Raw genomic sequence first — 107837 nt, 5'->3', positions numbered from 1 at the left:
CTATCTTACAATTAATGTTATTTTGTGAGCGAGAGTGCAAGGGGCCTCTCTGTGTGATTGCGTGATTGTGTTGTGAGTGAGACGCAGCATCGCTGCGAAGCGAGTGCGGAGTTCTGATCCGCGGTTCCGTATTCTCTGCGAGGGGAGCGGCCGGAGATGAACGAAGCGCATGACAGACCGAAAAGAAGTGCTGCTTTATCCAAATGTTGATTGGTGGTGCCCAATACACGGGCCCGGCGGTGCATCTTGCAATCCTGTTTCGTTCTTAAATGTTTTGAGTGTGACAAGGAGGAAGGTGGGAACATTATCTAAGTAACAGTTTAAAAGTTTCGGTATATTTGCGGTGGTGTTTGGTCGGTTTCCCAAGTATCGGGGGAGGGGGGCTGACTGATTATCAAAGCGGTAGAACGGAGAGCCACTTCTTTGGTGGTTCGGGCCTGAGCCCTGGGAATTCGGTAAACCCTTTTAAACCCCCGTCTTGATGGATACACAGGAGTGATTCCTTGTTTTGTGTAGGCTTACTAACAAAGTGCATTAGAAAAATTAGCATTCGGCTTGAAATTCGGCCTTGTTGAAATGTAAATTTTGTGGAAAAGGTGGTATTGTTTGTCTAGAAGACGGAAGGCTGAGTGCTTCAGGTGTTTTTCCGAAGTCCTGTGGATTTACGATTGGAACGGGGCTCATTAATAATCTGAAATAGTGAAGTTTGTATGTGGAGTTTAATCCCAGAGAATTGGGACATTTGAGAAGACTAGGAAAACATAGTAAAAACCTGCAATAAAAAGGTTTGCGTGGAAATTGAAACAAGGGACAGTAATTAATATAAATAAATAAAAGGGAATGGAAAATCAAGGAAATGGGTAATATCCAAAACAAAGACGTTTTAAAGAAAGCCTCCTTGGGTGTATATTGGCACATTGCAAGGATATTGTCGGAAGGGGGAGTGGGGGGGGGCGCCGAAAGCAAGAGGATTTCCACTAAGTATTGCAATCAATTGTGGCCACTGTATAAACTAAATGGCCACTTTATGGATCAATCGACTATAACAGTGTCTTGCAATTAATGTTGTTTTTGAGGAGAGAAGGAAAATAGGATGAAATGTTGTATACTGATATGTTGTTTCAGCATCTTGGAGGGAAAAGGTATGGAATTAAGTTGGTCCCTGACTGAGCCTTTGGTGTTGGCATTAGAAAAGTACAGGCTGGAGGAAGATAAAGGAAGTGTTAAAAGGGTTGTTGAAGGTGTTAAAGGCTGTGTGGCATGTAGTATTTAACAGAGCTGTTTGAAGTTGAATGAGCAGGGGAAGAGGATGTAGGAATGTTAATAGTTCCGCCTCAACCCGAGGCTGAGATCTCAAAATCGTGGTGTGAGCCCTCTGGGGCGGAGGGACCATGATGGGTCCGGGAGAGAGTTGTCATGGAAACAGAAAAGCAGCTAACTCTTAAAACAACCTGAGTTCCTGTGTGAGCTCAGATTGCCAATGGGACCGCTCAGGGAACTTTCAACCATTGCATTCCCCTGACCGACCCCTTCCCCCCCCCCCCCCCCCCCCCCCCGAGACCCTTACCACCCCGGAAATTATGTAAATACCAAAATCTGGTTAAATTGGGAATTGAGAATCTGTTCCAACAAGGTCCAAAAGAAAACCTATGGAATTTTTGAATTTTTGGACCAACTTTGAAATGCAATGGAAAAAAAAAAAAAAAAAAGACAGAAAATTTGGACCTGGCTTCAGAAAACAAACAGAGGCAATTGGCTAGCCTCTTTCTAGGGCAATCGGCCCCTGATATCAGAAAGAATTTGTCTTAGGCTGCAGGATAAACTTACAACAGTCAGAAATGACGGGGACCTGGGGCATCTACCCTAGCAGGTCCACTAGTTGAAATAAAGCTAGGAAACGAAGAGAGAGGCTTGAATTTTTTGTTGTTGGTGGTTACAGGAGCTTCTTTCTCTGTGTTAATTAGTCTGTAAATGTAATAGGAGCAACATATTCAGTGTTAAATAGTTTAAAAGGACGACTGGGAACTAAGACAACTACAATAGTTGGAGCCACAGGGAAGGAGGAGGAACGGCCATTCTTACAACCCCTTGATTTGCGTTTTGGGGGTAAGGAACTAACCCATGAATTCTTGTATGTACCAGAATGCCCGATGCCACTCTTGGGACGGGATCTATTAGCTAAATTAGATGCAACAATAACCTTTGAGGATGGAGAATTAATAATGAAGGTACCTGAGTCCAAAGTAGGACAAATCCTAATGATCAAAGATAAACCCTTTGTTAATATTCCAAGAGAAGTAGAAAATGCAGTTATACCAACAGTATGGGAAACAGATGTACCAAGGAAGTCGAAACTGGCACAACCGATAAAGGTGGAATTAAAGGAAGGAGCCAAACCTGTTTGAATCAAACAATATCCACTTAAGATAGAAGCTAGGCAGGGGACAGTGAAAATTATTGACAAATTTCTCAAACATCAGATTCTGGAAGAATGTAAATCGGAATACAATACTCCAATTTTTCCAGTAAGGAAGCCGAATGGTGAGTATAGATTGGTACAAGATCTTAGAGCAACAAATGAAATAACAAAGGACATTCACCCGGTAGTGGCTAATCCTTACACATTGTTAACATCTGTGAGAGAGATATATAAATGGTTTACTGTGATAGATTTAAAGGATGCCTTCTTTTGCATACCTCTTGATAAAGATAGTAGAAAATTATTTGCCTTCAAATGGGAAAATATATTGAAGTTTTTGTACCACATACGGTAACAACTGTTTTAGAACAAAAGGGGGGCCACTGGCTATCACCCAGCCGAATGATGAAATATCAGGCAATACTAACTGAACAAGATGACGTAACCTTGAAAGCAACTAACCTGTTAAATTCAGCAGTATTTCTAGGAACTGTTCCAGAAGAAGGACTGTTGGAACACAATTGTGTGGAAATAATTGAACATACCCATGCCAGCTGCGAGGATTTGAAGGATGTACCCCTTGAAAGGTATGACTGGGAACTTTTTACTGATGGTAGTAGTTTTGTGGAGAATGGAACAGGATATGCAGGGTATGCAGTAACAACCCTGAAGACAGTGATCGAAGCAAAACCTTTACCACCTGAAACATTAACACAGCGAGCAGAACTGATAGCCCTACCTCGAGCACTGGAACTGAGTGAAGGAAAGATGGTAAATATTTGGACAGATTCAAAGTATGCTTTTGGAGTAGTCCGTGTTCATGGAGCATTATGGAAAGAAAGAGGGCTGTTGTCCTCACAAGGAGCCAATATAAGATATCAAGAGGAGGTGTTAAATTTGATAAATGCGGTACAAAAACCAAAACAAGTGGCTATTATGCACTGTAAAGCTCATCAAGGAGGAACCTTGAAAATATCAGAAGGGAGTCGGCTGGCAGATCGAGCAGCTCGACAAATTGCTCGGGAGGTGTGGAATGTAATGGCTTTGGTACCACTCAAGGTAGGCCCCACTTGTCTTAATCTTCCCAAGGAACCAAGATATTCACCAGAGGATGAGAAATTAGCAAATCTCCTAAAGGCCCGAAAGAACTCTGATGGACGGTATGTAACCGCTACGGGCCAGGTAGTAATACCCCCCTTGGTGATGCGAGAAATACTTCAGACAAGACATAATGAGTGTCACTGGGGTGCAGAGGCAATGGTAACATTTTAAAACGTAGCATCATCTCTACACATATGTTAACAATGGCAAAATCAGTAATGTCAAAGTGTGAGATTTGTCTGAAAAATAATCCAGTAGCAAGAAAACATGCTGAAATGGGAAGAGTTAGAGTAGGAATAGAACCAGGAGATTACTGGCAAGTTGATTTTGTAGAGTTACCTAGGACTAGGGGATGTAGGTATTTGTTAGTAGGGGTTGACACCTTTTTCAGATGGCCAGAAGCCCTTCCCTGTCGCACCAATCAAGCTAAAGAGACAGTAAAATGGTTACTGCGGGAAATCATTCCGAGGTTTGGGGTACCATTAGGAATATCCTCGGATAGGGGGCCGCACTTTGTTTCATCTGTGGTTAAAGACGTAAGTCGGCTATTAGGAATTTCTTGGAATTTACATACTGCATGGAGACCCCAATCTAGTGGACAGGTAGAAAGGATGAACCAAACTCTAAAGGGACAGATCAGTAAAATCTGCCAGGAAGCCAAAATACAATGGCCACAAGCTTTCCCTATAGCTTTACTGAGAATAAGGATAAAGCCAAGGAGTGGAATGTCAGTAAGCCCATATGAGATTACGTATGGAAAGCCTTATGAATCCCCAGAACCAAATCCTAATATGCATATAACAGGGAACCAGGATGTTTATAATTATGTATTGTCTCTTGGTAAAACTTTAGCTCAACTTCGAAGTGTTCTGGTGTGGAACCGACCGTTGGCACTGGAAAATCCTGTCCACGACATTCAGCCAGGTGACCAAGTGTACATTAAAAACTGGAATGAAGAACCCCTGAGAGAACAGTGGGCCGGACCTTATCAAGTATTATTGACTACTTTTACAGCTGTAAAGGTAGAAGGGGTGGATGCTTGGATTCATTATACTCGGGTGAAAAAGGTTCCCGAATTTTGGTCAGTGCGAGCAATCGGAGATATAAAACTACAGATGAAGCGCGTATAACCATACAATGTTGGGGTTCTTAACAACAGTAACGATAACAGTAATTGTTTCGTGTAAATACCTTGTAATTGGGTTCCTAGAAATACCAGAAAAATATAAGAAAGAGGAAATATTCAAAGGAGAAAATGTTACTTTGGAATGTATTAAACGTTGCTTATGGGAAGACTTATTTTTAGTGAATCAAGAGATATATTCATATAATTCCAGTCTCTGTTTTTTGGAAGTGTTTTTCTCTGGCTAGTCCGCGAAGTACTCTGATGTAATTTTTCTATCTTCTTGGTCTTTCTCTAGGAGGTAAAATATCCTGAGTATTTGGACCTCCGAGCCTACATGTCTCAATCAAGTGGAGAACCACTCCTCTACGCCTTATATGCGGTGCTGGTGCATCATGGAATCAACTGTCGCACAGGACACTATGTATGCTACATGAAGGTAGAAGTCAGCATCATTTCTAACAGGGTAAAGGTTGTGCTGGCAAACCAGTTCAAGTGTTACTAGTAGTACTGTTTCTAGGCAAAAAGATTTTCTGAAATAACCCCAAACTTGAAAATGGGATCTTGTATAAAATCTTAAGCTGTGATTGACTCTCTGCTTAAGAGAGGCCAAACGTGTACCTACTGAGAAGCTAGGTGATAAGTGTTTTTGTACACTTATAAGTGGTCATTTTGTAAAGAGACTGCTGAAAAATCTGAACAGCGCTGCTGCAGAACTCTGAATGGGGGGCTAGCAACTGTCTTAACTGATCTGGAATCTTGAGTTTACTTTTCAGTGGACAGGAGGAGAGTCTCTCAAGGCAAACAGAGAGAGAAATAACACCCGATACTCATGTCAACATAAATTTATGCTCAGAGTGTAGGTGTAGGAACAGCGTCGGTATGTATATGGAACATCGGGAGAGGAAACTATATCGGTATTTACAGCTTTTCTACTTCCTTGTCAGAGAGACGTTATCTCCAAATTAGAAATTGATGTATTTTGAATGAGGGCTGGTGGATCGGATTTATTCTTACTAGTGTTAATATTTGCTCTTGATTAGTACTTAATATCTGGTAACGCATCAATCAATCGTCAAAAATAAACTTAAAAATGTGTAAGGCTTATCTCGTTGGTCGATACAAAGACCAAGGTCTTTTCTCTTTTCTCTTTTTTTTTTTTTCCCAGTATTGTTTTTCTGTTTTCCTTCTCACTGCAGTCTTGATTTTGTTTCTTGTCCCTTAAGTATGTTTTCAATGTGTTGTTGAAACATTTTCCCTTTCAATGCGAAAAAAGGAGCTGTCACTGGTGTCTGCAAGTTGAAGACTGGAGCTTATCTGAAAATCACTGAGCCCAAGAGCTGTCACCTTAGTCTTCCAATAGGACAAGGATGTCTTCGTTTCTCAGTTAAATGCATTTTTCAGGTTTGTGTATTATTTTCTCAGGAATGGAAAGTGTGCGCACAATTTGCCAGTTGTGGGACTAGGAGTTCTCTTATTTCCTGTGCTTTGTTTAACCTGTCTTAAGTTTAATGGATAGCAATCAAGGTGTACTAGAAATCTGAAAACACTTTATGCTTTGTTCTCTCAGTCATTTTGGTATAACAAACTAGCTTATGGTTTAAACCCTCCATTAGGTTAGCATTTTCCCTAAATGTAACAAGTCCCTGTGTGCTACAGGAAGACAGTAACAAAAAATTAAGTATAGATATTCATCCTGCCATTATTCAGCTTCTGCCTATGGACAGACAATTACACTTATTTAAAGCGGTATCATCTTGAAACCTAATCAGCATGTTAGAAAGCACTTAGTTATCGGCTTTTGTCCTGGAGGGCTGAGGTTTGTTTTGTTTTGTTTTACATTCAGCATTTCCTTTTCTAGCTTCCATTCCCCTGTTGTTTTGCATGAGGAAAACATGCAGCTTTACAAAGTAGAACGGAAAGAGATGCTTTTCAGTCTAACTTTTCAGTTTTTTGTAGGAGTTTTAAATGTGGTAGGTGCAAAACAGCATAAGTACTGCTGCCAAAGTTATATTCAAACAAGTATTTCGTGGAGAAGCAGAAGAAGCCCAGGGAGAAATAAATTTACAAACATGCTCTTCATGCTCTCCTTTCCCAAGATTTCTCTGAGATATATCCCATAGTCTGTGGGTTTTGAGGTATGTGGTTCCCAGGAGTGAAAAGGAGGGCCAAACAGCTCTCCTCTCGGATCTCAACATGCCAGGGCTTTAGTGTACTGCCACTTATGGCTCCGCTTTTCACCTGGAAAAAGCGACCTCATGCTGTGAACTGAGGAGCCCTGCTGTTGTTCTACTTGTTGTTTTTTTTTTTCCCCTGCTCGTATAGGCTTAGAAATGTGCTGATGAAACAATAAAAAAGCCAGCTTGGTACATCTCCTTACAAAAAAATAAATACAAACTTGAGCTCCTGATCGGCTTCATGCTGAACTCTGTGCTGTTCTTGTCGTAATCTTGGTCTCTCAGTAGATAATATGGTTTAATTACGAATAGAATCATGTGATGAAGAAGATCTCACACTGCAACAAATTCAACATCTCAAATGAGATTTTACACTTTCCGTGATTTTCTTTCTGAGCAGAAGTGTGTAGTATCAAATATATATATATATATATCTGTGATGAAGCCACGGTCGCAGTTACTCAGATATCTTAATAAGCACTTGCAGGAAGATAAATTGCTGCATCTTTTAGCATTATTTAATTGTAGGGTTAGAGACATGTTGATTCAACAGAGCTGTAAAGTTTCTAAGAGGTCACTTTGAAAAATACCAGCTAAATTACTGGCAAGACTGCACCCGTTCTTAAAAACAAACAACCCCCCCCAAATCATCTGTTTTCCTCTTACAGGTAACTGAAGTAATCCCCGAAGAAGACTGTTCACTATCCAAAGGCAAGTTTTATTTTTAAACATTTTCTACATTTTATACCTAGCCACAACTTAACAACCAGTTAACAGTCGGTGACAATCCTGTTCAGTGTTGAAAATGTCATTCTGGCATAGGAAACAAAGGACTTCATCTTCTTGCTTTACAGCTGAATGTCTTCTACATAGTGTTTGGAGAAGTGAAATCTTGCAAGAGGTTTTCAAAAATTCTGCCCGGTTTGGATGATGAAGTAAATTGCCATAGTCAGTAGATTCTGGCACTGACAAGTTCCTTCAAGCTAAAGAGGGAGTGCGAGTGTTGCAAAGCATGTCTGTGTTTTGAGACAGGGACGACCACAAGTTTTAATCTTAAAATACGACATGGAGGGGAGGCTGGTTGTTCACACATTCTTGCAAACATTAATACAATCTGTCCCATTATCAAGAACAAAATCAGGGACTGAACGGAGGTCTTTCAAATACCAGTGTTGCAAAAATAGACTTTTTATGCTACTAATGTCAAAAGAATCCTGATTGTACTAAACTGTGTCTCTTCTAGCTGATAAATCAGGAATAGCACAGAAGAAAATGCGTCTGCTCTAATGCTCTTTGGGCTTCGGTGAATTCTCTGGCCAGCAGATGGCGAAATCGTTTTTTCTAAACCAGTCAAAAGTATAGGGAGAAAGTAAATGTCTTGCACACATTACACAAGTCCAGGGCATTGGGATCACTGGGCTACATGAGTGAAAGAGATGTACCCCAACAGTACCCCACTTAGATACACTGCTTGCAACATAAGCAGGATGGGAGGGCTGTGCAAAGCAATTTTGGTAAATTGAGGAATTCATGTATTTCATCAAGCCTAAAGATACTAATTAGTTTCATGTGGGGGAAGGTCAGTCTTTCAAAGAAAAGAAAAAACGTCTCTTAAGCAGGATTTTCTGAATGGTGGAATCTAATCTGAAAAAGGCCACTTCAGCAGGTTATTTTTTTATTTATTTATTTTTAACTGTACTGAACCTCTCAAGTAAGCTAGGAGCAGACTAGGAACAACTGAGGACTTGTTAGAGTGTGCCTTTTCACCTGGACTCATGTTACTTTGAATAAATTAACAAGGACAGCTAGTGATAATTTGTGATTTAAGGAAATTCCAGATACGTGAGAGAAAGAGCAGCGTTAAAGCAGTTAAATTCCTGCTCTCTCTAATAAGTGCTCTCTCTAGCCAGTTTCTGAACGCTTCTGTTCTGTGGCTAGGATTTGGTCAGCTTGACCACAAGATCACTAGTAAAACAAGGATGCCGTCCAGTCAAACCTTCAAATGAATGCAACTTACCTAAGGTCTACCGTTTGCTATCAAAACAGGTAGCTTTGTCCTAATATTCTGTACAGTTGACCAATTTTAGCATGGAACTGAAATGCAGTCAGTTTAATGGGAGGGCTTTGGAAGCTGCCTTCTCCAGTCAGTTCAGCCCTGTAGTCAGAGAGCAGATCAAGCCGTGTGCAGGCTTGTGACTTCTCTCTTTAGAAAGAAAACCACTGAGCCAGACAGTTCCATGTTGAGTATCACAACAGGGAATGACATTTCTTCCCTTTGTCTTTCAGATGCAGAGCTTACTGATGGAAGCCTTCAATACTCAGACTAAACCTACCATCAAAACCGACGACCTTTTTACCATCCAAACCAACCATTTTTCCATCAAACCCAACACCTTGGGTTTTGAAATGAAACTGGTAAGCCACAAGTCTTTATTGAATCTATTTTGCAGTGAAAGGGTTTTCTCTGTAACCTGATCATTTAAACTGTTGTGCTTAAAAGAAGGTCACTTGCAAGAGCGGTTATAATCCATGCTATAAAATCGAATCATCCTCTAGAAAGAAAAAAAAAGGAGCAATTATCTTGCATGTACTCTTGATAAAGGAGGAGCTACACAATGGTATATAGTTTCACACTTTATTTTTGAGAATGTCCAGGCTTAAGTAACAGCTCTTGATGATAAATGAAAAGATTAATACGCAGTGGATTTACACAGAACATTACGTTTTTAACAATGATCGATACAGAGTATTTGTCATGCAAATCACCTGTGTACACCAAGGAATACTTATTTCAATATATATCTGTACAGTATTTACATTTTATATTTAAACTCTAACTCGAAACATTTTCCAAGAAAATACAGAAATGAAACTGGTAAGCCACAAGTCTTAATCTGCAGCATTTGGTCTACAACAGACCTGGCTTTTCCAGCAAGCGTATCTACATAGATATGTAACAAATCTTAAAAATAGGCATTGTTTTTATATATGAAGCATTATAAATGCTGCTTGGTTTATAAAGCTTCGGTTTTGTACCCGTTTAAAACTGTTCAAAATGTCAAGTGATTTAGAGCTTACTTTGTCAGAATATTTTAAAATTTAAGTCAGTCCAGGGGAGTTTAACTATTATATACAGTTCTCTCCCTAGATTGCACTGGCAACGGGGCAGCAATTTAATGCTAGAAATAATATACTTCCTGCTACGATCTCCTCAGTTACATGTTACTCTAAATAATTATTTCTGCAGGGTATAAGAACTTCAAATACAGCAAACGAACTCTCAAGGCGTTTCCTTTGTGCTTACAGGTAGACACCGTCGCCTGGCTGGATAAACAGATTTTCTTGAAGGTGTTATTTCAGCATATAAGAATTGATTAAAAAAAAAAATAAAAAGGTGCTTCATGGCTTATTGGTTTTGTAATCTCACAGTTCTCCAGGAACACTTGATTTGCTGCATTTCACCATTACACTCGTCAGTAGCACTGATTCTGGTTTATCACTATTTGCATTACAAATCTCCTTGTCCAAAGCCTAAACTGATGTATGCACTGCTTGAAAACAAAACGTGGTTGCAGAGCAGAAGACTCAAGTCATTAGGTTAGCAGCTGCGTAACCATACTGCTTTCCAAACATAAGATGTAGAGCTTATTGAGTTTCTATGAAGAGTTTAAACGGCTCCCATTAAGCAAAGATGTCCCCACACTGCTACTTCCTCTTAAGCAAGGATTCTACCTCCTTTGGCTGAGGCTTGCTCCCTTACATTCGAACATTCATCCAAGTAGCCTGCAATTCCACATTCGTGGGGGAAAGTCTATAGAATAGAAAAGGTTCCTCCAGTCTCTTCCTCTCAGCCTTTTTTTGAAGCATGCAATAAAGCAAAACATTCACAGGCTGACCTTCCATGCAAAACAAGGCAACTTAGTAAGACAGGAACCGCAAAACTGATTGCTCTTTAAAGTTAAAATGAGATTTGAAATAGATCAAGTTAGCAAGTGGTGTTAAGTCTGTAAGTAAGTCTGTTTTTGCCAGTGCAGCACAGTTCCCTATCATGTAGCCAGAGCTGCTTCTGTAGCTCCAAGAAGCAAAACTGCTTTGACAAAATACTGTGTCATGAAAGCATTCGTTGGTGCGGTAGGCACAGCTCAGGTTCAACAACTGAAAGACCATCAGAGTGGGACTGCAGAAAGATCTTTCAGAAGTTCCAAAAAGACATGTGGGGGTGGGAGTTTAGTTGTGTTAGATAACACAATCTTAGATAAAGATTTTGGTCTTAACGTAAAAGTAAGGGCGTCTACCGATTTCTTCAACTCCAACAACTGAAGCACAAGTCTGAAAAATCGCCTTTAAGAATGCAATGAAAATATTTAACTCTTCTGTATGTTCATAGTTTGTTGTCAAGCAAAGGAATGAATGCTGATGCCTTAACTATCTAGGGCTGTAGCTTACAGAAAGACTACACCTTCCTGTTTTTTTCCCTTTAAAAACGTTAAATCCATGTGAAATTATTTGGGGATGTTTTCACATGCAAAGCCTAATGCAACTCGTGCCTAATGCAAGCCCTGTCATCTTCTTCCTTTAGTAGTGTCGCATTAAGGGGTGTAGCCGATTGACCGTTACGGGTCCGGTCGGCTTCAGGGTACTGAACTATCACGGCCACGGATCCACCAACAACGCAGCACGCCCTCGCTCTAGTCGCGTTCAAGGAGAACTGTCACGGCCAGGAACAATGCAATTAAGTGCAGTTTATTACGGCAACAGATACACAGGTCCTTTGGATTGCCAGTGATAAATTCACTGTCTGCAAAAGCAAGCTAGCATGCATGAAATGCACAGGTACACGGCCTAGGTATTAAGATGTTAAAAAGCATAAAGACGCTAGAGATTTCTAAGTTTCCGTGGAGACGCCTGGTATAACCAAGCGTTCAGATCTTACCTCGCAGCATCCCAGTGGGTGGGGGGGGGGAGGGGTGAGAGGCTCAGCCTGTCGACTGATGTCAGAAGGTATCCTTCGTGACAGTATCTTCCCCAACATTCCCTTAAGCCAATTTATATTATTTTCTATCTTTTAGGTGGAGCTTGAGTGACTCCAGTCATGCGTATCTTGGTTGTGATTGGTAGAAATTACCTCGCTTGCGTTTAAAGGTACAGGCTCCGAGAAATTCAGAGGATGTGCTCAGTGAGGGGTGGTTGCCCCTTGGAGGCGGGTAGCTTTTGGGATGGAGGGGTGCTTATAATGCCTAGTCACTTAAGGCAATTACTCCACAAGGAGTAACTTTACTCCTTTAACTTAACTACTTGAACTACTTTAAGCTTTAACTACAGCATATCTAAAACATAAGGAGGATGTTACTATGTAAAAAGCAGATGAAACCAGTCCTTAACTCTTACTGCTTATTGTGCGTGAGCAGACTGGCATGAGTTTTAGCTATACTGGCAAATATCAAAGCACACCTGTGTAGTCCCAAAGCTGGGAGAAAAGCAAGGAAACCTTGAAGAAAATAGGGAGGCCTGTAGCTTGTGTAGTCTTTTAGCTGAGAAAATAAGGAAGGAGAGAGACAGGTAGCCTTGAGCTAGCAGAAGCAAGGAAGAGAAGGGATAAAAGGGAAAAAACAAGAAGGAGAAAACCAGCTCCAGACTGGCCTGTAGTAACCTTTTGCTCATTAAGGGTCATTAACACATTAGAAATCACACCTGTCAAAATGATAATCCTTGCTAATGTGGGATTCGGTGTGTGTCCCCCTCCTCCTGTACCCCCCCCCCCCCCCCCCCCCCCCCCCCCGGTGTTCCTCTGTAATGCGCAAGCTCAGTAGAGAAAAGTTAGGTGAGCTGTAATAACCAATCAAAAGGAGCCAAAGAGAGAGTTTTCACAAGTTTCCTGTGTATGAATGACGGTGATTCGAGTCAGAGGTGTGCTTGCTTTGCGAAAGATAGCCAAGTACCTGACTCTGCAGAGTTCTGTAATTAATTATGTAATTAAAAGACCTTGGTGTGCATTCCGACTCTGGGTGCTTATTGGCGCGGTGCACTGGGCACGAACTCGCGGACAACATCTGTACTCAGTGTGATGCCTACAGACAATCCTTTACTGTTGGGACCTGCATATTTTTCTGTGCCTTCAACACAAACCCTTTGGTACAACTAGTTCCCTACGTAGCTGCCAGTTCACCACTCAGTTGCACTTCTGAAGAGGAAAAGCTATTTCCCTCTAACGTAGGAGCACATACTCTAAATGCAAGCTTCACTCAGCTGGTCATTTACTGCAGGACAAGATTTGAAAACTGTTGTGGAGATTCTGTTGGGTTTTCTGCTTACAGAAAAATTAAGTGCCAAATCGCCCTCTACTCCGCTTTGTAGTGCTGCATTTAATGGAGATTCAAAGAATTTCATTTGCTCCTCCGTTTATGGACAACGAGCTGAAGGAACAGGTACAGCACATTAGCCTGGAATGCCTTCCCTCCCAACCAAAGTAAACTGGAGCTGTAACTAACACAAGCAGAAACAAGGCTTCCACGTTTTCAGCTGAATAAAGTTCCAACAAAATCATCCTCTGGGATTTGAAGCTTACTTCAAATTACATGCCAACAGCTCTTTTCCCTGAAAGGTCTTGCCCAGTTCTTACGTCATAGTAAAGTGTATACCTATAAAATTTACAGTTAACGTCTTCTCTTAGTTTGTCCAATTTTTGCATTATCGCTCAGCTGTGTGCTCATTTATAAGCTGATGCATGTATACAAGCTGCTGCTCAAGTCCTACGTCTTGTTTGCAATTCTTCGTTTCCTTGTTGCCAGCCTATTGTAAAGCGGATCCCTGCTGCTACTCGCTCTAGAAGAAAAGGAATCATCGGTTTGGTTACCAAATACCCGCTTCTGGAAACCAGAAGTGTTTTGGTCTCTCTTCCCTTCGAATGACTCCACACCTCTCATCAGATAATGGATTGCTGACCTAGAATCAGAGAACATCCCAAGGTGGAAAGGGCTCACAATAATGAGCGAGTCCAACTCCTGGCTCCACACAGGACCACCCCAAAAGCAGAGCCTATGTCTGAGAGCATTGTTCAAACACTTCTGGACCCCCGTCAGGCTCGGTGCCACGACCACTGCCCTGGGCAGCTGTCCCAGTGCCCGAGCGCCCTCTCAGGGCAGCACCTGAGGCGCACGGGGCTCGGCGGGGCGGCCCGGGAGGGGAGGAGGACGGCGGGGCGAAGCGGCCGCTCCCTCAGAGCCGTCTCCCCGCCGCCTCGCCCGCACGTCGGGGCTTTTTCGTGTCGGGGCTTTTTCGTGTCGCGCCCTCGGGCTCTCGCCGCGGGCGACATGCCGCTCCCCAGCGCGGACAGCTTGCGCGCGGGGCCTGCCCGCGGCGGCGGCGGGAGGGAAACCCCAACCGCAAAGCCCTCCCGGCAGGGAGAGCTCGGGGTGAGGGCCGGTCCGGCACCGACAGTAAAGACGCCGGAGGAAACGCTCTGCTTTTAGCCGTGAGCACCGCGGCCAGGTTGAAAAGGCGTCACGCTGGAGCTCCGAGTTGGGCGGCGTTCCGAGGCCGTTGTGGCAGTTGTGGAGACGGCCTCGGCTGAGGTGGCGGCTGCTGTCGCTGCTGTCCCCTCTGTCCCCGCTGTTGCCGCTGTTCCCGGCGCCTGGAGACCCCCGGCAGCCCCCTGTGACAGGACCTGTGGCCCCGGGGAGCAGGACCTGTGGCCCCCTGTGCCCGCCGCCTCGTCGGCCATCCCGGCAGCAATCCTGCCAGCACAGAATAGCTCACCGGCTTTACGTGCGTTTCAGGGTAAAGTGACGATTAACTTCTATTTCCTGGCTTGGGTGCTGCTTTATTCTTTAACGGAGCTTCAGGTTTAAAGGTTAAACTCAGTTCTGTCAAGGTTAAACTCAGTTTCGTGAATGGCATCTTGGACAAAATCTTAAGCTGTGATTGACTCTCTGCTTAACAGAGGCCAAACGTGTACCTACTGAGAAGCAGGTCATAGGTGATAAGCCCTCACAAATTAACTTGCTATCACAAAGTGACGCCCAGAAAAAGTGTATTCAAAAGCTAGGCTCATTATAGAATCACAACCAAGCCATCATGACTGGTGCAGTAGACAGTGAGGTAGAGGGTGAGCCCTGGAAAGAGAGAAGTAAAGTAGCAGCGAAATGCAGGTACCTTTGTGCACACGAAGCAGAAAAGCGCAGGCAGTAAAGTAATAGTGCTCCATTACTAGCGTGAGCAACAATTATATATAAATCGCAACCATTATCTATTAGATAATAGGTAATAATTAATAGATAATTGCAAAGCTCCAAAAATGCAATAAATAACTGATTCCCCTCAGAGAATGTCATTTGCATTTTTATATTAAAAAGACTCCAGAGTTGTAATGGATTAAAATCCTACGAAAGTGAAAGAAATGGCATCAGCCACTAGTTCTGCAGAAGCTAAAAGTAATACTGATAGAGTTTTGATGGAAATTTTTCCTTTGTGTGTTTAGTTTGGGGATTCCTTTTAAATCATTCATACCAGCAATTTAGTTCTTCAAGGCCGTTTCTTTGAGATTAAGTGACAGGACTTCTACTACTCTTTTCTTCTTGGAATGCTTCTTGGTATTCTTACGTCAGCCAGAACATTTGTCTCTGTCGCAGATGAGAACAATGACCATAGTTAACAAGCCCAAATCTTCAAAGTCTAAAAAGCCATCTTCAAGGCGGTCTGGCAAATCCAAGAAACCGAGTACTAAAAAACCGATGTCACGCACCGCAAACTGGGGCCGGATACCACCTGCGGAAGATTCAAGCCAAGTCTCTGTGGCCCAAGGATGTGGAGGTGCTATTTATTGTAGATCCTCTGAAAAATCTAAGCCTTTTGCCCAAAGAGATCTAAGTAAGTGTGCGCTTTATCCTGCCTCCGTTTTCTTCAAAACAAAAGTAGAAAGTGCAGTTCTTACTTGTTGCACTGATAGAGAACGGGACTACTGTGAATAAAGACTTCCAAAGCGATTCTCCTAAGGCAACTGAAGTGACTGACGTTACAGAAATTAATTTTGATATATTTACAGTCGACAGAGAAATATGGGGAGCATTTTGTAATGCACTGATTCATCCATATCTTTTCTGTTTTGCAAAGAAAAGTGTTTGATTGTTGCTATTCACAGGTTCCATTATTCACAGGTTTTTGAATGTTAAGATTGCTCAGGAAAAGATCTGATATTTGTAGGGGTACCGTCATTCCTAGTTATTTGTTTTTACATTGTCCTTGCATTTATTACCATATAATTTCAAGTCTAAGTTTGTGGTTGAAGTTATAATAAGGAAAAAAGCATATAATAAGGAAGAAATTAAAATGGTTGACTAAACTTTTTTTTCCCAAAACGTTGTGTTGACCAGCCAATTTGAATATGGCGGTATTAAAGGTGTCTGCAATAAGTTTTTCTGTTTTGGATTGTAGCTAGTTCCTCTAGGTGCTCCCGCAGAATAGTATTTTTACTATGCCTATATATACTTTATATATTCACTATACCTATATATACTTAATACCTTTCTTAGAAACAAACAAACAAAATCTCTTTTTAAATATAACTTTCTTGCAGTTGTTAATGATGGAATTGCTCCGCCACAAAGGATTCTTTTTCCACCTGAGAAGATACGTATGGATTGGCAAGAAACACAAAGTGTTGGAGTTGGCCTGTACAATCTTGGCAACACGTGTTTTCTTAATGCTACTCTACAGTGTTTGACCTACACCCCCCCACTTGCCAATTACATGCTTTCTCTTGAGCACAGCCAGGCATGTGAGTACTTTCTAACAGTATTTTAAATCTGTTGGATAGCTGTGAAGGTGAAAGAACAGCAGTGATTCTGTGAGACAAACTTACTTGCCTGATTTTACCTGTAGACGCTGGCTTTGAGCATTGTATTAGCAGTGGGCTCGGAATAGCATATGGAGTGCGTTTAATGCACCATGTGTTTTTTTTGTTTGTTTGTTTGTTTGTTTTTTTAAAAGGATCTTTTCTTGCTTCATGGGAATAATGAAGTGCATTGGACAGTAATGCATTTAATGAACATTTGGCATTTGGGCTATTTGGGCTTCCTGCTGCTAGAAAGGCAATAAAATTTAGGATGTTGGCATCATAGGTCTTTAGTCTGCACAGCCGAGGTTCCATAATGCACTACAATAAATGGTCTGTTCGTTGTTGAACCAATTAAAAAAAAAAAAAAAAAACAAAAAAAACCTAGAAAGCAATATGAGCTGTTATGAACACGACTAGATTTTTTTGTGGGACTGTATTAAAATCTAGACTGATTTTGTCCTAAATAAAATGTTGTACTATAAAGTAAATGTTGTACTAAACCTGTATGCTTTTTAGGCTGGTATCTTTGTATCGATACCTAGAAATTTAACTGTTTTCTTCCTGTATATAGAAATCGTTTCAGTTGAGAATCCTGTTGAAAAAAGGAGGGCAGAAGTACTATTACATACATTACTGTAATTTTTCCTTTCTCCCAAAGGACTCGTAGCTCTGTATCATGAAGCTCACCTGACAGCACTGTGCTGAAAATAACCCACGTTCTCTTAATGCTGTATCATCAAGGTCAAATATTCTTTCCTCATACATTTTGCAACCTGTGGAGTTCACATTCCTGTCAGCCTTTACAAACGTGACTTTGCAGTAGTCTTTTAGATTTCTCATCACAAAATGCACTTGAATACAGGCTTAATGGATATTTTTATTCTATAAAGTTGTGTGAAATGAAATGTTAGGAGACTGTTGGGACAAGGAGAGTGGATATTGTATCTATAGTTTAAATGTTACTTATATGTTTGTTTGTAGTTATGTCTGTTTCGCTAGACTGGGATGCTTTCTTCTTTCACTCTTCAGGTCGTGAACAAGATTTTTGCATGATGTGCACGATGGAGACTCACATTAACCAGGCCCTGCGTTGCACTGTTGATGCCATCGAGCCTACGCGTGTTATCAATAATCTCAGTCGTAAGTGGCTTCAGATGTGTTTCTTTTTCAGCATCTTGTAATCTTCAAATAATTATTTGATGTGTATAAATGGTTTTAACACTGTAAAGAAGAGAGATTTTAGAAACAGGAGAATTACTTCATTTTTAAATGAGGTGAATACTATCATCTTCTTATTTAGGAATAGGACAACATTTCCGTTTTGGCAGTCAAGAAGACGCACACGAGTTCTTGCGCTATACTGTTGATGCTATGCAGGAAGCGTGCTTGAATGGAAGCACCAAGTAAGCATAAACAAATTCACTTTTATACGTTCTCTAGCACCTTTTAGGCCTTTATTTACTATCAAAACTGAAAGTCTAGGTCATCCTTGGTTTTCATAAAACTCTTTGAAGAGTTAACTGTGTGCCTTAAATCTTCTGAGGTCTGATTATAATTTATTTCCAGATTGGACAGATCTTCTCAAGCTACCACCATCATTCATCAAATATTTGGAGGATTTCTAAGATCAAGAGGTACTTTTAAAAATATTCCTGTCCTTAGAACTGATCTGTGTCTTTTGTCGGTAGTAAAGCAGTCTGTAGTTTGTCTGAAGTAGTATCTATCGACAACTTGAATGTGGACAGTTAGTCTCCTTCACGTGTTGTTAAGCATTTATATTTTGCTTCCAGTGAAGTGCTTGAATTGCAAAGCAGTTTCGGATACGTATGAGGCATTTCTTGATATCACTTTGGATGTAAAGGTAGGAGGTTTTGTAAATATAATTCATGATGTTTAAGTACACGTATAACTTTCTAAATTAAACTTGTTTAACTTAAAAAACCAAACCACGTACAATGTTAAAATATAAGAGCTTGGTGGTGGTTAGAAAGTGGATTGGACTTTGTCCTTCTGTGGAACCCCTGTAAATAGTCTCCACGTCTGCATTGGGTTTAAGGGGAAAGAATTTTATTGCTGCGCAAAGTATAATACTGTCACACTTCTTTGTTGTTCTACCTCAATATACGTCTAATTGTTAGACTGTTGGATTTGTTGCCAGTATTGATGACAAAGCACACTATAGATGCTGTCTGCGTTACTGGAAAATGATTTGTTTCAAAGTAGAATGACTTCCAGGTGAGGTAAACGCTGAGCATGCTCTTTCTGCCTCCTTCTTGACAGTGCTCATAGTAGATCGCTTAAGTATGTGTTAGTCAGGTTCTCTTATAAACTCCTAGTGCGTCTCTGGAATTTTGAATTTACAGTGACTTTACGCTCTTCTCTCTCGCTCCTCTAGGCGGTTTCATCTGTTACCAGAGCTCTAGAACTATTTGTGAAACCTGAAGAGCTGGATGGAGAGAATTGCTACAAATGTAGCGAGTAAGATTATTACTAATTATGTCTTAATACTAGATATTAGTTTTATATATTACATGACTTAGAGCGTAAGTTATCCTTTAACTTCATTTAGAAATAAGGAGACGCAGCTTTGTTGTTGTTGTTGTTGCTTCATTTTCTAGTAGTGGTGAGCTGAAGCAAGGAGCTATGGAGAATGATTTGGAGTGGAAGGCAGCAGCAGGTTCCTACAGGTCCTAGCGTTCACTGTGAAACAAAGTTAGATTGAGTGTCAGGGAATGTGAGCTGGCTCTGTGGTAATGAATGTTAGCAGCCTGTGCTGGCTCACTAAACAGCGTCTTGCACAGCTCTTGAACTGTGAAACCTGTCGATGTGGACTAATGTCCGAAATGAGCTCCCTTAAGCCTAACCCGTGCACAGGGAAAGCCTGTTGAGTTCAGGCGCTCTCTGTGCTGATCAATATGTAAGATGTTTCTACGTATGTGAGAAACAATTGAACATTTGCATAAGATGGTTTGGCAAAACAAGCTGTTAGTCAAACATCCCCTCAGAAAAGCACAGAGTGCCCGGCTCAGTTCTGTAGAATTCATGCCTGACCCCTCTAAATGAAAAATGCAGTATCCACTTCTTGTTGTTGGATACTAAGGAAATTAGGGTGTCGAATCAAGAGCGTCCAATAGGTTATTAAAGCAATTTAATCCCAGGTTCGTCTTGGCCTGCGGATCCTAGAAAGCAACATGCAGCGTATTCAGGATTCTCATAACTGATGTCTGAGGAAGAGAAAGAACTGTAATAGCACCTCACATCTGAATTGCATGGTCCTTCCTTAATGTGCTCTTTGAGGTGTGATCGGTTCAGTCACACTTAAAGCCAGAATTTTCCGTCTTTTTGTGAGTTTAAAAGGAAAGGCCTTGCACATGTACAGTACTTTTTCCATTGCTGATAACTGTTATTAGTCTTATATATAACTCATTTTTACTATTTTTTGTTTATATTTTATAACTCCCTGGTAATACGCTTTCGTGAGAGATTCCTGTTCCCGCTATGCTCTGAGTTGTTGGTAAAACTTACCTTCTTCTCTGTATTAACAAACGTGACATGCAGTGCATGGGTTTATGAAAAGAAAAAACCAAACATATGATGCAAGTAAATATCATTCAAATAGCATAAGCATGCATGAGACATTAAAACGAGTTTGTTTTGGGGGCAAAAAAGATGATGCTTTCAAACACTTGTCTCTGCTTGTTTTTAAGGTGTAAAAAGATGGTTCCTGCATCCAAGAGATTTACCATACACCGTTCTTCCAACGTTCTCACAATATCACTGAAAAGATTTGCAGATTTCACAGGTGGAAAGATCAACAAGGTATATTTCCCGCTGTAATGCAACTTTGTCATCATGTAATGGGACATCCCCCAAAGCTGAAAGTTGTTAATATTTTCAGACAATAATTGTAGACTAACGACTACGGCTTATTCTTTCTCTTAATATCAGTAAAGTTCCTGCTTGACAAGAAGCATATACTTTCCTCTGAGAAGGCTAATTCATCAGAAAACAGTTGTCTGCAACTTCTAGTATTAAACGTTGCTTATGGGAAGACTTATTTTTAGTGAATCAAGAGATATATTCATATAATTCCAGTCTCTGTTTTTTGGAAGTGTTTTTCTCTGGCTAGTCCGCGAAGTACTCTGATATAATTTTTCTATCTTCTTGGTCTCTCTTTAGGAGGTAAAATATCCTGAGTATTTGGACCTCCGAGCCTACATGTCTCAATCAAGTGGAGAACCACTCCTCTATGCCTTATATGCGGTGCTGGTGCATCATGGTATCAACTGTCGCTCAGGACACTATGTATGCTACATAAAGGTAGAAGTCAACATCATTTCTAACAGGGTAAAGGTTGTGCTGGCAAACCAGTTCAAGTGTTACTAGTAGTACTGTTTCTAGGGAAAAAGATTTCATTATATGTTTATTTGACACGTGTGTATTTTATTGCTATCTGTGATTTCATTTGGAAAACATGCAATTCATCTAAAGATATCGTTGTCTTTATTTGCAGGCTGGTAATGGACTTTGGTATCAGATGAATGATGCAAAAGTAGTCCGTACTGACATTAAAAGAGTTCTTGGTCAGCAAGCTTACTTACTTTTTTATATCAGGTAATAACAAGTATTCAAATGTGTTCAGAAGAGATTTACTCTCCTGTTATTGATACTTTTCTTTTTGCAAGTGTTTTTCTTTCTCTCCCAGGAAAAGATGATTATTTCTCTAATTCAGTTCTGTCTAACCTGAAATTCTCTGTCATTTATTATCTTTTGTTGCTTGGCCTTAAACTGCAGCACTTGTGTAAATTGCTGTATATGTGTTATCTGTAGCTGGCTAATTTAGAGAAGGAGAGAAATGAAGGCCATCTGTGGTGTAAGAATGAATTATTGCTCTGAAAGTGATAGTCATAGTAGGAAGACTGTTACCTACTTTTCAGTTTGTAGTCTTGGCTAAGTCTTCTGTAGAGAAGGCTTCCATATCGTATGAACTGTTCCTATAAAATTATAGGATGGGATTTAATCCAAGAGTAGGCCGAAAGAAAAACTAAACTGAGATCACTGCTCTTTTCTGAAGGCGCTATGATTTGACGCTCGGAGAACGTGCTTTTTACTTAGCAGCACCGTCTTATCCCTGTTCATTCCCCCCTGGTCAGCGGGGGGCTAACAGTAAGCAGGCTGGATTTCTGGGACCACGACTTCCTCCTCATATGATTAAGGTAATTTAGGGAAGCGGGAGGGCAGATAATGGCACCAAACGGACAGTGGGTTTGGGGTTTGGTGTGGGGTTTTTTGTTTGGTTTTTGGCATCTTTGTTTTGTTTTCCTTCCCACGCTGCAGCTGTCTTCACAGCCCTCATGCTACAGCCAGAGTCATTCAAACAGTGGTTACTGCTGAATTGCGCAGCCATGCGACTCCATTGTTTATACCTCCTAGACAGCTTTGTAAAGCACAGAGAGCTACGCTCTTTGACAATTTAAGTAGAGTGTACTAATCCTCGAATCATTTAAAAGAGGACTTGTTTTTCCTATCGACGTCACTTTAGCTAAGACAGGGAAACCAAATTGTCTTATTCCTGAGCACCAGAACAATTATTCCAGGCTTTTTGGGGTATGTTTAAAGGGGAAACTAAATATATTTGGGAATAGCTTTAGGCAATGTTAAGTTGTTTGGATGGTTTTCAAAAATGATGTTAATTTGATATCAATATGCAGTAAACCAAAAGCAGGAATTAAATACACTTATGGGACTTGCATTTATCTTTTAAGGGCAGTGTTTTTTGCTTTTTAGGTGTTAAGACCATTTGTAGAAATACTTAGTAGGAGAATGACATGTTTAAAAATGTTAAATGGAGTGTTTCCATTAACCCGTCTTGCAATTTCTTCTTTTTAAATACAGAATTCAAGTCGTTTAAATGGAAATGGATCCATAAAAGAGGATGCAAATACCACTGGTGTCACCCTAAAAAGGCCATCTTCAGCACCACCAATGGCCTGTGTTCAAGAACAGGCGATTACCAGGCCTTCAATTACTGATACGTCAAAAAACCAGAAGATCACCATCAGTATTCACAATAAATTGCCTGCTCGTCAGACTGTGTCACAGCCTGACTGTCTTAGCAGTGCTGTGGAGGATGAAGATCTCTACAAGGCTGTTCCTTCATCCACAATCACAAATTCGGTAAAGCAAATGAAGCAAATACAAATACAAAAAAAAAAAAAAAAGAGTTTCTGCTGAAATTTTTGTGGAGCCAAAGGTGAATGGAAATCCTAAACTCAGCTCTGATAACACAGTCCCTTACGGTGCAGAATCTTCAGGAAAATCTGAGGAGGAGTCAAAGGGCTTATTTAAAAGGAATTGCAATGCAATGTGGAATTTTGGTTGGAAAGGTAGTCCGTACATTGCAGAATTCCCATTCTTCCTGTCAGAATGCTGATGAAGGAAGATCCCAGCATGAGCTGCCAAACACTGATTCACTGAATGGTGCTATTAGTTTAGTTCATGAATCTAAAGAAAACGGACTGAAACTTGATGATTCCACTTGCCAAGTTGAACCTGTTAAACCTTGTGAGATGTTCTTTTCTAAAACAAACGGATTGCTTGAAACATAGTAGTTTGCTCCATCGAGAATTTCTCACCCACGATGTATTCGGGAGTGTTTATCATGTTCCTAATTCAGGCGAAATGCTGAGAAAACACAGCACAAATTTGATCGTAACCCTTTGTGATATTATGCCATTAGAATTTGCAGAGCTGAGCTGACATTAGAACTTGTCAGCTTAAGCTGAGCTGAGATAAAAATTCTTAAGTTTCATAAAGTAGATTTTGGGAGGTGAGTTGGCGTTATCTTTGAAGTGTAGATAATGCATACAACACAAAGCGATCTTGCTTAGCATTTAATGTAGAAATTCTGAGAAGACTAGTCCTCAGCACAAATGGTATTTTTTCTGTCTGCTGACTTGTGCGTTTTAGTTGCAGATGCCTGGAGCTATGCCTCCAGTCCCTCGAGAAGTCATCATGGAATCCCTCACGGCCAGCCAGCTGAACAGCTTGTCAGAGGAAAGAAGGTAAAATGAGCACAGTCTGATTAAGACAAGATTTTATGGAAGTTCATTGCGGTTTTATCTGTCTACTAATACTATTTAATGGAAGGATTTAAATCAGTAGAATTCCGTACTGTATGGCCAGTGTTGCGAACAGAACTAATGATCGACACTGTGCATAGCACTCTGATGCAGGCTGGTGCCTCGCGGAGAACTTGTGTTTCTTCATAGAATGTTTTTCCATTTTTCTCCATTATCTGGAGAAACATTGGCTGTTCCCCCGTCGCCCCCACCCCTTTTTTCTCAGAGCAGCAGGTGGAGGGAGACGGAAACGTGTTTTTATTTTGTGCAGTGTCCCGGGACCTCCGAAATCTACTGAGAATGATGAATACCTTGAACAGTACCAATGTGATGACCGTGGAGACAAGGAGAAACCAAGAAGATCAAAAGAACATGAACTGATTTCAGAAGAAAATGTTTTCTACATCAAAGAGTCTTCTGAGACTGGTGAGAAATTGCGGCAAACTTCCCCTCTAAAGTCTGACAGTGAATGTAGTTCTAAAAACCTTTCCTCCTTAGCTGTTACAGATAGATGCCAAGATACAAAGGACGAGACTAAAAAATCTGACAAAGAGCGTTACCAGAGAAAGAGGGAACATTCTCCTACTGAAGAGAAGGAGAGTCAAAAAGATGGTCATTCCAGCAAGAGAAGGTGCTCTCGGAGTGTGGAAGTTGTTAAGCAAAAGCGTCACAAGCAGGAGTATTGGGAGGGAAGCAGGTACAGATCTTCCCATAGTGAAAGGAACAGCCCTGATAATGGCAGAAGACCAGTAAAATATTCAAAGTACAGATCTCGAAGCAGAGGAAGATCAGAACAAGATAGCGCTAGATATTACCATTCCAAAGGGGAAAGAAGTTGGAGCAGAGAAAGATACTATCAAGATGAACCACGGAAATGGGAAAAATGTAGCTATTACAAGGATTACTATTCACCTCATGCAGCAGGAGACAGTAGAGAGAGAAAGTTCTCTCACGGTGATAAAGACTTTGACAAATTGACTCAGACTTACTCCAGCAGGTCACATAAGCGTTATCATTACAAAAGCAGATGGCCTCACGGTTCCCTCTTGAGAGAGGAAGATGTACATCACTTTAGCACACCCAGAGCAGACTCACATCGTTGCTCAGTAGCTCAGCAACATTCTGGAAAACATTCGCGTGAGAGACATGCACTTCCACCTGTGTCAGCTCATTTGGAGAACTGTCGCCAGAAAAAGGCAAAAGAAGGAAACAGAAAAAGACAATATACTCGTGCAGAAGGTAGTGAAAGTGAAATAGAAAGGCAACGCAGAAAGGTAGAAAAGGAGCTTTTAGGTGGTGAAAACATGAAAAAATATAAGAAGTTCTAGAAGAAAAAGAAGTCTGAAGATAAACAGGGAGAGAAGGATTCCAAGTAAGCAGGGATTCCAGCCTAATCAGCATTTTTTTTCCTAATTCTTTTCTGGGTGCTTCTCATGTTTTGTTTTTTTTTTCATAGTTTCTGAGTTATTTAGATAGCATAATCTGGCTGGGGATCATGACTGGGGATCATTAGGTTGATCAGTGAAGACAGGAAAGGTATTGCTGAATTGTGTCAGAGCACTAGCTTTGGACCACGTAGTTCGAATCACATCTGCACACCATTCTGGATTAGGTTAAAATATTTTTTTTTTTTTACTTGCACATATTCCAGAGCTAACCATTGTTAATGATCTGTGTACCAACCAGGACCTATGGTCCTTCAATCTGAGGGCTTAAGTTTGCTGCATCTAAAGGAAGTTACATGTGCACAAAGTACCACAAAATAGCTGACATGCGGCAAATCATCGCCTGTGGTAAAATAAATAAAGTTTCCTGTATGCAACAAGTGCCACATCTTTTTTTCTCTTTTTAACTTGCATGTTTCTTTCAGACTTTATGATTTGTATTTCTCTGCGCTCCACTTTGACAATGCCAATCGCAAGCGTAACAAAAAGAAGAAAAAGGAGAAACATCAGGAAAGTGAAAGGCTTCTTGGAACACTTAGATCCTCGTTTCCAGAAGAAAACCCGGGAGAAGAAGGAAGAATCCCATCCTCCAGATGGCTCTTTATGAGAGCAATGCAGAAGTGAGGGCAGTAAACAACCTCACAAGGAAGGGAAGCCTTCCAGTGCAGGTGAAAGGAAGAAACATCGCATCCAGCGAGTATATTAAAGGTAAGCGGCTGCAGCATGTTTATGGGATTCCTTTTAGATTAATCTAGAGATTATCTAAAACAGTCTTTAAATGCTTGATGACTGAACAGTCTGCTGGATATTAAAATATGTTTTGAAAAATATGTTTCAAATGTTGTTTTTTCAGCTGTGTGGGGAGAACAAATACAGTGGCTATGAATATTTTGGCTATTATTCAGAACAGCATGTGGAGGGATATGTAAACTATGTAATATGTAAAAATATGTACTATGTAAAAATCCTGCTTTTTTTCTCCTTTTTGTTTTTTTTTTTGTCTTTTTCTTTTTTTCCCTGCTATTATAGGTTTAAGAATATAGAGGAATGCGCTGATGGAAGCCATGTAAAGAGTCTCCAAATTTGCATTGGGTTTAAGCGGAAAGAATTTTATGTCTGCACAAATTATGATACTGTCAAAACTTCTTTGTTGTTCTACCTCAATATACATCTAATTGTTAGACTGCTGGATTTGTTGCCAGTATTGATGACAAAGCACACTATAGATGCTGTCTGCGTTACTGGAAAATGATTTGTTTCAAAGTAAAATGACTTCCAGGTGAGGTAAACGCTGAGCATGCTCTTTCTGCCTCCTTCTTGACAGTGCTCATAGTAGATCGCTTAAGTATGTATTAGTCAGGTTCTCTTATAAACTCCTAGTGCGTCTCTGGAATTTTGAATTTACAGTGACTTTACGCTCTTCTCTCTCGCTCCTCTAGGCGGTTTCATCTGTTACCAGAGCTCTAGAACTATTTGTGAAACCTGAAGAGCTGGATGGAGAGAATTGCTACAAATGTAGCGAGTGAGATTATTAACTAATTATGTCTTAATGCTAGATATTAGTTTTATGTATTGCATGACTTAGAGCGTAAGTTATCCTTTAACTTCATTTAGAAATAAGGAGACGCAGCTTCGTTGTTGTTGTTGTTGCTTCATTTTGTTTAAACAACTGGTGCACGGAAATAATCCCAAACTTGAAAACGTTACATCTGTTTTGGAAATCTAAGAAGAGTGGCTATTAGCTGATATTGGACTTTTCTCGTAGCATTGTCTGCACCATGGCTTGTCAAGCTTCCTAGGCGTGACAAGCTGTTAGTCAAACATCCCCTCAGAAAAGCACAGAGTGCCCGGCTCAGTTCTGTAGAATTCATGCCTGACCCCTCTAAATGAAAAATGCAGTATCCACTTCTTGTTGTTGGATACTAAGGAAATTAGGGTGTCGAATCAAGAGCGTCCAATAGGTTATTAAAGCAATTTAATCCCAGGTTCGTCTTAGCCTGCGGATCCTAGAAAGCAACATGCAGCGTATTCAGGATTCTCATAAGTGATGTCTGAGGAAGAGAAAGAACTGTAATAGCACCTCACATCTGAATTGCATGGTCCTTCCTTAACGTGCTCTTTGAGGTGTGATCGGTTCAGTCACACTTAAAGCCAGAATTTTCTGTCTTTTTGTGAGCTTAAAAGGAAAGGCCTTGCACATGTACGGTACTTTTTCCATTGCTGATAACTGTTATTAGTCTTATATATAACTCATTTTTACTATTTTTTGTTTATATTTTATAACTCCCTGGTAATATGCTTTCGTGAGAGATTCCTGTTCCCGCTGTGCTCTGAGTTGTTGGTAAAACTTACCTTCTTCTCTGTATTAACAAACGTGACATGCAGTGCATGGGTTTATGAAAAGAAAAAACCAAACACATGATGCAAGTAAATATCATTCAAATAGCATAAGCATGCGTGAGACATTAAAAGGAGTTTGTTTTGGGGGCGAAAAAGAAGATGCTTTCAAACACTTGTCTCTGCTTGTTTTTAAGGTGTAAAAAGGTTCCTGCATCCAAGAGATTTACCATACACCGTTCTTCCAACGTTCTCACAATATCACTGAAAAGATTTGCAGATTTCACAGGTGGAAAGATCAACAAGGTATATTAAGAATATACCTTAAGAATATAGAGAAATGGTCTGCTTTTATTTTCATTTTCTCTTTTTTTCATTTTTCTCTTAATATCAGTAAAGTTCCTGCTTGACAAGAAGCATATACTTTCCTCTGAGAAGGCTAATTCATCAGGAAACAGTTGTCTGCAACTTCTAGTATTAAACATTGCTTATGGGAAGACTTATTTTTAGTGAATCAAGAAATATATTCATATAATTCCAGTCTCTGTTTTTTGGAAGTGTTTTTCTCTGGCTAGTCCGCGAAGTACTCTGATATAATTTTTCTATCTTCTTGGTCTCTCTTTAGGAGGTAAAATATCCTGAGTATTTGGACCTCCGAGCCTACATGTCTCAGTCAAGTGGAGAACCACTCCTCTACGCCTTATATGCGGTGCTGGTGCATCATGGAATCAACTGTCGCACAGGACACTATGTATGCTACATGAAGGTAGAAGTCAACATCATTTCTAACACGGTAAAAGGTTGTGCTGGCAAACCAGTTCAAGTGTTACTAGTAGTACTGTTTCTAGGCAAAAAGATTTTCTGAAATAACCCCAAACTTGAAAATGGGATCTTGTATAAAATCTTAAGCTGTGATTGACTCTCTGCTTAAGAGAGGCCAAACGTGTACCTACTGAGAAGCTAGGTGATAAGTGTTTTTGTACACTTATAAGTGGTCATTTTGTAAAGAGACTGCTGAAAAATCTGAACAGTGCTGCTGCAGAACTCTGAATGGGGGGCTAGCAACTGTCTTAACTGATCTGGAATCTTGAGTTTACTTTTCAGTGGACAGGAGGAGAGTCTCTCAAGGCAAACAGAGAGAGAAATAACACCCGATACTCATGTCAACATAAATTTATGCTCAGAGTGTAGGTGTAGGAACAGCGTCGGTATGTATATGGAACATCGGGAGAGGAAACTATATCGGTATTTACAGCTTTTCTACTTCCTTGTCAGAGAGACGTTGTCTCCAAATTAGAAATTGATGTATTTTGAATAAGGGCTGGTGGATCGGATTTATTCTTACTAGTGTTAATATTTGCTCTTGATTAGTACTTAATATCTGGTAACGCATCAATCAATCGTCAAAAATAAACTTAAAAATGTGTAAGGCTTATCTCGTTGGTCGATACAAAGACCAAGGTCTTTTCTCTTTTCTCTTTTTTTTTTTTTTCCCAGTATTGTTTTTCTGTTTTCCTTCTCACTGCAGTCTTGATTTTGTTTCTTGTCCCTTAAGTATGTTTTCAATGTGTTGTTGAAACATTTTCCCTTTCAATGCAAAAAAAGGAGCTGTCACTGGTGTCTGCAAGTTGAAGACTGGAGCTTATCTGAAAATCACTGAGCCCAAGAGCTGTCACCTTAGTCTTCCAATAGGACAAGGATGTCTTCGTTTTCTCAGTTAAATGCATTTTTCAGGTTTGTGTATTATTTTCTCAGGAATGGAAAGTGTGCGCACAATTTGCCAGTTGTGGGACTAGGAGTTCTCTTATTTCCTGTGCTTTGTTTAACCTGTCTTAAGTTTAATGGATAGCAATCAAGGTGTACTAGAAATCTGAAAACACTTTATGCTTTGTTCTCTCAGTCATTTTGGTATAACAAACTAGCTTATGGTTTAAACCCTCCATTAGGTTAGCATTTTCCCTAAACGTAACAAGTCCCTGTGTGCTACAGGAAGACAGTAACAAAAAATTAAGTATAGATATTCATCCTGCCATTATTCAGCTTCTGCCTATGGACAGACAATTACACTTATTTAAAGCGGTATCCTCTTGAAACCTAATCAGCATGTTAGAAAGCACTTAGTTATCGGCTTTTGTCCTGGAGGGCTGAGGTTTGTTTTGTTTTGTTTTACATTCAGCATTTCCTTTTCTAGCTTCCATTCCCCTGTTGTTTTGCATGAGGAAAACATGCAGCTTTACAAAGTAGAACGGAAAGAGATGCTTTTCAGTCTAACTTTTCAGTTTTTTGTAGGAGTTTTAAATGTGGTAGGTGCAAAACAGCATAAGTACTGCTGCCAAAGTTATATTCAAACAAGTATTTCTTGGAGAAGCAGAAGAAGCCCAGGGAGAAATAAATTTACAAACATGCTCTTCATGCTCTCCTTTCCCAAGATTTCTCTGAGATATATCCCATAGTCTGTGGGTTTTGAGGTATGTGGTTCCCAGGAGTGAAAAGGAGGGCCAAACAGCTCTCCTCTCGGATCTCCACGTGCCAGGGCTTTAGTGTACTGCCACTTATGGCTCCGCTTTTCACCTGGAAAAAGCGACCTCATGCTGTAAACTGAGGAGCCCTGCAATTGTTCTACTTGGGTTTTTTTTGTTTTTTTTTTTTTTTCCCCTGCTCGTATAGGCTTAGAAATGTGCTGATGAAACAATAAAAAAGCCAGCTTGGTACATCTCCTTACAAAAAAATAAGTACAAACTTGAGCTCCTGATCGGCTTCATGCTGAACTCTGTGCTGTTCTTGTCGTAATCTTGGTCTCTCAGTAGATAATATGGTTTAATTACGAATAGAATCATGTGATGAAGAAGATCTCACACTGCAACAAATTCAGCATCTCAAATGAAATTTTACATTTTCCGTGATTTTCTTTCTGAGCAGAAGTGTGTAGTATTAAATATATATATATATATATCTGTGATGAAGCCACGGTCGCAGTTACTCAGATATCTTAATAAGCACTTGCAGGAAGATAAATTGCTGCATCTTTTAGCATTATTTAATTGTAGGGTTAGAGACATGTTGATTCAACAGTGCTGTAAAGTTTCTAAGAGGTCACTTTGAAAAATACCAGCTAAATTACTGGCAAGACTGCACCCGTTCTTAAAAACAAACAACCCCCCCAAATCATCTGTTTTCCTCTTACAGGTAACTGAAGTAATCCCCGAAGAAGACTGTTCACTATCCAAAGGCAAGTTTTATTTTTAAACATTTTCTACATTTTATACCTAGCCACAACTTAACAACCAGTTAACGGTCGGTGACAATCCTGTTCAGTGTTGAAAATGTCATTCTGGCATAGGAAACAAAGGACTTCATCTTCTTGCTTTACAGCTGAATGTCTTCTACATAATGTTTGGAGAAGTGAAATCTTGCAAGAGGTTTTCAAAAATTCTGCCCCGGTTTGGATGATGAAGTAAATTGCCATAGTCAGTAGATTCTGGCACTGACAAGTTCCTTCAAGCTAAAGAGGGAGTGCGATTGTTGCAAAGCATGACTGTGTTTTGAGACAGGGACGACCACAAGTTTTAATCTTAAAATACGACATGGAGGGGAGGCTGGTTGTTCACACATTCTTGCAAACATTAATACAATCTGTCCCATTATCAAGAACAAAATTAGGGACTGAACGGAGGTCTTTCAAATACCAGTGTTGCAAAAATAGACTTTTTATGCTACTAATGTCAAAAGAATCCTGATTGTACTAAACTGTGTCTCTTCTAGCTGATAAATCAGGAATAGCACAGAAGAAAATGCGTCTGCTCTAATGCTCTTTGGGCTTCGGTGAATTCTCTGGCCAGCAGATGGCGAACTCGCTTATTCTAAACCAGTCAAAAGTATAGGGAGAAAGTAAATGTCTTGCACACATTACACAAGTCCAGGGCATTGGGATCACTGGGCTACATGAGTGAAAGAGATGTACCCCAACAGTACCCCACTTAGATACGCTGCTTGCAACATAAGCAGGATGGGAGGGCTGTGCAAAGCAATTTTGGTAAATTGAGGAATTCATGTATTTCATCAAGCCTAAAGATACTAATTAGTTTCATGTGGGGGAAGGTCAGTCTTTCAAAGAAAAGAAAAAACATCTCTTAAGCAGGATTTTCTGAATGTTGGAATCTAATCTGAAAAAAGGCCACTTCAGCAGGTTATTTATTTATTTATTTATTTCTTACTGTATTGAACCTCTCAAGTAAGCTAGGAGCAGACTAGGAACAACTGAGGACTTGTTAGAGTGTGCCTTTTCACCTGGACTCATGTTACTTTGAATAAATTAACAAGGATAGCTAGTGATAATTTGTGATTTAAGGAAATTCCAGATACGTGAGAGAAAGAGCAGCGTTAAAGCAGTTAAATTCCTGCTCTCTCTAATAAGTGCTCTCTCTAGCCAGTTTCTGAACGCTTCTGTTCTGTGGCTAGGATTTGGTCAGCTTGACCACAAGATCACTAGTAAAACAAGGATGCCGTCCAGTCAAACCTTCAAATGAATGCAACTTACCTAAGGTCTACCGTTTGCTATCAAAACAGGTAGCTTTGTCCTAATATTCTGTACAGTTGACCAATTTTAGCATGGAACTGAAATGCAGTCAGTTTAATGGGAGGGCTTTGGAAGCTGCCTTCTCCAGTCAGTTCAGCCCTGTAGTCAGAGAGCAGATCAAGCTGTGTGCAGGCTTGTGACTTCTCTCTTTAGAAAGAAAACCACTGAGCCAGACAGTTCCATGTTGAGTATCACAACAGGGAATGACATTTCTTCCCTTTGTCTTTCAGATGCAGAGCTTACTGACGGAAGCCTTCAATACTCAGACTAAACCTACCATCAAAACGGACGACCTTTTTACCATCCAAACCAACCATTTTTCCATCAAACCCAACACTTTGGGTTTTGAAATGAAACTGGTAAGCCACAAGTCTTTATTGAATCTATTTTGCAGTGAAAGGGTTTTCTCTGTAACCTGATCATTTAAACTGTTGTGCTTAAAAGAAGGTCACTTGCAAGAGCGGTTATAATCCATGCTATAAAATTGAATCATCCTCTAGAAAGAAAAAAAAAAGGAGCAATTATCTTGCATGTACTCTTGATAAAGGAGGAGCTACACAATGGTATATAGTTTCACACTTTATTTTTGAGAATGTCCAGGCTTAAGTAACAGCTCTTGATGATAAATGAAAAGATTAATACGCAGTGGATTTACACAGAACATTGCGTTTTTAACAATGATCGATACAGAGTATTTGTCATGCAAATCACCTGTGTACACCAAGAAATACTTATTTCAATATATATCTGTACAGTATTTACATTTTATATTTAAACTCTAACTCGAAACATTTTCCAAGAAAATACAGAAATGGAACTGGTAAGCCACAAGTCTTAATCTGCAGCATTTGGTCTACAACAGACCTGGCTTTTCCAGCAAGCGTATCTACATAGATATGTAACAAATCTTAAAAATAGGCATTGTTTTTATATATGAAGCATTATAAATGCTGCTTGGTTTATAAAGCTTCGGTTTTGTACCCGTTTAAAACTGTTCAAAATGTCAAGTGATTTAGAGCTTACTTTGTCAGAATATTTTAAAATTTAAGTCAGTCCAGGGGAGTTTAACTATTATATACAGTTCTCTCCCTAGATTGCACTGGCAACGGGGCAGCAATTTAATGCTAGAAATAATATACTTCCTGCTACGATCTCCTCAGTTACATGTTACTCTAAATAATTATTTCTGCAGGGTATAAGAACTTCAAATACAGCAAACGAACTCTCAAGGCGTTTCCTTTGTGCTTACAGGTAGACACCGTCGCCTGGCTGGATAAACAGATTTTCTTGAAGGTGTTATTTCAGCATATAAGAATTGATTAAAAAAAAAAAAAAAAAGTGCTTCATGGCTTATTGGTTTTGTAATCTCACAGTTCTCCAGGAACACTTGATTTGCTGCATTTCACCATTACACTCGTCAGTAGCACTGATTCTGGTTTATCACTATTTGCATTACAAATCTCCTTGTCCAAAGCCTAAACTGATGTATGCACTGCTTGAAAACAAAACGTGGTTGCAGAGCAGAAGACTCAAGTCATTAGGTTAGCAGCTGCGTAACCATACTGCTTTCCAAACATAAGATGTAGAGCTTATTGAGTTTCTATGAAGAGTTTAAACGGCTCCCATTAAGCAAAGATGTCCCCACACTGCTACTTCCTCTTAAGCAAGGATTCTACCTCCTTTGGCTGAGGCTTGCTCCCTTACATTCGAACATTCATCCAAGTAGCCTGCAATTCCACATTCGTGGGGGAAAGTCTATAGAATAGAAAAGGTTCCTCCAGTCTCTTCCTCTCAGCCTTTTTTTGAAGCATGCAATAAAGCAAAACATTCACAGGCTGACCTTCCATGCAAAACAAGGCAACTTAGTAAGACAGGAACCGCAAAACTGATTGCTCTTTAAAGTTAAAATGAGATTTGAAATAGATCAAGTTAGCAAGTGGTGTTAAGTCTGTAAGTAAGTCTGTTTTTGCCAGTGCAGCACAGTTCCCTATCATGTAGCCAGAGCTGCTTCTGTAGCTCCAAGAAGCAAAACTGCTTTGACAAAATACTGTGTCATGAAAGCATTCGTTGGTGCGGTAGGCACAGCTCAGGTTCAACAACTGAAAGACCATCAGAGTGGGACTGCAGAAAGATCTTTCAGAAGTTCCAAAAAGACATGTGGGGGTGGGAGTTTAGTTGTGTTAGATAACACAATCTTAGATAAAGATTTTGGTCTTAACGTAAAAGTAAGGGCGTCTACCGATTTCTTCAACTCCAACAACTGAAGCACAAGTCTGAAAAATCGCCTTTAAGAATGCAATGAAAATATTTAACTCTTCTGTATGTTCATAGTTTGTTGTCAAGCAAAGGAATGAATGCTGATGCCTTAACTATCTAGGGCTGTAGCTTACAGAAAGACTACACCTTCCTGTTTTTTTCCCTTTAAAAACGTTAAATCCATGTGAAATTATTTGGGGATGTTTTCACATGCAAAGCCTAATGCAACTCGTGCCTAATGCAAGCCCTGTCATCTTCTTCCTTTAGTAGTGTCGCATTAAGGGGTGTAGCCGATTGACCGTTACGGGTCCGGTCGGCTTCAGGGTACTGAACTATCACGGCCACGGATCCACCAACAACGCAGCACGCCCTCGCTCTAGTCGCGTTCAAGGAGAACTGTCACGGCCAGGAACAATGCAATTAAGTGCAGTTTATTACGGCAACAGATACACAGGTCCTTTGGATTGCCAGTGATAAATTCACTGTCTGCAAAAGCAAGCTAGCATGCATGAAATGCACAGGTACACGGCCTAGGTATTAAGATGTTAAAAAGCATAAAGACGCTAGAGATTTCTAAGTTTCCGTGGAGACGCCTGGTATAACCAAGCGTTCAGATCTTACCTCGCAGCATCCCAGTGGGTGGGGGGGGGGAGGGGTGAGAGGCTCAGCCTGTCGACTGATGTCAGAAGGTATCCTTCGTGACAGTATCTTCCCCAACATTCCCTTAAGCCAATTTATATTATTTTCTATCTTTTAGGTGGAGCTTGAGTGACTCCAGTCATGCGTATCTTGGTTGTGATTGGTAGAAATTACCTCGCTTGCGTTTAAAGGTACAGGCTCCGAGAAATTCAGAGGATGTGCTCAGTGAGGGGTGGTTGCCCCTTGGAGGCGGGTAGCTTTTGGGATGGAGGGGTGCTTATAATGCCTAGTCACTTAAGGCAATTACTCCACAAGGAGTAACTTTACTCCTTTAACTTAACTACTTGAACTACTTTAAGCTTTAACTACAGCATATCTAAAACATAAGGAGGATGTTACTATGTAAAAAGCAGATGAAACCAGTCCTTAACTCTTACTGCTTATTGTGCGTGAGCAGACTGGCATGAGTTTTAGCTATACTGGCAAATATCAAAGCACACCTGTGTAGTCCCAAAGCTGGGAGAAAAGCAAGGAAACCTTGAAGAAAATAGGGAGGCCTGTAGCTTGTGTAGTCTTTTAGCTGAGAAAATAAGGAAGGAGAGAGACAGGTAGCCTTGAGCTAGCAGAAGCAAGGAAGAGAAGGGATAAAAGGGAAAAAACAAGAAGGAGAAAACCAGCTCCAGACTGGCCTGTAGTAACCTTTTGCTCATTAAGGGTCATTAACACATTAGAAATCACACCTGTCAAAATGATAATCCTTGCTAATGTGGGATTCGGTGTGTGTCCCCCTCCTCCTGTACCACCCCCCCCCCCCCCCCCCCCCCCCCCCCCCCCCCCCCCCCGGTGTTCCTCTGTAATGCGCAAGCTCAGTAGAGAAAAGTTAGGTGAGCTGTAATAACCAATCAAAAGGAGCCAAAGAGAGAGTTTTCACAAGTTTCCTGTGTATGAATGACGGTGATTCGAGTCAGAGGTGTGCTTGCTTTGCGAAAGATAGCCAAGTACCTGACTCTGCAGAGTTCTGTAATTAATTATGTAATTAAAAGACCTTGGTGTGCATTCCGACTCTGGGTGCTTATTGGCGCGGTGCACTGGGCACGAACTCGCGGACAACATCTGTACTCAGTGTGATGCCTACAGACAATCCTTTACTGTTGGGACCTGCATATTTTTCTGTGCCTTCAACACAAACCCTTTGGTACAACTAGTTCCCTACGTAGCTGCCAGTTCACCACTCAGTTGCACTTCTGAAGAGGAAAAGCTATTTCCCTCTAACGTAGGAGCACATACTCTAAATGCAAGCTTCACTCAGCTGGTCATTTACTGCAGGACAAGATTTGAAAACTGTTGTGGAGATTCTGTTGGGTTTTCTGCTTACAGAAAAATTAAGTGCCAAATCGCCCTCTACTCCGCTTTGTAGTGCTGCATTTAATGGAGATTCAAAGAATTTCATTTGCTCCTCCGTTTATGGACAACGAGCTGAAGGAACAGGTACAGCACATTAGCCTGGAATGCCTTCCCTCCCAACCAAAGTAAACTGGAGCTGTAACTAACACAAGCAGAAACAAGGCTTCCACGTTTTCAGCTGAATAAAGTTCCAACAAAATCATCCTCTGGGATTTGAAGCTTACTTCAAATTACATGCCAACAGCTCTTTTCCCTGAAAGGTCTTGCCCAGTTCTTACGTCATAGTAAAGTGTATACCTATAAAATTTACAGTTAACGTCTTCACTTAGTTTGTCCAATTTTTGCATTATCGCTCAGCTGTGTGCTCATTTATAAGCTGATGCATGTATACAAGCTGCTGCTCAAGTCCTACATCTTGTTTGCAATTCTTCGTTTCCTTGTTGCCAGCATATTGTAAAGCGGATCCCTGCTGCTACTCGCTCTAGAAGAAAAGGAATCATCGGTTTGGTTACCAAATACCCGCTTCTGGAAACCAGAAGTGTTTTGGTCTCTCTTCCCTTCGAATGACTCCACACCTCTCATCAGATAATGGATTGCTGACCTAGAATCAGAGAACATCCCAAGGTGGAAAGGGCTCACAATAATGAGCGAGTCCAACTCCTGGCTCCACACAGGACCACCCCAAAAGCAGAGCCTATGTCTGAGAGCATTGTTCAAACACTTCTGGACCCCCGTCAGGCTCGGTGCCACGACCACTGCCCTGGGCAGCTGTCCCAGTGCCCGAGCGCCCTCTCAGGGCAGCACCTGAGGCGCACGGGGCTCGGCGGGGCGGCCCGGGAGGGGAGGAGGACGGCGGGGCGAAGCGGCCGCTCCCTCAGAGCCGTCTCCCCGCCGCCTCGCCCGCACGTCGGGGCTTTTTCGTGTCGGGGCTTTTTCGTGTCGCGCCCTCGGGCTCTCGCCGCGGGCGACATGCCGCTCCCCAGCGCGGACAGCTTGCGCGCGGGGCCTGCCCGCGGCGGCGGCGGGAGGGAAACCCCAACCGCAAAGCCCTCCCGGCAGGGAGAGCTCGGGGTGAGGGCCGGTCCGGCACCGACAGTAAAGACACGCCGGAGGAAACGCTCTGCTTTTAGCCGTGAGCACCGCGGCCAGGTTGAAAAGGCGTCACGCTGGAGCTCCGAGTTGGGCGGCGTTCCGAGGCCGTTGTGGCAGTTGTGGAGACGGCCTCGGCTGAGGTGGCGGCTGCTGTCGCTGCTGTCCCCTCTGTCCCCGCTGTTGCCGCTGTTCCCGGCGCCTGGAGACCCCCGGCAGCCCCCTGTGACAGGACCTGTGGCCCCGGGGAGCAGGTCCTGTGGCCCCCTGTGCCCGCCGCCTCGTCGGCCATCCCGGCAGCAATCCTGCCAGCACAGAATAGCTCACCGGCTTTACGTGCGTTTCAGGGTAAAGTGACGATTAACTTCTATTTCCTGGCTTGGGTGCTGCTTTATTCTTTAACGGAGCTTCAGGTTTAAAGGTTAAACTCAGTTCTGTCAAGGTTAAACTCAGTTTCGTGAATGGCATCTTGGACAAAATCTTAAGCTGTGATTGACTCTCTGCTTAACAGAGGCCAAACGTGTACCTACTGAGAAGCAGGTCATAGGTGATAAGCCCTCACAAATTAACTTGCTATCACAAAGTGACGCCCAGAAAAAGTGTATTCAAAAGCTAGGCTCATTATAGAATCACAACCAAGCCATCATGACTGGTGCAGTAGACAGTGAGGTAGAGGGTGAGCCCTGGAAAGAGAGAAGTAAAGTAGCAGCGAAATGCAGGTACCTTTGTGCACACGAAGCAGAAAAGCGCAGGCAGTAAAGTAATAGTGCTCCATTACTAGCGTGAGCAACAATTATATATAAATCGCAACCATTATCTATTAGATAATAGGTAATAATTAATAGATAATTGCAAAGCTCCAAAAATGCAATAAATAACTGATTCCCCTCAGAGAATGTCATTTGCATTTTTATATTAAAAAGACTCCAGAGTTGTAATGGATTAAAATCCTACGAAAGTGAAAGAAATGGCATCAGCCACTAGTTCTGCAGAAGCTAAAAGTAATACTGATAGAGTTTTGATGGAAATTTTTCCTTTGTGTGTTTAGTTTGGGGATTCCTTTTAAATCATTCATACCAGCAAGTTAGTTCTTCAAGGCCGTTTCTTTGAGATTAAGTGACAGGACTTCTACTACTCTTTTCTTCTTGGAATGCTTCTTGGTATTCTTACGTCAGCCAGAACATTTGTCTCTGTCGCAGATGAGAACAATGACCATAGTTAACAAGCCCAAATCTTCAAAGTCTAAAAAGCCATCTTCAAGGCGGTCTGGCAAATCCAAGAAACCGAGTACTAAAAAACTGATGTCACGCACCGCAAACTGGGGCCGGATACCACCTGCAGAAGATTCAAGCCAAGTCTCTGTGGCCCAAGGATGTGGAGGTGCTATTTATTGTAGATCCTCTGAAAAATCTAAGCCTTTTGCCCAAAGAGATCTAAGTAAGTGTGCGCTTTATCCGGGCTCCGTTTTCTTCAAAACAAAAGTAGAAAGTGGTAGTTCTTGCTTGTTGCACTGATAGAGAACAGGACTACTGTGAATAAAGACTTCCAAAGCGATTCTCCTAAGGCAACTGAAGTGACTGACGTTACAGAAATTAATTTTGATATATTTACAGTCAACAGAGAAATGTGGGGAGCATTTTGTAATGCACTGATTCATCCATATCTTTTCTGTTTTGCAAAGAAAAGTGTTTGATTGTTGCTATTCACAGGTTCCATTATTCACAGGTTTTTGAATGTTAAGATTGCTCAGGAAAAGATCTGATATTTGTAGGGGTACCGTCATTCCTAGTTATTTGTTTTTACATTGTCCTTGCATTTATTACCATATAATTTCAAGTCTAAGTTTGTGGTTGAAGTTATAATAAGGAAAAAAGCATATAATAAGGAAGAAATTAAAATGGTTGACTAAACTTTTTTTTCCCAAAACGTTGTGTTGACCAGCCAATTTGAATATGGCGGTATTAAAGGTGTCTGCAATAAGTTTTTCTGTTTTGGATTGTAGCTAGTTCCTCTAGGTGCTCCCGCAGAATAGTATTTTTACTATGCCTATATATACTTTATATATTCACTATACCTATATATACTTAATACCTTTCTTAGAAACAAACAAACAAAATCTCTTTTTAAATATAACTTTCTTGCAGTTGTTAATGATGGAATTGCTCCGCCACAAAGGATTCTTTTTCCACCTGAGAAGATACGTATGGATTGGCAAGAAACACAAAGTGTTGGAGTTGGCCTGTACAATCTTGGCAACACGTGTTTTCTTAATGCTACTCTACAGTGTTTGACCTACACCCCCCCACTTGCCAATTACATGCTTTCTCTTGAGCACAGCCAGGCATGTGAGTACTTTCTAACAGTATTTTAAATCTGTTGGATAGCTGTGAAGGTGAAAGAACAGCAGTGATTCTGTGAGACAAACTTACTTGCCTGATTTTACCTGTAGACGCTGGCTTTGAGCATTGTATTAGCAGTGGGCTCGGAATAGCATATGGAGTGCGTTTAATGCACCATGTGTTTTTTTTGTTTGTTTGTTTGTTTGTTTTTTTAAAAGGATCTTTTCTTGCTTCATGGGAATAATGAAGTGCATTGGACAGTAATGCATTTAATGAACATTTGGCATTTGGGCTATTTGGGCTTCCTGCTGCTAGAAAGGCAATAAAATTTAGGATGTTGGCATCATAGGTCTTTAGTCTGCACAGCCGAGGTTCCATAATGCACTACAATAAATGGTCTGTTCGTTGTTGAACCAATTAAAAAAAAAAAAAAAAAAAAAAAAACCTAGAAAGCAATATGAGCTGTTATGAACACGACTAGATTTTTTTGTGGGACTGTATTAAAATCTAGACTGATTTTGTCCTAAATAAAATGTTGTACTATAAAGTAAATGTTGTACTAAACCTGTATGCTTTTTAGGCTGGTATCTTTGTATCGATACCTAGAAATTTAACTGTTTTCTTCCTGTATATAGAAATCGTTTCAGTTAAGAATCCTGTTGAAAAAAGGAGGGCAGAAGTACTATTACATACATTACTGTAATTTTTCCTTTCTCCCAAAGGACTCGTAGCTCTGTATCATGAAGCTCACCTGACAGCACTGTGCTGAAAATAACCCACGTTCTCTTAATGCTGTATCATCAAGGTCAAATATTCTTTCCTCATACATTTTGCAACCTGTGGAGTTCACATTCCTGTCAGCCTTTACAAACGTGACTTTGCAGTAGTCTTTTAGATTTCTCATCACAAAATGCACTTGAATACAGGCTTAATGGATATTTTTATTCTATAAAGTTGTGTGAAATGAAATGTTAGGAGACTGTTGGGACAAGGAGAGTGGATATTGTATCTATAGTTTAAATGTTACTTATATGTTTGTTTGTAGTTATGTCTGTTTCGCTAGACTGGGATGCTTTCTTCTTTCACTCTTCAGGTCGTGAACAAGATTTTTGCATGATGTGCACGATGGAGACTCACATTAACCAGGCCCTGCGTTGCACTGTTGATGCCATCGAGCCTACGCGTGTTATCAATAATCTCAGTCGTAAGTGGCTTCAGATGTGTTTCTTTTTCAGCATCTTGTAATCTTCAAATAATTATTTGATGTGTATAAATGGTTTTAACACTGTAAAGAAGAGAGATTTTAGAAACAGGAGAATTACTTCATTTTTAAATGAGGTGAATAGTATCATCTTCTTATTTAGGAATAGGACAACATTTCCGTTTTGGCAGTCAAGAAGACGCACACGAGTTCTTGCGCTATACTGTTGATGCTATGCAGGAAGCGTGCTTGAATGGAAGCACCAAGTAAGCATAAACAAATTCACTTTTATACGTTCTCTAGCACCTTTTAGGCCTTTATTTACTATCAAAACTGAAAGTCTAGGTCATCCTTGGTTTTCATAAAACTCTTTGAAGAGTTAACTGTGTGCCTTAAATCTTCTGAGGTCTGATTATAATTTATTTCCAGATTGGACAGATCTTCTCAAGCTACCACCATCATTCATCAAATATTTGGAGGATTTCTAAGATCAAGAGGTACTTTTAAAAATATTCCTGTCCTTAGAACTGATCTGTGTCTTTTGTCGGTAGTAAAGCAGTCTGTAGTTTGTCTGAAGTAGTATCTATCGACAACTTGAATGTGGACAGTTAGTCTCCTTCACGTGTTGTTAAGCATTTATATTTTGCTTCCAGTGAAGTGCTTGAATTGCAAAGCAGTTTCGGATACGTATGAGGCATTTCTTGATATCACTTTGGATGTAAAGGTAGGAGGTTTTGTAAATATAATTCATGATGTTTAAGTACATGTATAACTTTCTAAATTAAACTTGTTTAACTTAAAAAACCAAACCACGTACAATGTTAAAATATAAGAGCTTGGTGGTGGTTAGAAAGTGGATTGGACTTTGTCCTTCTGTGGAACCCCTGTAAATAGTCTCCACGTCTGCATTGGGTTTAAGGGGAAAGAATTTTATTGCTGCGCAAAGTATAATACTGTCACACTTCTTTGTTGTTCTACCTCAATATACGTCTAATTGTTAGACTGTTGGATTTGTTGCCAGTATTGATGAGAAAGCACACTATAGATGCTGTCTGCGTTACTGGAAAATGATTTGTTTCAAAGTAGAATGACTTCCAGGTGAGGTAAACGCTGAGCATGCTCTTTCTGCCTCCTTCTTGACAGTGCTCATAGTAGATCGCTTAAGTATGTGTTAGTCAGGTTCTCTTATAAACTCCTAGTGCGTCTCTGGAATTTTGAATTTACAGTGACTTTACGCTCTTCTCTCTCGCTCCTCTAGGCGGTTTCATCTGTTACCAGAGCTCTAGAACTATTTGTGAAACCTGAAGAGCTGGATGGAGAGAATTGCTATAAATGTAGCGAGTAAGATTATTACTAATTATGTCTTAATACTAGATATTAGTTTTATATATTACATGACTTAGAGCGTAAGTTATCCTTTAACTTCATTTAGAAATAAGGAGACGCAGCATTGTTGTTGTTGTTGTTGCTTCATTTTCTAGTAGTGGTGAGCTGAAGCAAGGAGCTATGGAGAATGATTTGGAGTGGAAGGCAGCAGCAGGTTCCTACAGGTCCTAGCGTTCACTGTGAAACAAAGTTAGATTGAGTGTCAGGGAATGTGAGCTGGCTCTGTGGTAATGAATGTTAGCAGCCTGTGCTGGCTCACTAAACAGCGTCTTGCACAGCTCTTGAACTGTGAAACCTGTCGATGTGGACTAATGTCCGAAATGAGCTCCCTTAAGCCTAACCCGTGCACAGGGAAAGCCTGTTGAGTTCAGGCGCTCTCTGTGCTGATCAATATGTAAGATGTTTCTACGTATGTGAGAAACAATTGAACATTTGCATAAGATGGTTTGGCAAAACAAGCTGTTAGTCAAACATCCCCTCAGAAAAGCACAGAGTGCCCGGCTCAGTTCTGTAGAATTCATGCCTGACCCCTCTAAATGAAAAATGCAGTATCCACTTCTTGTTGTTGGATACTAAGGAAATTAGGGTGTCGAATCAAGAGCGTCCAATAGGTTATTAAAGCAATTTAATCCCAGGTTCGTCTTGGCCTGCGGATCCTAGAAAGCAACATGCAGCGTATTCAGGATTCTCATAAGTGATGTCTGAGGAAGAGAAAGAACTGTAATAGCACCTCACATCTGAATTGCATGGTCCTTCCTTAATGTGCTCTTTGAGGTGTGATCGGTTCAGTCACACTTAAAGCCAGAATTTTCCGTCTTTTTGTGAGTTTAAAAGGAAAGGCCTTGCACATGTACAGTACTTTTTCCATTGCTGATAACTGTTATTAGTCTTATATATAACTCATTTTTACTATTTTTTGTTTATATTTTATAACTCCCTGGTAATACGCTTTCGTGAGAGATTCCTGTTCCCGCTATGCTCTGAGTTGTTGGTAAAACTTACCTTCTTCTCTGTATTAACAAACGTGACATGCAGTGCATGGGTTTATGAAAAGAAAAAACCAAACATATGATGCAAGTAAATATCATTCAAATAGCATAAGCATGCATGAGACATTAAAACGAGTTTGTTTTGGGGGCAAAAAAGATGATGCTTTCAAACACTTGTCTCTGCTTGTTTTTAAGGTGTAAAAAGATGGTTCCTGCATCCAAGAGATTTACCATACACCGTTCTTCCAACGTTCTCACAATATCACTGAAAAGATTTGCAGATTTCACAGGTGGAAAGATCAACAAGGTATATTTCCCGCTGTAATGCAACTTTGTCATCATGTAATGGGACATCCCCCAAAGCTGAAAGTTGTTAATATTTTCAGACAATAATTGTAGACTAACGACTACGGCTTATTCTTTCTCTTAATATCAGTAAAGTTCCTGCTTGACAAGAAGCATATACTTTCCTCTGAGAAGGCTAATTCATCAGAAAACAGTTGTCTGCAACTTCTAGTATTAAACGTTGCTTATGGGAAGACTTATTTTTAGTGAATCAAGAGATATATTCATATAATTCCAGTCTCTGTTTTTTGGAAGTGTTTTTCTCTGGCTAGTCCGCGAAGTACTCTGATATAATTTTTCTATCTTCTTGGTCTCTCTTTAGGAAGTAAAATATCCTGAGTATTTGGACCTCCGAGCCTACATGTCTCAATCAAGTGGAGAACCACTCCTCTATGCCTTATATGCGGTGCTGGTGCATCATGGTATCAACTGTCGCTCAGGACACTATGTATGCTACATAAAGGTAGAAGTCAACATCATTTCTAACAGGGTAAAGGTTGTGCTGGCAAACCAGTTCAAGTGTTACTAGTAGTACTGTTTCTAGGGAAAAAGATTTCATTATATGTTTATTTGACACGTGTGTATTTTATTGCTATCTGTGATTTCATTTGGAAAACATGCAATTCATCTAAAGATATCGTTGTCTTTATTTGCAGGCTGGTAATGGACTTTGGTATCAGATGAATGATGCAAAAGTAGTCCGTACTGACATTAAAAGAGTTCTTGGTCAGCAAGCTTACTTACTTTTTTATATCAGGTAATAACAAGTATTCAAATGTGTTCAGAAGAGATTTACTCTCCTGTTATTGATACTTTTCTTTTTGCAAGTGTTTTTCTTTCTCTCCCAGGAAAAGATGATTATTTCTCTAATTCAGTTCTGTCTAACCTGAAATTCTCTGTCATTTATTATCTTTTGTTGCTTGGCCTTAAACTGCAGCACTTGTGTAAATTGCTGTATATGTGTTATCTGTAGCTGGCTAATTTAGAGAAGGAGAGAAATGAAGGCCATCTGTGGTGTAAGAATGAATTATTGCTCTGAAAGTGATAGTCATAGTAGGAAGACTGTTACCTACTTTTCAGTTTGTAGTCTTGGCTAAGTCTTCTGTAGAGAAGGCTTCCATATCGTATGAACTGTTCCTATAAAATTATAGGATGGGATTTAATCCAAGAGTAGGCCGAAAGAAAAACTAAACTGAGATCACTGCTCTTTTCTGAAGGCGCTATGATTTGACGCTCGGAGAACGTGCTTTTTACTTAGCAGCACCGTCTTATCCCTGTTCATTCCCCCCTGGTCAGCGGGGGGCTAACAGTAAGCAGGCTGGATTTCTGGGACCACGACTTCCTCCTCATATGATTAAGGTAATTTAGGGAAGCGGGAGGGCAGATAATGGCACCAAACGGACAGTGGGTTTGGGGTTTGGTGTGGGGTTTTTTGTTTGGTTTTTGGCATCTTTGTTTTGTTTTCCTTCCCACGCTGCAGCTGTCTTCACAGCCCTCATGCTACAGCCAGAGTCATTCAAACAGTGGTTACTGCTGAATTGCGCAGCCATGCGACTCCATTGTTTATACCTCCTAGACAGCTTTGTAAAGCACAGAGAGCTACGCTCTTTGACAATTTAAGTAGAGTGTACTAATCCTCGAATCATTTAAAAGAGGACTTGTTTTTCCTATCGACGTCACTTTAGCTAAGACAGGGAAACCAAATTGTCTTATTCCTGAGCACCAGAACAATTATTCCAGGCTTTTTGGGGTATGTTTAAAGGGGAAACTAAATATATTTGGGAATAGCTTTAGGCAATGTTAAGTTGTTTGGATGGTTTTCAAAAATGATGTTAATTTGATATCAATATGCAGTAAACCAAAAGCAGGAATTAAATACACTTATGGGACTTGCATTTATCTTTTAAGGGCAGTGTTTTTTGCTTTTTAGGTGTTAAGACCATTTGTAGAAATACTTAGTAGGAGAATGACATGTTTAAAAATGTTAAATGGAGTGTTTCCATTAACCCGTCTTGCAATTTCTTCTTTTTAAATACAGAATTCAAGTCGTTTAAATGGAAATGGATCCATAAAAGAGGATGCAAATACCACTGGTGTCACCCTAAAAAGGCCATCTTCAGCACCACCAATGGCCTGTGTTCAAGAACAGGCGATTACCAGGCCTTCAATTACTGATACGTCAAAAAACCAGAAGATCACCATCAGTATTCACAATAAATTGCCTGCTCGTCAGACTGTGTCACAGCCTGACTGTCTTAGCAGTGCTGTGGAGGATGAAGATCTCTACAAGGCTGTTCCTTCATCCACAATCACAAATTCGGTAAAGCAAATGAAGCAAATACAAATACAAAAAAAAAAAAAAAGAGTTTCTGCTGAAATTTTTGTGGAGCCAAAGGTGAATGGAAATCCTAAACTCAGCTCTGATAACACAGTCCCTTACGGTGCAGAATCTTCAGGAAAATCTGAGGAGGAGTCAAAGGGCTTATTTAAAAGGAATTGCAATGCAATGTGGAATTTTGGTTGGAAAGGTAGTCCGTACATCGCAGAATTCCCATTCTTCCTGTCAGAATGCTGATGAAGGAAGATCCCAGCATGAGCTGCCAAACACTGATTCACTGAATGGTGCTATTAGTTTAGTTCATGAATCTAAAGAAAACGGACTGAAACTTGATGATTCCACTTGCCAAGTTGAACCTGTTAAACCTTGTGAGATGTTCTTTTCTAAAACAAACGGATTGCTTGAAACATAGTAGTTTGCTCCATCGAGAATTTCTCACCCACGATGTATTCGGGAGTGTTTATCATGTTCCTAATTCAGGCGAAATGCTGAGAAAACACAGCACAAATTTGATCGTAACCCTTTGTGATATTATGCCATTAGAATTTGCAGAGCTGAGCTGACATTAGAACTTGTCAGCTTAAGCTGAGCTGAGATAAAAATTCTTAAGTTTCATAAAGTAGATTTTGGGAGGTGAGTTGGCGTTATCTTTGAAGTGTAGATAATGCATACAACACAAAGCGATCTTGCTTAGCATTTAATGTAGAAATTCTGAGAAGACTAGTCCTCAGCACAAATGGTATTTTTTCTGTCTGCTGACTTGTGCGTTTTAGTTGCAGATGCCTGGAGCTATGCCTCCAGTCCCTCGAGAAGTCATCATGGAATCCCTCACGGCCAGCCAGCTGAACAGCTTGTCAGAGGAAATAAGGTAAAATGAGCACAGTCTGATTAAGACAAGATTTTATGGAAGTTCATTGCGGTTTTATCTGTCTACTAATACTATTTAATGGAAGGATTTAAATCAGTAGAATTCCGTACTGTATGGCCAGTGTTGCGAACAGAACTAATGATCGACACTGTGCATAGCACTCTGATGCAGGCTGGTGCCTCGCGGAGAACTTGTGTTTCTTCATAGAATGTTTTTCCATTTTTCTCCATTATCTGGAGAAACATTGGCTGTTCCCCCGTCGCCCCCACCCCTTTTTTCTCAGAGCAGCAGGTGGAGGGAGACGGAAACGTGTTTTTATTTTGTGCAGTGTCCCGGGACCTCCGAAATCTACTGAGAATGATGAATACCTTGAACAGTACCAATGTGATGACCGTGGAGACAAGGAGAAACCAAGAAGATCAAAAGAACATGAACTGATTTCAGAAGAAAATGTTTTCTACATCAAAGAGTCTTCTGAGACTGGTGAGAAATTGCGGCAAACTTCCCCTCTAAAGTCTGACAGTGAATGTAGTTCTAAAAACCTTTCCTCCTTAGCTGTTACAGATAGATGCCAAGATACAAAGGACGAGACTAAAAAATCTGACAAAGAGCGTTACCAGAGAAAGAGGGAACATTCTCCTACTGAAGAGAAGGAGAGTCAAAAAGATGGTCATTCCAGCAAGAGAAGGTGCTCTCGGAGTGTGGAAGTTGTTAAGCAAAAGCGTCACAAGCAGGAGTATTGGGAGGGAAGCAGGTACAGATCTTCCCATAGTGAAAGGAACAGCCCTGATAATGGCAGAAGACCAGTAAAATATTCAAAGTACAGATCTCGAAGCAGAGGAAGATCAGAACAAGATAGCGCTAGATATTACCATTCCAAAGGGGAAAGAAGTTGGAGCAGAGAAAGATACTATCAAGATGAACCACGGAAATGGGAAAAATGTAGCTATTACAAGGATTACTATTCACCTCATGCAGCAGGAGACAGTAGAGAGAGAAAGTTCTCTCACGGTGATAAAGACTTTGACAAATTGACTCAGACTTACTCCAGCAGGTCACATAAGCGTTATCATTACAAAAGCAGATGGCCTCACGGTTCCCTCTTGAGAGAGGAAGATGTACATCACTTTAGCACACCCAGAGCAGACTCACATCGTTGCTCAGTAGCTCAGCAACATTCTGGAAAACATTCGCGTGAGAGACATGCACTTCCACCTGTGTCAGCTCATTTGGAGAACTGTCGCCAGAAAAAGGCAAAAGAAGGAAACAGAAAAAGACAATATACTCGTGCAGAAGGTAGTGAAAGTGAAATAGAAAGGCAACGCAGAAAGGTAGAAAAGGAGGTTTTAGGTGGTGAAAACATGAAAAAATATAAGAAGTTCTAGAAGAAAAAGAAGTCTGAAGATAAACAGGGAGAGAAGGATTCCAAGTAAGCAGGGATTCCAGCCTAATCAGCATTTTTTTTCCTAATTCTTTTCTGGGTGCTTCTCATGTTTTGTTTTTTTTTTTTTCATAGTTTCTGAGTTATTTAGATAGCATAATCTGGCTGGGGATCATGACTGGGGATCATTAGGTTGATCAGTGAAGACAGGAAAGGTATTGCTGAATTGTGTCAGAGCACTAGCTTTGGACCACGTAGTTCGAATCACATCTGCACACCATTCTGGATTAGGTTAAAATATTTTTTTTTTTTTACTTGCACATATTCCAGAGCTAACCATTGTTAATGATCTGTGTACCAACCAGGACCTATGGTCCTTCAATCTGAGGGCTTAAGTTTGCTGCATCTAAAGGAAGTTACATGTGCACAAAGTACCACAAAATAGCTGACATGCGGCAAATCATCGCCTGTGGTAAAATAAATAAAGTTTCCTGTATGCAACAAGTGCCACATCTTTTTTTCTCTTTTTAACTTGCATGTTTCTTTCAGACTTTATGATTTGTATTTCTCTGCGCTCCACTTTGACAATGCCAATCGCAAGCGTAACAAAAAGAAGAAAAAGGAGAAACATCAGGAAAGTGAAAGGCTTCTTGGAACACTTAGATCCTCGTTTCCAGAAGAAAACCCGGGAGAAGAAGGAAGAATCCCATCCTCCAGATGGCTCTTTATGAGAGCAATGCAGAAGTGAGGGCAGTAAACAACCTCACAAGGAAGGGAAGCCTTCCAGTGCAGGTGAAAGGAAGAAACATCGCATCCAGCGAGTATATTAAAGGTAAGCGGCTGCAGCATGTTTATGGGATTCCTTTTAGATTAATCTAGAGATTATCTAAAACAGTCTTTAAATGCTTGATGACTGAACAGTCTGCTGGATATTAAAATATGTTTTGAAAAATATGTTTCAAATGTTGTTTTTTCAGCTGTGTGGGGAGAACAAATACAGTGGCTATGAATATTTTGGCTATTATTCAGAACAGCATGTGGAGGGATATGTAAACTATGTAATATGTACAAATATGTACTATGTAAAAATCCTGCTTTTTTTCTCCTTTTTGTTTTTTTTTTTTGTCTTTTTCTTTTTTTCCCTGCTATTATAGGTTTAAGAATATAGAGGAATGCGCTGATGGAAGCCATGTAAAGAGTCTCCAAATTTGCATTGGGTTTAAGCGGAAAGAATTTTATGTCTGCACAAATTATGATACTGTCAAAACTTCTTTGTTGTTCTACCTCAATATACATCTAATTGTTAGACTGCTGGATTTGTTGCCAGTATTGATGACAAAGCACACTATAGATGCTGTCTGCGTTACTGGAAAATGATTTGTTTCAAAGTAAAATGACTTCCAGGTGAGGTAAACGCTGAGCATGCTCTTTCTGCCTCCTTCTTGACAGTGCTCATAGTAGATCGCTTAAGTATGTATTAGTCAGGTTCTCTTATAAACTCCTAGTGCGTCTCTGGAATTTTGAATTTACAGTGACTTTACGCTCTTCTCTCTCGCTCCTCTAGGCGGTTTCATCTGTTACCAGAGCTCTAGAACTATTTGTGAAACCTGAAGAGCTGGATGGAGAGAATTGCTACAAATGTAGCGAGTGAGATTATTAACTAATTATGTCTTAATGCTAGATATTAGTTTTATGTATTGCATGACTTAGAGCATAAGTTATCTTTTCATTTAGAAATAAGGAGACGCAGCTTCGTTGTTGTTGTTGTTGCTTCATTTTGTTTAAACAACTGGTGCACGGAAATAATCCCAAACTTGAAAACGTTACATCTGTTTTGGAAATCTAAGAAGAGTGGCTATTAGCTGATATTGGACTTTTCTCGTAGCATTGTCTGCACCATGGCTTGTCAAGCTTCCTAGGCGTGTAGCTGCATGCTGAAATATTCATATTGGCAGAAGTGAAAAGACATGCCCAGTAAGTAGTGGTGAGCTGAAGCAAGGAGCTGTGGAGAATGATTTGGAGTGGAAGGCAGCAGCAGGTTGCTGCAGGTCCTAGCGTTCACTGTGAAACAAAGTTAGATTGAGTGTCAGGGAATGTGAGCTGGCTCTGTGGTAATGAATGTTAGCAGCCTGTGCTGGCTCACTAAACAGCGTCTTGCACAGCTCTTGAACTGTGAAACCTGTCGATGTGGACTAATGTCCGAAATGAGCTCCCTTAAGCCTAACCCGTGCACAGGGAAAGCCTGTTGAGTTCAGGCGCTCTCTGTGCTGATCAATATGTAAGATGTTTCTACGTATGTGAGAAACAATTGAACATTTGCATAAGATGGTTTGGCAAAACAAGCTGTTAGTCAAACATCCCCTCAGAAAAGCACAGAGTGCCCGGCTCAGTTCTGTAGGATTCATGCCTGACCCCTCTAAATGAAAAATGCAGTATCCACTTCTTGTTGTTGGATACTAAGGAAATTAAGGTGTCGAATCAAGAGCGTCCAATAGGTTATTAAAGCAATTTAATCCCAGGTTCGTCTTAGCCTGCGGATCCTAGAAAGCAACATGCAGCGTATTCAGGATTCTCATAAGTGATGTCTGAGGAAGAGAAAGAACTGTAATAGCACCTCACATCTGAATTGCATGGTCCTTCCTTAACGTGCTCTTTGAGGTGTGATCGGTTCAGTCACACTTAAAGCCAGAATTTTCTGTCTTTTTGTGAGCTTAAAAGGAAAGGCCTTGCACATGTACGGTACTTTTTCCATTGCTGATAACTGTTATTAGTCTTATATATAACTCATTTTTACTATTTTTTGTTTATATTTTATAACTCCCTGGTAATATGCTTTCGTGAGAGATTCCTGTTCCCGCTGTGCTCTGAGTTGTTGGTAAAACTTACCTTCTTCTCTGTATTAACAAACGTGACATGCAGTGCATGGGTTTATGAAAAGAAAAAACCAAACACATGATGCAAGTAAATATCATTCAAATAGCATAAGCATGCGTGAGACATTAAAAGGAGTTTGTTTTGGGGGCGAAAAAGAAGATGCTTTCAAACACTTGTCTCTGCTTGTTTTTAAGGTGTAAAAAGATGGTTCCTGCATCCAAGAGATTTACCATACACCGTTCTTCCAACGTTCTCACAATATCACTGAAAAGATTTGCAGATTTCACAGGTGGAAAGATCAACAAGGTATATTAAGAATATACCTTAAGAATATAGAGAAATGGTCTGCTTTTATTTTCATTTTCTCTTTTTTTCATTTTTCTCTTAATATCAGTAAAGTTCCTGCTTGACAAGAAGCATATACTTTCCTCTGAGAAGGCTAATTCATCAGGAAACAGTTGTCTGCAACTTCTAGTATTAAACATTGCTTATGGGAAGACTTATTTTTAGTGAATCAAGAAATATATTCATATAATTCCAGTCTCTGTTTTTTGGAAGTGTTTTTCTCTGGCTAGTCCGCGAAGTACTCTGATATAATTTTTCTATCTTCTTGGTCTCTCTTTAGGAGGTAAAATATCCTGAGTATTTGGACCTCCGAGCCTACATGTCTCAGTCAAGTGGAGAACCACTCCTCTACGCCTTATATGCGGTGCTGGTGCATCATGGAATCAACTGTCGCACAGGACACTATGTATGCTACATGAAGGTAGAAGTCAACATCATTTCTAACAGGGTAAAAGGTTGTGCTGGCAAACCAGTTCAAGTGTTACTAGTAGTACTGTTTCTAGGCAAAAAGATTTTCTGAAATAACCCCAAACTTGAAAATGGGATCTTGTATAAAATCTTAAGCTGTGATTGACTCTCTGCTTAAGAGAGGCCAAACGTGTACCTACTGAGAAGCTAGGTGATAAGTGTTTTTGTACACTTATAAGTGGTCATTTTGTAAAGAGACTGCTGAAAAATCTGAACAGTGCTGCTGCAGAACTCTGAATGGGGGGCTAGCAACTGTCTTAACTGATCTGGAATCTTGAGTTTACTTTTCAGTGGACAGGAGGAGAGTCTCTCAAGGCAAACAGAGAGAGAAATAACACCCGATACTCATGTCAACATAAATTTATGCTCAGAGTGTAGGTGTAGGAACAGCGTCGGTATGTATATGGAACATCGGGAGAGGAAACTATATCGGTATTTACAGCTTTTCTACTTCCTTGTCAGAGAGACGTTGTCTCCAAATTAGAAATTGATGTATTTTGAATAAGGGCTGGTGGATCGGATTTATTCTTACTAGTGTTAATATTTGCTCTTGATTAGTACTTAATATCTGGTAACGCATCAATCAATCGTCAAAAATAAACTTAAAAATGTGTAAGGCTTATCTCGTTGGTCGATACAAAGACCAAGGTCTTTTCTCTTTTCTCTTTTTTTTTTTTTTTCCCAGTATTGTTTTTCTGTTTTCCTTCTCACTGCAGTCTTGATTTTGTTTCTTGTCCCTTAAGTATGTTTTCAATGTGTTGTTGAAACATTTTCCCTTTCAATGCAAAAAAAGGAGCTGTCACTGGTGTCTGCAAGTTGAAGACTGGAGCTTATCTGAAAATCACTGAGCCCAAGAGCTGTCACCTTAGTCTTCCAATAGGACAAGGATGTCTTCGTTTTCTCAGTTAAATGCATTTTTCAGGTTTGTGTATTATTTTCTCAGGAATGGAAAGTGTGCGCACAATTTGCCAGTTGTGGGACTAGGAGTTCTCTTATTTCCTGTGCTTTGTTTAACCTGTCTTAAGTTTAATGGATAGCAATCAAGGTGTACTAGAAATCTGAAAACACTTTATGCTTTGTTCTCTCAGTCATTTTGGTATAACAAACTAGCTTATGGTTTAAACCCTCCATTAGGTTAGCATTTTCCCTAAACGTAACAAGTCCCTGTGTGCTACAGGAAGACAGTAACAAAAAATTAAGTATAGATATTCATCCTGCCATTATTCAGCTTCTGCCTATGGACAGACAATTACACTTATTTAAAGCGGTATCCTCTTGAAACCTAATCAGCATGTTAGAAAGCACTTAGTTATCGGCTTTTGTCCTGGAGGGCTGAGGTTTGTTTTGTTTTGTTTTACATTCAGCATTTCCTTTTCTAGCTTCCATTCCCCTGTTGTTTTGCATGAGGAAAACATGCAGCTTTACAAAGTAGAACGGAAAGAGATGCTTTTCAGTCTAACTTTTCAGTTTTTTGTAGGAGTTTTAAATGTGGTAGGTGCAAAACAGCATAAGTACTGCTGCCAAAGTTATATTCAAACAAGTATTTCTTGGAGAAGCAGAAGAAGCCCAGGGAGAAATAAATTTACAAACATGCTCTTCATGCTCTCCTTTCCCAAGATTTCTCTGAGATATATCCCATAGTCTGTGGGTTTTGAGGTATGTGGTTCCCAGGAGTGAAAAGGAGGGCCAAACAGCTCTCCTCTCGGATCTCCACGTGCCAGGGCTTTAGTGTACTGCCACTTATGGCTCCGCTTTTCACCTGGAAAAAGCGACCTCATGCTGTAAACTGAGGAGCCCTGCAATTGTTCTACTTGGGTTTTTTTTGTTTTTTTTTTTTTTTCCCCTGCTCGTATAGGCTTAGAAATGTGCTGATGAAACAATAAAAAAGCCAGCTTGGTACATCTCCTTACAAAAAAATAAGTACAAACTTGAGCTCCTGATCGGCTTCATGCTGAACTCTGTGCTGTTCTTGTCGTAATCTTGGTCTCTCAGTAGATAATATGGTTTAATTACGAATAGAATCATGTGATGAAGAAGATCTCACACTGCAACAAATTCAGCATCTCAAATGAAATTTTACATTTTCCGTGATTTTCTTTCTGAGCAGAAGTGTGTAGTATTAAATATATATATATATATATCTGTGATGAAGCCACGGTCGCAGTTACTCAGATATCTTAATAAGCACTTGCAGGAAGATAAATTGCTGCATCTTTTAGCATTATTTAATTGTAGGGTTAGAGACATGTTGATTCAACAGTGCTGTAAAGTTTCTAAGAGGTCACTTTGAAAAATACCAGCTAAATTACTGGCAAGACTGCACCCGTTCTTAAAAACAAACAACCCCCCCAAATCATCTGTTTTCCTCTTACAGGTAACTGAAGTAATCCCCGAAGAAGACTGTTCACTATCCAAAGGCAAGTTTTATTTTTAAACATTTTCTACATTTTATACCTAGCCACAACTTAACAACCAGTTAACGGTCGGTGACAATCCTGTTCAGTGTTGAAAATGTCATTCTGGCATAGGAAACAAAGGACTTCATCTTCTTGCTTTACAGCTGAATGTCTTCTACATAATGTTTGGAGAAGTGAAATCTTGCAAGAGGTTTTCAAAAATTCTGCCCCGGTTTGGATGATGAAGTAAATTGCCATAGTCAGTAGATTCTGGCACTGACAAGTTCCTTCAAGCTAAAGAGGGAGTGCGATTGTTGCAAAGCATGACTGTGTTTTGAGACAGGGACGACCACAAGTTTTAATCTTAAAATACGACATGGAGGGGAGGCTGGTTGTTCACACATTCTTGCAAACATTAATACAATCTGTCCCATTATCAAGAACAAAATTAGGGACTGAACGGAGGTCTTTCAAATACCAGTGTTGCAAAAATAGACTTTTTATGCTACTAATGTCAAAAGAATCCTGATTGTACTAAACTGTGTCTCTTCTAGCTGATAAATCAGGAATAGCACAGAAGAAAATGCGTCTGCTCTAATGCTCTTTGGGCTTCGGTGAATTCTCTGGCCAGCAGATGGCGAACTCGCTTATTCTAAACCAGTCAAAAGTATAGGGAGAAAGTAAATGTCTTGCACACATTACACAAGTCCAGGGCATTGGGATCACTGGGCTACATGAGTGAAAGAGATGTACCCCAACAGTACCCCACTTAGATACGCTGCTTGCAACATAAGCAGGATGGGAGGGCTGTGCAAAGCAATTTTGGTAAATTGAGGAATTCATGTATTTCATCAAGCCTAAAGATACTAATTAGTTTCATGTGGGGGAAGGTCAGTCTTTCAAAGAAAAGAAAAAACATCTCTTAAGCAGGATTTTCTGAATGTTGGAATCTAATCTGAAAAAAGGCCACTTCAGCAGGTTATTTATTTATTTATTTATTTCTTACTGTATTGAACCTCTCAAGTAAGCTAGGAGCAGACTAGGAACAACTGAGGACTTGTTAGAGTGTGCCTTTTCACCTGGACTCATGTTACTTTGAATAAATTAACAAGGATAGCTAGTGATAATTTGTGATTTAAGGAAATTCCAGATACGTGAGAGAAAGAGCAGCGTTAAAGCAGTTAAATTCCTGCTCTCTCTAATAAGTGCTCTCTCTAGCCAGTTTCTGAACGCTTCTGTTCTGTGGCTAGGATTTGGTCAGCTTGACCACAAGATCACTAGTAAAACAAGGATGCCGTCCAGTCAAACCTTCAAATGAATGCAACTTACCTAAGGTCTACCGTTTGCTATCAAAACAGGTAGCTTTGTCCTAATATTCTGTACAGTTGACCAATTTTAGCATGGAACTGAAATGCAGTCAGTTTAATGGGAGGGCTTTGGAAGCTGCCTTCTCCAGTCAGTTCAGCCCTGTAGTCAGAGAGCAGATCAAGCTGTGTGCAGGCTTGTGACTTCTCTCTTTAGAAAGAAAACCACTGAGCCAGACAGTTCCATGTTGAGTATCACAACAGGGAATGACATTTCTTCCCTTTGTCTTTCAGATGCAGAGCTTACTGACGGAAGCCTTCAATACTCAGACTAAACCTACCATCAAAACGGACGACCTTTTTACCATCCAAACCAACCATTTTTCCATCAAACCCAACACTTTGGGTTTTGAAATGAAACTGGTAAGCCACAAGTCTTTATTGAATCTATTTTGCAGTGAAAGGGTTTTCTCTGTAACCTGATCATTTAAACTGTTGTGCTTAAAAGAAGGTCACTTGCAAGAGCGGTTATAATCCATGCTATAAAATTGAATCATCCTCTAGAAAGAAAAAAAAAAGGAGCAATTATCTTGCATGTACTCTTGATAAAGGAGGAGCTACACAATGGTATATAGTTTCACACTTTATTTTTGAGAATGTCCAGGCTTAAGTAACAGCTCTTGATGATAAATGAAAAGATTAATACGCAGTGGATTTACACAGAACATTGCGTTTTTAACAATGATCGATACAGAGTATTTGTCATGCAAATCACCTGTGTACACCAAGAAATACTTATTTCAATATATATCTGTACAGTATTTACATTTTATATTTAAACTCTAACTCGAAACATTTTCCAAGAAAATACAGAAATGGAACTGGTAAGCCACAAGTCTTAATCTGCAGCATTTGGTCTACAACAGACCTGGCTTTTCCAGCAAGCGTATCTACATAGATATGTAACAAATCTTAAAAATAGGCATTGTTTTTATATATGAAGCATTATAAATGCTGCTTGGTTTATAAAGCTTCGGTTTTGTACCCGTTTAAAACTGTTCAAAATGTCAAGTGATTTAGAGCTTACTTTGTCAGAATATTTTAAAATTTAAGTCAGTCCAGGGGAGTTTAACTATTATATACAGTTCTCTCCCTAGATTGCACTGGCAACGGGGCAGCAATTTAATGCTAGAAATAATATACTTCCTGCTACGATCTCCTCAGTTACATGTTACTCTAAATAATTATTTCTGCAGGGTATAAGAACTTCAAATACAGCAAACGAACTCTCAAGGCGTTTCCTTTGTGCTTACAGGTAGACACCGTCGCCTGGCTGGATAAACAGATTTTCTTGAAGGTGTTATTTCAGCATATAAGAATTGATTAAAAAAAAAAAAAAAAAGTGCTTCATGGCTTATTGGTTTTGTAATCTCACAGTTCTCCAGGAACACTTGATTTGCTGCATTTCACCATTACACTCGTCAGTAGCACTGATTCTGGTTTATCACTATTTGCATTACAAATCTCCTTGTCCAAAGCCTAAACTGATGTATGCACTGCTTGAAAACAAAACGTGGTTGCAGAGCAGAAGACTCAAGTCATTAGGTTAGCAGCTGCGTAACCATACTGCTTTCCAAACATAAGATGTAGAGCTTATTGAGTTTCTATGAAGAGTTTAAACGGCTCCCATTAAGCAAAGATGTCCCCACACTGCTACTTCCTCTTAAGCAAGGATTCTACCTCCTTTGGCTGAGGCTTGCTCCCTTACATTCGAACATTCATCCAAGTAGCCTGCAATTCCACATTCGTGGGGGAAAGTCTATAGAATAGAAAAGGTTCCTCCAGTCTCTTCCTCTCAGCCTTTTTTTGAAGCATGCAATAAAGCAAAACATTCACAGGCTGACCTTCCATGCAAAACAAGGCAACTTAGTAAGACAGGAACCGCAAAACTGATTGCTCTTTAAAGTTAAAATGAGATTTGAAATAGATCAAGTTAGCAAGTGGTGTTAAGTCTGTAAGTAAGTCTGTTTTTGCCAGTGCAGCACAGTTCCCTATCATGTAGCCAGAGCTGCTTCTGTAGCTCCAAGAAGCAAAACTGCTTTGACAAAATACTGTGTCATGAAAGCATTCGTTGGTGCGGTAGGCACAGCTCAGGTTCAACAACTGAAAGACCATCAGAGTGGGACTGCAGAAAGATCTTTCAGAAGTTCCAAAAAGACATGTGGGGGTGGGAGTTTAGTTGTGTTAGATAACACAATCTTAGATAAAGATTTTGGTCTTAACGTAAAAGTAAGGGCGTCTACCGATTTCTTCAACTCCAACAACTGAAGCACAAGTCTGAAAAATCGCCTTTAAGAATGCAATGAAAATATTTAACTCTTCTGTATGTTCATAGTTTGTTGTCAAGCAAAGGAATGAATGCTGATGCCTTAACTATCTAGGGCTGTAGCTTACAGAAAGACTACACCTTCCTGTTTTTTTCCCTTTAAAAACGTTAAATCCATGTGAAATTATTTGGGGATGTTTTCACATGCAAAGCCTAATGCAACTCGTGCCTAATGCAAGCCCTGTCATCTTCTTCCTTTAGTAGTGTCGCATTAAGGGGTGTAGCCGATTGACCGTTACGGGTCCGGTCGGCTTCAGGGTACTGAACTATCACGGCCACGGATCCACCAACAACGCAGCACGCCCTCGCTCTAGTCGCGTTCAAGGAGAACTGTCACGGCCAGGAACAATGCAATTAAGTGCAGTTTATTACGGCAACAGATACACAGGTCCTTTGGATTGCCAGTGATAAATTCACTGTCTGCAAAAGCAAGCTAGCATGCATGAAATGCACAGGTACACGGCCTAGGTATTAAGATGTTAAAAAGCATAAAGACGCTAGAGATTTCTAAGTTTCCGTGGAGACGCCTGGTATAACCAAGCGTTCAGATCTTACCTCGCAGCATCCCAGTGGGCGGGGGGGGGGAGGGGTGAGAGGCTCAGCCTGTCGACTGATGTCAGAAGGTATCCTTCGTGACAGTATCTTCCCCAACATTCCCTTTCTCTTAAGCCAATTTATATTATTTTCTATCTTTTAGGTGGAGCTTGAGTGACTCCAGTCATGCGTATCTTGGTTGTGATTGGTAGAAATTACCTCGCTTGCGTTTAAAGGTACAGGCTCCGAGAAATTCAGAGGATGTGCTCAGTGAGGGGTGGTTGCCCCTTGGAGGCGGGTAGCTTTTGGGATGGAGGGGTGCTTATAATGCCTAGTCACTTAAGGCAATTACTCCACAAGGAGTAACTTTACTCCTTTAACTTAACTACTTGAACTACTTTAAGCTTTAACTACAGCATATCTAAAACATAAGGAGGATGTTACTATGTAAAAAGCAGATGAAACCAGTCCTTAACTCTTACTGCTTATTGTGCGTGAGCAGACTGGCATGAGTTTTAGCTATACTGGCAAATATCAAAGCACACCTGTGTAGTCCCAAAGCTGGGAGAAAAGCAAGGAAACCTTGAAGAAAATAGGGAGGCCTGTAGCTTGTGTAGTCTTTTAGCTGAGAAAATAAGGAAGGAGAGAGACAGGTAGCCTTGAGCTAGCAGAAGCAAGGAAGAGAAGGGATAAAAGGGAAAAAACAAGAAGGAGAAAACCAGCTCCAGACTGGCCTGTAGTAACCTTTTGCTCATTAAGGGTCATTAACACATTAGAAATCACACCTGTCAAAATGATAATCCTTGCTAATGTGGGATTCGGTGTGTGTCCCCCTCCTCCTGTACCACCCCCCCCCCCCCCCCCCCCCCCCCCCGGTGTTCCTCTGTAATGCGCAAGCTCAGTAGAGAAAAGTTAGGTGAGCTGTAATAACCAATCAAAAGGAGCCAAAGAGAGAGTTTTCACAAGTTTCCTGTGTATGAATGACGGTGATTCGAGTCAGAGGTGTGCTTGCTTTGCGAAAGATAGCCAAGTACCTGACTCTGCAGAGTTCTGTAATTAATTATGTAATTAAAAGACCTTGGTGTGCATTCCGACTCTGGGTGCTTATTGGCGCGGTGCACTGGGCACGAACTCGCGGACAACATCTGTACTCAGTGTGATGCCTACAGACAATCCTTTACTGTTGGGACCTGCATATTTTTCTGTGCCTTCAACACAAACCCTTTGGTACAACTAGTTCCCTACGTAGCTGCCAGTTCACCACTCAGTTGCACTTCTGAAGAGGAAAAGCTATTTCCCTCTAACGTAGGAGCACATACTCTAAATGCAAGCTTCACTCAGCTGGTCATTTACTGCAGGACAAGATTTGAAAACTGTTGTGGAGATTCTGTTGGGTTTTCTGCTTACAGAAAAATTAAGTGCCAAATCGCCCTCTACTCCGCTTTGTAGTGCTGCATTTAATGGAGATTCAAAGAATTTCATTTGCTCCTCCGTTTATGGACAACGAGCTGAAGGAACAGGTACAGCACATTAGCCTGGAATGCCTTCCCTCCCAACCAAAGTAAACTGGAGCTGTAACTAACACAAGCAGAAACAAGGCTTCCACGTTTTCAGCTGAATAAAGTTCCAACAAAATCATCCTCTGGGATTTGAAGCTTACTTCAAATTACATGCCAACAGCTCTTTTCCCTGAAAGGTCTTGCCCAGTTCTTACGTCATAGTAAAGTGTATACCTATAAAATTTACAGTTAACGTCTTCTCTTAGTTTGTCCAATTTTTGCATTATCGCTCAGCTGTGTGCTCATTTATAAGCTGATGCATGTATACAAGCTGCTGCTCAAGTCCTACGTCTTGTTTGCAATTCTTCGTTTCCTTGTTGCCAGCATATTGTAAAGCGGATCCCTGCTGCTACTCGCTCTAGAAGAAAAGGAATCATCGGTTTGGTTACCAAATACCCGCTTCTGGAAACCAGAAGTGTTTTGGTCTCTCTTCCCTTCGAATGACTCCACACCTCTCATCAGATAATGGATTGCTGACCTAGAATCAGAGAACATCCCAAGGTGGAAAGGGCTCACAATAATGAGCGAGTCCAACTCCTGGCTCCACACAGGACCACCCCAAAAGCAGAGCCTATGTCTGAGAGCATTGTTCAAACACTTCTGGACCCCCGTCAGGCTCGGTGCCACGACCACTGCCCTGGGCAGCTGTCCCAGTGCCCGAGCGCCCTCTCAGGGCAGCACCTGAGGCGCACGGGGCTCGGCGGGGCGGCCCGGGAGGGGAGGAGGACGGCGGGGCGAAGCGGCCGCTCCCTCAGAGCCGTCTCCCCGCCGCCTCGCCCGCACGTCGGGGCTTTTTCGTGTCGGGGCTTTTTCGTGTCGCGCCCTCGGGCTCTCGCCGCGGGCGACATGCCGCTCCCCAGCGCGGACAGCTTGCGCGCGGGGCCTGCCCGCGGCGGCGGCGGGAGGGAAACCCCAACCGCAAAGCCGTCCCGGCAGGGAGAGCTCGGGGTGCGGGCCGGTCCGGCACCGACAGTAAAGACACGCCGGAGGAAACGCTCTGCTTTTAGCCGTGAGCACCGCGGCCAGGTTGAAAAGGCGTCACGCTGGAGCTCCGAGTTGGGCGGCGTTCCGAGGCCGTTGTGGCAGTTGTGGAGACGGCCTCGGCTGAGGTGGCGGCTGCTGTCGCTGCTGTCCCCTCTGTCCCCGCTGTTGCCGCTGTTCCCGGCGCCTGGAGACCCCCGGCAGCCCCCTGTGACAGGACCTGTGGCCCCGGGGAGCAGGACCTGTGGCCCCCTGTGCCCGCCGCCTCGTCGGCCATCCCGGCAGCAATCCTGCCAGCACAGAATAGCTCACCGGCTTTACGTGCGTTTCAGGGTAAAGTGACGATTAACTTCTATTTCCTGGCTTGGGTGCTGCTTTATTCTTTAACGGAGCTTCAGGTTTAAAGGTTAAACTCAGTTCTGTCAAGGTTAAACTCAGTTTCGTGAATGGCATCTTGGACAAAATCTTAAGCTGTGATTGACTCTCTGCTTAACAGAGGCCAAACGTGTACCTACTGAGAAGCAGGTCATAGGTGATAAGCCCTCACAAATTAACTTGCTATCACAAAGTGACGCCCAGAAAAAGTGTATTCAAAAGCTAGGCTCATTATAGAATCACAACCAAGCCATCATGACTGGTGCAGTAGACAGTGAGGTAGAGGGTGAGCCCTGGAAAGAGAGAAGTAAAGTAGCAGCGAAATGCAGGTACCTTTGTGCACACGAAGCAGAAAAGCGCAGGCAGTAAAGTAATAGTGCTCCATTACTAGCGTGAGCAACAATTATATATAAATCGCAACCATTATCTATTAGATAATAGGTAATAATTAATAGATAATTGCAAAGCTCCAAAAATGCAATAAATAACTGATTCCCCTCAGAGAATGTCATTTGCATTTTTATATTAAAAAGACTCCAGAGTTGTAATGGATTAAAATCCTACGAAAGTGAAAGAAATGGCATCAGCCACTAGTTCTGCAGAAGCTAAAAGTAATACTGATAGAGTTTTGATGGAAATTTTTCCTTTGTGTGTTTAGTTTGGGGATTCCTTTTAAATCATTCATACCAGCAAGTTAGTTCTTCAAGGCCGTTTCTTTGAGATTAAGTGACAGGACTTCTACTACTCTTTTCTTCTTGGAATGCTTCTTGGTATTCTTACGTCAGCCAGAACATTTGTCTCTGTCGCAGATGAGAACAATGACCATAGTTAACAAGCCCAAATCTTCAAAGTCTAAAAAGCCATCTTCAAGGCGGTCTGGCAAATCCAAGAAACCGAGTACTAAAAAACTGATGTCACGCACCGCAAACTGGGGCCGGATACCACCTGCAGAAGATTCAAGCCAAGTCTCTGTGGCCCAAGGATGTGGAGGTGCTATTTATTGTAGATCCTCTGAAAAATCTAAGCCTTTTGCCCAAAGAGATCTAAGTAAGTGTGCGCTTTATCCTGCCTCCGTTTTCTTCAAAACAAAAGTAGAAAGTGGTAGTTCTTGCTTGTTGCACTGATAGAGAACAGGACTACTGTGAATAAAGACTTCCAAAGCGATTCTCCTAAGGCAACTGAAGTGACTGACGTTACAGAAATTAATTTTGATATATTTACAGTCGACAGAGAAATGTGGGGAGCATTTTGTAATGCACTGATTCATCCATATCTTTTCTGTTTTGCAAAGAAAAGTGTTTGATTGTTGCTATTCACAGGTTCCATTATTCACAGGTTTTTGAATGTTAAGATTGCTCAGGAAAAGATCTGATATTTGTAGGGGTACCGTCATTCCTAGTTATTTGTTTTTACATTGTCCTTGCATTTATTACCATATAATTTCAAGTCTAAGTTTGTGGTTGAAGTTATAATAAGGAAAAAAGCATATAATAAGGAAGAAATTAAAATGGTTGACTAAACTTTTTTTTCCCAAAACGTTGTGTTGACCAGCCAATTTGAAGATGGCGGTATTAAAGGTGTCTGCAATAAGTTTTTCTGTTTTGGATTGTAGCTAGTTCCTCTAGGTGCTCCCGCAGAATAGTATTTTTACTATGCCTATATATACTTTATATATTCACTATACCTATATATACTTAATACCTTTCTTAGAAACAAACAAACAAAATCTCTTTTTAAATATAACTTTCTTGCAGTTGTTAATGATGGAATTGCTCCGCCACAAAGGATTCTTTTTCCACCTGAGAAGATACGTATGGATTGGCAAGAAACACAAAGTGTTGGAGTTGGCCTGTACAATCTTGGCAACACGTGTTTTCTTAATGCTACTCTACAGTGTTTGACCTACACCCCCCCACTTGCCAATTACATGCTTTCTCTTGAGCACAGCCAGTCATGTGAGTACTTTCTAACAGTATTTTAAATCTGTTGGATAGCTGTGAAGGTGAAAGAACAGCAGTGATTCTGTGAGACAAACTTACTTGTCTGATTTTACCTGTAGACGCTGGCTTTGAGCATTGTATTAGCAGTGGGCTCGGAATAGCATATGGAGTGCGTTTAATGCACCATGTGTTTTTTTTGTTTGTTTGTTTGTTTGTTTTTTTAAAAGGATCTTTTCTTGCTTCATGGGAATAATGAAGTGCATTGGACAGTAATGCATTTAATGAACATTTGGCATTTGGGCTATTTGGGCTTCCTGCTGCTAGAAAGGCAATAAAATTTAGGATGTTGGCATCATAGGTCTTTAGTCTGCACAGCCGAGGTTCCATAATGCACTACAATAAATGGTCTGTTCGTTGTTGAACCAATTAAAAAAAAAAAAAACAAAAAAAACCTAGAAAGCAATATGAGCTGTTATGAACACGACTAGATTTTTTTGTGGGACTGTATTAAAATCTAGACTGATTTTGTCCTAAATAAAATGTTGTACTATAAAGTAAATGTTGTACTAAACCTGTATGCTTTTTAGGCTGGTATCTTTGTATCGATACCTAGAAATTTAACTGTTTTCTTCCTGTATATAGAAATCGTTTCAGTTAAGAATCCTGTTGAAAAAAGGAGGGCAGAAGTACTATTACATACATTACTGTAATTTTTCCTTTCTCCCAAAGGACTCGTAGCTCTGTATCATGAAGCTCACCTGACAGCACTGTGCTGAAAATAACCCACGTTCTCTTAATGCTGTATCATCAAGGTCAAATATTCTTTCCTCATACATTTTGCAACCTGTGGAGTTCACATTCCTGTCAGCCTTTACAAACGTGACTTTGCAGTAGTCTTTTAGATTTCTCATCACAAAATGCACTTGAATACAGGCTTAATGGATATTTTTATTCTATAAAGTTGTGTGAAATGAAATGTTAGGAGACTGTTGGGACAAGGAGAGTGGATATTGTATCTATAGTTTAAATGTTACTTATATGTTTGTTTGTAGTTATGTCTGTTTCGCTAGACTGGGATGCTTTCTTCTTTCACTCTTCAGGTCGTGAACAAGATTTTTGCATGATGTGCACGATGGAGACTCACATTAACCAGGCCCTGCGTTGCACTGTTGATGCCATCGAGCCTACGCGTGTTATCAATAATCTCAGTCGTAAGTGGCTTCAGATGTGTTTCTTTTTCAGCATCTTGTAATCTTCAAATAATTATTTGATGTGTATAAATGGTTTTAACACTGTAAAGAAGAGAGATTTTAGAAACAGGAGAATTACTTCATTTTTAAATGAGGTGAATACTATCATCTTCTTATTTAGGAATAGGACAACATTTCCGTTTTGGCAGTCAAGAAGACGCACACGAGTTCTTGCGCTATACTGTTGATGCTATGCAGGAAGCGTGCTTGAATGGAAGCACCAAGTAAGCATAAACAAATTCACTTTTATACGTTCTCTAGCACCTTTTAGGCCTTTATTTACTATCAAAACTGAAAGTCTAGGTCATCCTTGGTTTTCATAAAACTCTTTGAAGAGTTAACTGTGTGCCTTAAATCTTCTGAGGTCTGATTATAATTTATTTCCAGATTGGACAGATCTTCTCAAGCTACCACCATCATTCATCAAATATTCGGAGGATTTCTAAGATCAAGAGGTACTTTTAAAAATATTCCTGTCCTTAGAACTGATCTGTGTCTTTTGTCGGTAGTAAAGCAGTCTGTAGTCTGAAGTAGTATCTATCGACAACTTGAATGTGGACAGTTAGTCTCCTTCACGTGTTGTTAAGCATTTATATTTTGCTTCCAGTGAAGTGCTTGAATTGCAAAGCAGTTTCGGATACGTATGAGGCATTTCTTGATATCACTTTGGATGTAAAGGTAGGAGGTTTTGTAAATATAATTCATGATGTTTAAGTACATGTATAACTTTCTAAATTAAACTTGTTTAACTTAAAAAACCAAACCACGTACAATGTTAAAATATAAGAGCTTGGTGGTGGTTAGAAAGTGGATTGGACTTTGTCCTTCTGTGGAACCCCTGTAAATAGTCTCCACGTCTGCATTGGGTTTAAGGGGAAAGAATTTTATTGCTGCGCAAAGTATAATACTGTCACACTTCTTTGTTGTTCTACCTCAATATACGTCTAATTGTTAGACTGTTGGATTTGTTGCCAGTATTGATGAGAAAGCACACTATAGAGGCTGTCTGCGTTACTGGAAAATGATTTGTTTCAAAGTAGAATGACTTCCAGGTGAGGTAAACGCTGAGCATGCTCTTTCTGCCTCCTTCTTGACAGTGCTCATAGTAGATCGCTTAAGTATGTGTTAGTCAGGTTCTCTTATAAACTCCTAGTGCGTCTCTGGAATTTTGAATTTACAGTGACTTTACGCTCTTCTCTCTCGCTCCTCTAGGCGGTTTCATCTGTTACCAGAGCTCTAGAACTATTTGTGAAACCTGAAGAGCTGGATGGAGAGAATTGCTATAAATGTAGCGAGTAAGATTATTACTAATTATGTCTTAATACTAGATATTAGTTTTATATATTACATGACTTAGAGCGTAAGTTATCCTTTAACTTCATTTAGAAATAAGGAGACGCAGCATTGTTGTTGTTGTTGCTTCATTTTCTAGTAGTGGTGAGCTGAAGCAAGGAGCTATGGAGAATGATTTGGAGTGGAAGGCAGCAGCAGGTTCCTACAGGTCCTAGCGTTCACTGTGAAACAAAGTTAGATTGAGTGTCAGGGAATGTGAGCTGGCTCTGTGGTAATGAATGTTAGCAGCCTGTGCTGGCTCACTAAACAGCGTCTTGCACAGCTCTTGAACTGTGAAACCTGTCGATGTGGACTAATGTCCGAAATGAGCTCCCTTAAGCCTAACCCGTGCACAGGGAAAGCCTATTGAGTCCAGGCGCTCTCTGTGCTGATCAATATGTAAGATGTTTCTACGTATGTGAGAAACAATTGAATATTTGCATAAGATGGTTTGGCAAAACAAGCTGTTAGTCAAACATCCCCTCAGAAAAGCACAGAGTGCCCGGCTCAGTTCTGTAGAATTCATGCCTGACCCCTCTAAATGAAAAATGCAGTATCCACTTCTTGTTGTTGGATACTAAGGAAATTAGGGTGTCGAATCAAGAGCGTCCAATAGGTTATTAAAGCAATTTAATCCCAGGTTCGTCTTGGCCTGCGGATCCTAGAAAGCAACATGCAGCGTATTCAGGATTCTCATAAGTGATGTCTGAGGAAGAGAAAGAACTGTAATAGCACCTCACATCTGAATTGCATGGTCCTTCCTTAATGTGCTCTTTGAGGTGTGATCGGTTCAGTCACACTTAAAGCCAGAATTTTCCGTCTTTTTGTGAGTTTAAAAGGAAAGGCCTTGCACATGTACAGTACTTTTTCCATTGCTGATAACTGTTATTAGTCTTATATATAACTCATTTTTACTATTTTTTGTTTATATTTTATAACTCCCTGGTAATACGCTTTCGTGAGAGATTCCTGTTCCCGCTATGCTCTGAGTTGTTGGTAAAACTTACCTTCTTCTCTGTATTAACAAACGTGACATGCAGTGCATGGGTTTATGAAAAGAAAAAACCAAACATATGATGCAAGTAAATATCATTCAAATAGCATAAGCATGCATGAGACATTAAAACGAGTTTGTTTTGGGGGCAAAAAAGATGATGCTTTCAAACACTTGTCTCTGCTTGTTTTTAAGGTGTAAAAAGATGGTTCCTGCATCCAAGAGATTTACCATACACCGTTCTTCCAACGTTCTCACAATATCACTGAAAAGATTTGCAGATTTCACAGGTGGAAAGATCAACAAGGTATATTTCCCGCTGTAATGCAACTTTGTCATCATGTAATGGGACATCCCCCAAAGCTGAAAGTTGTTAATATTTTCAGACAATAATTGTAGACTAACGACTATGGCTTATTCTTTCTCTTAATATCAGTAAAGTTCCTGCTTGACAAGAAGCATATACTTTCCTCTGAGAAGGCTAATTCATCAGAAAACAGTTGTCTGCAACTTCTAGTATTAAACGTTGCTTATGGGAAGACTTATTTTTAGTGAATCAAGAGATATATTCATATAATTCCAGTCTCTGTTTTTTGGAAGTGTTTTTCTCTGGCTAGTCCGCGAAGTACTCTGATATAATTTTTCTATCTTCTTGGTCTCTCTTTAGGAAGTAAAATATCCTGAGTATTTGGACCTCCGAGCCTACATGTCTCAATCAAGTGGAGAACCACTCCTCTATGCCTTATATGCGGTGCTGGTGCATCATGGTATCAACTGTCGCTCAGGACACTATGTATGCTACATAAAGGTAGAAGTCAACATCATTTCTAACAGGGTAAAGGTTGTGCTGGCAAACCAGTTCAAGTGTTACTAGTAGTACTGTTTCTAGGGAAAAAGATTTCATTATATGTTTATTTGACACGTGTGTATTTTATTGCTATCTGTGATTTCATTTGGAAAACATGCAATTCATCTAAAGATATCGTTGTCTTTATTTGCAGGCTGGTAATGGACTTTGGTATCAGATGAATGATGCAAAAGTAGTCCGTACTGACATTAAAAGAGTTCTTGGTCAGCAAGCTTACTTACTTTTTTATATCAGGTAATAACAAGTATTCAAATGTGTTCAGAAGAGATTTACTCTCCTGTTATTGATACTTTTCTTTTTGCAAGTGTTTTTCTTTCTCTCCCAGGAAAAGATGATTATTTCTCTAATTCAGTTCTGTCTAACCTGAAATTCTCTGTCATTTATTATCTTTTGTTGCTTGGCCTTAAACTGCAGCACTTGTGTAAATTGCTGTATATGTGTTATCTGTAGCTGGCTAATTTAGAGAAGGAGAGAAATGAAGGCCATCTGTGGTGTAAGAATGAATTATTGCTCTGAAAGTGATAGTCATAGTAGGAAGACTGTTACCTACTTTTCAGTTTGTAGTCTTGGCTAAGTCTTCTGTAGAGAAGGCTTCCATATCGTATGAACTGTTCCTATAAAATTATAGGATGGGATTTAATCCAAGAGTAGGCCGAAAGAAAAACTAAACTGAGATCACTGCTCTTTTCTGAAGGCGCTATGATTTGACGCTCGGAGAACGTGCTTTTTACTTAGCAGCACCGTCTTATCCCTGTTCATTCCCCCCTGGTCAGCGGGGGGCTAACAGTAAGCAGGCTGGATTTCTGGGACCACGACTTCCTCCTCATATGATTAAGGTAATTTAGGGAAGCGGGAGGGCAGATAATGGCACCAAACGGACAGTGGGTTTGGGGTTTGGTGTGGGGTTTTTTGTTTGGTTTTTGGCATCTTTGTTTTGTTTTCCTTCCCACGCTGCAGCTGTCTTCACAGCCCTCATGCTACAGCCAGAGTCATTCAAACAGTGGTTACTGCTGAATTGCGCAGCCATGCGACTCCATTGTTTATACCTCCTAGACAGCTTTGTAAAGCACAGAGAGCTACGCTCTTTGACAATTTAAGTAGAGTGTACTAATCCTCGAATCATTTAAAAGAGGACTTGTTTTTCCTATCGACGTCACTTTAGCTAAGACAGGGAAACCAAATTGTCTTATTCCTGAGCACCAGAACAATTATTCCAGGCTTTTTGGGGTATGTTTAAAGGGGAAACTAAATATATTTGGGAATAGCTTTAGGCAATGTTAAGTTGTTTGGATGGTTTTCAAAAATGATGTTAATTTGATATCAATATGCAGTAAACCAAAAGCAGGAATTAAATACACTTATGGGACTTGCATTTATCTTTTAAGGGCAGTGTTTTTTGCTTTTTAGGTGTTAAGACCATTTGTAGAAATACTTAGTAGGAGAATGACATGTTTAAAAATGTTAAATGGAGTGTTTCCATTAACCCGTCTTGCAATTTCTTCTTTTTAAATACAGAATTCAAGTCGTTTAAATGGAAATGGATCCATAAAAGAGGATGCAAATACCACTGGTGTCACCCTAAAAAGGCCATCTTCAGCACCACCAATGGCCTGTGTTCAAAAACAGGCGATTACCAGGCCTTCAATTACTGATACGTCAAAAAACCAGAAGATCACCATCAGTATTCACAATAAATTGCCTGCTCGTCAGACTGTGTCACAGCCTGACTGTCTTAGCAGTGCTGTGGAGGATGAAGATCTCTACAAGGCTGTTCCTTCATCCACAATCACAAATTCGGTAAAGCAAATGAAGCAAATACAAATACAAAAAAAAAAAAAAAGAGAGTTTCTGCTGAAATTTTTGTGGAGCCAAAGGTGAATGGAAATCCTAAACTCAGCTCTGATAACACAGTCCCTTACGGTGCAGAATCTTCAGGAAAATCTGAGGAGGAGTCAAAGGGCTTATTTAAAAGGAATTGCAATGCAATGTGGAATTTTGGTTGGAAAGGTAGTCCGTACATTGCAGAATTCCCATTCTTCCTGTCAGAATGCTGATGAAGGAAGATCCCAGCATGAGCTGCCAAAAACTGATTCACTGAATGGTGCTATTAGTTTAGTTCATGAATCTAAAGAAAACGGACTGAAACTTGATGATTCCACTTGCCAAGTTGAACCTGTTAAACCTTGTGAGATGTTCTTTTCTAAAACAAATGGATTGCTTGAAACATAGTAGTTTGCTCCATCGAGAATTTCTCACCCACGATGTATTCGGGAGTGTTTATCATGTTCCTAATTCAGGCGAAATGCTGAGAAAACACAGCACAAATTTGATCGTAACCCTTTGTGATATTATGCCATTAGAATTTGCAGAGCTGAGCTGACATTAGAACTTGTCAGCTTAAGCTGAGCTGAGATAAAAATTCTTAAGTTTCATAAAGTAGATTTTGGGAGGTGAGTTGGCGTTATCTTTGAAGTGTAGATAATGCATACAACCCAAAGCGGTCTTGCTTAGCATTTAATGTAGAAATTCTGAGAAGACTAGTCCTCAGCACAAATGGTATTTTTTCTGTCTGCTGACTTGTGCGTTTTAGTTGCAGATGCCTGGAGCTATGCCTCCAGTCCCTCGAGAAGTCATCATGGAATCCCTCACGGCCAGCCAGCTGAACAGCTTGTCAGAGGAAATAAGGTAAAATGAGCACAGTCTGATTAAGACAAGATTTTATGGAAGTTCATTGCGGTTTTATCTGTCTACTAATACTATTTAATGGAAGGATTTAAATCAGTAGAATTCCGTACTGTATGGCCAGTGTTGCGAACAGAACTAATGATCGACACTGTGCATAGCACTCTGATGCAGGCTGGTGCCTCGCGGAGAACTTGTGTTTCTTCATAGAATGTTTTTCCATTTTTCTCCATTATCTGGAGAAACATTGGCTGTTCCCCCGTCGCCCCCACCCCTTTTTTCTCAGAGCAGCAGGTGGAGGGAGACGGAAACGTGTTTTTATTTTGTGCAGTGTCCCGGGACCTCCGAAATCTACTGAGAATGATGAATACCTTGAACAGTACCAATGTGATGACCGTGGAGACAAGGAGAAACCAAGAAGATCAAAAGAACATGAACTGATTTCAGAAGAAAATGTTTTCTACATCAAAGAGTCTTCTGAGACTGGTGAGAAATTGCGGCAAACTTCCCCTCTAAAGTCTGACAGTGAATGTAGTTCTAAAAACCTTTCCTCCTTAGCTATTACAGATAGATGCCAAGATACAAAGGACGAGACTAAAAAAACTGACAAAGAGCGTTACCAGAGAAAGAGGGAACATTCTCCTACTGAAGAGAAGGAGAGTCAAAAAGATGGTCATTCCAGCAAGAGAAGGTGCTCTGGGAGTGTGGAAGTTGTTAAGCAAAAGCGTCGCAAGCAGGAGTATTGGGAGGGAAGGAGGTACAGATCTTCCCATAGTGAAAGGAACAGCCCTGATAATGGCAGAAGACCAGTAAAATATTCAAAGTACAGATCTCGAAGCAGAGGAAGATCAGAACAAGATAGCGCTAGATATTACCATTCCAAAGGGGAAAGAAGTTGGAGCAGAGAAAGATACTATCAAGATGAACCACGGAAATGGGAAAAATGTAGCTATTACAAGGATTACTATTCACCTCATGCAGCAGGAGACAGTAGAGAGAGAAAGTTCTCTCACGGTGATAAAGACTTTGACAAATTGACTCAGACTTACTCCAGCAGGTCACATAAGCGTTATCATTACAAAAGCAGATGGCCTCACGGTTCCCTCTTGCGAGAGGAAGATGTACATCACTTTAGCACACCCAGAGCAGACTCACATCGTTGCTCAGTAGCTCAGCAACATTCTGGAAAACATTCGCGTGAGAGACATGCACTTCCACCTGTGTCAGCTCATTTGGAGAACTGTCGCCAGAAAAAGGCAAAAGAAGGAAACAGAAAAAGACAATATACTCGTGCAGAAGGTAGTGAAAGTGAAATAGAAAGGCAACGCAGAAAGGTAGAAAAGGAGGTTTTAGGTGGTGAAAACATGAAAAAATATAAGAAGTTCTAGAAGAAAAAGAAGTCTGAAGATAAACAGGGAGAGAAGGATTCCAAGTAAGCAGGGATTCCAGCCTAATCAGCATTTTTTTTCCTAATTCTTTTCTGGGTGCTTCTCATGTTTTGTTTTTTTTTTTCATAGTTTCTGAGTTATTTAGATAGCATAATCTGGCTGGGGATCATGACTGGGGATCATTAGGTTGATCAGTGAAGACAGGAAAGGTATTGCTGAATTGTGTCAGAGCACTAGCTTTGGACCACGTAGTTCGAATCACATCTGCACACCATTCTGGATTAGGTTAAAATATTTTTTTTTTTTTACTTGCACATATTCCAGAGCTAACCATTGTTAATGATCTGTGTACCAACCAGGACCTATGGTCCTTCAATCTGAGGGCTTAAGTTTGCTGCATCTAAAGGAAGTTACATGTGCACAAAGTACCACAAAATAGCTGACATGCGGCAAATCATCCCCTGTGGTAAAATAAATAAAGTTTCCTGTATGCAACAAGTGCCACATCTTTTTTTCTCTTTTTAACTTGCATGTTTCTTTCAGACTTTATGATTTGTATTTCTCTGCGCTCCACTTTGACAATGCCAATCGCAAGCGTAACAAAAAGAAGAAAAAGGAGAAACATCAGGAAAGTGAAAGGCTTCTTGGAACACTTAGATCCTCGTTTCCAGAAGAAAACCCGGGAGAAGAAGGAAGAATCCCATCCTCCAGATGGCTCTTTATGAGAGCAATGCAGAAGTGAGGGCAGTAAACAACCTCACAAGGAAGGGAAGCCTTCCAGTGCAGGTGAAAGGAAGAAACATCGCATCCAGCGAGTATATTAAAGGTAAGCGGCTGCAGCATGTTTATGGGATTCCTTTTAGATTAATCTAGAGATTATCTAAAACAGTCTTTAAATGCTTGATGACTGAACAGTCTGCTGGATATTAAAATATGTTTTGAAAAATATGTTTCAAATGTTGTTTTTTCAGCGGTGTGGGGAGAACAAATACAGTGGCTATGAATATTTTGGCTATTATTCAGAACAGCATGTGGAGGGATATGTAAACTATGTAATATGTAAAAATATGTACTATGTAAAAATCCTGCTTTTTTTCTCCTTTTTGTTTTTTTTTTTTTTTTTGTCTTTTTCTTTTTTTCCCTGCTATTATAGGTTTAAGAATATAGAGGAATGCGCTGATGGAAGCCATGTAAAGAGTCTCCAAATTTGCATTGGGTTTAAGCGGAAAGAATTTTATGTCTGCACAAATTATGATACTGTCATAACTTCTTTGTTGTTCTACCTCAATATACATCTAATTGTTAGACTGCTGGATTTGTTGCCAGTATTGATGAGAAAGCACACTATAGATGCTGTCTGCGTTACTGGAAAATGATTTGTTTCAAAGTAAAATGACTTCCAGGTGAGGTAAACGCTGAGCATGCTCTTTCTGCCTCCTTCTTGACAGTGCTCATAGTAGATCGCTTAAGTATGTATTAGTCAGGTTCTCTTATAAACTCCTAGTGCGTCTCTGGAATTTTGAATTTACAGTGACTTTACGCTCTTCTCTCTCGCTCCTCTAGGCGGTTTCATCTGTTACCAGAGCTCTAGAACTATTTGTGAAACCTGAAGAGCTGGATGGAGAGAATTGCTACAAATGTAGCGAGTGAGATTATTAACTAATTATGTCTTAATGCTAGATATTAGTTTTATGTATTGCATGACTTAGAGCATAAGTTATCTTTTAACTTCATTTAGAAATAAGGAGACGCAGCTTCGTTGTTGTTGTTGTTGCTTCATTTTGTTTAAACAACTGGTGCACGGAAATAATCCCAAACTTGAAAACGTTACATCTGTTTTGGAAATCTAAGAAGAGTGGCTATTAGCTGATATTGGACTTTTCTCGTAGCATTGTCTGCACCATGGCTTGTCAAGCTTCCTAGGCGTGTAGCTGCATGCTGAAATATTCATATTGGCAGAAGTGAAAAGACATGCCCAGTAAGTAGTGGTGAGCTGAAGCAAGGAGCTGTGGAGAATGATTTGGAGTGGAAGGCAGCAGCAGGTTCCTGCAGGTCCTAGCGTTCACTGTGAAACAAAGTTAGATTGAGTGTCAGGGAATGTGAGCTGGCTCTGTGGTAATGAATGTTAGCAGCCTGTGCTGGCTCACTAAACAGCGTCTTGCACAGCTCTTGAACTGTGAAACCTGTCGATGTGGACTAATGTCTGAAATGAGCTCCCTTAAGCCTAACCCGTGCACAGGGAAAGCCTATTGAGTTCAGGCGCTCTCTGTGCTGATCAATATGTAAGATGTTTCTACGTATGTGAGAAACAATTGAACATTTGCATAAGATGGTTTGGCAAAACAAGCTGTTAGTCAAACATCCCCTCAGAAAAGCACAGAGTGCCCGGCTCAGTTCTGTAGGATTCATGCCTGACCCCTCTAAATGAAAAATGCAGTATCCACTTCTTGTTGTTGGATACTAAGGAAATTAGGGTGTCGAATCAAGAGCGTCCAATAGGTTATTAAAGCAATTTAATCCCAGGTTCGTCTTAGCCTGCGGATCCTAGAAAGCAACATGCAGCGTATTCAGGATTCTCATAAGTGATGTCTGAGGAAGAGAAAGAACTGTAATAGCACCTCACATCTGAATTGCATGGTCCTTCCTTAATGTGCTCTTTGAGGTGTGATCGGTTCAGTCACACTTAAAGCCAGAATTTTCCGTCTTTTTGTGAGTTTAAAAGGAAAGGCCTTGCACATGTACAGTACTTTTTCCATTGCTGTTATTAGTCTTATATATAACTCATTTTTAATATTTTTTGTTTATATTTTATAACTCCCTGGTAATACGCTTTCGTGAGAGATTCCTGTTCCCGCTATGCTCTGAGTTGTTGGTAAAACTTACCTTCGTCTCTGTATTAACAAACGTGACATGCAGTGCATGGGTTTATGAAAAGAAAAAACCAAACATATGATGCAAGTAAATATCATTCAAATAGCATAAGCATGCGTGAGACATTAAAAGGAGTTTGTTTTGGGGGCGAAAAAGAAGATGCTTTCAAACACTTGTCTCTGCTTGTTTTTAAGGTGTAAAAAGATGGTTCCTGCATCCAAGAGATTTACCATACACCGTTCTTCCAACGTTCTCACAATATCACTGAAAAGATTTGCAGATTTCACAGGTGGAAAGATCAACAAGGTATATTAAGAATATACCTTAAGAATATAGAGAAATGGTCTGCTTTTATTTTCATTTTCTCTTTTTTCCATTTTTCTCTTAATATCAGTAAAGTTCCTGCTTGACAAGAAGCATATACTTTCCTCTGAGAAGGCTAATTCATCAGAAAACAGTTGTCTGCAACTTCTAGTATTAAACGTTGCTTATGGGAAGACTTATTTTTAGTGAATCAAGAGATATATTCATATAATTCCAGTCTCTGTTTTTTGGAAGTGTTTTTCTCTGGCTAGTCCGCAAAGTACTCTGATGTAATTTTTCTATCTTCTTGGTCTTTCTCTAGGAGGTAAAATATCCTGAGTATTTGGACCTCTGAGCCTACATGTCTCAGTCAAGTGGAGAACCACTCCTCTACGCCTTATATGCGGTGCTGGTGCATCATGGAATCAACTGTCGCACAGGACACTATGTATGCTACATGAAGGTAGAAGTCAGCATCATTTCTAACAGGGTAAAGGTTGTGCTGGCAAACCAGTTCAAGTGTTACTAGTAGTACTGTTTCTAGGCAAAAAGATTTTCTGAAATAATCCCAAACTTGAAAATGGGATCTTGTATAAAATCTTAAGCTGTGATTGACTCTCTGCTTAAGAGAGGCCAAACGTGTACCTACTGAGAAGCTAGGTGATAAGTGTTTTTGTACACTTATAAGTGGTCATTTTGTAAAGAGACTGCTGAAAAATCTGAACAGCGCTGCTGCAGAACTCTGAATGGGGGGCTAGCAACTGTCTTAACTGATCTGGAATCTTGAGTTTACTTTTCAGTGGACAGGAGGAGAGTCTCTCAAGGCAAACAGAGAGAGAAATAACACCCGATACTCATGTCAACATAAATTTATGCTCAGAGTGTAGGTGTAGGAACAGCGTCGGTATGTATATGGAACATCGGGAGAGGAAACTATATCGGTATTTACAGCTTTTCTACTTCCTTGTCAGAGAGACGTTATCTCCAAATTAGAAATTGATGTATTTTGAATAAGGGCTGGTGGATCGGATTTATTCTTGCTAGTGTTAATATTTGCTCTTGATTAGTACTTAATATCTGGTAACGCATCAATCAATCGTCAAAAATAAACTTAAAAATGTGTAAGGCTTATCTCGTTGGTCGATACAAAGACCAAGGTCTTTTCTCTTTTCTCTTTTTTTTTTTTTCCCAGTATAGTTTTTCTGTTTTCCTTCTCACTGTAGTCTTGATTTTGTTTCTTGTCCCTTAAGTATGTTTTCAATGTGTTGTTGAAACATTTTCCCTTTCAATGCGAAAAAAGGAGCTGTCACTGGTGTCTGCAAGTTGAAGACTGGAGCTTATCTGAAAATCACTGAGCCCAAGAGCTGTCACCTTAGTCTTCCAATAGGACAAGGATGTCTTCGTTTCTCAGTTAAATGCATTTTTCAGGTTTGTGTATTATTTTCTCAGGAATGGAAAGTGTGCGCACAATTTGCCAGTTGTGGGACTAGGAGTTCTCTTATTTCCTGTGCTTTGTTTAACCTGTCTTAAGTTTAATGGATAGCAATCAAGGTGTACTAGAAATCTGAAAACACTTTATGCTTTGTTCTCTCAGTCATTTTGGTATAACAAACTAGCTTATGGTTTAAACCCTCCATTAGGTTAGCGGTTTCCCTAAACGTAACAAGTCCCTGTGTGCTACAGGAAGACAGTAACAAAAAATTAAGTATAGAAATTCATCCTGTCATTATTCAGCTTCTGCCTATGGACACACAATTACGCTTATTTAAAGCGGTATCATCTTGAAACCTAATCAGCATGTTAGAAAGCACTTAGTTATCGGCTTTTGTCCTGGAGGGCTGAGGTTTGTTTTGTTTTGTTTTACATTCAGCATTTCCTTTTCTAGCTTCCATTCCCCTGTTGTTTTGCATGAGGAAAACATGCAGCTTTACAAAGTAGAACGGAAAGAGATGCTTTTCAGTCTAACTTTTCAGTTTTTTGTAGGAGTTTTAAATGTGGTAGGTGCAAAACAGCATAAGTACTGCTGCCAAAGTTATATTCAAACAAGTATTTCGTGGAGAAGCAGAAGAAGCCTAGGGAGAAATAAATTTACAAACATGCTCTTCATGCTCTCCTTTCCCAAGATTTCTCTGAGATATATCCCATAGTCTTTGGGTTTTGAGGTATGTGGTTCCCAGGAGTGAAAAGGAGGGCCAAACAGCTCTCCTCTCGGATCTCAACGTGCCAGGGCTTTAGTGTACTGCCACTTATGGCTCCGCTTTTCACCTGGAAAAAGCGACATCATGCTGTGAACTGAGGAGCCCTGCTGTTGTTCTACTTGTTGTTTTTTTTTTTTTTTCCCCTGCTCGTATAGGCTTAGAAATGTGCTGATGAAACAATAAAAAAGCCAGCTTGGTACATCTCCTTACAAAAAAATAAGTACAAACTTGAGCTCCTGATCGGCTTCATGCTGAACTCTGTGCTGTTCTTGTCGTAATCTTGGTCTCTCAGTAGATAATATGGTTTAATTACGAATAGAATCATGTGATGAAGAAGATCTCACACTGCAACAAATTCAACATCTCAAATGAGATTTTACATTTTCCGTGATTTTCTTTCTGAGCAGAAGTGTGTAGTATCAAATATATATATATATATATCTGTGATGAAGCCACGGTCGCAGTTACTCAGATATCTTAATAAGCACTTGCAGGAAGATAAATTGCTGCATCTTTTAGCATTATTTAATTGTAGGGTTAGAGACATGTTGATTCAACAGAGCTGTAAAGTTTCTAAGAGGTCACTTTGAAAAATACCAGCTAAATTACTGGCAAGACTGCACCCGTTCTTAAAAACAAACAACCCCCCCTAAATCATCTGTTTTCCTCTTACAGGTAACTGAAGTAATCCCCGAAGAAGACTGTTCACTATCCAAAGGCAAGTTTTATTTTTAAACATTTTCTACATTTTATACCTAGCCACAACTTAACAACCAGTTAACAGTCGGTGACAATCCTGTTCAGTGTTGAAAATGTCATTCTGGCATAGGAAACAAAGGACTTCATCTTCTTGCTTTACAGCTGAATGTCTTCTACATAGTGTTTGGAGAAGTGAAATCTTGCAAGAGGTTTTCAAAAATTCTGCCCGGTTTGGATGATGAAGTAAATTGCCATAGTCAGTAGATTCTGGCACTGACAAGTTCCTTCAAGCTAAAGAGGGAGTGCGATTGTTGCAAAGCATGTCTGTGTTTTGAGACAGGGACGACCACAAGTTTTAATCTTAAAATACGACATGGAGGGGAGGCTGGTTGTTCACACATTCTTGCAAACATTAATACAATCTGTCCCATTATCAAGAACAAAATTAGGGACTGAACGGAGGTCTTTCAAATACCAGTGTTGCAAAAATAGACTTTTTATGCTACTAATGTCAAAAGAATCCTGATTGTACTAAACTGTGTCTCTTCTAGCTGATAAATCAGGAATAGCACAGAAGAAAATGCGTCTGCTCTAATGCTCTTTGGGCTTCGGTGAATTCTCTGGCCAGCAGATGGCGAACTCGCTTATTCTAAACCAGTCAAAAGTATAGGGAGAAAGTAAATGTCTTGCACACATTACACAAGTCCAGGGCATTGGGATCACTGGGCTACATGAGTGAAAGAGATGTACCCCAACAGTACCCCACTTAGATACGCTGCTTGCAACATAAGCAGGATGGGAGGGCTGTGCAAAGCAATTTTGGTAAATTGAGGAATTCATGTATTTCATCAAGCCTAAAGATACTAATTAGTTTCATGTGGGGGAAGGTCAGTCTTTCAAAGAAAAGAAAAAACATCTCTTAAGCAAGATTTTCTGAATGGTGGAATCTAATCTGAAAAAGGCCACTTCAGCAGGTTATTTATTTATTTATTTATTTTTAACTGTACTGAACCTCTCAAGTAAGCTAGGAGCAGACTAGGAACAACTGAGGACTTGTTAGAGTGTGCCTTTTCACCTGGACTCATGTTACTTTGAATAAATTAACAAGGATAGCTAGTGATAATTTGTGATTTAAGGAAATTCCAGATACGTGAGAGAAAGAGCAGCGTTAAAGCAGTTAAATTCCTGCTCTCTCTAATAAGTGCTCTCTCTAGCCAGTTTCTGAACGCTTCTGTTCTGTGGCTAGGATTTGGTCAGCTTGACCACAAGATCACTAGTAAAACAAGGATGCCGTCCAGTCAAACCTTCAAATGAATGCAACTTACCTAAGGTCTACCGTTTGCTATCAAAGCAGGTAGCTTTGTCCTAATATTCTGTACAGTTGACCAATTTTAGCATGGAACTGAAATGCAGTCAGTTTAACGGGAGGGCTTTGGAAGCTGCCTTCTCCAGTCAGTTCAGCCCTGTAGTCAGAGAGCAGATCAAGCCGTGTGCAGGCTTGTGACTTCTCTCTTTAGAAAGAAAACCACTGAGCCAGACAGTTCCATGTTGAGTATCACAACAGGGAATGACATTTCTTCCCTTTGTCTTTCAGATGCAGAGCTTACTGATGGAAGCCTTCAATACTCAGACTAAACCTACCATCAAAACGGACGACCTTTTTACCATCCAAACCAACCATTTTTCCATCAAACCCAACACCTTGGGTTTTGAAATGAAACTGGTAAGCCACAAGTCTTTATTGAATCTATTTTGCAGTGAAAGGGTTTTCTCTGTAACCTGATCATTTAAACTGTTGTGCTTAAAAGAAGGTCACTTGCAAGAGCGGTTATAATCCATGCTATAAAATCGAATCATCCTCTAGAAAGAAAAAAAAAGGAGCAATTATCTTGCATGTACTCTTGATAAAGGAGGAGCTACACAATGGTATATAGTTTCACACTTTATTTTTGAGAATGTCCAGGCTTAAGTAACAGCTCTTGATGATAAATGAAAAGATTAATACGCAGTGGATTTACACAGAACATTACGTTTTTAACAATGATCGATACAGAGTATTTGTCATGCAAATCACCTGTGTACACCAAGGAATACTTATTTCAATATATATCTGTACAGTATTTACATTTTATATTTAAACTCTAACTCGAAACATTTTCCAAGAAAATACAGAAATGAAACTGGTAAGCCACAAGTCTTAATCTGCAGCATTTGGTCTACAACAGACCTGGCTTTTCCAGCAAGCGTATCTACATAGATATGTAACAAATCTTAAAAATAGGCATTGTTTTTATATATGAAGCATTATAAATGCTGCTTGGTTTATAAAGCTTCGGTTTTGTACCCGTGTAAAACTCTTCAAAATGTCAAGTGATTTAGAGCTTACTTTGTCAGAATATTTTAAAATTTAAGTCAGTCCAGGGGAGTTTAACTATTATATACAGTTCTCTCCCTAGATTGCACTGGCAACGGGGCAGCAATTTAATGCTAGAAATAATATACTTCCTGCTACGATCTCCTCAGTTACATGTTACTCTAAATAATTATTTCTGCAGGGTATAAGAACTTCAAATACAGCAAACGAACTCTCAAGGCGTTTCCTTTGTGCTTACAGGTAGACACCGTCGCCTGGCTGGATAAACAGATTTTCTTGAAGGTGTTATTTCAGCATGTAAGAATTGATTAAAAAAAAAAAAAAAAGGTGCTTCATGGCTTATTGGTTTTGTAATCTCACAGTTCTCCAGGAACACTTGATTTGCTGCATTTCACCATTACACTCGTCAGTAGCACTGATTCTGGTTTATCACTATTTGCATTACAAATCTCCTTGTCCAAAGCCTAAACTGATGTATGCACTGCTTGAAAACAAAACGTGGTTGCAGAGCAGAAGACTCAAGTCATTAGGTTAGCAGCTGCGTAACCATGCTGCTTTCCAAGCATGAGATGTAGAGCTTATTGAGTTTCTATGAAGAGTTTAAATGGCTCCCATTAAGCAAAGATGTCCCCACACTGCTACTTCCTCTTAAGCAAGGATTCTACCTCCTTTGGCTGAGGCTTGCTCCCTTACTCACATTCGAACATTCATCCAAGTAGCCTGCAATTCCACATTCGTGGGGGAAAGTCTATAGAATAGAAAAGGTTCCTCCAGTCTCTTCCTCTCAGCCTTTTTTTGAAGCATGCAATAAAGCAAAACATTCACAGGCTGACCTTCCATGCAAAACAAGGCAACTTAGTAAGACAGGAACCGCAAAACTGATTGTTCTTTAAAGTTAAAATGAGATCTGAAATAGATCAAGTTAGCAAGTGGTGTTAAGTCTGTAAGTAAGTCTGTTTTTGCCAGTGCAGCACAGTTCCCTATCATGTAGCCAGAGCTGCTTCTGTAGCTCCAAGAAGCAAAACTGCTTTGACAAAATACTGTGTCATGAAAGCATTCGTTGGTGCGGTAGGCACAGCTCAGGTTCAACAAGTTTCTGAAAAAATGAGTACTAACAGAAGCAGCAGCGTCCAAAGAAACACTTTATGTCCCCACTGCAAAATGAGGGGCTTTACCTTGAGTGTTCTGCACACTGTCAATAGAAAAGCACCGTAACAGAATCTGCCACGGCAGTTTGTATGTTACTGAAAGACCATCAGAGTGGGACTGCAGAAAGATCTTTCAGAAGTTCCAAAAAAACATGTGGGGGTGGGAGTTTAGTTGTGTTAGATAACACAATCTTAGATAAAGATTTTGGTCTTAACGTAAAAGTAAGAGCGTCTACCAATTTCTTCAACTCCAACAACTGAAGCACAAGTCTGAAAAATCGCCTTTAAGAATGCAATGAAAATATTTAACTCTTCTGTATGTTCATAGTTTGTTGTCAAGCAAAGGAATGAATGCTGATGCCTTAACTATCCAGGGCTGTAGCTTACAGAAAGACTACACCTTCCGGTTTTTTTCCCTTTAAAAACGTTAAATGCATGTGAAATTATTTGGGGGTGTTTTCACATGCAAAGCCTAATGCAACTCGTGCCTAATGCAAGCCCTGTCATCTTCTTCCTTTAGTAGTGTCGCATTAAGGGGTGTAGCCGATTGACCGTTACGGGTCCGGTCGGCTTCAGGGTACTGAACTATCACGGCCACGGATCCACCAACAACGCAGCACGCCCTCGCTCTAGTCGCGTTCAAGGAGAACTGTCACGGCCAGGAACAATGCAATTAAGTGCAGTTTATTACGGTAACAGATACACAGGTCCTTTGGATTGCCAGTGATAAATTCACTGTCTGCAAAAGCAAGCTAGCATGCATGAAATGCACAGGTACACGGCCTAGGTATTAAGACGTTAAAAAGCATAAAGACGCTAGAGATTTCTAAGTTTCCGTGGAGACGCCTGGTATAACCAAGCGTTCAGATCTTACCTCGCAGCATCCCAGTGGGCGGGGGGGGGGGGGGGTGAGAGGCTCAGCCTGTCGACTGATGTCAGAAGGTATCCTTCGTGACAGTATCTTCCCCAACATTCCCTTTCTCTTAAGCCAATTTATATTATTTTCTATCTTTTAGGTGGAGCTTGAGTGACTCCAGTCATGCGTATCTTGGTTGTGATTGGTAGAAATTACCTCGCTTGCGTTTAAAGGTACAGGCTCCGAGAAATTCAGAGGATGTGCTCAGTGAGGGGTGGTTGCCCCTTGGAGGCGGGTAGCTTTTGGGATGGAAGGGGTGCTTATAATGCCTAGTCACTTAAGGCAATTACTCCACAAGGAGTAACTTTACTCCTTTAACTTAACTACAGCATATCTAAAACATAAGGAGGATGTTACTATGTAAAAAGCAGATGAAACCAGTCCTTAACTCTTACTGCTTATTGTGCGTGAGCAGACTGGCATGAGTTTTAGCTATACTGGCAAATATCAAAGCACACCTGTGTAGTCCCAAAGCTGGGAGAAAAGCAAGGAAACCTTGAAGAAAATAGGGAGGCCTGTAGCTTGTGTAGTCTTTTAGCTGAGAAAATAAGGAAGGAGAGAGACAGGTAGCCTTGAGCTAGCAGAAGCAAGGAAGAGAAGGGATAAAAGGGAAAAAACAAGAAGGAGAAAACCAGCTCCAGACTGGCCTGTAGTAACCTTTTGCTCATTAAGGGTCATTAACACATTAGAAATCACACCTGTCAAAATGATAATCCTTGCTAATGTGGGATTCGGTGTGTGTCCCCCTCCTCCTGTACCCCCCCCCGGTGTTCCTCTGTAATGCGCAAGCTCAGTAGAGAAAAGTTAGGTGAGCTGTAATAACCAATCAAAAGGAGCCAAAGAGAGAGTTTTCACAAGTTTCCTGTGTATGAATGACGGTGATTCGAGTCAGAGGTGTGCTTGCTTTGCGAAAGATAGCCAAGTACCTGACTCTGGAGAGTTCTGTAATTAATTATGTAATTAAAAGACCTTGGTGTGCATTCCGACTCTGGGTGCTTATTGGCGCGGTGCACTGGGCACGAACTCACGGACAACATCTGTACTCAGTGTGATGCCTACAGACAATCCTTTACTGTTGGGACCTGCATATTTTTCTGTGCCTTCAACACAAACCCTTTGGCACAACTAGTTCCCTACGTAGCTGCCAGTTCACCACTCAGTTGCACTTCTGAAGAGGAAAAGCTATTTCCCTCTAACGTAGGAGCACATACTCTAAATGCAAGCTTCACTCAGCTGGTCATTTACTGCGGGACAAGATTTGAAAACTGTTGTGGAGATTCTGTTGGGTTTTCTGCTTACAGAAAAATTAAGTGCCAAATCGCCCTCTACTCCGCTTTGTAGTGCTGCATTTAATGGAGATTCAAAGAATTTCATTTGCTCCTCCGTTTATGGACAACGAGCTGAAGGAACAGGTACAGCACATTAGCCTGGAATGCCTTCCCTCCCAACCAAAGTAAACTGGAGCTGTAACTAACACAAGCAGAAACAAGGCTTCCACGTTTTCAGCTGAATAAAGTTCCAACAAAATCATCCTCTGGGATTTGAAGCTTACTTCAAATTACATGCCAACAACTCTTTTCCCTGAAAGGTCTTGCCCAGTTCTTACGTCATAGTAAAGTGTATACCTATAAAATTTACAGTTAACGTCTTCACTTAGTTTGTCCAATTTTTGCATTATCGCTCAGCTGTGTGCTCATTTATAAGCTGATGCATGTATACAAGCTGCTGCTCAAGTCCTACGTCTTGTTTGCAATTCTTCGTTTCCTTGTTGCCAGCCTATTGTAAAGCGGATCCCTGCTGCTACTCGCTCTAGAAGAAAAGGAATCATCGGTTTGGTTACCAAATACCCGCTTCTGGAAACCAGAAGTGTTTTGGTCTCTCTTCCCTTCGAATGACTCCACACCTCTCATCAGATAATGGATTGCTGACCTAGAATCAGAGAACATCCCAAGGTGGAAAGGGCTCACAATAATGAGCGAGTCCAACTCCTGGCTCCACACAGGACCACCCCAAAAGCAGAGCCTATGTCTGAGAGCATTGTTCAAACACTTCTGGACCCCCGTCAGGCTCGGTGCCACGACCACTGCCCTGGGCAGCTGTCCCAGTGCCCGAGCGCCCTCTCAGGGCAGCACCTGAGGCGCACGGGGCTCGGCGGGGCGGCCCGGGAGGGGAGGAGGACGGCGGGGCGAAGCGGCCGCTCCCTCAGAGCCGTCTCCCCGCCGCCTCGCCCGCACGTCGGGGCTTTTTCGTGTCGGGGCTTTTTCGTGTCGCGCCCTCGGGCTCTCGCCGCGGGCGACATGCCGCTCCCCAGCGCGGACAGCTTGCGCGCGGGGCCTGCCCGCGGCGGCGGCGGGAGGGAAACCCCAACCGCAAAGCCCTCCCGGCAGGGAGAGCTCGGGGTGAGGGCCGGTCCGGCACCGACAGTAAAGACACGCCGGAGGAAACGCTCTGCTTTTAGCCGTGAGCACCGCGGCCAGGTTGAAAAGGCGTCACGCTGGAGCTCCGAGTTGGGCGGCGTTCCGAGGCCGTTGTGGCAGTTGTGGAGACGGCCTCGGCTGAGGTGGCGGCTGCTGTCGCTGCTGTCCCCTCTGTCCCCGCTGTTGCCGCTGTTCCCGGCGCCTGGAGACCCCCGGCAGCCCCCTGTGACAGGACCTGTGGCCCCGGGGAGCAGGACCTGTGGCCCCCTGTGCCCGCCGCCTCGTCGGCCATCCCGGCAGCAATCCTGCCAGCACAGAATAGCTCACCGGCTTTACGTGCGTTTCAGGGTAAAGTGACGATTAACTTCTGTTTCCTGGCTTGGGTGCTGCTTTATTCTTTAACGGAGCTTCAGGTTTAAAGGTTAAACTCAGTTCTGTCAAGGTTAAACTCAGTTTCGTGAATGGCATCTTGGACAAAATCTTAAGCTGTGATTGACTCTCTGCTTAACAGAGGCCAAACGTGTACCTACTGAGAAGCAGGTCATAGGTGATAAGCCCTCACAAATTAACTTGCTATCACAAAGTGACGCCCAGAAAAAGTGTATTCAAAAGCTAGGCTCATTATAGAATCACAACCAAGCCATCATGACTGGTGCAGTAGACAGTGAGGTAGAGGGTGAGCCCTGGAAAGACAGAAGTAAAGTAGCAGCGAAATGCAGGTACCTTTGTGCACACGAAGCAGAAAAGCGCAGGCAGTAAAGTAATAGTGCTCCATTACTAGCGTGAGCAACAATTATATATAAATCGCAACCATTATCTATTAGATAATAGGTAATAATTAATAGATAATTGCAAAGCTCCAAAAATGCAATAAATAACTGATTCCCCTCAGAGAATGTCATTTGCATTTTTATATTAAAAAGACTCCAGAGTTGTAATGGATTAAAATCCTACGAAAGTGAAAGAAATGGCATCAGCCACTAGTTCTGCAGAAGCTAAAAGTAATACTGATAGAGTTTTGATGGAAATTTTTCCTTTGTGTGTTTAGTTTGGGGATTCCTTTTAAATCATTCATACCAGCAATTTAGTTCTTCAAGGCCGTTTCTTTGAGATTAAGTGACAGGACTTCTACTACTCTTTTCTTCTTGGAATGCTTCTTGGTATTCTTACGTCAGCCAGAACATTTGTCTCTGTCGCAGATGAGAACAATGACCATAGTTAACAAGCCCAAATCTTCAAAGTCTAAAAAGCCATCTTCAAGGCGGTCTGGCAAATCCAAGAAACCGAGTACTAAAAAACCGATGTCACGCACCGCAAACTGGGGCCGGATACCACCTGCGGAAGATTCAAGCCAAGTCTCTGTGGCCCAAGGACGTGGAGGTGCTATTTATTGTAGATCCTCTGAAAAATCTAAGCCTTTTGCCCAAAGAGATCTAAGTAAGTGTGCGCTTTATCCTGCCTCCGTTTTCTTCAAAACAAAAGTAGAAAGTGCAGTTCTTACTTGTTGCACTGATAGAGAACGGGACTACTGTGAATAAAGACTTCCAAAGCGATTCTCCTAAGGCAACTGAAGTGACTGACGTTACAGAAATTAATTTTGATATATTTACAGTCGACAGAGAAATATGGGGAGCATTTTGTAATGCACAGATTCATCCATATCTTTTCTGTTTTGCAAAGAAAAGTGTTTGATTGTTGCTATTCACATGTTCCATTATTCACAGGTTTTTGAATGCTAAGATTGCTCAGGAAAAGATCTGATATTTGTAGGGGTACCGTCATTCCTAGTTATTTGTTTTTACATTGTCCTTGCATTTATTACCATATAATTTCAAGTCTAAGTTTGTGGTTGAAGTTATAATAAGGAAAAAAGCAGTAGTTGAGGTAATCAGGTTAAAGATTATAGCTGGAGAGGAACTTGGCGTTAGATACTAAAAACAGGATGGCAGTTAGCCTTGCCTTAGAAAAATTAAAATGGTTGACTAAACTTTTTTTTTCCCAAAACGTTGTGTTGACCAGCCAATTTGAATATGGCGGTATTAAAGGTGTCTGCAATAAGTTTTTCTGTTTTGGATTGTAGCTAGTTCCTCTAGGTGCTCCCGCAGAATAGTATTTTTACTATGCCTATATATACTTTATATATTCACTATACCTATATATACTTAATACCTTTCTTAGAAACAAACAAACAAAATCTCTTTTTAAATATAACTTTCTTGCAGTTGTTAATGATGGAATTGCTCCGCCACAAAGGATTCTTTTTCCACCTGAGAAGATACGTATGGATTGGCAAGAAACACAAAGTGTTGGAGTTGGCCTGTACAATCTTGGCAACACGTGTTTTCTTAATGCTACTCTACAGTGTTTGACCTACACCCCCCCACTTGCCAATTACATGCTTTCTCTTGAGCACAGCCAGTCATGTGAGTACTTTCTAACAGTATTTTAAATCTGTTGGATAGCTGTGAAGGTGAAAGAACAGCAGTGATTCTGTGAGACAAACTTACTTGCCTGATTTTACCTGTAGAAGCTGGCTTTGAGCATTGTATTAGCAGTGGGCTCGGAATAGCATATGGAGTGCGTTTAATGTACCATGTGTTTTTTTTGTTTGTTTGTTTGTTTGTTTTTTTAAAAGGATCTTTTCTTGCTTCATGGGAATAATGAAGTGCATTGGACAGTAATGCATTTAATGAACATTTGGCATTTGGGCTATTTGGGCTTCCTGCTGCTAGAAAGGCAATAAAATTTAGGATGTTGGCATCATAGGTCTTTAGTCTGCACAGCCGAGGTTCCATAATGCACTACAATAAATGGTCTGTTCGTTGTTGAACCAATTAAAAAAAAAAAAAAAAAAAAAAAAAACCTAGAAAGCAATATGAGCTGTTATGAACACGACTAGATTTTTTTGTGGGACTGTATTAAAATCTGGACTGATTTTGTCCTAAATAAAATGTTGTACTATAAAGTAAATGTTGTACTAAACCTGTATGCTTTTTAGGCTGGTATCTTTGTATCGATACCTAGAAATTTAACTGTTTTCTTCCTGTATATAGAAATCGTTTCAGTTAAGAATCCTGTTGAAAAAAGGAGGGCAGAAGTACTATTACATACATTACTGTAATTTTTCCTTTCTCCCAAAGGACTCGTAGCTCTGTATCATGAAGCTCACCTGACAGCACTGTGCTGAAAATAACCCACGTTCTCTTAATGCTGTATCATCAAGGTCAAATATTCTTTCCTCATACATTTTGCAACCTGTGGAGTTCACATTCCTGTCAGCCTTTACAAACGTGACTTTGCAGTAGTCTTTTAGATTTCTCATCACAAAATGCACTTGAATACAGGCTTAATGGATATTTTTATTCTATAAAGTTGTGTGAAATGAAATGTTAGGAGACTGTTGGGACAAGGAGAGTGGATATTGTATCTATAGTTTAAATGTTACTTATATGTTTGTTTGTAGTTATGTCTGTTTCGCTAGACTGGGATGCTTTCTTCTTTCACTCTTCAGGTCGTGAACAAGATTTTTGCATGATGTGCACGATGGAGACTCACATTAACCAGGCCCTGCGTTGCACTGTTGATGCCATCGAGCCTACGCGTGTTATCAATAATCTCAGTCGTAAGTGGCTTCAGATGTGTTTCTTTTTCAGCATCTTGTAATCTTCAAATAATTATTTGATGTGTATAAATGGTTTTAACACTGTAAAGAAGAGAGATTTTAGAAACAGGAGAATTACTTCATTTTTAAATGAGGTGAATACTATCATCTTCTTATTTAGGAATAGGACAACATTTCCGTTTTGGCAGTCAAGAAGACGCACACGAGTTCTTGCGCTATACTGTTGATGCTATGCAGGAAGCGTGCTTGAATGGAAGCACCAAGTAAGCATAAACAAATTCACTTTTATACGTTCTCTAGCACCTTTTAGGCCTTTATTTACTATCAAAACTGAAAGTCTAGGTCATCCTTGGTTTTCATAAAACTCTTTGAAGAGTTAACTGTGTGCCTTAAATCTTCTGAGGTCTGATTATAATTTATTTCCAGATTGGACAGATCTTCTCAAGCTACCACCATCATTCATCAAATATTTGGAGGATTTCTAAGATCAAGAGGTACTTTTAAAAATATTCCTGTCCTTAGAACTGATCTGTGTCTTTTGTCGGTAGTAAAGCAGTCTGTAGTTTGTCTGAAGTAGTATCTATCGACAACTTGAATGTGGACAGTTAGTCTCCTTCACGTGTTGTTAAGCATTTATATTTTGCTTCCAGTGAAGTGCTTGAATTGCAAAGCAGTTTCGGATACGTATGAGGCATTTCTTGATATCACTTTGGATGTAAAGGTAGGAGGTTTTGTAAATATAATTCATGATGTTTAAGTACATGTATAACTTTCTAAATTAAACTTGTTTAACTTAAAAAACCAAACCACGTACAATGTTAAAATATAAGAGCTTGGTGGTGGTTAGAAAGTGGATTGGACTTTGTCCTTCTGTGGAACCCCTGTAAATAGTCTCCACGTCTGCATTGGGTTTAAGGGGAAAGAATTTTATTGCTGCACAAAGTATAATACTGTCACACTTCTTTGTTGTTCTACCTCAATATACGTCTAATTGTTAGACTGTTGGATTTGTTGCCAGTATTGATGAGAAAGCACACTATAGATGCTGTCTGCGTTACTGGAAAATGATTTGTTTCAAAGTAGAATGACTTCCAGGTGAGGTAAACGCTGAGCATGCTCTTTCTGCCTCCTTCTTGACAGTGCTCATAGTAGATCGCTTAAGTATGTATTAGTCAGGTTCTCTTATAAACTCCTAGTGCGTCTCTGGAATTTTGAATTTACAGTGACTTTACGCTCTTCTCTCTCGCTCCTCTAGGCGGTTTCATCTGTTACCAGAGCTCTAGAACTATTTGTGAAACCTGAAGAGCTGGATGGAGAGAATTGCTATAAATGTAGCGAGTAAGATCATTACTAATTATGTCTTAATACTAGATATTGGTTTTATATATTGCATGACTTAGAGCGTAAGTTATCCTTTAACTTCATTTAGAAATAAGGAGACGCAGCTTTGTTGTTGTTGTTGTTGTTGCTTCATTTCGTAGTAGTGGTGAGCTGAAGCAAGGAGCTATGGAGAATGATTTGGAGTGGAAGGCAGCAGCAGGTTCCTACAGGTCCCAGCGTTCACTGTGAAACAAAGTTAGATTGAGTGTCAGGGAATGTGAGCTGGCTCTGTGGTAATGAATGTTAGCAGCCTGTGCTGGCTCACTAAACAGCGTCTTGCACAGCTCTTGAACTGTGAAACCTGTCGATGTGAACTAATGCCTGAAATGAGCTCCCTTAAGCCTAACCCGTGCACAGGGAAAGCCTATTGAGTCCAGGCGCTCTCTGTGCTGATCAATATGTAAGATGTTTCTACGTATGTGAGAAACAATTGAACATTTGCATAAGATGGTTTGGCAAAACAAGCTGTTAGTCAAACATCCCCTCAGAAAAGCACAGAGTGCCCGGCTCAGTTCTGTAGGATTCATGCCTGACCCCTCTAAATGAAAAATGCAGTATCCACTTCTTGTTGTTGGATACTAAGGAAATTAGGGTGTCGAATCAAGAGCGTCCAATAGGTTATTAAAGCAATTTAATCCCAGGTTCGTCTTAGCCTGCGGATCCTAGAAAGCAACATGCAGCGTATTCAGGATTCTCATAAGTGATGTCTGAGGAAGAGAAAGAACTGTAATAGCACCTCACATCTGAATTGCATGGTCCTTCCTTAATGTGCTCTTTGAGGTGTGATCGGTTCAGTCACACTTAAAGCCAGAATTTTCCGTCTTTTTGTGAGTTTAAAAGGAAAGGCCTTGCACATGTACAGTACTTTTTCCATTGCTGATAACTGTTATTAGTCTTATATATAACTCATTTTTAATATTTTTTGTTTATATTTTATAACTCCCTGGTAATACGCTTTCGTGAGAGATCCTGTTCCCGCTGTGCTCTGAGTTGTTGGTAAAACTTACCTTCTTCTCTGTCTTAACAAACGTGACATGCAGTGCATGGGTTTATGAAAAGAAAAAACCAAACATATGATGCAAGTAAATATCATTCAAATAGCATAAGCATGCGTGAGACATTAAAAGGAGTTTGTTTTGAGGGCGAAAAAGATGATGCTTTCAAACACTTGTCTCTGCTTGTTTTCAAGGTGTAAAAAGATGGTTCCTGCATCCAAGAGATTTACCATACACCGTTCTTCCAACGTTCTCACAATATCACTGAAAAGATTTGCAGATTTCACAGGTGGAAAGATCAACAAGGTATATTTCCCGCTGTAATGCAACTTTGTCATCATGTAATGGGACATCCCCCAAAGCTGAAAGTTGTTAATATTTTCAGACAATAATTGTAGACTAACGACTGTGGCTTATTCTTTCTCTTAATATCAGTAAAGTTCCTGCTTGACAAGAAGCATATACTTTCCTCTGAGAAGGCTAATTCATCAGAAAACAGTTGTCTGCAACTTCTAGTATTAAACGTTGCTTATGGGAAGACTTATTTTTAGTGAATCAAGAGATATATTCATATAATTCCAGTCTCTGTTTTTTGGAAGTGTTTTTCTCTGGCTAGTCCGCGAAGTACTCTGATATAATTTTTCTATCTTCTTGGTCTCTCTTTAGGAAGTAAAATATCCTGAGTATTTGGACCTCCGAGCCTACATGTCTCAATCAAGTGGAGAACCACTCATCTATGCCTTATATGCGGTGCTGGTGCATCATGGTATCAACTGTCGCTCAGGACACTATGTATGCTACATAAAGGTAGAAGTCAGCATCATTTCTAACAGGGTAAAGGTTGTGCTGGCAAACCAGTTCAAGTGTTACTAGTAGTACTGTTTCTAGGGAAAAAGATTTCATTATATGTTTATTTGACACGTGTGTATTTTATTGCTATCTGTGATTTCATTTGGAAAACATGCAATTCATCTAAAGATATCGTTGTCTTTATTTGCAGGCTGGTAATGGACTTTGGTATCAGATGAATGATGCAAAAGTAGTCCGTACTGACATTAAAAGAGTTCTTGGTCAGCAAGCTTACTTACTTTTTTATATCAGGTAATAACAAGTATTCAAATGTGTTCAGAAGAGATTTACTCTCCTGTTATTGATACTTTTCTTTTTGCAAGTGTTTTTCTTTCTCTCCCAGGAAAAGATGATTATTTCTCTAACTCAGTTCCGTCTAACCTGAAATTCTCTGTCATTTATTATCTTTTGTTGCTTGGCCTTAAACTGCAGCACTTGTGTAAATTGCTGTATATGTGTTATCTGTAGCTGGCTAATTTAGAGAAGGAGAGAAATGAAGGCCATCTGTGGTGTAAGAATGAATTATTGCTCTGAAAGTGATAGTCATAGTAGGAAGACTGTTACCTACTTTTCAGTTTGTAGTCTTGGCTAAGTCTTCTGTAGAGAAGGCTTCCATGTCGTATGAACTGTTCCTATAAAATTGTAAGATGGGATTTAATCCAAGAGTAGGCCGAAAGAAAAACTAAACTGAGATCACTGCTCTTTTCTGAAGGCGCTATGATTTGACGCTCGGAGAACGTGCTTTTTACTTAGCAGCACCATCTTATCCCTGTTCATTCCCCCCTGGTTCATTAGCCCCCTGGGGGGCTAACAGTAAGCAGGCTGGATTTCTGGGACCACGACTTCCTCCTCATATGATTAAGGTAATTTAGGGAAGCGGGAGGGCAGATAATGGCACCAAACGGACAGTGGGTTTGGGGTTTGGTGTGGGGTTTTTTGTTTGGTTTTTGGCATCTTTGTTTTGTTTTCCTTCCCACGCTGCAGCTTTCTTCACAGCCCTCATGCTACAGCCAGAGTCATTCAAACAGTGGTTACTGCTGAATTGCGCAGCCATGCGACTCCATTGTTTATACCTCCTAGACAGCTTTGTAAAGCACAGAGAGCTACGCTCTTTGACAATTTAAGTAGAGTGTACTAATCCTCGAATCATTTAAAAGAGGACTTGTTTTTCCTATCGACGTCACTTTAGCTAAGACAGGGAAACCAAATTGTCTTATTCCTGAGCACCAGAACAATTATTCCAGGCTTTTTGGGGTATGTTTAAAGGGGAAACTAAATATATTTGGGAATAGCTTTAGGCAATGTTAAGTTGTTTGGATGGTTTTCAAAAATGATGTTAATTTGATATCAATATGCAGTAAACCAAAAGCAGGAATTAAATACACTTATGGGACTTGCATTTATCTTTTAAGGGCAGTGTTTTTTGCTTTTTAGGTGTTAAGACCATTTGTAGAAATACTTAGTAGGAGAATGACATGTTTAAAAATGTTAAATGGAGTGTTTCCATTAACCCGTCTTGCAATTTCTTCTTTTTAAATACAGAATTCAAGTCGTTTAAATGGAAATGGATCCATAAAAGAGGATGCAAATACCACTGGTGTCACCCTAAAAAGGCCATCTTCAGCACCACCAATGGCCTGTGTTCAAAAACAGGCGATTACCAGGCCTTCAATTACTGATACGTCAAAAAACCAGAAGATCACCATCAGTATTCACAATAAATTGCCTGCTCGTCAGACTGTGTCACAGCCTGACTGTCTTAGCAGTGCTGTGGAGGATGAAGATCTCTACAAGGCTGTTCCTTCATCCACAATCACAAATTCGGTAAAGCAAATGAAGCAAATACAAATACAAAAAAAAAAAAAAAGAATTTCTGCTAAAATTTTTGTGGAGCCAAAGGTGAATGGAAATCCTAAACTCAGCTCTGATAACACAGTCCCTTACGGTGCAGAATCTTCAGGAAAATCTGAGGAGGAGTCAAAGGGCTTATTTAAAAGGAATTGCAATGCAATGTGGAAGTTTGGTTGGAAAGGTAGTCCGTACATTGCAGAATTCCCATTCTTCCTGTCAGAATGCTGATGAAGGAAGATCCCAGCATGAGCTGCCAAAAACTGATTCACTGAATGCTGCTATTAGTTTAGTTCATGAATCTAAAGAAAACGGACTGAAACTTGATGATTCCACTTGCCAAGTTGAACCTGTTAAACCTTGTGAGATGTTCTTTTCTAAAACAAATGGATTGCTTGAAACATAGTAGTTTGCTCCATCGAGAATTTCTCACCCACGATGTATTCGGGAGTGTTTATCATGTTCCTAATTCAGGCGAAATGCTGAGAAAACACAGCACAAATTTGATCGTAACCCTTTGTGATATTATGCCATTAGAATTTGCAGAGCTGAGCTGACATTAGAACTTGTCAGCTTAAGCTGAGCTGAGATAAAAATTCTTAAGTTTCATAAAGTAGATTTTGGGAGGTGAGTTGGCGTTATCTTTGAAGTGTAGGTAATGCATACAACCCAAAGCGGTCTTGCTTAGCATTTAATGTAGAAATTCTGAGAAGACTAGTCCTCAGCACAAATGGTATTTTTTCTGTCTGCTGACTTGTGCGTTTTAGTTGCAGATGCCTGGAGCTATGCCTCCAGTCCCTCGAGAAGTCATCATGGAATCCCTCACGGCCAGCCAGCTGAACAGCTTGTCAGAGGAAATAAGGTAAAATGAGCACAGTCTGATTAAGACAAGATTTTATGGAAGTTCATTGCGGTTTTATCTGTCTACTAATACTATTTAATGGAAGGATTTAAATCAGTAGAATTCCGTACTGTATGGCCAGTGTTGCGAACAGAACTAATGATCGACACTGTGCATAGCACTCTGATGCAGGCTGGTGCCTCGCGGAGAACTTGTGTTTCTTCATAGAATGTTTTTCCATTTTTCTCCATTATCTGGAGAAACATTGGCTGTTCCCCCGTCGCCCCCACCCCTTTTTTCTCAGAGCAGCAGGTGGAGGGAGACGGAAACGTGTTTTTATTTTGTGCAGTGTCCCGGGACCTCCGAAATCTACTGAGAATGATGAATACCTTGAACAGTACCAATGTGATGACCGTGGAGACAAGGAGAAACCAAGAAGATCAAAAGAACATGAACTGATTTCAGAAGAAAATGTTTTCTACATCAAAGAGTCTTCTGAGACTGGTGAGAAATTGCGGCAAACTTCCCCTCTAAAGTCTGACAGTGAATGTAGTTCTAAAAACCTTTCCTCCTTAGCTATTACAGATAGATGCCAAGATACAAAGGACGAGACTAAAAAAACTGACAAAGAGCGTTACCAGAGAAAGAGGGAACATTCTCCTACTGAAGAGAAGGAGAGTCAAAAAGATGGTCATTCCAGCAAGAGAAGGTGCTCTGGGAGTGTGGAAGTTGTTAAGCAAAAGCGTCGCAAGCAGGAGTATTGGGAGGGAAGGAGGTACAGATCTTCCCATAGTGAAAGGAACAGCCCTGATAATGGCAGAAGACCAGTAAAATATTCAAAGTACAGATCTCGAAGCAGAGGAAGATCAGAACAAGATAGCGCTAGATATTACCATTCCAAAGGGGAAAGAAGTTGGAGCAGAGAAAGATACTATCAAGATGAACCACGGAAATGGGAAAAATGTAGCTATTACAAGGATTACTATTCACCTCATGCAGCAGGAGACAGTAGAGAGAGAAAGTTCTCTCACGGTGATAAAGACTTTGACAAATTGACTCAGACTTACTCCAGCAGGTCACATAAGCGTTATCATTACAAAAGCAGATGGCCTCACGGTTCCCTCTTGCGAGAGGAAGATGTACATCACTTTAGCACACCCAGAGCAGACTCACATCGTTGCTCAGTAGCTCAGCAACATTGTGGAAAACATTCGCGTGAGAGACATGCACTTCCACCTGTGTCAGCTCATTTGGAGAACTGTCGCCAGAAAAAGGCAAAAGAAGGAAACAGAAAAAGACAATATACTCGTGCAGAAGGTAGTGAAAGTGAAATAGAAAGGCAACGCAGAAAGGTAGAAAAGGAGGTTTTAGGTGGTGAAAACATGAAAAAATATAAGAAGTTCTAGAAGAAAAAGAAGTCTGAAGATAAACAGGGAGAGAAGGATTCCAAGTAAGCAGGGATTCCAGCCTAATCAGCATTTTTTTTCCTAATTCTTTTCTGGGTGCTTCTCATGTTTTGTTTTTTTTTTTCATAGTTTCTGAGTTATTTAGATAGCATAATCTGGCTGGGGATCATGACTGGGGATCATTAGGTTGATCAGTGAAGACAGGAAAGGTATTGCTGAATTGTGTCAGAGCACTAGCTTTGGACCACGTAGTTCGAATCACATCTGCACACCATTCTGGATTAGGTTAAAATATTTTTTTTTTTTTACTTGCACATATTCCAGAGCTAACCATTGTTAATGATCTGTGTACCAACCAGGACCTATGGTCCTTCAATCTGAGGGCTTAAGTTTGCTGCATCTAAAGGAAGTTACATGTGCACAAAGTACCACAAAATAGCTGACATGCGGCAAATCATCCCCTGTGGTAAAATAAATAAAGTTTCCTGTATGCAACAAGTGCCACATCTTTTTTTCTCTTTTTAACTTGCATGTTTCTTTCAGACTTTATGATTTGTATTTCTCTGCGCTCCACTTTGACAATGCCAATCGCAAGCGTAACAAAAAGAAGAAAAAGGAGAAACATCAGGAAAGTGAAAGGCTTCTTGGAACACTTAGATCCTCGTTTCCAGAAGAAAACCCGGGAGAAGAAGGAAGAATCCCATCCTCCAGATGGCTCTTTATGAGAGCAATGCAGAAGTGAGGGCAGTAAACAACCTCACAAGGAAGGGAAGCCTTCCAGTGCAGGTGAAAGGAAGAAACATCGCATCCAGCGAGTATATTAAAGGTAAGCGGCTGCAGCATGTTTATGGGATTCCTTTTAGATTAATCTAGAGATTATCTAAAACAGTCTTTAAATGCTTGATGACTGAACAGTCTGCTGGATATTAAAATATGTTTTGAAAAATATGTTTCAAATGTTGTTTTTTCAGCGGTGTGGGGAGAACAAATACAGTGGCTATGAATATTTTGGCTATTATTCAGAACAGCATGTGGAGGGATATGTAAACTATGTAATATGTAAAAATATGTACTATGTAAAAATCCTGCTTTTTTTCTCCTTTTTGTTTTTTTTTTTTTTTTTTGTCTTTTTCTTTTTTTCCCTGCTATTATAGGTTTAAGAATATAGAGGAATGCGCTGATGGAAGCCATGTAAAGAGTCTCCAAATTTGCATTGGGTTTAAGCGGAAAGAATTTTATGTCTGCACAAATTATGATACTGTCATAACTTCTTTGTTGTTCTACCTCAATATACATCTAATTGTTAGACTGCTGGATTTGTTGCCAGTATTGATGAGAAAGCACACTATAGATGCTGTCTGCGTTACTGGAAAATGATTTGTTTCAAAGTAAAATGACTTCCAGGTGAGGTAAACGCTGAGCATGCTCTTTCTGCCTCCTTCTTGACAGTGCTCATAGTAGATCGCTTAAGTATGTATTAGTCAGGTTCTCTTATAAACTCCTAGTGCGTCTCTGGAATTTTGAATTTACAGTGACTTTACGCTCTTCTCTCTCGCTCCTCTAGGCGGTTTCATCTGTTACCAGAGCTCTAGAACTATTTGTGAAACCTGAAGAGCTGGATGGAGAGAATTGCTACAAATGTAGCGAGTGAGATTATTAACTAATTATGTCTTAATGCTAGATATTAGTTTTATGTATTGCATGACTTAGAGCATAAGTTATCTTTTAACTTCATTTAGAAATAAGGAGACGCAGCTTCGTTGTTGTTGTTGTTGCTTCATTTTGTTTAAACAACTGGTGCACGGAAATAATCCCAAACTTGAAAACGTTACATCTGTTTTGGAAATCTAAGAAGAGTGGCTATTAGCTGATATTGGACTTTTCTCGTAGCATTGTCTGCACCATGGCTTGTCAAGCTTCCTAGGCGTGTAGCTGCATGCTGAAATATTCATATTGGCAGAAGTGAAAAGACATGCCCAGTAAGTAGTGGTGAGCTGAAGCAAGGAGCTGTGGAGAATGATTTGGAGTGGAAGGCAGCAGCAGGTTCCTGCAGGTCCTAGCGTTCACTGTGAAACAAAGTTAGATTGAGTGTCAGGGAATGTGAGCTGGCTCTGTGGTAATGAATGTTAGCAGCCTGTGCTGGCTCACTAAACAGCGTCTTGCACAGCTCTTGAACTGTGAAACCTGTCGATGTGGACTAATGTCTGAAATGAGCTCCCTTAAGCCTAACCCGTGCACAGGGAAAGCCTATTGAGTTCAGGCGCTCTCTGTGCTGATCAATATGTAAGATGTTTCTACGTATGTGAGAAACAATTGAACATTTGCATAAGATGGTTTGGCAAAACAAGTTGTTAGTCAAACGTCCCCTCAGAAAAGCACAGAGTGCCCGGCTCAGTTCTGTAGGATTCATGCCTGACCCCTCTAAATGAAAAATGCAGTATCCACTTCTTGTTGTTGGATACTAAGGAAATTAGGGTGTCGAATCAAGAGCGTCCAATAGGTTATTAAAGCAATTTAATCCCAGGTTCGTCTTAGCCTGCGGATCCTAGAAAGCAACATGCAGCGTATTCAGGATTCTCATAAGTGATGTCTGAGGAAGAGAAAGAACTGTAATAGCACCTCACATCTGAATTGCATGGTCCTTCCTTAATGTGCTCTTTGAGGTGTGATCGGTTCAGTCACACTTAAAGCCAGAATTTTCCGTCTTTTTGTGAGTTTAAAAGGAAAGGCCTTGCACATGTACAGTACTTTTTCCATTGCTGTTATTAGTCTTATATATAACTCATTTTTAATATTTTTTGTTTATATTTTATAACTCCCTGGTAATACGCTTTCGTGAGAGATTCCTGTTCCCGCTATGCTCTGAGTTGTTGGTAAAACTTACCTTCTTCTCTGTATTAACAAACGTGACATGCAGTGCATGGGTTTATGAAAAGAAAAAACCAAACATATGATGCAAGTAAATATCATTCAAATAGCATAAGCATGCGTGAGACATTAAAAGGAGTTTGTTTTGGGGGCGAAAAAGAAGATGCTTTCAAACACTTGTCTCTGCTTGTTTTTAAGGTGTAAAAAGATGGTTCCTGCATCCAAGAGATTTACCATACACCGTTCTTCCAACGTTCTCACAATATCACTGAAAAGATTTGCAGATTTCACAGGTGGAAAGATCAACAAGGTATATTAAGAATATACCTTAAGAATATAGAGAAATGGTCTGCTTTTATTTTCATTTTCTCTTTTTTCCATTTTTCTCTTAATATCAGTAAAGTTCCTGCTTGACAAGAAGCATATACTTTCCTCTGAGAAGGCTAATTCATCAGAAAACAGTTGTCTGCAACTTCTAGTATTAAACGTTGCTTATGGGAAGACTTATTTTTAGTGAATCAAGAGATATATTCATATAATTCCAGTCTCTGTTTTTTGGAAGTGTTTTTCTCTGGCTAGTCCGCAAAGTACTCTGATGTAATTTTTCTATCTTCTTGGTCTTTCTCTAGGAGGTAAAATATCCTGAGTATTTGGACCTCCGAGCCTACATGTCTCAGTCAAGTGGAGAACCACTCCTCTACGCCTTATATGCGGTGCTGGTGCATCATGGAATCAACTGTCGCACAGGACACTATGTATGCTACATGAAGGTAGAAGTCAGCATCATTTCTAACAGGGTAAAGGTTGTGCTGGCAAACCAGTTCAAGTGTTACTAGTAGTACTGTTTCTAGGCAAAAAGATTTTCTGAAATAATCCCAAACTTGAAAATGGGATCTTGTATAAAATCTTAAGCTGTGATTGACTCTCTGCTTAAGAGAGGCCAAACGTGTACCTACTGAGAAGCTAGGTGATAAGTGTTTTTGTACACTTATAAGTGGTCATTTTGTAAAGAGACTGCTGAAAAATCTGAACAGCGCTGCTGCAGAACTCTGAATGGGGGGCTAGCAACTGTCTTAACTGATCTGGAATCTTGAGTTTACTTTTCAGTGGACAGGAGGAGAGTCTCTCAAGGCAAACAGAGAGAGAAATAACACCCGATACTCATGTCAACATAAATTTATGCTCAGAGTGTAGGTGTAGGAACAGCGTCGGTATGTATATGGAACATCGGGAGAGGAAACTATATCGGTATTTACAGCTTTTCTACTTCCTTGTCAGAGAGACGTTATCTCCAAATTAGAAATTGATGTATTTTGAATAAGGGCTGGTGGATCGGATTTATTCTTACTAGTGTTAATATTTGCTCTTGATTAGTACTTAATATCTGGTAACGCATCAATCAATCGTCAAAAATAAACTTAAAAATGTGTAAGGCTTATCTCGTTGGTCGATACAAAGACCAAGGTCTTTTCTCTTTTCTCTTTTTTTTTTTTTTCCCAGTATTGTTTTTCTGTTTTCCTTCTCACTGCAGTCTTGATTTTGTTTCTTGTCCCTTAAGTATGTTTTCAATGTGTTGTTGAAACATTTTCCCTTTCAATGCAAAAAAAGGAGCTGTCACTGGTGTCTGCAAGTTGAAGACTGGAGCTTATCTGAAAATCACTGAGCCCAAGAGCTGTCACCTTAGTCTTCCAATAGGACAAGGATGTCTTCGTTTCTCAGTTAAATGCATTTTTCAGGTTTGTGTATTATTTTCTCAGGAATGGAAAGTGTGCGCACAATTTGCCAGTTGTGGGACTAGGAGTTCTCTTATTTCCTGTGCTTTGTTTAACCTGTCTTAAGTTTAATGGATAGCAATCAAGGTGTACTAGAAATCTGAAAACACTTTATGCTTTGTTCTCTCAGTCATTTTGGTATAACAAACTAGCTTATGGTTTAAACCCTCCATTAGGTTAGCATTTTCCCTAAACGTAACAAGTCCCTGTGTGCTACAGGAAGACAGTAACAAAAAATTAAGTATAGATATTCATCCTGTCATTATTCAGCTTCTGCCTATGGACAGACAATTACACTTATTTAAAGCGGTATCCTCTTGAAACCTAATCAGCATGTTAGAAAGCACTTAGTTATCGGCTTTTGTCCTGGAGGGCTGAGGTTTGTTTTGTTTTGTTTTACATTCAGCATTTCCTTTTCTAGCTTCCATTCCCCTGTTGTTTTGCATGAGGAAAACATGCAGCTTTACAAAGTAGAACGGAAAGAGATGCTTTTCAGTCTAACTTTTCAGTTTTTTGTAGGAGTTTTAAATGTGGTAGGTGCAAAACAGCATAAGTACTGCTGCCAAAGTTATATTCAAACAAGTATTTCTTGGAGAAGCAGAAGAAGCCCAGGGAGAAATAAATTTACAAACATGCTCTTCATGCTCTCCTTTCCCAAGATTTCTCTGAGATATATCCCATAGTCTGTGGGTTTTGAGGTATGTGGTTCCCAGGAGTGAAAAGGAGGGCCAAACAGCTCTCCTCTCGGATCTCCACGTGCCAGGGCTTTAGTGTACTGCCACTTATGGCTCCGCTTTTCACCTGGAAAAAGCGACCTCATGCTGTAAACTGAGGAGCCCTGCAATTGTTCTACTTGGGTTTTTTTTGTTTTTTTTTTTTTTTCCCCTGCTCGTATAGGCTTAGAAATGTGCTGATGAAACAATAAAAAAGCCAGCTTGGTACATCTCCTTACAAAAAAATAAGTACAAACTTGAGCTCCTGATCGGCTTCATGCTGAACTCTGTGCTGTTCTTGTCGTAATCTTGGTCTCTCAGTAGATAATATGGTTTAATTACGAATAGAATCATGTGATGAAGAAGATCTCACACTGCAACAAATTCAGCATCTCAAATGAAATTTTACATTTTCCGTGATTTTCTTTCTGAGCAGAAGTGTGTAGTATTAAATATATATATATATATATCTGTGATGAAGCCACGGTCGCAGTTACTCAGATATCTTAATAAGCACTTGCAGGAAGATAAATTGCTGCATCTTTTAGCATTATTTAATTGTAGGGTTAGAGACATGTTGATTCAACAGTGCTGTAAAGTTTCTAAGAGGTCACTTTGAAAAATACCAGCTAAATTACTGGCAAGACTGCACCCGTTCTTAAAAACAAACAACCCCCCCAAATCATCTGTTTTCCTCTTACAGGTAACTGAAGTAATCCCCGAAGAAGACTGTTCACTATCCAAAGGCAAGTTTTATTTTTAAACATTTTCTACATTTTATACCTAGCCACAACTTAACAACCAGTTAACGGTCGGTGACAATCCTGTTCAGTGTTGAAAATGTCATTCTGGCATAGGAAACAAAGGACTTCATCTTCTTGCTTTACAGCTGAATGTCTTCTACATAATGTTTGGAGAAGTGAAATCTTGCAAGAGGTTTTCAAAAATTCTGCCCCGGTTTGGATGATGAAGTAAATTGCCATAGTCAGTAGATTCTGGCACTGACAAGTTCCTTCAAGCTAAAGAGGGAGTGCGATTGTTGCAAAGCATGACTGTGTTTTGAGACAGGGACGACCACAAGTTTTAATCTTAAAATACGACATGGAGGGGAGGCTGGTTGTTCACACATTCTTGCAAACATTAATACAATCTGTCCCATTATCAAGAACAAAATTAGGGACTGAACGGAGGTCTTTCAAATACCAGTGTTGCAAAAATAGACTTTTTATGCTACTAATGTCAAAAGAATCCTGATTGTACTAAACTGTGTCTCTTCTAGCTGATAAATCAGGAATAGCACAGAAGAAAATGCGTCTGCTCTAATGCTCTTTGGGCTTCGGTGAATTCTCTGGCCAGCAGATGGCGAACTCGCTTATTCTAAACCAGTCAAAAGTATAGGGAGAAAGTAAATGTCTTGCACACATTACACAAGTCCAGGGCATTGGGATCACTGGGCTACATGAGTGAAAGAGATGTACCCCAACAGTACCCCACTTAGATACGCTGCTTGCAACATAAGCAGGATGGGAGGGCTGTGCAAAGCAATTTTGGTAAATTGAGGAATTCATGTATTTCATCAAGCCTAAAGATACTAATTAGTTTCATGTGGGGGAAGGTCAGTCTTTCAAAGAAAAGAAAAAACATCTCTTAAGCAGGATTTTCTGAATGGTGGAATCTAATCTGAAAAAAGGCCACTTCAGCAGGTTATTTATTTATTTATTTATTTCTTACTGTATTGAACCTCTCAAGTAAGCTAGGAGCAGACTAGGAACAACTGAGGACTTGTTAGAGTGTGCCTTTTCACCTGGACTCATGTTACTTTGAATAAATTAACAAGGATAGCTAGTGATAATTTGTGATTTAAGGAAATTCCAGATACGTGAGAGAAAGAGCAGCGTTAAAGCAGTTAAATTCCTGCTCTCTCTAATAAGTGCTCTCTCTAGCCAGTTTCTGAACGCTTCTGTTCTGTGGCTAGGATTTGGTCAGCTTGACCACAAGATCACTAGTAAAACAAGGATGCCGTCCAGTCAAACCTTCAAATGAATGCAACTTACCTAAGGTCTACCGTTTGCTATCAAAACAGGTAGCTTTGTCCTAATATTCTGTACAGTTGACCAATTTTAGCATGGAACTGAAATGCAGTCAGTTTAATGGGAGGGCTTTGGAAGCTGCCTTCTCCAGTCAGTTCAGCCCTGTAGTCAGAGAGCAGATCAAGCTGTGTGCAGGCTTGTGACTTCTCTCTTTAGAAAGAAAACCACTGAGCCAGACAGTTCCATGTTGAGTATCACAACAGGGAATGACATTTCTTCCCTTTGTCTTTCAGATGCAGAGCTTACTGATGGAAGCCTTCAATACTCAGACTAAACCTACCATCAAAACGGACGACCTTTTTACCATCCAAACCAACCATTTTTCCATCAAACCCAACACCTTGGGTTTTGAAATGAAACTGGTAAGCCACAAGTCTTTATTGAATCTATTTTGCAGTGAAAGGGTTTTCTCTGTAACCTGATCATTTAAACTGTTGTGCTTAAAAGAAGGTCACTTGCAAGAGCGGTTATAATCCATGCTATAAAATTGAATCATCCTCTAGAAAGAAAAAGAAAAGGAGCAATTATCTTGCATGTACTCTTGATAAAGGAGGAGCTACACAATGGTATATAGTTTCACACTTTATTTTTGAGAATGTCCAGGCTTAAGTAACAGCTCTTGATGATAAATGAAAAGATTAATACGCAGTGGATTTACACAGAACATTGCGTTTTTAACAATGATCGATACAGAGTATTTGTCATGCAAATCACCTGTGTACACCAAGAAATACTTATTTCAATATATATCTGTACAGTATTTACATTTTATATTTAAACTCTAACTCGAAACATTTTCCAAGAAAATACAGAAATGGAACTGGTAAGCCACAAGTCTTAATCTGCAGCATTTGGTCTACAACAGACCTGGCTTTTCCAGCAAGCGTATCTACATAGATATGTAACAAATCTTAAAAATAGGCATTGTTTTTATATATGAAGCATTATAAATGCTGCTTGGTTTATAAAGCTTCGGTTTTGTACCCGTTTAAAACTGTTCAAAATGTCAAGTGATTTAGAGCTTACTTTGTCAGAATATTTTAAAATTTAAGTCAGTCCAGGGGAGTTTAACTATTATATACAGTTCTCTCCCTAGATTGCACTGGCAACGGGGCAGCAATTTAATGCTAGAAATAATATACTTCCTGCTACGATCTCCTCAGTTACATGTTACTCTAAATAATTATTTCTGCAGGGTATAAGAACTTCAAATACAGCAAACGAACTCTCAAGGCGTTTCCTTTGTGCTTACAGGTAGACACCGTCGCCTGGCTGGATAAACAGATTTTCTTGAAGGTGTTATTTCAGCATATAAGAATTGATTAAAAAAAAAAAAAAAAAGTGCTTCATGGCTTATTGGTTTTGTAATCTCACAGTTCTCCAGGAACACTTGATTTGCTGCATTTCACCATTACACTCGTCAGTAGCACTGATTCTGGTTTATCACTATTTGCATTACAAATCTCCTTGTCCAAAGCCTAAACTGATGTATGCACTGCTTGAAAACAAAACGTGGTTGCAGAGCAGAAGACTCAAGTCATTAGGTTAGCAGCTGCGTAACCATACTGCTTTCCAAACATAAGATGTAGAGCTTATTGAGTTTCTATGAAGAGTTTAAACGGCTCCCATTAAGCAAAGATGTCCCCACACTGCTACTTCCTCTTAAGCAAGGATTCTACCTCCTTTGGCTGAGGCTTGCTCCCTTACATTCGAACATTCATCCAAGTAGCCTGCAATTCCACATTCGTGGGGGAAAGTCTATAGAATAGAAAAGGTTCCTCCAGTCTCTTCCTCTCAGCCTTTTTTTGAAGCATGCAATAAAGCAAAACATTCACAGGCTGACCTTCCATGCAAAACAAGGCAACTTAGTAAGACAGGAACCGCAAAACTGATTGCTCTTTAAAGTTAAAATGAGATTTGAAATAGATCAAGTTAGCAAGTGGTGTTAAGTCTGTAAGTAAGTCTGTTTTTGCCAGTGCAGCACAGTTCCCTATCATGTAGCCAGAGCTGCTTCTGTAGCTCCAAGAAGCAAAACTGCTTTGACAAAATACTGTGTCATGAAAGCATTCGTTGGTGCGGTAGGCACAGCTCAGGTTCAACAACTGAAAGACCATCAGAGTGGGACTGCAGAAAGATCTTTCAGAAGTTCCAAAAAGACGTGTGGGGGTGGGAGTTTAGTTGTGTTAGATAACACAATCTTAGATAAAGATTTTGGTCTTAACGTAAAAGTAAGGGCGTCTACCGATTTCTTCAACTCCAACAACTGAAGCACAAGTCTGAAAAATCGCCTTTAAGAATGCAATGAAAATATTTAACTCTTCTGTATGTTCATAGTTTGTTGTCAAGCAAAGGAATGAATGCTGATGCCTTAACTATCTAGGGCTGTAGCTTACAGAAAGACTACACCTTCCTGTTTTTTTCCCTTTAAAAACGTTAAATCCATGTGAAATTATTTGGGGATGTTTTCACATGCAAAGCCTAATGCAACTCGTGCCTAATGCAAGCCCTGTCATCTTCTTCCTTTAGTAGTGTCGCATTAAGGGGTGTAGCCGATTGACCGTTACGGGTCCGGTCGGCTTCAGGGTACTGAACTATCACGGCCACGGATCCACCAACAACGCAGCACGCCCTCGCTCTAGTCGCGTTCAAGGAGAACTGTCACGGCCAGGAACAATGCAATTAAGTGCAGTTTATTACGGCAACAGATACACAGGTCCTTTGGATTGCCAGTGATAAATTCACTGTCTGCAAAAGCAAGCTAGCATGCATGAAATGCACAGGTACACGGCCTAGGTATTAAGATGTTAAAAAGCATAAAGACGCTAGAGATTTCTAAGTTTCCGTGGAGACGCCTGGTATAACCAAGCGTTCAGATCTTACCTCGCAGCATCCCAGTGGGCGGGGGGGGGAGGGGTGAGAGGCTCAGCCTGTCGACTGATGTCAGAAGGTATTCTTCGTGACAGTATCTTCCCCAACATTCCCTTAAGCCAATTTATATTATTTTCTATCTTTTAGGTGGAGCTTGAGTGACTCCAGTCATGCGTATCTTGGTTGTGATTGGTAGAAATTACCTCGCTTGCGTTTAAAGGTACAGGCTCCGAGAAATTCAGAGGATGTGCTCAGTGAGGGGTGGTTGCCCCTTGGAGGCGGGTAGCTTTTGGGATGGAGGGGTGCTTATAATGCCTAGTCACTTAAGGCAATTACTCCACAAGGAGTAACTTTACTCCTTTAACTTAACTACTTGAACTACTTTAAGCTTTAACTACAGCATATCTAAAACATAAGGAGGATGTTACTATGTAAAAAGCAGATGAAACCAGTCCTTAACTCTTACTGCTTATTGTGCGTGAGCAGACTGGCATGAGTTTTAGCTATACTGGCAAATATCAAAGCACACCTGTGTAGTCCCAAAGCTGGGAGAAAAGCAAGGAAACCTTGAAGAAAATAGGGAGGCCTGTAGCTTGTGTAGTCTTTTAGCTGAGAAAATAAGGAAGGAGAGAGACAGGTAGCCTTGAGCTAGCAGAAGCAAGGAAGAGAAGGGATAAAAGGGAAAAAACAAGAAGGAGAAAACCAGCTCCAGACTGGCCTGTAGTAACCTTTTGCTCATTAAGGGTCATTAACACATTAGAAATCACACCTGTCAAAATGATAATCCTTGCTAATGTGGGATTCGGTGTGTGTCCCCCTCCTCCTGTACCACCCCCCCCCCCCCCCCCCCCCCCCCCCCCCCCCCCCGGTGTTCCTCTGTAATGCGCAAGCTCAGTAGAGAAAAGTTAGGTGAGCTGTAATAACCAATCAAAAGGAGCCAAAGAGAGAGTTTTCACAAGTTTCCTGTGTATGAATGACGGTGATTCGAGTCAGAGGTGTGCTTGCTTTGCGAAAGATAGCCAAGTACCTGACTCTGCAGAGTTCTGTAATTAATTATGTAATTAAAAGACCTTGGTGTGCATTCCGACTCTGGGTGCTTATTGGCGCGGTGCACTGGGCACGAACTCGCGGACAACATCTGTACTCAGTGTGATGCCTACAGACAATCCTTTACTGTTGGGACCTGCATATTTTTCTGTGCCTTCAACACAAACCCTTTGGTACAACTAGTTCCCTACGTAGCTGCCAGTTCACCACTCAGTTGCACTTCTGAAGAGGAAAAGCTATTTCCCTCTAACGTAGGAGCACATACTCTAAATGCAAGCTTCACTCAGCTGGTCATTTACTGCAGGACAAGATTTGAAAACTGTTGTGGAGATTCTGTTGGGTTTTCTGCTTACAGAAAAATTAAGTGCCAAATCGCCCTCTACTCCGCTTTGTAGTGCTGCATTTAATGGAGATTCAAAGAATTTCATTTGCTCCTCCGTTTATGGACAACGAGCTGAAGGAACAGGTACAGCACATTAGCCTGGAATGCCTTCCCTCCCAACCAAAGTAAACTGGAGCTGTAACTAACACAAGCAGAAACAAGGCTTCCACGTTTTCAGCTGAATAAAG

At 40.4% G+C, this 107837-nt stretch overlaps 3 protein-coding genes, 2 long non-coding RNA genes and 1 pseudogene across 13 annotated transcripts; all 6 read left to right on the top strand.

Annotated features, from left to right (window-relative positions):
* Positions 1–14287: 14287 nt before the first annotated feature.
* Positions 14288–26740, top strand: LOC136791087 (ubiquitin carboxyl-terminal hydrolase 42-like; annotated as a pseudogene).
* A 1422-nt stretch (positions 26741–28162) lies between these two features.
* On the top strand, positions 28163–36740 carry LOC136791089 (uncharacterized). 2 transcript variants are annotated; one of them, XR_010832330.1, is made up of 4 exons: positions 28163–29289; positions 30742–30784; positions 32362–32490; positions 33324–33436. It is a non-coding gene; the product is annotated as an uncharacterized lncRNA (long non-coding RNA). The 2 variants fall into 2 exon arrangements; XR_010832329.1 differs by having other exon boundaries at positions 28164–29289; positions 33383–36740.
* A 169-nt stretch (positions 36741–36909) lies between these two features.
* LOC125180984 (ubiquitin carboxyl-terminal hydrolase 42-like) lies at positions 36910–50709 on the top strand. 3 transcript variants are annotated; one of them, XR_010832319.1, is made up of 19 exons: positions 36910–37867; positions 38695–38956; positions 39664–39864; positions 40952–41062; positions 41223–41325; positions 41489–41556; positions 41713–41783; positions 42318–42400; positions 43630–43741; positions 44102–44242; positions 44436–44536; positions 44997–45138; positions 45818–46099; positions 46891–46985; positions 47314–47468; positions 48916–49198; positions 49521–49770; positions 49931–50013; positions 50101–50709. XR_010832319.1 is itself a non-coding variant. In XM_066999363.1 (17 exons), the coding sequence occupies exons 1-16, from the start codon at positions 37127–37129 to the stop codon at positions 48368–48370; spliced, it is 3498 nt and encodes a 1165-aa protein (XP_066855464.1). In that variant the 5' UTR covers positions 36923–37126; the 3' UTR covers positions 48371–48414; positions 48916–49058. The 3 variants fall into 3 exon arrangements, 2 of the variants coding, with proteins under 2 accessions (XP_066855463.1, XP_066855464.1); XM_066999363.1 differs by lacking the exons at positions 49521–49770; positions 49931–50013; positions 50101–50709 and adding an exon at positions 47541–48414 and having other exon boundaries at positions 36923–37867; positions 48916–49058; XM_066999362.1 differs by lacking the exons at positions 49521–49770; positions 49931–50013; positions 50101–50709 and having other exon boundaries at positions 36922–37867; positions 47314–48414; positions 48916–49058.
* A 1136-nt stretch (positions 50710–51845) lies between these two features.
* LOC136791088 (uncharacterized) lies at positions 51846–82475 on the top strand. 2 transcript variants are annotated; one of them, XR_010832326.1, is made up of 5 exons: positions 51846–52975; positions 78090–78132; positions 79708–79836; positions 80728–80784; positions 81964–82475. It is a non-coding gene; the product is annotated as an uncharacterized lncRNA (long non-coding RNA). The 2 variants fall into 2 exon arrangements; XR_010832328.1 differs by lacking the exons at positions 78090–78132; positions 79708–79836; positions 80728–80784; positions 81964–82475 and adding exons at positions 54428–54470; positions 56048–56176; positions 57069–58686.
* Positions 60598–76326, top strand: LOC136791086 (ubiquitin carboxyl-terminal hydrolase 42-like). The gene is given in 20 exon segments (XM_066999386.1): positions 60598–61546; positions 62374–62635; positions 63343–63543; positions 64629–64739; positions 64900–65002; positions 65166–65233; positions 65386–65456; positions 65991–66073; positions 67300–67411; positions 67772–67912; positions 68106–68206; positions 68667–68808; positions 69488–69769; positions 70563–70657; positions 70986–72086; positions 72586–72666; positions 72668–72868; positions 73606–74020; positions 75108–75219; positions 75539–76326. Coding segments are annotated over 17 exon segments (3894 nt in total). The 5' UTR covers positions 60598–60805; the 3' UTR covers positions 72867–72868; positions 73606–74020; positions 75108–75219; positions 75539–76326.
* A 1382-nt stretch (positions 82476–83857) lies between the features above and the next one.
* LOC136791074 (ubiquitin carboxyl-terminal hydrolase 42-like) lies at positions 83858–98991 on the top strand. 5 transcript variants are annotated; one of them, XR_010832316.1, is made up of 19 exons: positions 83859–85316; positions 86144–86405; positions 87191–87391; positions 88480–88590; positions 88751–88853; positions 89017–89084; positions 89241–89311; positions 89846–89928; positions 91160–91271; positions 91632–91772; positions 91966–92066; positions 92527–92677; positions 93357–93638; positions 94430–94524; positions 94853–95007; positions 96453–96735; positions 97064–97313; positions 97800–97888; positions 98976–98991. XR_010832316.1 is itself a non-coding variant. In XM_066999359.1 (17 exons), the coding sequence occupies exons 1-16, from the start codon at positions 84576–84578 to the stop codon at positions 95907–95909; spliced, it is 3507 nt and encodes a 1168-aa protein (XP_066855460.1). In that variant the 5' UTR covers positions 83879–84575; the 3' UTR covers positions 95910–95953; positions 96453–96595. The 5 variants fall into 5 exon arrangements, 2 of the variants coding, with proteins under 2 accessions (XP_066855460.1, XP_066855459.1); XR_010832315.1 differs by lacking the exons at positions 97800–97888; positions 98976–98991 and adding an exon at positions 97474–97556; XR_010832317.1 differs by lacking the exons at positions 97064–97313; positions 97800–97888; positions 98976–98991 and adding an exon at positions 97474–97556 and having other exon boundaries at positions 83858–85316.
* Positions 98992–107837: the final 8846 nt, after the last annotated feature.

This window comes from Anser cygnoides, chromosome 6 (genome assembly GCF_040182565.1).
Source record: "Anser cygnoides isolate HZ-2024a breed goose chromosome 6, Taihu_goose_T2T_genome, whole genome shotgun sequence".
Classification (NCBI taxonomy): domain Eukaryota; kingdom Metazoa; phylum Chordata; class Aves; order Anseriformes; family Anatidae; genus Anser; species Anser cygnoides.
Note: the sequence above shows the minus strand (reverse complement) of the source record. Positions and strands in the feature narration are given on the sequence as shown.

Excerpts from the sequence above, each read along its gene's own strand:
- LOC136791074 (XM_066999358.1), top strand. The coding sequence starts at position 84,576 with ATGTCTGAGAGCATTGTTCAAACACTTCTGGACCCCCGTCAGGCTCGG. Across the intron at positions 89,312-89,845 it reads ATATCACTTTGGATGTAAAG|GCGGTTTCATCTGTTACCAG; the intron begins GTAGGAGGTTTT and ends TCGCTCCTCTAG. Across the intron at positions 89,929-91,159 it reads AATTGCTATAAATGTAGCGA|GTGTAAAAAGATGGTTCCTG; the intron begins GTAAGATCATTA and ends CTTGTTTTCAAG.
- LOC125180984 (XM_066999362.1), top strand. The coding sequence starts at position 37,127 with ATGTCTGAGAGCATTGTTCAAACACTTCTGGACCCCCGTCAGGCTCGG. Across the intron at positions 38,957-39,663 it reads TTTTGCCCAAAGAGATCTAA|TTGTTAATGATGGAATTGCT; the intron begins GTAAGTGTGCGC and ends ACTTTCTTGCAG. Across the intron at positions 44,243-44,435 it reads ACTATGTATGCTACATAAAG|GCTGGTAATGGACTTTGGTA; the intron begins GTAGAAGTCAAC and ends CTTTATTTGCAG.